Below are 144179 nucleotides of genomic sequence, written 5' to 3'. Positions count from 1 at the left end.
TAAAAGCCTTCAACATATTTTCGATCAAAAACAGCTGAACATGAGGCAACGTAGGTGGGTCGAGCTGATAAACGACTATGATTGTGAGATTCGCTATCATCCGGGGAAAGCGAATGTAGTGGACGACGCTCTAAGCAGAAAGGAACGAGAGCCAATTCGAGTACGAGCGATGAACATAAAAATTCGCGTGAATCTCAACTCACAAATCAAAGAGGCTCAACGAGAAGCTCTTACTAAAGAAAACATAGGAAATGAAATAATGAAGAAGTATGAGAAGCAACTCGTTATACGGGAAGATGGAATTCGATATTTCGCAAAACGTATTTGGGTACCAAAGTTGGGTGGATTAAGGAAGTTGATATTGAACGAGGCACATAAGACAAGATACTCGATACATCCTGGAGTTGGAAAGATGTATCAAGATCTTAAGACACATTATTGGTGGCCTAATTTAAAGACAGACGTTGCAACATATGTCGGGGAATGTTTAACTTATTCCAAAGTCAAAGCAGAACACCAGAAGCCATCAGGGTTACTTCAACAACCAGAAATCCAAGAATAGAAGTGGGACGGTATTACCATGGATTTTATCACAAAGTTACCCAAGACTGCATAGGGTTATGACACCATTTGGGTAATAGTTGATCGTCTTACCAAATCTGCACATTTCTTGCCTATAAAAGAAACGGATAGAATGGAGAAACTATTACGATTATACATAAAGGAAATTGTTTCAAGGCATGGAATATCTATTTCCATTATATCCGATCGTGATAGTAGATTTACATCAAAGTTCTGGCAATCACTGAAAGGACCCGTTCATATATATTATAAATGATTCACAATAGTTGATTACATTGCGAGGTATTTGACCTCTATATGATACATTTTACAAACATTGCATTCGTTTTTAAAAGACAATCTTTCTTTACATCAAAAATTGACAGGCATGCATACCATTTCATAATATCCACTATCCAACTATAAATTGATTTAATAATAATCTTTGATGAACTCAATGACTCGAATGCAATGTTCTTCGAAATATGCTATGAAAGACTCCAAGTAATATCTTTAAAATGAGCAAATGCACAGCGGAAGATTTCTTTAACACCTGAGAATAAACATGCTTTAAAGTGTCAGCCAAAAGGTTGGTGAGTTCATTAGTTTATCATAATCATTTATTTCCATCATTTTAATAGACCACAAGAATTTCATTTCCAGTTCTCATAAATATACGTCCCATGCATAGAGACAAAAAAATAATCATTCATATGGTGAACACCTGGTAACCGACATTAACTAGATACATATAAGAATATCCCCTATCATTCCGGGATCCTCCTTCGGACATGATATAATTTCGAAGTACTAAAGCATCCGGTACTTTGGATGGGGTTTGTTAGGCCCAATAGATCTATCTTTAGGATTCACGTCAATTAGGGTGTCTGTTCCCTAATTCTTAGATTACCAGACTTTAATAAAAAGGGGCATATTCGATTTCGATAATTCAACCATATAATGTAGTTTTGATTACTTGTGTCTATTTCGTAAAACATTTATAAAAGTTGCGCATGTATTCTCAGCCCAAAAATATAAAGGGTAAAAAGGCAAATGAAACTCACCATACTGTATTTCGTAGTAAAAATACATATAACGTCATTGAACAAGTGCAAGGTTGGCCTCGGATTCACGAACCTAAATTAATTATATATATTTATGTGTTGGTCAATATTTGTCTAACAAATTAGGTCAAGTCATAGTGTACCACAATCCTAATGCTCGAGACTAATATGCAAAAGTCAACAAAAGTAAATTTGACTCAAAATAATTTCCAAAAATCTATACATGATTAATATATAGTTTAAATATCGTCGTTTTATATTTTTAAATATTTTTAAAAGATTTATTAGAGTAAATAATATAATTTATTTATTAATAAATAAAATTTTATATTATATTTATATAATAAAATATACTTTTATATATATTAAGTAATAAAATTTATAGGGTTCATTTAATATTATAAAGATAATATGATAGATATTATTAAAGTAAGTTATTACACGTAGTAAAATATGTTTGTATCAAATATTTATTTGATAAAACAATATCTATAATGATAGTAAGTAAAAGTTGTACTATTTTGTAATAATAATTATTATTATAAAAATATCAATATTTATAATTACTAAGATGACATTATGATAAAACTATAATTCTAATTACGATAACTTTAATATTTACGATAATTTTTAATATTATCTTTAAAATAATAATTCTATTTAAAATAATAATAATAATAATGATATTTTATAGTAACAATGACATTTCTATTAAAATGATAATTTTTATTAAAATGATAGTTTTAATACTAACGATAATTTTAATAATAATAGTAATGATAAAAATAATAAGAACGATAATTTTATCTAAATCAATATCTTATAATATTTTAATTTCATCATGATACTCTTACCCATTATTTCCTAATCGTTTCGTTTAATAGCTTTTAATCGTCTTTTATATCGTGTTCGTAATAATGATAATAATAGTAATCAAAATAATTAGGTGTTACAAATATTTGTTTTAATTACACTAATATTAATAATGATAGTTATAGTTACTATAACATTATTAACGATAATACTAATAATTATCTTAATGATAATATAGTAATAATAATAATAACAATAACAATAACCATTTTTAAACATAACCTAACTAAAGGCAATATCAAAAGTACAAACATGCATAATCCTATATACTCGAGCACTAGTCAGGGATACACTATTAGTATGTAAAAGTTAAATTATGAGTACTCACGTATCAATATTGAGATTCAATATTGCAGGAAAGGTACGTAGACGCAACGGAGATGATAAACACTATATTGATCTCACGAGCATACCCATGAACCATACCCAATCACCTCCATAGCTATAACCCATAATTTCCTTAATCCAATCCCACTCGAAAAACAATTTCGAAATCACTCGGACAGCACTCTGACGTAATATTTTATGTATACTAATAATATCTTGAAATAATACGGAGTAAATATATATATGTAAATCGATTGAGAGAGTTTAGAGAAAAATATTTTCAAGTTTCTTATGAAATAATGAAACCTATTGAATTCTATTTATAATAGATTTTTGAATTATTAAAGTGAATTATTAAAGTATGAATTATTAAAGAGAATTATTAAAGTATGAATTATTAAAGTGAATTATTAAAGTATGAATTATTAAAGTGAATTATTAAAGTATGAATTATTAAAGTGAATTATTAAAGTTAAAGTAAAGTAAAAATAAAGTAAAGGTAAAGTTTAAGTATAGTAAAAGTATAAAACTATGTACGCATAATACGCGTATAAATATATATAATATTAATTTAAATCGTTATATATATTTAATAAAATAAAATATAAATATCGTTATCTTTATCATACTGGTTAAGTAATGAGTTGTCAAAAGTGGTTCTAGATATTTATAAAAGTTATATACGTTTTAATAATAAAGTTCTTTTTAAACTGAAAACGTTTTTGTACGTTTGAAACTAAATCAAATAAATATAATAATTTTGTTTTCCAAAACCAAATATATTTTTAAGAATCATTTTGTTTAAAGGTTAAAATAATGGAAATCGTTATATCATAAAATGTTTTAGAAAAGTAGAATCATATATGTTCATAATAGGTTTCAAGTTTTTAAATTACAGTTTGTTGGTGAAGCATGGGATAAAGTTTAAAGGTTAAATAAACGTATGAAATCATCTTAATGAAAAATGTCGAGTTACATAACTTGTCGATATCTAACATCTAAGTTATTTACACTTCACGTTCTTACTTATAAATCACTTTACCATTTTCCGAATGTTGTCAAAAAGAATAGATTTCTTAAATCACAGTGAATCTCATAACATAGACCCGTAATCATATCATAATGTATCTGATAAATCAATCATTTGATATTATCTTCTAATTCCATCGATAAACATATTGAAACAAATACGTTCATGTAAAGTATTACACGTTTAATACTTTATTAATATTCTCAAGTTATAATATATATATATATATACACATATATATACATATTTATTTATATATAACGGTTCGTGAATCGTCGAAATTTGGTCGAGGTTATAATGAATGTATGAACACAATTTAAAATTCTTGAGATTTAACTTAACAAACTTTGCTTATCGTGTCGGAATAATATAAAGATAAAGTTTAAATTTGGTTGGAAATTTCTGGGTTGTCACAGTACCTACCCGTTAAAGAAATTTCATCCCGAAATTTGAGTGGAAGGTCGTGAATGATAATAAGTATGTTTTCATGATGCATACAGGCTGAAAATTAGAGTTTTATCATCAGCGAATAATTTGGATAAACAATCCATTTATATGAAGAGTACGAATGAAGCTAACATAGAAGAGTGAAATGAGTAAGTGTAGATTCATCTTATCATTTGACGTAGATATGATTGATTTCCAGATTTCAAGGATTTGAAGAAAATCTTTGTAATAAGATTTGATTCTCCGGTAACAAAAGGAATTAGGATCTGCTTTAAATGCGATCGTCCATTTTAATTCTTCTGTCGGAGATTTTCTTATAAATTCACCTCCTTTGTTTTCTTACAACTCACACCTTCTGTTGATGCATTTTATGCAAGTCCCTAGACATCTACCCACATCCATTGCAGGTACAACAGTTTACAGGCCACCATGATCGTTCGTTATTATCCTATCCTTGTTTGTATGTGGTTACAGCAACTGCAGGAACGAGATTTGGATGTTTGACTATGTTAGACTTAGTCAGACGTCCGAGTGAAGCCTCACCCGTACGGCTGACAGGCTCATACGCACGGTTGATGCTAAGCTAAGTGACAATTACAACCTAAATGAGAAGACACGAGTGAGTGATCACCCGTACGGCTGATGAAGCCAACTTGTATGTGTGATGGATGAATCGTATGGATGAGTCAACAGCAGGGGTATATAAAGTCTTATGTTCTTCATTTTAGGTTAAGAATCTCATTTGTTACACACACTCAGATCATGTGAGCTCCTCCGATTCTCTCTCAACCCAAATCACCCAGGTGGTGAATAATAGCTCTAGGTGTTGATCTAATCACACTTGATTTAGTTGTGGTATGACTAAATTAATCCCAAAAAGGTTAACCTATTCACTAGAGGGTTTGATTCACTTATTCCGTCATTGTATGAGTTAAATCTGTTGATTTCTAAGTTCCTAGTCATGTTTCATCACCTTCTATTCTTTCCCCCTCAACTCATATTTTAAAGAATTCATCAATATGCTCCATCCAGTTCTGATTCTCGATATACTTATAACTTTCATATCGGTCATTCTTCTTTTTCATCTACCGCCGGAAGAATCTATTTACTTCTACTATACTCTTGGGTTTATAGTGTTTCTAGTTCTCCCGTGTCTTTATATTGCTATATGCATCGATATATATGGTTTATAATTTTTGGTTTGTCGTTGGGCTTTATATCTTCCCTTATATTTCAAAGTCTTTGTTTCTATCTTCTATAATCATTGTCATCCACAGTTAATGCTCTCTTTTATTTACTGCAATTTATACCCCAATTTCTATTTTGGAGTTTTGTCCTTTCGTTTCTTCTTCTTGCGATTAAGCACCGCTTGTAATGGTCCAGAATTCACAGATATGAATTTCGGAATGAACATTGTTAATGTTCTAGGAAGGAAATTGTGATGGCACGATCTTGACTTGTCAAATTACTAGAATACCTTGGAAAAGGCCGAATCATCAAGAAATATTTTCTTGATATTTTAGAGGTTAAATAGAATACAAGAGTCGTATAACATGGCACATGATGATGTTATGATATGTGAATCATCACGTTCCATTTAGAAACTCAGCATGAATTACTGTAATATAATCACGTTGATCAAGTGTCATTATATTATACTAACTCATGCTTCAGTTTCCAATACTACTTCAAAAACATTCATATTTTAAACTCAAAGGTTTACAGAGTATAGGAACTAAACAGTTTCCTTTTTGATGTAATACAGATAGCGCAAAGAGATAAATGGTTCCAGATAAGAATAGTTATGGAAATATCTTCAGAAATATGGAGGATATTTATAATGAAAGATACAATGATATCTTAGAATTTCTAATATCAGAGGATGATGAAGAATATTGTCTGTAAGGGTTTAGTGTCAGGAGCAAGGTATTCGTTAATGACTTCAGCAGACACTGAATCATTTGGATTCTTTAAAGGCAGGTTCAGTCTTTGTGATTTGTCCACAGCCTCCTTCATACTTTGCTCAATCCGTTTTCTAGTTCCAAAACTTCTCTATTTCTGAGCTTTGTTAATACACTAATCTTTATCATCAAACTTTTTACTGCTAAGGTCGTTTATAGTTTTTGTTGCTTCATCAGCATTTCGAGAACTAGTTCGCGGTTCAGAGTGTTTTTCAAAAACTTCACATTCGAAGTATGTAAGCCTTGGAAATAGACGTTATGTATAACTGTTGGCGTCAACATGCTGTGAGATTTCACAATACTGATTGCTAATTCCCAATGATTCGTATGGCAATTCTCTTTACAAGAGGCAGATGAGTAAATGATGAGGTTTCGATAAATATAAAGATTCTTCGGAATGCCCAAGATCAGTGAAGTTGTTGGTAAGTTTATTGCTAATGTGGTGGAATATGAAAGGTTCTCCGGTAACAAAAGGGTAATCACATATATCAAAATTATGATAAGGCTACTCCGAATGAAAAAATTGAAGTTGTCTTGTTGGAGCTGTGATATAATTTGCTACTTTGCAAAGGAATTGCAAGGTTATTTTGGCTAATAAATGCCAAGAGATCTGACACATATATGTATTGAATTATGACTTTGGTTTCGAGAGCTTTTTAAGTACATAACTGTGGGTAATATGTGGTTGGATCATCATCTCGATTGCTCATTATTTGAAGTGTCTTCATAGATTTTCGAAGGGTTTGAACACAGATTGTAATCGTTTGTATACATTTGATGTTCTAACACACTTTTGAAGTCAAAGTATAGCTTTGAAAGATGTAGGAATCTAAAAGTGATGGTACCGGTTATATCTCGAATTGAATTATGAGATTTTAAAATCAGAATATGTAATTGGGTTTGAATGAGTATGGTTGTTTTGATTTCTATGAAAGAATGTATATTATTGTGAAAGTAGGAAGTATAATTGATAATTTGCTTAATCTGATTCGAAGAATGTAACATATTAATTGTGAATTTATATATATCTCTCGGATATTACCTACCCGTTAAAAAATTTTCACAATTAATATTTTGTACATAAGAATTTTATTACAGTCTTTATGAAAATATATATGTATATATTCTCCTCAGATGTAACATAGATTTTAATGAGTTAATACTAAATTAAACTCATTCGATTTACGGTTGGAACTAGATTTGAATAATTCCTTGAAGGCTTTAGAGGTTATATAAGTATTTCTTCAATAATATTGAAATTATGAATCAATACTTCGTTATTTGTTGAGATGTGATGTTGGTTTTCGTTAAATTCTTGTGAACTTCGCAAAGTACGAATGATGTTATCTGAAAAGTTTCGGTTACGTCAATGATGAAGTGTAAAATCAAATATATACTTGATTTATTAGGAATTGGAACTTGTTGAATTGAGACAGAGATTAAAGTTAACGATGGTTAAGTTGTAAGCGAGGGACATACATTATTGCATATTTGTAATATGAATTAACCGAGTAGTTAAGATTCACACATAATAGCTTAGCACGGAAAGATTTATTTTTTTTTTATTTCAAAATATATATATATATATATATATATATATATATATATATATATATAAAATATATATATAATTTCTTCAGAGGGAATGAGTTAATTCTTCATAACTTGTTGATACAATATACACGTTATTGATTCGTAATGATGTCCACAGTGATTCTTGAACTGACGGAGTTTGTGATGTTATAGGTGTTGTTGATTCTGATGTTGACTGTACTGACGATGCTGGTGACGTTGACGGTACTGTTGATGTTGTTGGTAAAACAAGTTTAACTTGTTAATCACACACCATTTTTGTCAGGGTTTCTACTCTTCCTTCTATCATTTTGGTTCGCTTAACTGATTTATGGTTAGGGTTAGATTAGATAATCTCTAAGACTTTAGAGATTATATAATCGCCGCGGAATGTTTCTCCAATGAAGTTATGAATTAATACTTCGTCAGTTATTGTTGTTGGTGCTCCTTGGTATCTATGGTGCGTATGACGTTGATGCTCGTGGGACAGATTGTGAAGTTGAGGTTTACAACGCGGTTGTGGTTGGAGGTGGTAATGGTACTGTTGGCGTTAATGATGGTGGTACTGGTTATGCTGCTGGTGCTGCTGCTGGTGTTTGTAATCTCTGCACCATATTCTCCAAAGCCACTACCCGAGCGCGAAGTTCGTTGACTTCTTCTATTATTCCAGGATGATTGTCGGTCGGAACGAGCGGATAAATAAAATCTAGAATTTGATGTAGTATATAATCGTGACAAGATACCCTGGAAATGAGAGAGAAAATGGTGTCTCTAACAGGTTCGCCGATAAGTGCTTCAGGTTCTTCGCCAAGAGGGCAATGTGGTAGATGGAAAGGATCGCCTTCTTCTTGTTTCCAATGATTGAGGAGGCTACGAATCCATCCCCAATTCATCCAGAATAGGTGATGACTGATTGGTTGATCCATTCCGGTCACACTGCTTTCGGAGCTTGAGTGAGATTCCATTTCGGAATCCGAGTGACTTGAACTGATGACAAATTCCATTTCGTACGATTGGATAAAGGATTTTTGATATAAAATGATTTTTCGACTATCGGGTGGTATTCTATTTACATAGGATATCTATATATAGAGATCAAAAGATTTCATAGATTACGGAGGAATTTGCGGGATATGTCAGGCAAAGTTTAAAGTAACAGATACGATAAGATATTATTTAGCAGATACGCTAAGATATGAATTTTGTCTATACACTACTCATGCAATTAATGTAGCAAGATGTGTCTAGACTAATAATGATAAGCAGGTAATTTCCTATGGATGATAAGCAGATGATTTCCGACTAGAAATGATAAGCAAAACTTTTGACATGCAGACACGGTCGAAGTCCAGACTCACTAATGCATCCTAACGACTTATCAGTTAGACACACTAATGCAGACCTGGTTCGCTAAGACCACCGCTCTGATACTAACTGAAAGGACCCGTTCATATACATTATAAACGATTCACAATAGTTGATTACATTGCGAGGTATTTGACCTCTATATGATACATTTTACAAACATTGCATTCGTTTTTAAAAGACAATCTTTCTTTACATCAAAAATTGACAGGCATGCATACCATTTCATAATATCCACTATCCAACTATAAATTGATTTAATAATAATCTTTGATGAACTCAATGACTCGAATGCAACGTTCTTCGAAATATGCTATGAAAGACTCCAAGTAACATCTTTAAAATGAGCAAATGCACAGCGGAAGATTTCTTTAACACCTGAGAATAAACATGATTTAAAGTGTCAACCAAAAGGTTGGTGAGTTCATTAGTTTATCATAATCATTTATTTCCATCATTTTAATAGACCACAAGAATTTCATTTCCAGTTCTCATAAATATACGTCCCATGCATAGAGACAAAAAAATAATCATTCATATGGTGAACACCTGGTAACCGACATTAACTAGATACATATAAGAATATCCCCTATCATTCCGGGATCCTCCTTCGGACATGATATAATTTCGAAGTACTAAAGCATCCGGTACTTTGGATGGGGTTTGTTAGGCCCAATAGATCTATCTTTAGGATTCGCGTCAATTAGGGTGTCTGTTCCCTAATTCTTAGATTACCAGACTTTAATAAAAAAGGGCATATTCGATTTCGATAATTCAACCATATAATGTAGTTTTGATTACTTGTGTCTATTTCGTAAAACATTTATAAAAGTTGCGCATGTATTCTCAGCCCAAAAATATAAAGGGTAAAAAGGCAAATGAAACTCACCATACTGTATTTCGTAGTAAAAATACATATAACGTCATTGAACAAGTGCAAGGTTGGCCTCAGATTCACGAACCTAAATTAATTATATATATTTATGTGTTGGTCAATATTTGTCTAACAAATTAGGTCAAGTCATAGTGTACCACAATCCTAATGCTCGAGACTAATATGCAAAAGTCAACAAAAGTAAATTTGACTCAAAATAATTTCCAAAAATCTATACATGATTAATATATAGTTTAAATATCGTCGTTTTATATTTTTAAATATTTTTAAAAGATTTATTAGAGTAAATAATATAATTTATTTATTAATAAATAAAATTTTATATTATATTTATATAATAAAATATACTTTTATATATATTAAGTAATAAAATTTATAGGGTTCATTTAATATTATAAAGATAATATGATAGATATTATTAAAGTAAGTTATTACACGTAGTAAAATATGTTTGTATCAAATATTTAATTGATAAAATAATATCTATAATGATAGTAAGTAAAAGTTGTATTATTTTGTAATAATAATTATTATTATAAAAATATCAATATTTATAATTACTAAGATGACATTATGATAAAACGATAATTCTAATTATGATAACTTTAATATTTACGATAATTTTTAATATTATCTTTAAAATAATAATTCTATTTAAAATAATAATAATAATGATGATATTTTATAGTAACAATGACATTTCTATTAAAATGATAATTTTTATTAAAATGATAGTTTTAATACTAACGATAATTTTAATAATAATAGTAATGATAAAAATAATAAGAACGATAATTTTATCTAAATCAATATCTTATAATATTTTAATTTCATCATGATACTCTTACCCATTATTTCCTAATCGTTTCGTTTAATAGCTTTTAATCGTCTTTTATATCGTGTTCGTAATAATGATAATAATAGTAATCAAAATAATTAGGTGTTACAAATATTTGTTTTAATTACACTAATATTAATAATGATAGTTATAGTTACTATAACATTATTAACGATAATACTAATAATTATCTTAATGATAATATAGTAATAATAATAATAACAATAACAATAACCATTTTTAAATAATGATATATATATATTAATAATGATAATAATAATAATAATACCAATAATAATAATAATAATAATAATAATAATAATTGGATAATAATAATAATAATACTAATTATAACTTTAACGATAATAACGATAGTAATAATAATAAAAAATAACAATTTTTAATGATAAATCCTTTTATTGATAAAGATAATAATAATAATAAGATAAAACTAGAACGACGATAATAACGACGATAATAACGACGATAATAATGATCATTTTTAATAATAATACAAAAATTCGATGGACTATAACTTCAAATCCGTTCATCGAAATCATTCGATATCTAAATGAAAAGTTCTTAATTTTTCGCTAGCTTTCCAACGACATGCATATCTTATACCTTATCTCAGTCGCATATATAACTAATTCAGGATTCAACATAACCTAACTAAAGGCAATATCAAAAGTACAAACATGCATAATCCTATATACTCGAGCACTAGTCAGGGATACACTATTAGTATGTAAAAAGTTAAATTATGAGTACTCACGTATCAATATTGAGTTTCAATATTGCAGGAAAGGTACGTAGACGCAACGGAGATGATAAACACTATATTGATCTCACGAGCATACCCATGAACCATACCCAATCACCTCTATAGCTATAACCCATAATTTCCTTAATCCAATCCCACTCGAAAAACAATTTCGAAATCACTCGGACAGCACTCTGACGTAATATTTTATGTATACTAATAATATCTTGAAATAATACGGAGTAAATATATATATGTAAATCGATTGAGAGAGTTTAGAGAAAAATATTTTCAAGTTTCTTATGAAATAATGAAACCTATTGAATTCTATTTATAATAGATTTTTGAATTATTAAAGTGAATTATTAAAGTATGAATTATTAAAGTGAATTATTAAAGTATGAATTATTAAAGTGAATTATTAAAGTATGAATTATTAAAGTGAATTATTAAAGTATGAATTATTAAAGTGAATTATTAAAGTTAAAGTAAAGTAAAAATAAAGTAAAGGTAAAGTTTAAGTATAGTAAAAGTATAAAACTATGTACGCATAATACGCGTATAAATATATATAATATTAATTTAAATCGTTATATATATTTAATAAAATAAAATATAAATATCGTTATCTTTATCATACTGGTTAAGTAATGAGTTGTCAAAAGTGGTTCTAGATATTTATAAAAGTTATATACGTTTTAATAATAAAGTTCTTTTTAAACTGAAAACGTTTTTGTACGTTTGAAACTAAATCAAATAAATATAATAATTTTGTTTTCCAAAACCAAATATATTTTTAAGAATCATTTTGTTTAAAGGTTAAAATAATGGAAATCGTTATATCATAAAATGTTTTAGAAAAGTAGAATCATATATGTTCATAATAGGTTTCAAGTTTTTAAATTACAGTTTGTTGGTGAAACATGGGATAAAGTTCAAAGGTTAAATAAACGTATGAAATCATCTTAATGAAAAATGTCGAGTTACATAACTTGTCGATATCCAACATCTAAGTTATTTACACTTCATGTTCTTACTTATAAATCACTTTACCATTTTCCGAATGTTGTCAAAAAGAATAGATTTCTTAAATCACAGTGAATCTCATAACATAGACCCGTAATCATATCATAATGTATCTGATAAATCAATCATTTGATATTATCTTCTAATTCCATCGATAAACATATTGAAACAAATACGTTCATGTAAAGTATTATACGTTTAATACTTTATTAATATTCTCAAGTTATAATATATATATACACATATATATACATATTTATTTATATATAATGGTTCGTGAATCGTCGGAATTTGGTCGAGGTTATAATGAATGTATGAACACAATTTAAAATTCTTGAGATTTAACTTAACAAACTTTGCTTATCGTGTCGGAATAATATAAAGACGAAGTTTAAATTTGGTTGGAAATTTCCGGGTTGTCACAGTACCTACCCGTTAAAGAAATTTCATCCCGAAATTTGAGTGGAAGGTCGTGAATGATAATAAGTATGTTTTCATGATGCATACAGGCTGAAAATTAGAGTTTTATCATCAGCGAATAATTTGGATAAACAATCCATTTATATGAAGAGTACGAATGAAGCTAACATAGAAGAGTGAAATGAGTAAGTGTAGATTCATCTTATCATTTGACGTAGATATGATTGATTTCCAGATTTCAAAGGATTTGAAGAAAATCTTTGTAATAAGATTTGATTCTCCGGTAACAAAAGGAATTAGGATCTGCTTTAAATGCGATCGTCCATTTTAATTCTTCTGTCGGAGATTTTCTTATAAATTCACCTCCTTTGTTTTCTTACAACTCACACCTTCTGTTGATGCATTTTATGCAAGTCCCTAGACATCTACCCACATCCATTGCAGGTACAACAGTTTACAGGCCACCATGATCGTTCGTTATTATCCTATCCTTGTTTGTATGTGGTTACAGCAACTGCAGGAACGAGATTTGGATGTTTGACTATGTTAGACTTAGTCAGACGTCCGAGTGAAGCCTCACCCGTACGGCTGACAGGCTCATACGCACGGTTGATGCTAAGCTAAGTGACAATTACAACCTAAATGAGAAGACACGAGTGAGTGATCACCCGTACGGCTGATGAAGCCAACTTGTATGTGTGATGGATGAATCGTATGGATGAGTCAACAGCAGGGGTATATAAAGTCTTATGTTCTTCATTTTAGGTTAAGAATCTCATTTGTTACACACACTCAGATCATGTGAGCTCCTCCGATTCTCTCTCAACCCAAATCACCCAGGTGGTGAATAATAGCTCTAGGTGTTGATCTAATCACACTTGATTTAGTTGTGGTATGACTAAATTAATCCCAAAAAGGTTAACCTATTCACTAGAGGGTTTGATTCACTTATTCCGTCATTGTATGAGTTAAATCTGTTGATTTCTAAGTTCCTAGTCATGTTTCATCACCTTCTATTCTTTCCCCCTCAACTCATATTTTAAAGAATTCATCAATATGCTCCATCCAGTTCTGATTCTCGATATACTTATAACTTTCATATCGGTCATTCTTCTTTTTCATCTACCGCCGGAAGAATCTATTTACTTCTACTATACTCTTGGGTTTATAGTGTTTCTAGTTCTCCCGTGTCTTTATATTGCTATATGCATCGATATATATGGTTTATAATTTTTGGTTTGTCGTTGGGCTTTATATCTTCCCTTATATTTCAAAGTCTTTGTTTCTATCTTCTATAATCATTGTCATCCACAGTTAATGCTCTCTTTTATTTACTGCAATTTATACCCCAATTTCTATTTTGGAGTTTTGTCCTTTCGTTTCTTCTTCTTGCGATTAAGCACCGCTTGTAATGGTCCAGAATTCACAGATATGAATTTCGGAATGAACATTGTTAATGTTCTAGGAAGGAAATTGTGATGGCACGATCTTGACTTGTCAAATTACTAGAATACCTTGGAAAAGGCCGAATCATCAAGAAATATTTTCTTGATATTTTAGAGGTTAAATAGAATACAAGAGTCGTATAACATGGCACATGATGATGTTATGATATGTGAATCATCACGTTCCATTTAGAAACTCAGCATGAATTACTGTAATATAATCACGTTGATCAAGTGTCATTATATTATACTAACTCATGCTTCAGTTTCCAATACTACTTCAAAAACATTCATATTTTAAACTCAAAGGTTTACAGAGTATAGGAACTAAACAGTTTCCTTTTTGATGTAATACAGATAGCGCAAAGAGATAAATGGTTCCAGATAAGAATAGTTATGGAAATATCTTCAGAAATATGGAGGATATTTATAATGAAAGATACAATGATATCTTAGAATTTCTAATATCAGAGGATGATGAAGAATATTGTCTGTAAGGGTTTAGTGTCAGGAGCAAGGTATTCGTTAATGACTTCAGCAGACACTGAATTATTTGGATTCTTTGAAGGCAGGTTCAGTCTTTGTGATTTGTCCACAGCCTCCTTCATACTTTGCTCAATCCGTTTTCTAGTTCCAAAACTTCTCTATTTCTGAGCTTTGTTAATACACTAATCTTTATCATCAAACTTTTTACTGCTAAGGTCGTTTATAGTTTTTGTTGCTTCATCAGCATTTCGAGAACTAGTTCGCGGTTCAGAGTGTTTTTCAAAAAATTCACATTCGAAGTATGTAAGCCTTGGAAATAGACGTTATGTATAACTGTTGGCGTCAACATGCTGTGAGATTTCACAATACTGATTGCTAATTCCCAATGATTCGTATGGCAATTCTCTTTACAAGAGGCAGATGAGTAAATGATGAGGTTTCGATAAATATAAAGATTCTTCGGAATGCCCAAGATCAGTGAAGTTGTTGGTAAGTTTATTGCTAATGTGGTGGAATATGAAAGGTTCTCCGGTAACAAAAGGGTAATCACATATATCAAAATTATGATAAGGCTACTCCGAATGAAAAAATTGAAGTTGTCTTGTTGGAGCTGTGATATAATTTGCTACTTTGCAAAGGAATTGCAAGGTTATTTTGGCTAATAAATGCCAAGAGATCTGACACATATATGTGTTGAATTATGACTTTGTTTTCGAGAGCTTTTTAAGTATATAACTGTGGGTAATATGTGGTTGGATCATCATCTCGATTGCTCATTATTTGAAGTGTCTTCAGAGATTTTCGAAGGGTTTGAACACAGATTGTAATCGTTTGTATACATTTGATGTTCTAACACACTTTTGAAGTCAAAGTATAGCTTTGAAAGATGTAGGAATCTAAAAGTGATGGTACCGGTTATATCTCGAATTGAATTCTAAGATTTTAAAATCAGAATATGTAATTGGGTTTGAATGAGTATGGTTGTTTTGATTTCTATGAAAGAATGTATATTATTGTGAAAGTAGGAAGTATAATTGATAATTTGCTTAATCTGATTCGAAGAATGTAACATATTAATTGTGAATTTATATATATCTCTCGGATATTACCTACCCGTTAAAAAATTTTCACAATTAATATTTTGTACATAAGAATTTTATTACAGTCTTTATGAAAATATATATGTATATATTCTCCTCAGATGTAACATAGATTTTAATGAGTTAATACTAAATTAAACTCATTCGATTTACGGTTGGAACTAGAATTGAATAATTCCTTGAAGGCTTTAGAGGTTACATAAGTATTTCTTCAATAATATTGAAATTATGAATCAATACTTCGTTATTTGTTGAGATGTGATGTTGGTTTTCGTTAAATTCTTGTGAACTTCGCAAAGTACGAATGATGTTATCTAAAAAGTTTCGGTTACATCAATGATGAAGTGTAAAATCAAATATATACTTGATTTATTAGGAATTGGAACTTGTTGAATTGAGACAGAGATTGTAGTTAACGATGGTTAAGTTGCGAGCGAGGGACATACATTATTGCATATTTGTAATATGAATTAACCGAGTAGTTAAGATTCACACATAAAAGCTTAGCACTGAAAGATTTATTTTTTTTTTATTTCAAAATATATATATATATATATATATATATATATATATATATATATAAAATATATATATATAATTTCTTCAGAGGGAATGAGTTAATTCTTCATAACTTGTTGATACAATATACACGTTATTGATTCGTAATGATGTCCACAGTGATTCTTGAACTGACGGAGTTTGTGATGTTATAGGTGTTGTTGATTCTGATGTTGACTGTACTGACGATGCTGGTGACGTTGACGGTACTGTTGATGCTGTTGGTAAAACAAGTTTAACTTGTTAATCACACACCATTTTTGTCAGGGTTTCTACTCTTCCTTCTATCATTTTGGTTCGCTTAACTGATTTATGGTTAGGGTTAGATTAGATAATCTCTAAGACTTTAGAGATTATATAATCGCCGCGGAATGTTTCTCCAATGAAGTTATGAATTAATACTTTGTCAGTTATTGTTGTTGGTGCTCCTTGGTATCTATGGTGCGTATGACGTTGATGCTCGTGGGACAGATTATGAAGTTGAGGTTTACAACGCGGTTGTGGTTGGAGGTGGTTATGGTACTGTTGGCGTTAATGATGGTGGTACTGGTTATGCTGCTGGTGCTGCTGCTGGTGTTTGTAATCTCTGCACCATATTCTCCAAAGCCACTACCCGAGCGCGAAGTTCGTTGACTTCTTCTATTATTCCAGGATGATTGTCGGTCGGAACGAGCGGATAAATAAAATCTAGAATTTGATGTAGTATATAATCGTGACGAGATACCCTAGAAATGAGAGAGAAAATGGTGTCTCTAACAGGTTCGCCGGTAAGTGCTTCAGGTTCTTCGCCAAGAGGGCAATGTGGTAGATGGAAAGGATCGCCTTCTTCTTGTTTCCAATGATTGAGGAGGCTACGAATCCATCCCCAATTCATCCAGAATAGGTGATGACTGATTGGTTGATCCATTCCGGTCACACTACTTTCGGAGCTTGAGTGAGATTCCATTTCGGAATCCGAGTGACTTGAACTGATGACAAATTCCATTCCGTACGATTGGATAAAGGATTTTTGATATAAAATGATTTTTCGGCTATCGGGTGGTATTCTATTTACATAGGATATCTATATATAGAGATCAAAAGATTTCATAGATTACGGAGGAATTTGCGGGATATGTCAGGCAAAGTTTAAAGTAACAGATACGATAAGATATTATTTAGCAGATACGCTAAGATATGAATTTTGTCTATACACTACTCATGCAATTAATGTAGCAAGATGTGTCTAGACTAATAATGATAAGCAGGTAATTTCCTATGGATGATAAGCAGATGATTTCCGACTAGAAATGATAAGCAAAACTTTTGACATGCAGACACGGTCGAAGTCCAGACTCACTAATGCATCCTAACGACTTATCAGTTAGACACACTAATGCTGACCTGGTTCGCTAAGACCACCGCTCTGATACTAACTGAAAGGACCCGTTCATATACATTATAAACGATTCACAATAGTTGATTACATTGCGAGGTATTTGACCTCTATATGATACATTTTACAAACATTGCATTCGTTTTTAAAAGACAATCTTTCTTTACATCAAAAATTGACAGGCATGCATACCATTTCATAATATCCACTATCCAACTATAAATTGATTTAATAATAATCTTTGATGAACTCAATGACTCGAATGCAACGTTCTTCGAAATATTCTATGAAAGACTCCAAGTAATATCTTTAAAATGAGCAAATGCACAGCGGAAGATTTCTTTAACACCTGAGAATAAACATGATTTAAAGTGTCAACCAAAAGGTTGGTGAGTTCATTAGTTTATAATAATCATTTATTTCCATCATTTTAATAGACCACAAGAATTTCATTTCCAGTTCTCATAAATATACGTCCCATGCATAGAGACCAAAAAATAATCATTCATATGGTGAAAACCTGGTAACCGACATTAACTAGATACATATAAGAATATCCCCTATCATTCCGGGATCCTCCTTCGGACATGATATAATTTCGAAGTACTAAAGCATCCGGTACTTTGGATGGGGTTTGTTAGGCCCAATAGATCTATCTTTAGGATTCGTGTCAATTAGGGTGTCTGTTCCCTAATTCTTAGATTATCAGACTTTAATAAAAAGGGGCATATTCGATTTCGATAATTCAACCATATAATGTAGTTTTGATTACTTGTGTCTATTTCGTAAAACATTTATAAAAGTTGCGCATGTATTCTCAGCCCAAAAATATAAAGGGTAAAAAGGCAAATGAAACTCACCATACTGTATTTCGTAGTAAAAATACATATAACGTCATTGAACAAGTGCAAGGTTGGCCTCGGATTCACGAACCTAAATTAATTATATATATTTATGTGTTGGTCAATATTTGTCTAACAAATTAGGTCAAGTCATAGTGTACCACAATCCTAATGCTCGAGACTAATATGCAAAAGTCAACAAAAGTAAATTTGACTCAAAATAATTTCAAAAAATCTATACATGATTAATATATAGTTTAAATATCGTCGTTTTATATTTTTAAATATTTTTAAAAGATTTATTAGAGTAAATAATATAATTTATTTATTAATAAATAAAATTTTATATTATATTTATATAATAAAATATACTTATATATATATTAAGTAATAAAATTTATAGGGTTCATTTAATATTATAAAGATAATATGATAGATATTATTAAAGTAAGTTATTACACGTAGTAAAATATGTTTGTATCAAATATTTATTTGATAAAATAATATCTATAATGATAGTAAGTAAAAGTTGTATTATTTTGTAATAATAATTATTATTATAAAAATATCAATATTTATAATTACTAAGATGACATTATGATAAAACGATAATTCTAATTATGATAACTTTAATATTTACGATAATTTTTAATATTATCTTTAAAATAATAATTCTATTTAAAATAATAATAATAATAATGATATTTTATAGTAACAATGACATTTCTATTAAAATGATAATTTTTATTAAAATGATAGTTTTAATACTAACGATAATTTTAATAATAATAGTAATGATAAAAATAATAAGAACGATAATTTTATCTAAATCAATATCTTATAAGATTTTAATTTCATCATGATACTCTTACCCATTATTTCCTAATCGTTTCGTTTAATAGCTTTTAATCGTCTTTTATATCATGTTCGTAATAATGATAATAATAGTAATCAAAATAATTAGGTGTTACAAATATTTGTTTTAATTACACTAATATTAATAATGATAGTTATAGTTACTATAACATTATTAACGATAATACTAATAATTATCTTAATGATAATATAGTAATAATAATAATAACAATAACAATAACTATTTTTAAATAATGATATATATATATTAATAATGATAATAATAATAATAATACCAATAATAATAATAATAATAATAATAATAATAATAATAATAATAATAATAATAATAATAATAATAATAATAATAATTGGATAATAATAATAATAATACTAATTATAACTTTAACGATAATAACGATAGTAATAATAATAAAAAATAACAATTTTTAATGATAAATCTTTTTATTGATAAAGATAATAATAATAATAATAATAATAATAATAATAATAAGATAAAACTAGAACGACGATAATAACGACGATAATAACGACGATAATAATGATCATTTTTAATAATAATACAAAAATTCGATGGACTATAACTTCAAATCCGTTCATCGAAATCATTCGATATCTAAATGAAAAGTTCTTAATTTTTCGCTAGCTTTCCAACGACATGCATATCTTATACCTTATCTCAGTCGCATATATAACTAATTCAGGATTCAACATAACCTAACTAAAGGCAATATCAAAAGTACAAACATGCATAATCCTATATACTCGAGCACTAGTCAGGGATACACTATTAGTATGTAAAAGTTAAATTATGAGTACTCACGTATCAATATTGAGATTCAATATTGCAGGAAAGGTACGTAGACGCAACGGAGATGATAAACACTATATTGATCTCACGAGCATACCCATGAACCATACCCAATCACCTCCATAGCTATAACCCATAATTTCCTTAATCCAATCCCACTCGAAAAACAATTTCGAAATCACTCGGACAGCACTCTGACGTAATATTTTATGTATACTAATAATATCTTGAAATAATACGGAGTAAATATATATATGTAAATCGATTGAGAGAGTTTAGAGAAAAATATTTTCAAGTTTCTTATGAAATAATGAAACCTATTAAATTCTATTTATAATAGATTTTTGAATTATTAAAGTGAATTTTTAAAGTATGTATTATTAAAGTGAATTATTAAAGTATGAATTATTAAAGTGAATTATTAAAGTATGAATTATTAAAGTGAATTATTAAAGTATGAATTATTAAAGTGAATTATTAAAGTATGAATTATTAAAGTGAATTATTAAAGTTAAAGTAAAGTAAAAATAAAGTAAAGGTAAAGTTTAAGTATAGTAAAAGTATAAAACTATGTACGCATAATACGCGTATAAATATATATAATATTAATTTAAATCGTTATATATATTTAATAAAATAAAATATAAATATCGTTATCTTTATCATACTGGTTAAGTAATGAGTTGTCAAAAGTGGTTCTAGATATTTATAAAAGTTATATACGTTTTAATAATAAAGTTCTTTTTAAACCGAAAACGTTTTTGTACGTTTGAAACTAAATCAAATAAATATAATAATTTTGTTTTCCAAAACCAAATATATTTTTAAGAATCATTTTGTTTAAAGGTTAAAATAATGGAAATCGTTATATCATAAAATGTTTAGAAAAGTAGAATCATATATGTTCATAATAGGTTTCAAGTTTTTAAATTACAGTTTGTTGGTGAAGCATGGGATAAAGTTCAAAGGTTAAATAAATGTATGAAATCATCTTAATGAAAAATGTCGAGTTACATAACTTGTCGATATCCAACATCTAAGTTATTTACACTTCACGTTCTTACTTATAAATCACTTTACCATTTTCTGAATGTTGTCAAAAAGAATAGATTTCTTAAATCACAGTGAATCTCATAACATAGACCCGTAATCATATCATAATGTATCTGATAAATCAATCATTTGATATTATCTTCTAATTCCATCGATAAACATATTGAAACAAATACGTTCATGTAAAGTATTATACGTTTAATACTTTATTAATATTCTCAAGTTATAATATATATATACACATATATATACATATTTATTTATATATAACGGTTCGTGAATCGTCGGAATTTGGTCGAGGTTATAATGAATGTATGAACACAATTTAAAATTCTTGAGATTTAACTTAACAAACTTTGCTTATCGTGTCGGAATAATATAAAGATAAAGTTTAAATTTGGTTGGAAATTTCCGGGTTGTCACAATCACTACAGGAGGCCCTGGGAACTCGTTTGGATATGAGCACCGCATATCATCCGCAAACTTACGGGCAAAGTGAAAGAACAATTCAGACTCTTGAAGACATGCTCAGGGCATGTGTGATCGATTTTGGAAACGGATGGGATAAATATTTACCATTAGAAGAATTCTCGTATAATAATAGTTATCATGCGAGCATTAAAGCTCCACCATTCGAAGCACTGCATGGAAGGAAGTGTAGATCCCCTATCTATTGGAATGAAGTAGGAGATCGACGATTAACTGGTCCCGAGATCATACACGAAACAACTGAGAAGATAGTACAAATCAAGGAGAGATTGAAAACAGCCCGTAGTCTCCAAAAGAGCTACGCTGATGTCCGAAGGAAACCATTAGAGTTTTAGATCGGTGACATGGTTATGCTAAAGGTATCACCTTGGAAAGGTGTAATACGTTTCAGCAAAAGGGGTAAACTGAACCCAAGGTATGTAGGCCCGTTCAAGATCATCGAACGCATTGGACCGGTAGCTTATCGACTCGAGTTACCACAGCAACTCGCCGGAGTACATAATACATTTCACGTTTCAAACCTTAAGAAGTGTCTTGCAAGGGAAGACCTCACCATTCCTCTTGAAGAAATCCAAGTCGACGAGAAACTACAATTCATAGAAGAACCAGTCAAAATCATGGACCGTGAAGTTAAACAGCTCAAGCAGAGCAACATACCAATCGTTAAGGTTCGTTGGAATGCTCGAAGGGGTCCTGAGTTTACTTGGGAACGAGAGGATCAGATGAAACAAAAGTACCCACATTTTTTTCCCGAGAACGCAAAATAGGTAAAACTTTAAAATTTCGGGATGAAATTTATTTAACGGGTAGGTACTGTAACGACCCGGATTTTTCCGATCATTTTATACATATGAGATTAATATTTACATAAATTAAACATTACAAACATGATAAGCAATCCAAATTGTTGAGTCTTGTGTTTTTGAAAAGAGTTTTACACAGCGTTTGACCGTCCAATTTGACCGATGATATCACGAACTATATAACATACGCTAATTATACGATTGTGTACATATACGTATTTATACATATTTAACATGATCTAAGGATGGTTTAACATATCATTGTGTATTAATAACAATGAGTTATAAGTATACTTTGAGACTACTAACTTAAGTTTTCAAAACGGTAACTATATGTAACGTTCATGGATATATATACCTATTACCTATAATGCTTATACAAGTATCATATAAATACGTATTTAATCACTTTTAAAGGGCTTAAATACATAAAACAATATAAGTATATTCACAAAAGATAGTTATATTTGGATTCTCGTTCCGTTTCCTCAAGATTTCTACACGTATACCTAGGGTTTATGTACCCGTATTGTACGCAGCTTCTAGATGTATTTACTATTGATAAATACCAATTATTAGACCTCAATTATCTGCTCATAGCAGCCTTTGTTAGTCAATAACATGTGGGATCAAGTGTTAACATCTAGGAAGACTAATGAGCTAGAAATCAAAACCTAAAATCCTTATATATACATGCATATATCACGCCTACATACACATACATACACTTTCATATCAACTTTCTTTCAAGCTATATTATCTTCTAAACTCTCTTATCTTCAACCTTCAAGTGTTCTTCAAGGTCTTCATATGTTTCTAGCTTCATAATCAAGGTAAAACTATGTTTAAACTTTGATTCAATTCATGTAAGTTAATTATCTTAAATCAAGATATAAACTTACTTAAAACCTTTGTTTCTTTTCATGATTTCACTTCTTAATCTTCCAAGTCATCAAGAACAAGTTCATATCTTATTTATTCAGTAACTTTCTTCATCATACTTGAGGTATAACCTTGGTTCATCATCTTGTTCAATTCATATATAACTATCTTACTACGAATATATAACAACAAGAACATAGTTTGAATGATTTCAAACTTGTTCACAAACTAAATAGATCCTTCTAACTTAACTTTTAAAACACTTCAAGACCTGTAATATATTATAATGATATGCTAACTTAACAAGATACAACTTGATTTTACAAAGAACACCTTAAAACTGAATCTACGTCGTCGGAGTGCAACCGGGGGCTGTTTTGGGTTGGATAATTAAAAACCATCTTAAACTATGAATTGGAAGTTTATATTATGGAAAAATGATATTTATTATGAATATGTTAACATATAAAAATCTCATGGTGTAACTCAAAGTGTAAGCATTTTTATAAAAATGATCATCTAGATGTTTTTACGACGGAAATGATCACTTTCATATGATTCACCCAAGTTTGACCTATAACCTATTATTTCGAATGCAAACCAAGGTATTTATAGTTCATATTCATAAATAATGGCTCGATCCAAGAAAGTGGCAAGTTGAACCAACAAAAACGGAGTTGTATTGAAGAAACTACGGCTAAAACAAAATCGGGTATCCGAAGCTAGTTTAGCTACGAAAATATTTTGAGTAAAACTAAAATAATCATATATTTGCTAATTAATATAATATTTTATATATATTTACTCATGATTTGATTTTATATATTTCAGGACCACCCGAAAACAATACGTGAAGATTAACTATAAGACCTCATGATTGTACACAACACGTCATTTGACAATACGGTACTTTGGGTCACGATTTTAAATCATAAGACACCATGTACACAATACGCCATTTGATAACACGGTACCATGGGTCAAGATTAATTCTGATCAATACGAATACGATGGGGTCTTTATTTTATTAAGCAACTAATTGTGGACCACTAACATCAGATTCCTAACTATGGACTAATAGATATTAAAAGTATTATAAGTATATATGTAACGATTATTTGAAAAGAAAACATGTTGATATATTATATATGGTTAGGTTCGTGATATCTATCGGAGACCAGGTCGTGTTATATATCTTCAAGACAAAAGTGAGTATATTGTCCCATTTTTAAACTCTAAATATTTCGGGATGAGAATACATGCATTTTATGATTTACGTTATGGACACAAGTGATTAAAAATATATTCTACGTTGAGTTGTACCACTGGCATACTTCCCTGTAGCTTGGTAACTACTATTTACATGCGGTATTGTAAACACGAATCCTGTTGATAGATCTATCGGGCCTGACAACCCCAACCGGACTGGACGACCAGTATTCAACGATTGCACAGTAATTCGATTCGGTGACTACACTTGGTACGGTGTAGTGAAATTTCATAATAAAGGGAATATGCGACGTTGATTAAATGTTAAGTATGGTTATCAAGTGCTCAACCACTTAGAATATTTTTATTAAAACGTTTAAGTATATGAAATCTTGTGGTCTATATTTTTAATGCTGCTAGCATTAAACCTGTAACATCCCGCGTTTTTCCGTTAAATTTATTTTTAACACCGTCTTTTTTTTTTTAAATAATATCTTTCGCTATTTAAATTCCCAATTTCCGTTGACTAACGTTTATAATATTCCCGTTATTTAATTATAACATCACTCGTCTACTCGAGCGTTTTTAAAATATTCGTTTGGTTAAATCCCACACCCGCTTCTAAACTCGAGGGACTAAAATTGACACGGGGCAAACTAGTTGACTAGGTCAACTAGTCCACCCCAATCACCACCATTCAATCCCTCCATCTCTCTCTTTCTTTCTTTTTCTCTGAAGAACACAAACATAATTCATCATCTAAATTCGGATCGGGAAGCAAACTTCAAAACAAATTACATATTCGTGATCCTCTCATCATCCTCTTCGATTTGGTATCAATTTCATCCATTTTGGGTAACATTTCTAAAACACTAAATTTCTTTAAATTCGTGTTTTTGACTTGAAATGTTGTTAGTTAGTGTCTATGGCTCGTGTCTAGCATGATTATATGATTTGTATGCTCGATCTTGATGTTTTGGTGTAACTAGCTTGAAAATGAAAAGTGTATGCTTAATCTTTGATTTTGGATGATGAAATGTGTTTAGATGTTAATGTTTGTGTGTTCAAAGTGTTAGTTACTTCAATAGCTTCGTTTTGGTGTGTTGATTGACATGAAAACCTTACATTAACATGATTAGTGATTTTGAGGTTTGGTTAGGGTTTGACAACTCTTAAAACGAACTTTTGATGCGTTGAATGCTTATTAATGTTATTGATAAGTGTTTAGTTGTATTACATGTTTCATTACCTTCAAAACGGCATATCATATGTATAAATCGGATTCCCGAAACTTGAATTGCAATTGATGAACTTGAAACCTTGTTTTGGAACGTTTAACGAACTTTCGACGAGATTTTTGTTGTCTAAAATGATAAATTTGATTTAGGAAATGTATCTAGTTGTGTTCCTTGTCGAAAGAGCTTTCCGGTGATATAAAATACATGTCTTGATTGTTTGCGGATCATAAACTAAGATTGATTGAAGTTTGGCTCGTGCCTTGTGTTTTCTGCAAACAGGACCTGTAAGCCTCTTGGAACGCCGTCCCAACCTCCTAGACGCCGTCCCACCTTTTGAACCTAGACGCCGTCTAGGTTATCAGGACGCCGTCCCACCCTTCAATGTGGGACGCCGTCTAGCCATTTGGGACGCCGTCCCATTGTACTAAAACTGGCTGTTTTGCTTGGTCATTTGACGTAAAATGTTTGATATGCTACGGACCTCCGATTAACATGAAACTTGGCCAACATGCTCATATATGATTATATAACTTAGAAAAATTGTCGGATACCCGACCCGACATCGTTGACTTTGACTCTGACCAAGTTTGACTTTTAGCCAAACTTAACCAAACGTTTATGCAATCGTTCTAACATGTTTTTATACTTCATTCTCGCATGAAACTTGACAACGTGATTCACATGCTATACTTTTCGAGTCTTAACGAGCCATAGGACTAATTGAACACATTTCACCCGACCTTGTGTCGTAACCGGTTAATTGATACAACTTACTTGTTTAGGTCAAGGCTAAGCAACTTTCATGCACACGTTTACTTGTTGAAGTACCTTTATACTCGTGCACTCGAGGTGAGATCATAGTCCCATCTTTCAACAACTTTTATACTTTTAAATTATGGGATGAGAAACATATACAGTTTTATAATACATACTTTTATACTTTGAACACAAGTACAAGGAAACAAACATTCCACAGCGAGTTAGAACAAAAATCCTCAATTCGATTATCATTAGTTACACTTGCAGGGTGTAAGCGAGAACTTATATTGTGTGGCCATACGGGTTTGACAAACCCTCATTCGGACGGTTCGCTACCGTCTACGGATGAAATATATTTTCGAGAATCAGTGTTTGTTCTAGCACTAAGTGATGGGGTATACAATGGGAGGAAACGTTAAGTCTTGATAATTGGGTGCTCGCGAACCAACTTTTGGAATGCAACTTTTGGATGATCAATTTATGGAAATACTAAATCTTGTGGTTCAAAATATAACATTTACTAATACACCTATGATTTCACCAACGTTTTTCGTTGACAGTTTTCTATATGTTTCTCAGGTTCATACATGGCTATTTGATACATGCTTCCGCGTACATTCATACTTGCTTGGAGTCAAGCATACATACATGCATACGCTAGTGATAGCATCTTTGGATTCAAACATATTGTTTACATACTTACGCTATTTATAGCAACTGTGATTTTAAACTAATTATGTCGCAAGATATTTCATTTGTACTTTACTACTTTTGTAAACTTAAACTTGTTGTCGATCCGTTTGGTGAACTAAACTTTGCAAGTCATGCACGTTTCAAATGAATGCGACATAATTTTGGTCAAACGCGTCTCATATAGAGACTATGACCACGCAACGGGACCTAAGTAGCGGCGCCGTCAATGACGATTTGGTCGGGTCGCTACAGATGGTATCAGAGCGTTGGTTGTAGAGAACTAGGATGCATTAGTGTGTCTAACAGAGTCGTTAGGACGCATTAGTGAGTCTAGACTACAACCGGATAGTTAGCCATTGCATTCTGACATACATTTGCTATAGATAGCACTTACTTGACTACTTGTGCATTATACTTGAATCATTCTTAGGCAAACTTTTTAATGGTACCCAACCTTCATTATACGAACTCGTATCCTGCCACTTTAGTTCGGGAACTCTGACTCCTTGGTTGTTATTTCCCCCGTCTCATCTTACTATCCATGAATATTGTAAAGTCACTGTCACTACTCTAGATGAGTATCGTCATCACCATTTATCGCTACGGTTGCGTAGTACTTGTTATCATGACTTGTTACTCTTTTCATACCTAAATACATTATTGTTTGAATCGTTTATACCCTTCCCGCGGGGAAACGCTTCTTTAGAGTTGTAGAAACTATTTCGATTTAATACAAGTCACGTTTGAGACGTCGTTACATTTTGTTCATTTTAGATTTTCGCGATGACACGAACTTGAATCTATAGAGTGATGTGGGAATGGAGGTATGAGTTAGCGTAATATAACGACACTCGATCAACGTGGTTATATTGCGGTAAGACATACCAAAGTTCTAGTGACACGTGATGGTGGTTAGACTCGATCAACCTAAACACCACCATGTGCCATGTACATGACTTCATCTTTTCATGGTTGGACATCCGAAAACTCCGAGAATATTTATAACAACCATACCGGGGACACACCTTCAATTATTGTCAAATTATATTTATGCTTCCGAATGAATTACCGATTCCATTCGACTTCAACCGTATGTCACACGGGTATACTAGCTCGTTCTCGCGCAGTCTTATTGACTAACTACAATTTACTCGTTATGCTCACATCGGGGCGGAAACTTCTCTTGCATCACCCTCGTACTTCCGGTTCAGGAGGTCCTTATTCTAAATTCGCAATGGAGAGCGACTCTTCACGTCGTACAAATATTCGCCGCGAGGGTGGATAGTCCTAACAATCGTTTTCAAAACCCGATAAGAACTTGCCCCGACGAACGTTTTTGGAAACCGATAAATCTTCCGCGACGCGAATTTTCTTGAGAAACTTGTCCTAGCTAACGTTTTCAATTCCTAGCAAACTTGTTCACTATGCCTTAGGGAAATGTACCCCGTTTCGGATCGAGATCCTCGTTTCACTTCTAGATTTTGGAGTACCTTACAAAAAGCCTCGGGACCGCGTTTAGACATGAGTACCGCGTACCATCCACAACCCGACGGACCAAACAAACATGTGATTTAAACCTTGGAAACCATAATACAAGTTTGTATTACCAACTTCAAATTTACTTGAAAAAAAAAAAAAAAAAAAAAAAATATTTTCCTTTAACCGAATCCTCGTACTACAATGATTTTCATTCGAGTTTTAACGTCACTCCTTTTGAAACCACATGTGACCGGAAACGTCATTCTCCTTTGTCGAACCAAGTAAACGATGATCAATTCACCGGGGCCGAGGTTATTCATGAACAACCGAGAAAATTTATTCATATTCAGGTAAAACCCTACGCGACTCGTAATCACCAAGAGTTACGCCGATGTTAGACGTAAACATTTCAAATTCCACGTGGGAAACCGCGTCACGTTAAGAGTCGCACCTTGGGAAGGTGAAATCCGTTTCGGGAAAACGTAGGAAGCTAAATTCGTGATATTTTAATCCTTTTGAAATCTTGGGGAGTTTTGGACCCGTTGCTAACCGTTTAGATTTTCCGACCCATTTTGAGTCTTCGTTTATCCTACATTCGATGTATCAACTCAAAGACGTGTTTTGCGAAACGAGAACTTGTTATCTCCTTTGATGAACTCACTATCGACGATAAACCTCACTTCCTAGGAGGACCGATTGAAACCATGAATCATGGAAGCCAAACCTTAAAACAACATATGATCCCGACCGTCAAAATTCGTGGAAATACTCAAGGACGTACCTTCACTTATTCGTAGAATTTACAACGCAAGATCTCGAGTAAGATTCAACAACTACTACTTCCAACTAAATTTCGGGACGAAATTTCTTTTGAGGTGTGGATAATGTAACATCCCGCGTTTTTCCGTTAAATTTATTTTTAACACCGTCTTTTTTTTTTTAAATAATATCTTTCGCTATTTAAATTCCCAATTTCCGTTGACTAACGTTTATAATATTCCCGTTATTTAATTATAACATCACTCGTCTACTCGAGCGTTTTTAAAATATTCGTTTGGTTAAATCCCACACCCGCTTCTAAACTCGAGGGACTAAAATTGACACGGGGCAAACTAGTTGACTAGGTCAACTAGTCCACCCCAATCACCACCATTCAATCCCTCCATCTCTCTCTTTCTTTCTTTTTCTCTCAAGAACACAAACATAATTCATCATCTAAATTCGGATCGGGAAGCAAACTTCAAAACAAATTACATATTCGTGATCCTCTCATCATCCTCTTCGATTTGGTATCAATTTCATCCATTTTGGGTAACATTTCTAAAACACTAAATTTCTTTAAATTCGTGTTTTTGACTTGAAATGTTGTTAGTTAGTGTCTATGGCTCGTGTCTAGCATGATTATATGATTTGTATGCTCGATCTTGATGTTTTGGTGTAACTAGCTTGAAAATGAAAAGTGTATGCTTAATCTTTGATTTTGGATGATGAAATGTGTTTAGATGTTAATGTTTGTGTGTTCAAAGTGTTAGTTACTTCAATAGCTTCGTTTTGGTGTGTTGATTGACATGAAAACCTTACATTAACATGATTAGTGATTTTGAGGTTTGGTTAGGGTTTGACAACTCTTAAAACGAACTTTTGATGCGTTAAATGCTTATTAATGTTATTGATAAGTGTTTAGTTGTATTACATGTTTCATTACCTTCAAAACGGCATATCATATGTATAAATCGGATTCCCGAAACTTGAATTGCAATTGATGAACTTGAAACCTTGTTTTGGAACGTTTAACGAACTTTCGACGAGATTTTTGTTGTCTAAAATGATAAATTTGATTTAGGAAATGTATCTAGTTGTGTTCCTTGTCGAAAGAGCTTTCCGGTGATATAAAATACATGTCTTGATTGTTTGCGGATCATAAACTAAGATTGATTGAAGTTTGGCTCGTGCCTTGTGTTTTCTGCAAACAGGACCTGTAAGCCTCTTGGGACGCCGTCCCAACCTCCTAGACGCCGTCCCACCTTTTGAACCTAGACGCCGTCTAGGTTATCAGGACGCCGTCCCACCCTTCAATGTGGGACGCCGTCTAGCCATTTGGGACGCCGTCCCATTGTACTAAAACTGGCTGTTTTGCTTGGTCATTTGACGTAAAATGTTTGATATGCTACGGACCTCCGATTAACATGAAACTTGGCCAACATGCTCATATATGATTATATAACTTAGAAAAATTGTCGGATACCTGACCCGACATCGTTGACTTTGACTCTGACCAAGTTTGACTTTTAGCCAAACTTAACCAAACGTTTATGCAATCGTTCTAACATGTTTTTATACTTCATTCTCGCATGAAACTTGACAACGTGATTCACATGCTATACTTTTCGAGTCTTAACGAGCCATAGGACTAATTGAAAACATTTCACCCGACCTTGTGTCGTAACCGGTTAATTGATACAACTTACTTGTTTAGGTCAAGGCTAAGCAACTTTCATGCACACGTTTACTTGTTGAAGTACCTTTATACTCGTGCACTCGAGGTGAGATCATAGTCCCATCTTTCAACAACTTTTATACTTTTAAATTATGGGATGAGAAACATATACAGTTTTATAATACATACTTTTATACTTTGAACACAAGTACAAGGAAACAAACATTCCACAGCGAGTTAGAACAAAAATCCTCAATTCGATTATCATTAGTTACACTTGCAGGGTGTAAGCGAGAACTTATATTGTGTGGCCATACGGGTTTGACAAACCCTCATTCGGACGGTTCGCTACCGTCTACGGATGAAATATATTTTCGAGAATCAGTGTTTGTTCTAGCACTAAGTGATGGGGTATACAATGGGAGGAAACGTTAAGTCTTGATAATTGGGTGCTCGCGAACCAACTTTTGGAATGCAACTTTTGGATGATCAATTTATGGAAATACTAAATCTTGTGGTTCAAAATATAACATTTACTAATACACCTATGATTTCACCAACGTTTTTCGTTGACAGTTTTCTATATGTTTCTCAGGTTCATACATGGCTATTTGATACATGCTTCCGCGTACATTCATACTTGCTTGGAGTCAAGCATACATACATGCATACGCTAGTGATAGCATCTTTGGATTCAAACATATTGTTTACATACTTACGCTATTTATAGCAACTGTGATTTTAAACTAATTATGTCGCAAGATATTTCATTTGTACTTTACTACTTTTGTAAACTTAAACTTGTTGTCGATCCGTTTGGTGAACTAAACTTTGCAAGTCATGCACGTTTCAAATGAATGCGACATAATTTTGGTCAAACGCGTCTCATATAGAGACTATGACCACGCAACGGGACCTAAGTAGCGGCGCCGTCAATGACGATTTGGTCGGGTCGCTACAAAACCTATATCTCACCAACTTTATTGTGACATTTTAAGCATGTTTATTCTCAGGTGATAAATAAAAGCTTCCGCTGCATTATGCCGAATTTAAGCAAGATTTGGAGTATGCATATTTGTGTCAAAAATAAAACTGCATTTCGGAAGATTTGTAATGTGAAATATGTTGGAAATCGTATCATTGTTATCAAATGTAAAGTTTGTAAGACTAAGATTATCGCTAAACGATAATCATTATTATGTTGTTTAAATCCTTTGGTTGTAATAAAGGTTATGGTTTGTATTATAAAAACGAATGCAGATTTTGAAAAATGTCGCATATAGAGGTTAATACCTCGCAATGAAATCATATGTTATTGTATTCGTCCTTATGGATTGGGACGGGTCATCTCAATTCTGAAGTTGATTTGACCTATGATCAATTAAATGATTCTTATGAAACACGAAAATTTAATCTGTCAAAAATAGCTGGGAAAATTATAGATCAATCAACTTCTTTATCATTGAATGATTCTTCAGCTTTCTCATCCGAATCAAATTCAAATTTATATATTCCTTTGTCTATTGTGGAAAAATGTAAAAATCTTTTCAATTTGAAACAAGACTTGAAACAACTTAAAACAAAGAGTTTTGAAAATGAAGAACGTTTGATGAATATTATTGTGGCTCTTAGGCATCATTCTACTGTTCTTGATAAGAAAGTTATCCCGTATAAGACACAACTTGAGAATCATAAATGTGCAATAATACTTTGTCATAAGTTTGATACAACGTCAGTTAAAGCCCAAACTAATGATTGTCTGGATGTGTTAAATGTCCAACATAATGTTAATACAACATCAGTTAAAACCCAAACTGATGATTTACATGACGAATCAGACATATTTTATGATACTGAATCAACATGCTTAAAAGAATGTGATATTCCACCAACAATTAACTCGGAAGAAAGATGTAAATTACCAACACCGGTTTTGTTGATCAATAATAATGAACAAGATTTATCAAAAGTTGATTTTACAAAATATTTTATACACCAGTATTTGATCTTAAAACCGACAAAGAGTATGTTGTGGTAGAATACAAGTCTGCTTTTGATTTTTCATCTGTTTATGACAAATACAATTCGTTGAACATTCCAACGTCAAAGACCAATAATGCCTTGATTCCGGATTCTCAATTTTTGGTTGATTTTAATAAAGATCTTGAGAACCGTGTCAATGAATTAGAAAAAGAACTCGAAGACAAAACATCATTTTTCAAATCTCATTGTAAAATATATCAAACTCAAATTGATAATCTTGAAAAAGAAAACAAAAGTTTGCTTTCATCAAAACAAGTTAATTCTAATATTGATTTAAAACAACAAAAAATTTGCAACTCCGGAATCCAAGACCACCTTTGCCCCGACCTCATTATATTCTCAAATTCCATCTAGCAAAAAACTAACAAATTTAAAGAATCCATTACGTTGATCTAAGAATTTAAAGGAATCCTCTTTATTGTCCTCTCAAGGAAAGACGATCTCATCAAAGACTTCACCAAAGTCAACCGTTAAAACTGATTTAAAGGTGCAACACTCAAAAATTTTCAAAAAGGTCACCTTGCAAACAAGAGTGTTAAAACAACTAGAGTTAAGCGCACATTTCATGATCAGTATGGATGGTTTACTAAAATGGTGAATGTTGTTTCAACCATACCTAGTGCCTCTTCGTACACTAATACACATCGTTCAAATTCTTATGTGCCAGGTTTAAAATCGACAAACAGAATAAAACAAGTTTGGAATGAAAAGAATCGCAGAGTCAAAGCATCTAGGAGTCTTTCTCTAGCTTATAGTACATGATAAATTTGCATCTAAATGACAATATGATGTTTGTAATAATGTACGTAAGCGTACCCCTAACAATTTTGTGGAACCTTCATATGCTAAGAAACATGTATCTTTTGATGTGCAATGTGATGCTTGGAATGTATTGAGTGCTAGTTGTAAATGATTCGATGCATGCTCATGTTTTGAATGCTGTTACTAACAAAGGACTCATCCAAAAATGGGTACCTAAAAGTCAGTAATAACTTTGTCTTGCAGGCTATTTATGTATGTGTTTGGATCTTAGATTATGGATGTTCTAAGCACATGACAGGAAATAAATCACTTCCCACAAACTTTGTTGAACGCTTTCTTGGAACTGTTCGTTTCGAAAACAATCATTTTGCTGCTATTCTTGGCTATGGAGATGTCCATTACAAAGGAACAATCATCACACGAGTTTCTTATGTTGAAGGACTCGGACACAACCTGTTTAGCGTTGGTCAATTTTGTGATGGTGACTTAAAAGTTTTTTTCGAAAGATTCACATGTAGTGTTCAAACACAAGAAGGGGATTGATATTGCTCAAAATATACATCTTTATCTTCGCAATATCTCCCTACATTCATGGTGTTTCGATACAATTTGTGATGACTAGTGAGCGGTTTGTGGTATATGGTCATTTCGGGACAAAAGTGGTGCAAAAGATCATATTTATGCATGAGAAATCAACCATTAGGCTTAAGGAATGAATCAAGTGAAGTTTTGGGGTTAAAAAGCCAAGTTTCAAGTAAGAATGGCGTTGCCAATGGCTAGAACGTCGTTCCGCAGCACTAGAAAATGGAAAATAGGAGTCAGAAACTTTGCAGACTTTCTAGGGGGTTTCAGGAATGTGGTTCTTAATTAAGAACATCGTTCCACCTTAAGGAACATCGTTCCACCTTCTGGAATGTCGTTCCATGCCTGTATTCAGCCAAAAACTCAGTTCGACTATAAAAACGATTTTAGGGGTTTTTGGTTGAGAGAGCTGCTTCCTTAGGCCGTTTTGGAGCCCTAAAAGGTTTCTAATCATGATTCCATCAAGATGAAAGCTAATTTCAAGCTCCAAACTCCAAATCCATGAAGATTGAAGCTCCATTTCCATCATCCATTCTTCATTTTAGTGTTTCTTCTCCATTTTGGTAGTTGCTTTTCTCTATCTTGTTTATGCAATGATTATAGCTTAGATTACTTGTGTTCACTTGATTTGTAATCTTAATGCTTGGATTTTACCCTAATCTATGAATTGAATGTTTGAATAAGTTAATGATTATTGTGCTTGGTTGAAGATCCATTACTTTGATTGTTGAAAGCTTTACTTTGATTATATAAGTTTCCTAGCTTTTCGTAGGGATTTGATTAGTGACACAATTTGTACTTCAACACCTTTGGTGATCTAGACAAATAAATTGGAGATTTCAAGGGATTTGGTTCTTGATTTGGTTTGGTTTTCAATTGGCTTTTATTCAACATGGTAGTGTTTGATTCTCTTAAGGGATTTTGTTAATTAAAAGATTTTAAGGGATTTTAATCCAAAATTGAGTCTCAATGATTTCACTCAAAACATAGTTTGATCTTTGAAATGAGTATACGGGAGTTAACGAATTTCATTTGATTGAGGTTTTATGGAAGTTGACGAATGGAAATGAAAGTATATGTTTAAACATTATAGTGTAATGAATGAATTGGGTGAACCATAGAAAAAGGTGGAATAATCAAGTGAACACCTTTTTATCTTATTGTTAATCTCTTTTAGTTTATGTTTAGCTTAATCAACACTCTATCAAAACCCTCCAATCAACTTAGGATAATTATTAGTGTTTTGAAATTCATGTAAACTGCTCCCTATGGAATGAACCTCGACTGAATACTTGCTAGTTGCTATAATGATTGGGTTATTATTGCCCGGGCGTTTGTGTTAATTGGTTAAGTATTTTATCATTTTTTTATATTATTATAAGTTGAGAACACGAAAGGACCACATCAACTTTTTGGCAGAGCTGCCGGGGAGCGGTTTTTAATTGGATTTTGAAATATTTGCTGATCATGCAAATTTTTACCATAGGGTTAATATGCATGTTCAATACGTAAAGGGGGTTTAAGGATCTTAGAACAAGGCTCTCCGGTCCAGCTACCATGAATAACCCTGGCCGATATGATGATATCGGCGGGGTGGCCAAGTGATTAAGTCCACCTCCGATAGCGGTCGCTGATCAGAAGGCCCCAAATAAGGTTGTAGGTGCTAGCTTAATAAAGAACTAACCTGTTAACCTTGAGAAGACGAGAGATGATGCTGGTTACGTAAGATGTGTGGTTGATGATTGTTACGTAACGTTATTGTGGTTAGAATGATAATTAGGGTTTGTATATATAGGCAAACCCTAATTCTAGAACCATCCGAGATAATGGTAATCCTTTCCATAACAAACTCCCCCGAATCACGGATGTAATTATGGAAAAGATATTTACTTGATAACTAAGTAATCGCTGTACCGGGAACAAAGGCATTCAATACGAATCCGCATACCGCATTGCGCATACCAATGCACGTATACGCATGCTAGCGGGTGCCCGCATACGTATAGGATGCGCATGCGGGTTGCGGTATCATTATGTCCCCCCAGTTTGATGTTATATGACGCAAGACATATGACATCAAACTATTAAGCGAAAAAGAAAAAACAAGAAAACGGCTAGCATTTAATTTTCCGCGTGCGTTTCGAGGTCATTAAATGCATGTCACTGTCGCAGAAGCCCATTCGGCTGACAAGACATAAAGTGGCAGTCGGCAGGCGTGTGTCAGCCACGCGCTCCTAATTAAACATACCCAACTGAAATCCACGCGCGTACATAAAATGCCACCCGTTGATTGCATTACACGTGTACAGCCACGATCACTCCATTCCACCCCATGACTCCCAATCTTCACTATAAATAGACCCGATTCACACACACTTCTGTTTTTCTGCCACTAGCTCCTCCGATACACTGCCAAATTCCATTCCGATCAAAATCCAAACATTCCGGCCAACATTTAAAGGTTAGTACTCCTCCGATTACTCATAGAAAATGACTAAGGCTAACGAGACTTATGTAGATAGTGTTAGATCGATCATAGAGAAGAAACATATTGATTCCTTAGTTAAACAATATCCACCGTTAGCAAAGTACAATCCGGTGACAATCCTGTCCAATCAACGCGCCCACGAACCACCGGAGAAGAAGGTGGCCATTTACGAACATGCGTTTAAGCATGGCAACTTTAGGGTTCCTCCCTCCGACTTATTTCGAGGCGTTTTAGATCATTTCAGAGTAGGATTAGGGCAACTACACTCTTACGCCATAGGGAAGATAGTACTATTTGAGATGTGGTGCGTTGCACTCAACAAGGTACCCTTGGTTAATGTATTCTGCCATCTATACCACTTAGCCAACCACCACAAATCCCGTTTCACATTCTTCACCCATCAAAACTTCACCAAAACCCCAAAATCGAATGCGGGTCACTGGAAAGAAACTTTCTTTTTCATTGACCAATCTGTAGTTGGTGCCAATTTTCCGCAAACGCTTGTCTGGTACGAAAATGCGGAGAAGGACGTGAATAAAACCCCGGTCCTTGATGATGAGGAAACAAAGCTATCAGCGGAGTGCGCTAATGCACAGCTGGTGCACCGGTCATATGGGAACGTGATGCTGCGGTTAGGAAAGATATCCGCACACTGGCCATGGGAGGACGTGCGTCCAGCCATAATCGGACCGAATTGAAAGGGTAGGAATAGTATAATCACGTACTAACATAAAAGTTTGCTATATATTTATATGTTCTAATGCATGCGTGTATGTTTGCAGAGATGAAGATGAAGAGAGTACTGACTGCGGAGGAGATTGCGGGCATCTCCTTCTGCAAGCAAGATGTGTACTAGCAGTTGGAGCAGGAGAAGACTGGCGAGAACGTGGAGCCAGCACCTGCCACCTCGGGTAACAAGCGCAAGGCTGTCGAAGCCTACCAAACCCAGCAGAAGAAGAAGAAACGCACTCCCAAACAGAGGGAGGACATGAGGAACGACAACTTCGTTCCCATCGAGCCACGTTCTGCGGACCTACCTCCCCCACCTTCTGGTAAGCGTTCCTCCCCTGCGTGTATACCGCACACTTAAGTTTACATGTATTTAACCATTTACTAATACACAGAGCATGTCGAGGAGACGCATCAAACTCCACCGCAGGTCAATCCGGAGCTCGAATCCACCGCCACATCGAGATATAAGGCGATACATATGGATTCTGACTCTACACCAACTCCTCCCCGCGGTAGCTTCCGCCTTGCCAACCTCAAACAACTCAATCAATCCTCCGCCGAAAATGCCGCAGAGCAGTCTACCTTTCTGTAACAAATATTTCCTGCAGAGTTCCGCGAGCAACTAGCCGCATTGCCCTTCAACCAAGCGTACAACGCCTTCGTCCAAAATGGCCTTGTGTTCTTCGGTATGTTTGCGGATCAGGCTCGCCGCTCCACTAATTTATACCAAGTGGCCCTGCGTAAAGAAACAGAACTAGGGTGGCTGCAAGTGGGGGTTGATCAGGTTAAGAAAGACAAGGATGCCGCGGAAGAAGGGCGCAAGGCGGTAGAGTTGACTGCGACGAAAACCAAAACTGCGCTGAATGAGGAAAGAAAGAAAAACCGCGAGTTGGTTGGGGCGGTTGACCAGTCCAAGAGGGAGGCGGAGCACCTGCGAATGGAGCTGGAAAGGGTTACTAGGGAGAAGGATGACACGGTGACCGGTCGCGAACTGGCAGAGGCGGACTTAACAAAGCTTCGCACCGCCCTTCCTACCATTGCGCAGAAGGTGATGGATTCCGGGCCCGTATCCGACAAGTTCAATGCCTACGTTAATGCGGTTAAAGACCACGAAATCAACAAGGCAGTGCTGGAGGTGATCCAAGCTTGCGGTCTGACACCGCCGTACCCTGACATCGTACAAAAGAAGTTAAAGGAGGGTACGGCTGCGGTGCTAATGGAGGCGGAAGAAGCCATCACAGCCATCCCTATCCCCCTAATCAATGCGTTTGCTGCGGACCCGAACATGTCGATTGATGGGTTCCTCAAGGAGGATTATTAGTGTTATCTTGTAACCGTTTGTGCCGTAAGTCCTATGTTCAGGCAGGCAATTTGTAGAAACATTTTTTAGGCCCTAAGTCCCGTGTCGGGCAGGCGTTTGAAACAATTGTCATATGTAATAACTTAATTTTATGTATATATTATCGTGTTATGCATGCGTAGCGTATTAGTTTGTTTATATATCGCGAATCAAAACAAAGGATGAACCGCATGCCCATGCGCATAGTTAACCAAAACTCATGCGTATGCGCAGGTACTGCGTAAAATAAACCAATACTTTAGCAATTTTACCTTTAACAATTTAGACTCAAAAGCTACTGTGTTATTGCTTTGTCAAGTACTAGAGGTGCACTTTAGCTGTATGGTAAGCAACACAACTAAAAACAAACAAATGCTTTTATGCTTAAGAGTTCCTCAAGCAAACCAATGCGAGAATAATTACGCATAAGCAAACCAATGCTTGTATTTTTAAGTCGACTTGGTAGCCATCTAGTCTGCGTGGTGCTTGGCTAGGGGAAAACCAATTCCCTTCACCTGTCGTTGATGTCAAGCCTTGTAACCAAACAGGCTTCTGCCGCACGGGGGCTAGAGGACACCACTTAAGTAGGCAGGAACTGCATACAAAAAAGAAAGAAATACACAACAAAAGTATGCGCGAGTAAAAATTTAATTGGCATTAATCATGATTACAACCGCGACACATCCAAACGGACGGAAAATACATAGAAAAAATAATGTGCCAGAATAAATTGGAGCGATCAGGTCCATCCAGCTACATATAACATTTTTTTCAACAATGTCGCGTGCCAAGTGCGTTTCACAGGTTTTCCATCTAATGTATCGAGATGGTATGCCCCGGTGTAGCTTGCTTTTGCTACCCTGTATGGACCTTCCCAACGGGGGCCCAATTTCCCAGTATCCTCCGCATGACTTGCGTCGTTCTGACGCCAAACTAAGTCCCCGCACTTATAAGAGCGCGAACGCACACGCTGATTGTAGTACTTTGCAATTTTCTGCTTATTATTAGCTTCGTTTATCGCCACAGAGAGTCTGCGTTCTTCCAGCAAGTTAAGATTTTCCCGCAAAGCTTCTGAGTTATTTTGCTCGTCAAAGTTCTGTATGCGGAACGTTGGTACCCCAATTTCTGCGGGCACAACAGCTTCTGACCCGTAGACTAAACTGAACGGAGTCTCACCAGTGCTTATTTTGGTGTTGTTCTATGCGCCTATAAAACCTTTGGCAATTCGTCCACCCAACCAACTCTACCATGGTCCAATCTAGCTTTGATTCCAGCCACTATGTCCCGGTTGGTGACTTCACACTGGCCATTCGCCTGTGAATGCGCGAGGATGTAAAAGTTTGCTTAATATTAAGCTCCGCGCACCAGCTGCGGAAAGGATCGCCCGCAAACTGCGTACCGTTATCACTAACAATTTCGTTTGGTATACCGAATCGACAAACAATGTCTTCCCATACAAAATTACGCACCCTTTTTCTTGATATTGCTGCCAGCGGTCGTACTTCAACCCACTTCGTGAAATAGTCGATTGCAACAATCAAGAATTTGATGTTTCCTCGGCATTTTGGAAATGGTCCGACTATGTCAATTGCCCATTTAAAGAATGGCCAAGGTGAGGAGACTAGTATCATTGGATGCACAGGTGCTCTGCTGATAGGTGCATGTATTTGGCAAGATTCGCATTGTTTAACTAGGCACGCTGTATCTTACATGGTGGGCTAATAATAACCTAGTCGCATAATCTTTGATACAATAGACCTGTGCCCCGAATGAAGAGCGCATGCACCCTCATGCACCTCGTGTATAACTTCCTCTACTTTTTTCAGGCCGATGCACCTTAAATGCGGCCCCAAATAATTTTTTCGATATAGGACGTCACCCTCAAGGGCATAAAGTGGTGCCTTAGTGCGGACTTTCTTTGCATCCAAGGAGTCCGCAGGAGAGATGCCGTCCCGCAGAAAAGCAATAATAGGCGTCATCCACGTTGAGCTGGATTCCTCAACCGGTGCTACTAAAGGCATCATAACAATGGATTTCGCATGCAATTCTTCTATAAGAACTTCCTTCCCCAGATGATCAAAGGCCAAAGCAGCCAATTTGCTAAGCACATCCGCCTTCTTATTTTGCCCTCGCATGACGTGGGAGATTTGAAAAGCCTCAAACTGGTCAGCGAGGTTATGAACAAGCGATAAATATTGCTGCATGACTATGTCATGCACTTCAAGGTCTCCGCTGACTTGACTGCATACCAGCCTTGAATCCAAATAAGCGTGCAGAATTTTAACATTTAACTTATGCGCAATACACATACCTGCTAACAAAGCCTCGTATTCTGCTTCGTTGTTCATAACAGCAAAATTAAATCGTATCGCATATGTATGCGCTTCGCCATCTGGGCCAGTTAGAATTACACCTGCACTCGCGCCTGTTGTGCTGCATACACCATCGGTGTATAACTCCCATGGTGACAAAGGTGGCACAGGCGTATCCTGATGTTTTGCATATGCTTCAACATCCGCAGGTAACTCTGCAAGGTAATCCGCAAGTATTTGACCCTTAACCGCGCTTCGCGAGGAAAAATTTATTTCATGTTCTCCTAACTCAACTGCCCATTTAGCCATTCGGCCATAAATCACAGGCTTGTATAACACCTAAAAGAAAAATGATTGCGTTAGTCAATGCGGTGACCCCGGACATTGTAGTGACCCGGAAATTTTTGACTAATTTCAAACCGAACTCTCGATACGATTTAATATATTTTGACACGATAAGATAAGTCTGTTAGGTTGAGTCTCAAAATTTTTGAACTGTTTTCTTGCATTCATTTAACTTCGACTGTTCCCGACGATTCACGAACAATTAATTGGAAATAGATATGTGATTATATATATATATATATATATATATATATATATATATATATATATATATATATATATATATATATATATTGTTTCGAAACCCTTAAGTTAGTAGTCTCATTTTATATATATATATATATAATCCATTGTTAATATACTTTCATTATTTTGAATCTCGCAAGCGTTTCTACATCAACAGTTATATGTATACATATAACATGTATCTTTTAGAATTATGTTCTTTTTTCATTCTGAAATTCTGAATAAGCATCCTAATGTACGAAATCAATTCTCAGAATATTAGAAGAACTGATAAAGCAGCAAAAACCATGGATGACTATAACAGTCAAAAGTTTGATAATAAAAGAATGGTCCGTGGTAAAAGCTCAGAAAAACATCAAAATCTTCTTTCTCATTATGAATATCTTCAATATTTCTATGATATCGTTATATCTTCCTTAGTCATAAATATCCTCAATATTTTCGAAGGTATCCTTATATCGTTTTTGTTCGTAATTATCTTCGCTGTCATTTTATCTTTAGTACATCATATTGAAAACTACTTTGACTTCTAAATTCTAGTGAAACTCTAGAAGCTTTAACTCCTTGGATATTTTTGAGTAATATTGGAATGAAAGCATGAGTTAATGTAATATAATGACACTTGATCAACTTTATTATATTACAGTAAGTCATGCGAAAGTTCTAATGGAAAGTGATGATGGTAATGCTTGATTGACCTTACCACCACCACGAACCGTGTTACTTGACTAATATTCATCATGAACCATGTTACTTGATTCGAATTCATTATGAACCCGAACTCGACCCGAGTAGGGCATTCATAAAACTATCTACGTATCTATCTCGAAGAAATCTTTACATTTCCCTCGATGAAACATTCTTAGATGATGAAAATCTTTCTATTAAGAATCCGAGTTCAAAATTTGATACTTAAACATTCTCGATTTCAATTCCAACTATCACCACTCAAATTTCGGGATGAAATTTCTTTAACGGGTAGGTACTGTAGTGACCCGGAAATTTTTGACTAATTTCAAACCGAACTCTCGATACGATTTAATATATTTTGACACGATAAGATAAGTCTATTAGGTTGAGTCTCAAAATTTTTGAACTGTTTTCTTGCATTCATTTAACTTCGACTGTTCCCGACGATTCACGAACAATTAATTGGAAATAGATATGTGATTTATATATATATATATATATATATATATATATATATATATATATATATATATATATATATATATATATATATATATATGATAACTTGTTATGATAAAATATAATTAAATCAGTAGATTAAAAATTGTAAAATAAGATACGGAGTAATTAAGTTACCATCAAATTGAATCTATATATATATATATATGACTTCTATTCATAATATTTATTATATAGTTATGTGTATGTATCAAATACTCAATAAATGTTATCATATAATGAATGATATAATTATTAAATATTACATAATTAATAAATTGTAATATTAATATATTAAATATGGTTACAAATCAAAAATATAATTGTTATACTAATATTATTATTAATTCTTTTAATAATATTATTATTATTAATTCTCTTATTATTATTATTACTAAAAATTATCACTTTTATTTAGATATTATGATTACCATTATTTTATCACTTTTATTTAGATTCTTATTATTATTAGTATTATTATTATCTACATTATTATTATATTATTATATCTATTATTACTAACAAGTATTTGATTACTAATAACATTATTAATTATTAATATCATTATTTATTTATCCATTAATTATTAATTATTAATATTAATTAAAATAAAGTAAAAAGTATTATAATTGCACGCATCTATTTTAGATCATTATCAAACTGTATGCATGGTTACCAGTCAATCCCAACTCACAGATACAAACAAATTCAGTTTGTTACACTTCATTTTCTATCCTTTTACTTTTACAATTCGATGTCAAGATTAAACAGACAGATACAAAAGATGATTACATATCTTTGTCAAATTTTATTCCTTCACTATATCAGATACAATTCGAGCTAGATTACAAAATCAGTTGAGGGTTGTTATCAACTTTACATTTTATTTTTTTATCTTCTTCTTTTATTCTGATTGAACAATTTACGTACTTCCTGTCTGCTAAATCCAACTGGATGATTCTTCTATCATTATCAAACAAAATTGAGAGATACATAACTCAAATAATCGAATTCTGTTTTCAATCACAATTAAACTTTTCAACTATTGTTCTTGTCAATAAGAATCAAAGGACAACAGATAAGAACAACGAATATTTTCGAGTACAATTTGTTACACGTCCAAATCCTTTCTTAATACAAACAACTTGATCAATAGTAGAAATCGCACGATTCTGTTAGCCATCGAATTCATCTTTTTCATCTTTCTTGTCCTCTCCTTCTGGCCTCGAATATCTCTGTTGACACAGCACATCACTTAATGTGATTTTTATTACTCTCTTGCCATCTATCTATACAATTACATATACATCTATATATTCGGAGAACAAATTAAAAACAACACAAACCACTTGAACACCCTCGTTACCAATTCATTCTCACTCTCAAACTCTTTCTTTATAAAGATATAGATATATATACATACCTTTTTATTTCTTCTTGATGAATCGACACCATGATCACCAACATAAAATCATCTTGCTATCACCAACCCAATAACTGGTATCTACTACTATTCTTTCATCTCTTGATCACCCACAAACTACACAAACTGCCACCTTGTCTCTTTAACCACCTCCTTAATTCAATTTCTATCTGGTCCCGTTTGATTTCTGCCGAACACCACTCCAGCAGCCATTATTGTTGCTCACTGCTAATTTCCAATTGTCGACAGCCTTTAGCTTATTTACTGTATTACAGTATTTTTTTTTTGTGCGCTCAACTCCAACAAACACACCCTCCTTTATCATTATAAAAGAACTACTACTTTTCTTGTGGCAGACAATTACCTCATTGATAACTCCACTTGATTTTAAAAAGAAAAAGGATATCAACTTACTTAAATTCGTGGACCTCATACTCCAATTGTATATTTTATTTTATTTTATTTTTTTTTTCTGACAATCTAAGTGGACGAACCCCACTTGAGGTTTTGAGCTGTTTCTTTTGAAATTCCTTCTAAAGCCACAGAATTCGGACAATTATTGGACTGATGGATTGTTTTGGGCCGAGATGAATTTTTTTTTTTTTCGGTTGGGCTCCTGATTTACTTGGGTCGAAGTGCTGCAGTTATTTTTGTTACGAATACATTTTTTTCCCCAGGCCACGATGAAGATGATAGGAACATGTATTATGATGATGATACAGTTATGGGAGGTTCCCTTTTCTTTTAGTTTAGTGAAAATAATTATAACAATAATTACATGGAACATTATTATTTAAGGCATGGAAATCGGTCTGGTGATTATAATATGATTAGGATTAGGATTAAGTTTAGAATTATGAATACATTAAGGATATTGATGATGATACAAACAATGCTGATGATGAATGAGGTTCATGATGATGCCGTTATTAATGATGATGATTTAGATATAAATAAGATGGTCTTGATAAAATGAAGACGAGATGATACGGTGACGAGTAGATGATGAATAAAATATGATACTGACGAAAGCATGGAGATTCAGGTTACCAGATTTAAGGCCACGAATTTCCTTTTGGATATAATCTATGTTGGGCCGGATTAATCTTGGGCTAAAGCATGTACCCACGTTATATGTTTTTTTTTTAAGTATTATTAGTACAAGATCATGATGGTGGCAGTATAGTATGATGATGATATCATATGAGAAAAGATATGATGAGATTAGAGAAGATGAGTAAGTTCCGATATGGGATTTATGGATTTTATTCAGTATTAAAATGGAAAGAGTCAGATAGAGGAATGGTTTGGTACGTATGGTTGCTGAAAGCGTGGTCTTGGGTTCGAATCTTGGCTACCACAATTAATTTTTTTTTTCAACTCATAACTGCATCAGTTGGGCCAGAATCAAAGTGTTGGGCCTGAGATCGATTAGTTGGGCCGAGATCAGTTTCAAAATCCTGTTGGGACAAAACAAATTACGGGTTATGAAGTTAAAGGAGAAAAATAATAGAAAAAAAGGGGTTAAACAAAACTAAATCAGGAAATATAACAGAAATGCATGGTTAGAGGGACGGTTAGAGTGGGTGTTGGGTTAAGTAAGAGGTCTTGAGTTCAAGCCCGAGCATGGTCATTTATTTTTGGAACTTTGTCTTGAGAGGTTCGTGAATCCGAGGTCAACCCTGCATTGTTCAGTTGTTCAATGTCATTATATGTATTTTTACTACAAAATACAGTATGGTGAGTTTCATTTGCTCCCCTTTTACTCTTTACATTTTTGGGGCTGAGAATACATGCAAATGCTTTATTAACTGTTTTACAATAATTATATGCGTGAGTTTCATTTGCTCCCCTTTTACTCTTTACATTTTTGGGGCTGAGAATACATGCAAATGCTTTATTAACTGTTTTACAATAATTATATGCGTGAGTTTCATTTGCTCCCCTTTTACTCTTTACATTTTTGGGGCTGAGAATACATACAAATGCTTTATTTACTGTTTTACAATAATTATATGCGTGAGTTTCATTTGCTCCCCTTTTACTCTTTACATTTTTGGGGCTGAGAATACATGCAAATGCTTTATTAACTGTTTTACAATAATTATATGCGTGAGTTTCATTTGCTCCCTTTTTCTCTTTATATTTTTGGGACTGAGAATACATGCGCTGTTTTTACAACTACTTTATTAAATGCTTTTGAAATATATTTTGAACTGCGAATACATGAAATGCTTTTATAAATGTTTGACGAGATAGACACAAGCAAAACATTCCTCGAATGAATTATTATGCAGACAGAAGTTCTGCGGATTATTGTTGAATTATGTGGACATGATAATTGCCACCGTTGAATTATGTGGACATGATAATTGCCACATTTGAATTATGTGGACATGATAATTGCCACCAATTGATATGAATGTTATGTATCGGGAGAATGATTTTATACACAGGTTAGGTGTATGTTATTTTTGTGCACAAGATATGAGTACGGTTACTAAGATTTATGAAAGATGATTTCGTACACGAGAAAGGTGTACTGTATTTAAAAAGATATCGCATGTACATTACAGGTGGGTATAGGATTCGGGCCCATTTGTACCATGCAGGATTTAAATCTTGTGGTCTATCAAAATGATGAATTTTATTGTTTATGATAAACCTATGAACTCACCAACCTTTTGGTTGACACTTGAAAGCATGTTTATTCTCAGGTATGAAAGAAATCTTCTGCTGTGCATTTACTCATTTTAGAGACATTACATGGAGTCGTTCAAGGCATATAGAGGTTCGTTCATCGCGATGGTACCATATGTTATTGTATTCGTTCGGAAGATTTTGGACGGGGTATGACATGTGGTATCAGAGCGGTGGTCTTAGCGAACCAGGTCTGATTAGTGTGTCTAACAGATAGTTGTTAGGATGCATTAGTGAGTCTGAACTTCGACCTAGAAGTTGTTAGGTTACATTAAAGAGTCTGGACTTGAACCTGGTCTGCATGTCAAAAGTTTCGCATATCATTCCATGTAGAAAAATATCTACCTATCATTTTCAGTCTCGACGCGTCTTATTGCAATTATTGCATAGATGGTGTACAGACAAATTCATATCCCATCACATTAAACCTTGTCTGACACATCTCCTTAATTTCCTCCTTAATCTATGGAATCTTCTGTACTTTATATAAGTATTAGGTATTCTATGTAATTAGAATATCATCCGATATCCGAAAAATCATTTCATATCGAAAATCCTTTATCTAACCGTGCAAGATGATTTCTGCAACCAGTTCAAGTTTCTCGGATTCCGATATTGAGTCCCACTCCAGCTCCGAAAGCAGCGTCACCAGAATGAATCAACCAATTAGCCATCCCCAATTCATCTGATGGGTTCGTAGTCGACTTAATCCATGGAGACAAGAAGAAGGCGATCCTTTCCACCCACCGAATTTCCCTCTTGGTGATGAACCTGAAGCACTCACCGACGAACCAATTCGAAAAACCATTTTCACTCTAATTTCCCGAATATCTAGCCACGAACATATCATATCTCATATTATAAACTTTATTCATTCGCTTGTTCCAACCGACAATCATCCTGGAGTAATAAGTCAACGAGCTTCACACCCGAGTTGTAGCTGTAAAAAGTATGGTGCAAAATGTATCAGCTTCAGCAACATTACCGGCATTAACAGTACCACCAACAACAACATCCGCATCCCAAGCCTCAATTTCACAATCTGTTCAACGAACATCAACATCATACGCACCATAGATACCAAGGAGTACCAACAGCAAATAACAATGAAGTATTGAACCATAACTTCATTAATATTCTGCGAAGAATATGTGGATCCTAATAATTAACGATGAAGTATTGATCCATAACTTCATTAATATTATGCGAAGAATATGTGGATCATAATAGTTTTAGAGATTACTTATTCTAGCTTAAACCAAAAATCAAATGAGTCTAATATTATATTGACTCGTTAAATCCATAATTACATCTGAAGAAAATATATGTGTATATATATTTTCATAAAGATTGTGATTAAAAATTCTTTCGTACAAACTGTTAATGGTGAAAATATTTTAACGGGTAGGTAATACCCGAGGAATATTTAAGATTTCACATTAATAAGTTACACTGTACATTCTTCAAATCTGATTCAACAGTCATTTCCTATCCTACTTACATCCGCAGATATATGAATCCGTTCACCACAGAATAACCATTTCCATTCAAATTTCATATTTGGATTTTGACCTATCAGAATCCAACAAGTGGCATAATGAAGAAAACATTTGATGGAATAAAATTTGTTAGAAACAAACAAATTAACTATGAGAAATTTTGTTAAGAATCCACGCTAACAAAATCCTAGCTAACTGTTCCTAGCTAATTGTGGACTAATCAACTAAGGACTACCAACAGTGGACAATTAAAATGAATTAAAATATTAATTATAACATATGAAACTAAACAATTCTTCAAGTTTGCCACTTGATTTTCATCTTAAACCTCATTTGTATCTTAACGATTACAATCTGCGTTCAAACCTTTCGTAATTCTTGAAAACACCTCAACCGGGAGGATGAATCAACCACACTTTATCTACGGAAGAAAAGATTTACGCATATAGTTATGCACCTGAAAACACTCGGAACCTGAGTAAACGTTTAACACGTATCTGAGCTAATTCCTTTGGCATTGTTATTACCGAAAATAACTTTACAATCCCTCTCCAAATTAGCCAATTTTGTCACAGCTCCAACAAGTCAACTTCGACTTTTATTCGGATTAGTCTTATTATAACTTTGATATATAAGTTTGCCTTTCGTCATTGTTATTGGAGAACCCTTTATATCTCATCACAGTAGCAGTAAACTTACCGGCAACTTCATTGATCCTTGACTTTTCGAAAAATCATTATATTTGTCGAAACCCCATCCTGTGTCAATCTGCATCTTGTGACGATAGTTGTCATACCAAAAAGTTTCAATCATTATTTTGAATCTCGCAAGCGTTTCTACATCAACAGTTATATGTATACATATAACATGTATCTTTTAGAATTATGTTCTTTTTTCATTCTGAAATTCTGAATAAGCATCCTAATGTACGAAATCAATTCTCGGAATATTAAAAGAACTAATAAAGCAGCAAAAACCATGGATGACTGTAACAGTCAAAAGTTTGATAATAAAAGAATGGTCCGTGGTAAAAGCTCGGAAAAACATCAAAATCTTCTTTCTCATTATGAATATCTTCAATATTTCTATGATATCGTTATATCTTCTTTAGTCGTAAATATCCTCAATATTTTCGAAGGTATCCTTATATCGTTTTTGTTCGTAATTATCTTCGCTGTCATTTTATCTTTAGTACATCATATTGAAAACTACTTTGACTTCTAAATTCTAGTGAAACTCTAGAAGCTTTAACTCCTTGGATATTTTTGAGTAATATTGGAATGAAAGCATGAGTTAATGTAATATAATGACACTTGATCAACGTTATTATATTATAGTAAGTCATGCGAAAGTTCTAATGGAAAGTGATGATGGTAATGCTTGATCGACCTTACCACCACCACGAACTGTGTTACTTGACTAATATTCATCATGAACCATGTTACCTGATTCGAATTCATTATGAACCCGAACTCGACCCGACTAGGGCATTCATAAAACTATCTACGTATCTATCTCGAAGAAATCTTTACATTTCCCTCGATGAAACATTCTTAGACGATGAAAATCTTTCTATTAAGAATCTGAGTTCAAAATTTGATACTTAAACATTCTCGATTTCAATTCCAACTATCACCACTCAAATTTCGGGACGAAATTTCTTTAACGGGTAGGTACTGTAGTGACCCAGAAATTTTTGACTAATTTCAAACCGAACTCTCGATACGATTTAATATATTTTGACACGATAAGATAAGTCTGTTAGGTTGAGTCTCAAAATTTTTGAACTGTTTTCTTGCATTCATTTAACTTCGACTGTTCCCGACGATTCACGAACAATTAATTGGAAATAGATATGTGATTATATATATATATATATATATATATATATATATATATATATATATATATATATATATATATATATATATATATATATATATATATATATATGATAACTTGTTATGATAAAATATAATTAAATCAGTAGATTAAAAATTGTAAAATAAGATACGGAGTAATTAAGTTACCATCAAATTGAATCTATATATATATATGACTTCTATTCATAATATTTATTATATAGTTATGTGTATGTATCAAATACTCAATAAATGTTATCATATAATGAATGATATAATTATTAAATATTACATAATTAATAAATTGTAATATTAATATATTAAATGTGGTTACAAATCAAAAATATAATTGTTATACTAATATTATTATTAATTCTTTTAATAATAATATTATTATTAATTCTATTATTATTATTATTACTAAAAATTATCACTTTTATTTAGATATTATGATTACCATTATTTTATCACTTTTATTTAGATTCTTATTATTATTAGTATTATTATATTATTATCTACATTATTATTATATCTATTATTACTAACAAGTATTTGATTACTAATAACATTATTAATTATTAATATCATTATTTATTTATCCATTAATTATTAATATTAATTAAAATAAAGTAAAAAGTATTATAATTGCACGCATCTATTTTAGATCATTATCAAACTGTATGCATGGTTACCAGTCAATCCCAACTCACAGATACAAACAAATTCAGTTTGTTACACTTCATTTTCTATCCTTTTACTTCTACAATTCGATGTCAAGATTAAACAGACAGATACAAAAGATGATTACACATCTTTGTCAAATTTTATTCCTTCACTATATCAGATACAATTCGAGCTAGATTACAAAATTAGTTGAGGGTTGTTATCAACTTTACATTTTATTTTTTTATCTTCTTTTTTTCTTCTGATTGAACAATTTACGTACTTCCTGTCTGCTAATTCCAACTGGATGATTCTTCTATCATTATCAAACAAAATTGAGAGATACATAACTCAAATAATCGAATTCTGTTTTCAATCACAATTAAACTTTTCAACTATTGTTCTTGTCAATAAGAATCAAAGGACAACAGATAAGAACAACGAATATTTTCGAGTACAATTTGTTACACGTCCAAATCCTTTCTTAATACAAACAACTTGATCAATAGTAGAAATCGCACGATTCTGTTAGCCATCGAATTCATCTTTTTCATCTTTCTTGTCCTCTCCTTCTGGCCTCGAATATCTCTGTCGACACCGCACATCACTTAATGTGATTTTTATTACTCTCTTGCCATCTATCTATACAATTACATATACATCTATATATTCGGAGAACAAACTAAAAACAACACAAACCACTTGAACACCCTCGTTTGCAATTCATTCTCACTCTCAAACTCTTTCTTTATAAAGATATAGATATATATACATACCTTTTTATTTCTTCTTGATGAACCGACACCGTGATCACCAACATAAAATCATCTTGCTATCACCAACCCAATAACTGGTATCTACTACTATTCTTTCATCTCTTGATCACCCACAAACTACACAAACCGCCACCTTGTCTCTTTAACCACCTCCTTAATTCAATTTCTATCTGGTCCCGTTTGATTTCTGCCGAACACCACTCCAACAGCCATTATTGTTGCTCACTGCTAATTTCCAATTGTCGACAGCCTTTAGCTTATTTACTGTATTACAATATATATTTTTTTGTGCGCTCAACTCCAACAAACACACCCTCCTTTATCATTATAAAAGAACTACTACTTTTCTTGTGGCAGACAATTACCCCATTGATAACTCCATTTGATTTTAAAAAGAAAAAGTATATCAACTTACTTAAATTCGTGGACCTCATACTCCAATTGTATATTTTATTTTATTTTATTTTATTTTTGCCGACAATCTAAGTGGACGAACCCCACTTGAGGTTTTGAGCTGTTTCTTTTGAAATTCCTTCTAAACCACAGAATTCGGACAATTATTGGACTGATGGATTGTTTTGGGCCGAGATGAATTTTTTTTTCGGTTGGGCTCCTGATTTACTTGGGTCGAAGTGCTGCAGTTATTTCTGTTATGAATACATTTTTTTCCCCAGGCCACGATGAAGATGATAGGAACATGTATTATGATGATGATACAGTTATGGGAGGTTCCCTTTTCTTTTAGTTTAATGAAAATAATTATAACAATAATTACATGGAACATTATTATTTAAGGCATGGAAATCGGTCTGGTGATTATAATATGATTAGGATTAAGTTTAGAATTATGAATACATTAAGGATATTGATGATGATACAAACGATGCTGATGATGAATGAGGTTCATGATGATGCCGTTATTAATGATGATGATTTAGATATAAATAAGATGGTCTTGATAAAATGAAGACGAGATGATACGGTGACGAGTAGATGATGAAAAAAATATGATACTGACGAAAGCATGGAGATTCAGGTTACCAGATTTAAGGCCACGAATTTCCTTTTGGATATAATCTATGTTGGGCCGGATTAATCTTGGGCTAAAGCATGTACCCACATTATATGTTTTTTTTTTAAGTATTATTAGTACAAGATCATGATGGTGGCAGTATAGTATGATGATGATATCATATGAGAAAAGATATGATGAGATTAGAGAAGATGAGTAAGTTCCGATATGGGATATATGGATTTTATTCAGTATTAAAACAGAAAGAGTCAGATAGAGGAATGGTTTGGTACGTATGGTTGCTGAAAGAGTGGTCTTGGGTTCGAATCTTGGCTACCACAATTATTTTTTTTTTTCAACTCATAACTGCATCAGTTGGGCCAGAATCAAAGTGTTGGGCCTGAGATCGATTAGTTGGGCCGAGATCAGTTTCAAAATCCTGTTGGGAAAAAACAAATTACGGGTTATGAAGTTAAAGGGGAAAAATAATAGAAAAAGGGGTTAAACAAAACTAAATCAGGAAATAAAACAGAAATGCAAGGTTAGAGGGACGGTTAGAGTGGGTGTTGGGTTAAGTAAGACGTCTTGAGTTCAAGCCCGAGCATGGTCATTTATTTTTGGAACTTTGTCTTGAGAGGTTCGTGAATCCGAGGTCAACCCTGCATTGTTCAGTTGTTCAATGTCATTATATGTATTTTTACTACAAAATACAGTATGGTGAGTTTCATTTGCTCCCCTTTTACTCTTTACATTTTTGGGGCCGAGAATACATGCAAATGCTTTATTAACTGTTTTACAATAATTATATGCGTGAGTTTCATTTGCTCCCCTTTTACTCTTTACATTTTTGGGGCTAAGAATACATGCAAATGCTTTATTAACTGTTTTACAATAATTATATGCGTGAGTTTCATTTGCTCCCCTTTTACTCTTTACATTTTTGAGACTGAGAATACATGCAAATGCTTTATTTACTGTTTTACAATAATTATATGCGAGAGTTTCATTTGCTCCCCTTTTACTCTTTACATTTTTGGGGCTGAGAATACATGCAAATGCTTTATTAACTGTTTTACAATAATTATATGCGTGAGTTTCATTTGCTCCCTTTTTCTCTTTATATTTTTGGGACTGAGAATACATGCGCTGTTTTTACAACTGCTTTATTAAATGCTTTTGAAATATATTTTGAACTGCGAATACATGAAATGCTTTTATAAATGTTTGACGAGATAGATACAAGCAAAACATTCCTCGAATGAATTATTATGCAGACAGAAGTTCTGCGGATTATTGTTGAATTATGTGGACATGATAATTACCACCGTTGAATTATGTGGACATGATAATTGCCACATTTGAATTATGTGGACATGATAATTGCCACCAATTGATATGAATGTTATGTATCGGGAGAATGATTTTATACACAGGTTAGGTGTATGTTATTTTTGTGCACAAGATATGAGTACGGTTACTAAGATTTATGAAAGATGATTTCGTACACGAGAAAGGTGTACTGTATTTAAAAAGATATCGCATGTACATTACAGGTGGGTATAGGATTCGGGCCCATTTGTACCATGCAGGATTTAAATCTTGTGGTCTATCAAAATGATGAATTTTATTGTTTATGATAAACCTATGAACTCACCAACCTTTTGGTTGACACTTGAAAGCATGTTTATTCTCAGGTATGAAAGAAATCTTCTGCTGTGCATTTACTCATTTTAGAGACATTACATGGAGTCGTTCAAGGCATATAGAGGTCCGTTCATCGCGATGGTACCATATGTTATTGTATTCGTTCGGAAGATTTTGGACGGGGTATGACATGTGGTATCAGAGCGGTGGTCTTAGCGAACCAGGTCTGATTAGTGTGTTTTACATACTAGGCACGAGTACTTAAACTTTATATATGTGTGGGTTATACAACGGCATAAACATTCCCTTTAGCTCGGTAACGTTTAATCATTGGTTTTTGAACCGGTGAACGCGAATCTTAGATATGGATTCATAGGGTTTGACATCCCCACTCGGGCTAGTCGCGCTAGCATTTAACGAGTGTTTAATACTTCGTAAACATACGCACTTGCCAAGTGTACTTTCGGGGGGTATAAACGTTAAGTTAGTTACCAAGTGCCCACGGTTAACATATACTTTATCATACTGTTTTGAAACGCTCTTTGTAGCACTGAAATCTCGTGGCCTACCTTACATACTGTTATACTTAAACTATAGCTCACCAACCTTTGTGTTGACGTTTTTAAGCATGTATTTCTCAGGTGCTTGAGGTTGCTTTCGCTGTCTTACTTGTTGTGCTGTAGACACCCGCTGCTTAGAGTTGTCCACGCATGAACTACTTTACTTTGCATTCAAACATTCGTACTTTTGAACTATGACTTGTAACGACCATTGTGGTCACATACACTTATTATTTGCTTCTACTTAGTGAAGCATGCTTTTGGGATTGTAAAACATTCGATGTTGGATTAGACATCACTTTATTTATGAATGCAAACTATTTTCGAAAATGCATATAGTACTTAACCTTGTAATGATCCTGTTGTTGATGATTCGTACACGATGGTTTTGTACGGGGCATCACATTTGGTATCAGAGCATTGGTTGTAGGGAATTAGGTTGCATTAGTGAGTCTAAGACCGACCTGAGTAGGATTCACTAATAGGACTAATCTACAACTTGCTAGTTTACTTGTTTCCGCTGAATTTACTGCATGCTACTGCTTACTTTTTCCGCTATATGCCGTATGCTACTACATGATTTCACTACTACATGATGCTACTTGCTTTCGATTGCATGCTACTTTCATACGAATTACTGTTATTGCCATGCTAGTTACCGTTATACATGATTTAAACTGTTGGCCTATTATTTGCTTGCTTTATGACATACTGACATGGAAAATTTATTTTTCCTTGTTCAGATGTCGGATGTTTCACCTGCTGGCATTTCGGGCAGTACAGACTCAGACCCCGTCGCCCTACCTACTGCTACACCTGCTGCTGCTACTGCTGATACACCGGCCCCGACACCCACTAGTGATCCCGGCGCTTCTACTTCCAGAGCTGGTACTAGTGCACCTACCCCAGTGCCTTGCCGACGCACTCCCGACGGACGTTTAGTCGTGATTTTACCAGGCAGACACAGACAGATGTTGGCCGCCTTCGGACACTTTGGATTACCAGCTCAGCCACCAGTGTCACCACCACACGATTCGGATGACTCATCATCCACCGATTCTTCATCATCAGACGACTCCAGCGATGATGAGGATCCTGATGATAGACCTATTCAGGCACCCTCCACCCCGCTGAAGAAGCGGTACCATTTCGACGGCACCGTCATTCCAGGGGTGAATGGAGGTCGTGCTTTTACTGACGCATTTGGCCATCGTCGTAGGATTACTGCTCGTAAACGAGTTGTGCCATACCCTGCCGACCCACAGATACGTAAGGTTCCCCGTTACGTATTGACTATTCCTGGAACCGTACCACCTAGATTTAGATACGGACCACTTACATCTAGGGACGTACCGTCTACATCCGGAGCCGGACCATCTACATCAGCACCACCGGCACCACCCGCACCACCCGCCCCACCTGCCCCACCAGCTCCCTCTAACGAGGAACTGATGAGGGAGATTGAGACTCTCCGAGCTCGAGTCACTGAGCTCGAGGAGCAGTTGGCTCGAGGAGCAGTTCACCCGCCTTCACCGTAGGACCTTGTATTTAGATTTCATGATGTAATCTAGATATAGTTTCATGTATTTCATATGTATTGTACGAACTTATTCAGATGTATGAAACTTATTATTATTAATGAATGGAACTTTGCGTTATTTAATTCTTGCACGATGTTCTATTTACATTGCTGTACGATGATTCTGTGGTATTTGTACCTAGATGCATTATTTAATAACATGCGATGTTTTGATTCCATGTTGGTCACTATATACTGTATTATTACTACTTGCATGCTGAATTTTGACTTGGGTCAAAATTTTTGTTTAGAATATCATGGCTAACGGAAGATCCACACCTACCGCCGCCCAGATTGAGGACATGATCAACGAACGGGTCGCTACAGCCCTAGCAGAAAGAAATCTCGAAGTTCCACCGCCACCACCACCGGTTATTCCACCCGTTCGAAATGGGTGTACATACAAGGAATTCCAGAGCTGCAAACCGCATAACTTCAGCGGCACCGAGGGACCAGTTGGTCTCACCAGATGGTTCGAGAAACTTGAATCAGTATTCCGAGTTAGCAACTGTTCGGAGGACAATAAGACCAAGTTTGCATCTTGCACGCTATCTGACGGGGCGCTAATGTGGTGGAACACGTTAGCTCAAGCGAAAGGTATCGATGAGGCGTATGCTACGCCATGGGAGGAATTCAAGGCGGCTATTGAAAGGACCCGTCCTAATCCATCCGGACGAAGTCCATATCGATTATAAACGATTCACAACAGTTGATTACATCGTGAGGTACTTGACCTCTATATGATACATTTTACAAACATTGCATTCGTTTTGAAAAGACAATCTTTCATTACATCTAAAGTTGACAGACATGCATACCATTTCATAATATATTCAACTATAATTGACTTAATAAAGATCTTGATAAACTCAACGACTCGAATGCAACGTCTTTTGAAATATGTCATGAATGACTCCAAGTAATATCTTTTAAATGATCAAATGCACAGCGGAAGATTTCTTTCGTACCTGAGAATAAACATGCTTTAAAGTATCAACCAAAAGGTTGGTGAGTTCATTAGTTTAACATAAATAATCATTTGTTGTTCTTTGTTGTTAATGTTACTTGTCTTGTTAATTGTTGTTATTTACTTACATGTTTCAAGAATCTAACTTTCTAGTTTGATTCATCATTTATCTTGTTTTAACAAGAACAATCAAGAACTAAACTCTCTAGTTTAGGTTCTACATATAATGTTTCAAAGATTATAAAGTTCTTGTGTTGGTTAAAGACATACTTGAAGCTCATGAAGTAAACTTTAAAGTTTACTTTCTAAAGATCAAACCTTGGTTTGAATCTTTAAAGTATGAACAACCATGAATCTTTTCTTGTTTATTTAAGTTTACTTCTTCAATTTATGCACTTTAATTTCATGTAGTTAGTTTATATGGTCAAGTACTACAAGTTAGTCTTGATCTCATATCTCTTGAACAATTTAAGTTAACCTTGAAAGTTCAAGAACACACAAATAAGTTTTCTTTAAATATAACTTTGGATCTAGACTTTTGAGTCTTGGATCTTCAAGATCAAACTAAGAACTATGTTCTACTACTTATGATCTTGATTAGTTAGTTTACTTTCAAGTTTGTAACTTGTTATTAGCTTTAAAGTCCATGTAAGTGTCAAACCTAAGACTTTGATGTAACTTTGGTTCATCAAACTACATGCAACTCTTAAGTGAGTTGTGCTTCATGTCTTAGACTTGCACTAGGGTTATGATGGTCAAGACTTGGTTAAGATGATGTAGATACATCAATGAGTTGTACACTTGAAGCTATATGCATCAAGGATGAGAACCATGATGAACATCAAGCACCAAGACCACCGGAACCCTTTTAAACTCACTGTTCTGTCCAAAAGCTACTGGTCTGGTGATTCTGTAACATACCAATAGACCTGGGCTGTTCTTACCTTGATTTTTAGATAAATCTTTTCGAGTAGATAACTTTTCATATAGGACTCGTCTTAATCCGAGTTACGGTTTAGGATTTATGGCCCTCCGATCGTTACTATGTCCTTTAACGTTGTGCAGAAATTTCTGACCTACTCGCACTTAGACCGTCGCCACGGTCAAATGAAGATGAGTTTGCTTCTGTAAATTTTACCACACTTAAGGGACTCATATATGGAGCCATGGCCACTGGTCTCACCTTAATTCAGTAAGGGTAGAGGCCGTGGTGACTGACTGAACTCAGACTTTGTTTTAAACTACTTTCATAAACGAAACCTACCTTACGCCTTTTGTTTAATGATGAATGATGATGACCCTTAAGACCTTAAATACATACTTTTAAACCTATTAAGACGATTTACTGACTTAGTACTATTTGACTTAGGTTGAGGACTTTCGGACCGTTTACTTGCACACCTTTACCGGACCGACTTTACGACTACATTATCATTGTGATTTATAGCATTCCCTTTTTACTTTAACTTATTTTGGGAACTGAGAATACATGCGGATTTTATGTTTTACATACTAGGCACGAGTACTTAAACTTTATATATGTGTGGGTTATACAACGGCATAAACATTCCCTTTAGCTCGGTAACGTTTAATCATTGGTTTTTGAACCGGTGAACGCGAATCTTAGATATGGATCCATAGGGTTTGACATCCCCACTCGGGCTAGTCGCACTAGCATTTAACGAGTGTTTAATACTTCGTAAACATACGCACTTGCCAAGTGTACTTTCAGGGGGTATAAACGTTAAGTTAGTTACCAAGTGCCCACGGTTAACATATACTTTATCATACTGTTTTGAAACGCTCTTTGTAGTACTGAAATCTCGTGGCCTACCTTACATAATGTTATACTTAAACTATAGCTCACCAACCTTTGTGTTGACATTTTTAAGCATGTATTTCTCAGGTGCTTGAGGTTGCTTCCGCTGTCTTACTTGTTGTGTTGTAGACACCCGCTGCTTAGAGTTGTCCACGCGTGAACTACTTTACTTTGCATTCAAACATTCGTACTTTTGAACTATGACTTGTAACGACCATTGTGGTCACATACACTTATTATTTACTTCTACTTAGTGAAGCATGCTTTTGGGATTGTAAAACATTCGATGTTGGATTAGACATCACTTTATTTATGAATGCAAACTCTTTTCGAAAACGCATATAGTACTTAACCTTGTAATGATCCTGTTGTTGATGATTCGTACACGATGGTTTTGTACGGGGCATCACAATGTCTGATACCGTACTTCCCGCGGAATGTTCGCTTTGACAAGGTTATCTACTTCTGCGCATAACCAATCACTACGCTCAAGAGCCATATGTCGCTTCTTTTGTCTAACGGGTGTGAGTGATGGATTAACATTCAACTTATGTTCCGCAATATCGCGCGGAACCTCAGTCATGTCTGATTCTTGCCATGCGAAAACATCTGCGTTTGCGGATAATATTCCATGTAACTTAGCCTCGGTTTCAGTCGACAAGCCTGCGCCGATTTTGATACGCTTGTCCGGATGCAATCGATTAGCTATGACCGCACTGCTTGTAAGTTGTTCTCCCATGCTGGAAATGTTTACAGACACAACTGAACCACACAATTCGGTTGTTTGATGCGACGCAATTGTGGCAACCCCTCCCTTCGTAGGAAACTTAATCAAGCCATGCACCACCGATGGTATAATGTTAAAACGTCATATGAAATTTCTCTCAAGCAGTGCATTGTACCGCGAAGTTGAACGAACCACATAAAAGTCAACTAACTCATGTCTGACCAACTGCGGATTCTTATCATCTGCGAGCTCTATTATTAGCTCTATCTGGCCTAGCGGCCATGAGCTTTCTCCGGAGAACCCAGATAGCGTAATATCATACTGGCGTAACTGCGTTTTAACTTCTGCAGGGAGGAAACAATAGCAATGCTCATACATAATGTCAACGCCACTCCCGGTGTCAACATGCATGCGTTTAATTTGTACTCCGCAAGTAGGGATGCGACACTTGATAATAATGGGCTCGTTAACTGTGTCGATTGACATTACAGGAGGAAAAGTGATTGGGAGAAGTTCCCAATCCTGGTTATCATTATACTTTATCCGCTGGCTAACTTTCTCTGCGTCGACCATATTAATTGTTAAATCGGCGTTTTTTGTTTTGTCAACTTTTTGCCATGCGAAATTTTTAGTCTTCGACCCCTCCTCTGCGGCTTTTCCCTTATCCTTCTTAGGTGGTTTTAGGTGATCTAATTTACCTGCGCGCAGTGCTTCAAGTACTTGTTCCATCAAGTTTTTGCATCGATTGGTGTCATGACCGTAATCGTCTTGGAATTCGCAATACTTTGTTTTATCCCGCTTACCAAATTCTGTAGGCGGAGTTGGAACCGCGAAGGTCGCGCATACTGGTTCGGTTGTCAAAATTTCCTTTGGTGTTTTAGGTAAACTTTTGAGCAGCGCATAGTTCTGATTATTGATGTCGCGCTGGTTACTGTTTCGATAATTGCCACTTGATTTCCCTTTATCATTTCTGATAGGACCACCGCTAGGATACCTTCCGTGAGAGTTACTTCCGCGGTTTTGATCACGCGATCGATCATCATCGTCTTTCCTTTCATTGCACGAGCTGGTGGTGGAAATATCATTATCTTCGCCACTCCGCATATAATCATGGCATTCTTTAAGTGCTTCAGCATAAGTTGTTGGCACCGTATGGCGCAAACGCTTGACCAGCGTCGGGTGACGCTCTGAATTTATACCATGTATGAGCCCGGAATTCTACTGCTCTGGCTTAAGATCTGGTAAGTGCAGACACTCATTAGTATATCTTGTGAGAAATTCACCCAAAGATTCTTTGGACTTCTGCATGATATCATGACATTTAATATGAGTGCGTTTGCGTGGTCTCTGATTCTGATACTGCAGCAAATACTTCGTCCGCAGATCCATGAACCCAGCTATACTACCCGCCGGGAGTTTATTAAACCATTCACGAGCAATACCCTGCAGTGTCATAGGAAATATCTGACATGCTGTAAGAAGTCATATGGATCAATTAAGCCATTATAAGTACCCAACGTGTGAGGTATCTTTTGTGCTAATGGAAATGGATATGCAGTTATATGTGGAGGAAACTTATCAAAAGTGGTTGGTAGCTCAAAGGGTGGTTTAACAGGTCCCCTTTCAATCCCGCAAAGAAACGCTTCATCATGTCCTTAACAAAGTCAGGCTGTGAAAATAAGTGAACCATATCAGGAGGTACGGCCTGCATAAATTGACCTGCAAGATTTGCCTGCCCCTGAATATTTTGCCAAGGTTGAACCTGCATCTGCGGATATAACCAAGGCTGCTGCGTTGGAAAAGAAGGAAGACTTGAAGGCGCAGAGTATACAGGTGGTTGCAAAGGGACCAAAACCTGTGGCGCAGATATCTGCGAAACTTGAGGATACGCTTTTAAGAGCCCAACCGTATGCGCAATACTTTGCTGTTGCGCAGTTATCGGCGTCTAATGAGAGTTTGCGTCTGGAATGACACCAAACCCCCAACTATTAAATAATGCCTGCACATTCGCAGGAGTCAGAAATTGCGAAACTGGACGCGGTGGTTGCCAAGGTTGTAATGGCGTAAATGACGAATTCTGCTGAACACTTTGCGTCTGCAAAGGGATTGAAACCGTGGTACTATAAATAGGTACCTGACCGCAGCATACCACATGCGGGCCTACTGTTTTGCCGCTAGTGCCTACCAAGATAACCCTCGGATCCACCGAGGAAAAATCCAGCCGCGTAGTTGTGACTGGTGAGTTTGCCCTTGGCGGTGTAATCCCATCTGGATATATCGGTTTATACCTCTGAAAAGGCTCGCCAGATACAGGTGGAGGATATGGCGTGTATCCTGCCCCCGTAGTCATAGCTTGCATCTGCTGATTACCAGACAGTGTGATTTGATTATCTGTTTGAGTACGTTCCGATGAGTCCCAGGAAGTCATGATACTGTTAAAGAAAAAATTCAAAAATTTTTGTGAATAATAAGCCTTATAATTCAAAACATTTAAAAGAAAAGACAATTAAACAGTCATGAACTAATTCGACTCTCAATGAAAGCACCACTTGATCATGCATATTTTTACCATAGGGTTAATATGCTTGTTCAATACGTAAAGGGGGGTTTAAGGATCTTAGAACAGGGCTCTCCGATCCGGCTACCATGAATAACCCTGGCCGATATGATGATATCGGCGGGGTGGCCAAGTGATTAAGTCCACCTCTGATAGCGGTCGCTGATCAGAAGGCCCCAAATAAGGTTGTAGGTGCTAGCTTAATAAAGAACTAACCTGTTAACCTTGAGAAGACGAGAGATGATGCTGGTTACGTAAGATGTGTGGTTGATGATTGTTACGTAACGTTATTGTGGTTAGAATGATAATTAAGGTTTGTATATATAGGCAAACCCTAATTCTAGAACCATTCGAGTTAATGGTAATCCTTTCCATAACAAACTCCCCCGAATCACGGATGTAATTATGGAAAAGATATTTACTTGATAACTAAGTAATCGCTGTACCGGGAATAAATGCATTCAATACGAATCCGCATACCGCATTGCGCATACCAATGCACGCATACGCATGCTAGCGGGTGCCCGCATACGTATAGGATGCGCATGCGGGTTGCGGTATCATTATTTGCTAGTAGTTGTTCGATCTTTTTGTAAGAATTTCATTCTTGCAAAAGTTACTTTTTGTTTATATTTGCTTGTATTCGAAAAAACGCTTGCTTGTTTGTGGTGTGATTAAGCTATATGGCGGAGTATGATGCTTTGTGTGACTACTTGATGTCAAGAATCACGAATTATGATTAACAAGTGATGGGAGACTCAAGTCCGCACCAACTCTTTGAAGATCAAATCAGGTCAATAATATTTAAAAAAACAAACCAACGTCCAATCAAGGGGGAGCAAGAGAAAGTAATGGTTAAAGGGGGAGCAAGAGATAATGCATCAATTTAGGGGAGCAAAAGAAGCTCTTAAATCTCAAGCTTTGTCACACAAAGCTCTCTCTCATCAACAAATCAAGTCAACTCTCACTCAATCAAGAAAATTTCAAGACAATCAAGACAACCAAGCAAGACATGTACAAAGAGTAACAGAATCTCCAAAAGAAGAAGATTCTCAACATCACAGAACCTGTGTCACAAAGACAAAAGAACTTCCAAAAGAAGAAGTTTCCAACAAATTCATCAACAAAGAACAAGTTATTTTTCAAGACTTGTCTACAAAGACAAGAGATCATTAACAACAAATCACATCAAATGGGGAGATTGTTAAGTCTAATTTTTAATTGATGTGATTTACACTAGTTATCTTGTATTTCTCTATTTTGTACAAGGTGTGTATGAGTATCAATACACACCTTCCACTCCCTTGTTTAGGTTAACCAACAAAATACACCTCATAACTTCCCTCACACTTACACCTTCCAAAACACACATTTGATCTAAACACTATCAACTTGTATCCTTGTTCCAAATGAATTTGTGATTATGTTATGTGTATGATCTGTGATTATCTTCTATTATTCATCTAGCATCATTCATATATTCATCTTAGCATACATATACATATAGATACATATATACATTCGTGCATATACATTCACTTTTCATTCATATTAGCACATATAACATGAATTGATCTGAAGTAATATTTAGCTTTTGTTGTATAAACAATCAAGAAAGACTTCGATTTGCAAGCTTATAAAATCATAATTTGTGCTTTGAGTATTCTTTAGTGATGTGAATATAAACTCACAAAAATCAAATGCAACGATTTCTTTAAGACTCTTTTTTAAATTATTATAGACAACACATCTTAACTCATTATTTGTTTAATCCATTTTCTACAATGCATCTTAACAATACCTAATGATCAGAAAAAACTAACAATTGTAAATCATTAATAGACAATGTGATGATAGCAAAGGAAAACATGCAATAAAGGGTAGGTTCTTACATTTAAATTTTCATATGGCAGCTGAATTTCCAACGCCTTCTCTAGTTTGAAGATAATATACTTCATATCTGGGCGATGTACTCGCTCATCCTTTAAACATAATATTGCTGATAATATGAAGGTTTGGCCTGATTCATTATGTATTTGACGATATAGGCTAGGTAGGACTAAACCTTTGAAATCAAATACATCACCATTTTTGAAATTTTGGAGTGAAACTAGAAATGTATTATATATGTTAGGTATGTCTAACATTTTCTTCCCAGAAAGGATCTCCCATAAAACAATACCAAATGAGTAGATGTCGGACTTGTGGGTCACACCACCAGTCTTCATATATCAGGAATATAAAAGGTTTAGGTTTAGGTTTAGTCGATTTAGGTAGGACATCAACAACAAGACTATGATCAGAGTATAAGAATGGCATAAAAATAGCATATGCCCCAGTGTGACAACCCGGAAATTTCCGACCAAATTTAAACTTAATCTTTATATGATTTCGACACGATAAGCAAAGTCTGTAATGGTGAGTCTCAAAAATTTTGGAACTATATTCATGTAACCAATTTCCCTCTGACTGTGCTCGACGATTCACGAACATTTATGTGTATATATATATGTATATATAATATATAGTTATATTAATTGAAAATGTTAACAAGGTATTAGATGTATAATAATTTACATGAACGTATTTGTTACAATATATTTATCAACGGAATTAAAAAGATAATATCAAATGATTGAATTATCAAGATTTATTGTGTTATGATTACGCATCTCTGTTGAGAGGTCCACTATGATTTAACAAATCTGTTATTTTTAACAATATTAGAAAAATGGTAAAGTGATTTTCAAGTAAGAACAAATATGTCAATTGATGAAAGTTAGACAAATGTTAGTGGAGATTCCTGTTTGATTTCCAATTCATGCTTTACAATATTTCCTAGTACCTTTGATAAGATAACTATTTTAGCTTTCATTTTATTTAATGTGAAAGTAAGAACATGGAGTGTAAATAACTTAGATGTTAGTTAGAGACAAGTTAAGTAAATCGACATTTTACATTAAGATGATTTCATACGTTTATTTAACCTTTGAACTTTATCTTACGCTTCACCAGCAAACGGTAATTTAAAAAAACTTGAAAACCTATTATGAGTTATATACGATTTTACTTTCCTAAAACATTTTATAATATAACGATTTCCATTATTTTAACCTTTTAACAAAATGATTCCTAAATATATTTAGCTTTGGAAAACAAATTATAATATTTATTTGATTTAGTTTCAAATGTACAAAAACGTTTTCAGTTTAAAAAGAACTTTATTATTAAAATGTTTTATAAGGTAATTTGTTTATATATGTAAAATTTGAAGAAGTTAATTAAAGCTTTGTATTTGCAAATATATTTAGATAAATGTGATACGAAATAATAATTTCTAAACGATTTTTAATTATAATAAATTTTGAAATATATTAGTTTTGAAAAACAAAATATTATATTATTAAGAAAATATTTTAATTATATATAATATGCACAAATTTATATTTCTAAATGAGAATATATATATTTCGCAAAGTGGTAAAATATAATACTAACTTAGTTATAAAATGTTTTGATTCAAAATAATACTATTATATATATTTTAATAAACAACGAGAAGTTGATTTATTGAAGCAAATGACCAAAACACTCAAATGATTAAGTTACACTTTGAGTGGGATAGTTTTTCATTGATTTAAGTCTTGTTATTTATAAAAGTAAAATACACGTAACGTAAAGTGCTAGTTTTCTAAGCGTACGAAACGTCGTTCGAAAAACCGAAACCGGGACATTAGTCAAGTAGCAACGTATAAGTCATTGGAACAAAAGTTACGGGTTAACTATGCACGTAAATAAAATATAATATATATATATATATAATTATATAAATTAAATATATATATTAAAATATATTAAAAACCGTCGGCAGTATAAAACAAATCGATGATGAGCTGTAGAGGACTGCTCCGTGATCGCGGAGATAATACCCACACATACCTCGCGATCGCGGAGATAGTAGGGACCAAATCGGGTGTATAAAAGCTCGATCATTTTGCTCAACTCATTCATCAATTCATCCATCTCTCTCGATCACTCTTTATATATTATTATTAATATTATTATTATTATTATTATTATTATTATTATTATTATTATTATGATTATTATTATTATTATTATTATTAAGATTATTATTATTGTTATTTTTAGTATTATTATTATTATTATTATTATTATTATTATTATTATTATTATTATTATTATTATTATTATTATTATTATTATTATACATAAAATACTACGACGAGGTCATGAGCGAGTTATTTCAAAATGGGTTTTTCGAGCGGGATAGAGCTAAGGAAATTATGGGTTATAGCTAAGGAGTTTATGAGTATTGCTCGGGGATTTTTGATTGTGAATCTAGTGTTTATCATTTTCGTTGCGTCCGCATAACTCTCCTGCAATATTGAATCTCAATATTGATACGTGAACATTTATATCTTATCTTTTATATATTAATAGTATATCTCTGATTAGTGCTCGAGTATATATGATTATGCATGCTTGTATGCCTAATTTCGTCGTTAGATAGTTTTATGATGAATCACGAATTTAATACATATGCTACTGATATAAGGTCTATGATATGCATGTTGTTGGAAAGCTGTCGAAAAATTAATAACTTTTCATTTAGATATCGTATGGTTTCGATGAACGGATTAAAATATATGGTCAACTGAATTATCATTAATTCTAATATTATTATTATTATTATTACTATCGTCGTTATTGTTGTTGTTATCGTCATTATTATTATTATTATCTAATAATAATTATTATTATTATTATCATATTCGTTAACAATATAAGTATTATCATTAAAATTGTTATTGTTATTATTAATACTATCGTTATTATCACTAAGGTTATTACTATTATTATTATTATTATTATTATTATTATTATTATTATTATTATTATTATTATTATTATTATTATTATTATTATTATTATTATTATTATTATTATTATTATTATTATTATTATTATTATTATTATTATTATTATTATTATTATTATTATTATTATTATTATTATTATTATTGTTATTATTATCATTATAATAATTATTATAATTACCATTAGTATTATTATAATTATTATTATTAGTATCATTATCATTAAAACTAATATTAGTATCATCTAATTATTATGATTACTATTATTATCATTATTATGAATGCGATATAAAAGATGACTAAAAGCTATTAAACAAATCGATTAGGAAATAATGAGTATAAGTATCATGATAAAATTAAAATATTGTAAGATATTGATTTAGATAAAAATATCATTTTCATTATTTTTATCATTATTATTATTATTATTAAAGTATCATTAATATTAAAACTATCATTTTTATTAAAATTATCATTTTTAATAGAAATATCATTGTTATTATAAAATATCATTATTATTATCATTTTAGTATTATTATTATTAAAAAATATCATTTTGAATAGAATTATTATTTTTATATAAGATATTATTATTATTACAGTTAATATTTAAAAGTATCGTTATTATTAGAATTATCATGATTAGAATTATCATTTTATTAAAATTAATATCATCATTAGTAAATATAAATATTGTTATTATTATTATTATTAGTAGAATAATAATAATAATAATAATAATTATTATTATTATTACAAAATAATACAACTTTTACTCATTATTATTATTATCAATATTATTTTATCAAATAAATATGTGATACAAAGATATTTTTTTACCACACGTAATATAATTATATTAATAATACATATCACTATATTTTTATGATATTGAGTGAACTGTATAAATTTTATTACTTGAGATATATAAAAGTATATTTTTATCATAAATAAATTTTAATATAAATTTTTATTTATTAATAAATGACTTGTATTATTTACTCTAATAAAATCTGATAAATATATTTAAATATATAAAATGACTATATAATAAACATGTATAGATTTTGGAAGTCATTTTTAGATTAGATGACTTTTGTTGACTTTTGCATGATAATCTCGAGCATTAGGATTGTGATACACTATGACCTGACCTAGCTTGTTAAACATTTATTTGACCAACATATAAATATATATACTTAATATAGGTTCGTGAATCCGAGGCCAACCCTGCATTTGTTCAGTGCGTTATTTGCATTATTACTACGAAATACAGTATTGTGAGTTTTATTTGCTCCCTTTTTAATTGCTTTTGCAATATATATTTTGGGACTGAGAATAATGAGTTGCTTTTATAAATGTTTGACGAAATAGACACAAGTACTCAAAACTACATTCTATGGTTGGATTATTATACCGAATATCACCCTTTTTAGTCTAGTAATCTAACAATTAGGGAACAGAAACCCTAATTGACGCGAATCCTAAAGATATATCTATTGGGCCTAACAAACCCCATCCGGGTTACGGATGCTTTAGTACTTCGATTTATCATATCCGATGAGAGTCCAGAAATGATAGGGATATTCTAGATGCATTTTTGTTAATGTCGGTTACCAGGTGTTCAATCCATATGAATAATTTTTATAAAGATTGATATATGCCTGTATGATGTTTATGAAAAATGGTAATGAAAATCTTGTGGTCTATTAAAATAATGGAAATGACTGTTTATGATAAATAATGAACTCACCAACCTTTTGGTTGACACTTGTAAGCATGTTTATTCTCAGGTATTAAAGAAATCTCTCCCTGTGCATTTGCTCATTTTAAAGACATTATTTGGAGTCATTCATGGCATATTTCAAAAGACGTTGCATTCGAGTCGTTGAGTTCAACAAGATTATTATTAAGTCATTAAAGTATTGGATATATTATGAAATGGTATGCATACATATCAACTTTCGTTGAAATGAAAGTTTGTCTTTTAAAAATGAATGCAATGTTTGTAAAACTTATCATAAAGAGGTCAAATACCTCGCAATGTAATCAACTATTGTGAATCATTTATAATCGATATGAATGGGTCCTTTTAGTTGGTATCAGAGTGGTGGTCTTAGTGAACCAGGTCTTGCATTAGTGTGTCTAACTGATAGATATTAAGAGGCATTAATGAGTCTGACTTCGACCGTGTCTGCATGTCAAAAAGCTTTGCTTATCATTTCTTGTCGGAAATTATCTACTTATCATTCTTAAGTCTAGACACATTTTCTTGCATTTATTGCATAAATAGTGTACAGACGAATTCATATCTTAGCATATCTGTTACTGTAAACTTTACCTGATATCTTCCAAAGATTCCTCCGTAATTTATGGAATTTTAGTATTATATATACATATGTAAATGTAAATTATGTATTGAAAATACCAATCTAAATTCTATAATCTATTTCATATCAAAAATCATTTTCCTGACGATACAAGATGGATGCCGCAACCCGTTCAAGTTCCTCGAATTCCGATATGGATTTCCACTCGAGCTCCGAAAGCAGTGTGACCGGAATGGATCAACCTTAGCCATCATCTATTTTGGATGTATTGGGGATGGGTTAGCAGTCTACTTAATCATTGGAGACAAGAAGAAGGTGATCCTTTCCATCCACCCCATTTCCCTCTTGGCGAAGAACCTGAAGCACTTACCGGTGAACCTGTCCGAAACACCATTTTCTCTCTCATTTCCAGAGTATCTCGTCACGATTACATACTATCTCAAATCCTAGATCTTATTCATTTGCTCGTCCGAACCGCCAATCATGTAACGACCCGACTTTTTCGACTTGCTTTTGTGCCTTGTATTTTAGCGAAACTGCGTTTTTGTGCGTACTGTGTTACTTTATTACTCCGGAACCTTGACACACATGTTTTATATTCATATATACTTTAAAATATGCCTTGGTATATGTGGAATGCTTAACTTGTCCATTGGATGCTTTATAACTGTTAGTGTTACTTGCCGTTACGAATAAACCGCGGACTGCGCGCACGTTTGACTTTTGTCGGAACCGGAACTTTTGGACTGTGAAATATTAATTATTATTTTATAATAATAATTACCTGGGCTTTTGGATGCTTAATTTTATTTATTTAATTGCTAAAGCCCAATAGTTAGTCTTGTTGGACTTTTTACCTTGTTGGGCTCAAGCCCACCCTACTCTAGCTAGTGACCCAATTAATTAACCCAAGTATTATTACTAGTGGCCCATAATAATAAATAAATAATAAATAAATTAATTAATGAGTCATACTAGCATAATGGATAAGGTTTATCTAAATGTTACATTAGATTCTAGCAAAATGACACACTTTAGACACCATTAGCCAAAAAGCAAGTTTTTGTCTCCCCCCAAATGCCGTCCACCACCACCACCATGGTCATGGCCATGTCATCAATCCATGTAATCTTCATTCGCCTATAAATACTAGCCTTTAGTACCTCATTCCAACACTTGATCATTTTAGCATTTCACACACTTATTCTTTCTTTCCTTCCTAGCTTGTAAGTTTTTCTTTTCCTTCCTCTTTTCTACTTAAATTCGTGTACATCATCATCATTATGTGGAAGATCAAGTTCCTTCTAGCTTTGATCTTACTTATATCTTGTTGATTCAAGCATGAATCTTTTAAGAACATGGAAGATTCAAGCTTTCTAGCTTGAATCTTCATATCTTTTGTAGATCTACTTCTTTTATACTTTAATCTTTCTATTTTGTGATAAAGATTCAAACTTTTGTTTGTAATCTTCATGCATCTTCAAGATCCAAGCTTTATGCTTCAAGATCTTCAAGAACAAACAAGATGCAAGCTTTCTAGCTTGAATCTTCATATCTTTTTATTAGATCTAAGTTCTTTTTGCTTTGATCTTGTTATTTTGTTAAAGAGATTCAAACTTGTGTTTGTTATCTTCATATATCTTAAAGATCCAAGCTTTATGCTTCAAGATCTTCAAGAACACTTAAAGGTTCAAGCTTTCTAGCTTTGCAACCTTGTAACTTGTGTGAAATGGATCCAAGCTCTCTAGCTTAGGGTTCCATCGCCTCTTTTGACTTGGATTATACTTATACTTGTTGAATTGATGTAAAGTTTGTAGCTTTACTTGTTATTGTGACTTGTATTTGTGTTAAGACTAAGGATATGATGTAACATTGGTTCATCATCCATCTAAGACTCATGAATGAGTTGTATTCTTACTTGATCTTAACATATTGTGTATTGATGGTGAACCTTGGTCAAAAGTGATGCTAAACCATCAACAAGTTGTACACTTGAAGCTACAAGCATCAAGGATGAGAACCGTGATGAGCATCAAGCACCAAGAACTCCACCGGAGCACTTGTCCACTGATTTTCGTATCTGATCAGACCACCTGGGCTACTATAAAGTTGATTTTCAGTTAGTTCGGTTCGAGTAGATGATTTTCCATTTAGGTCGTCTTAATCCGAGTTACGGTTTAGGATTTATGGCCCTCCGATAGTCACTGCACCCTATTAATGTTGTGCTGAAATTTCTGACCTACTCCCACTTAAACCATCGCCACGGTCAAACGAAGACGAGTTAGGTTCTGACAATTGGTAAGCTGTTAGGGGACTCATATACGAAGCCATAGCCACTGACTATGCGTCTTTTCGATTTACGTAGAGGTCGTAGCAGCTGACCGAAGTCAGCCTATTGTTTCGATCTCTATTCTTGTCAAACTTACTTAGCTTTTATGATGACGAATGATGATGATGATGACACTTAAGCTTAATTATGAACTATTTGAACTTATAAAGACAACCTACTGACCTAGTAACCCTTGATTTAGGTTGACGACCTTTTGGATCGACTTACTACTTGCGTACTTTCATTACCGACTTTACCGCTTTTATCACTGTGAGTTATAGCATCCCTTTTTTACCACTTTTACTATTTTTGGGACTGAGAATACATGCGCTTTTTACGTTTTACATGTTAGGCACGAGTACTTAAACTTTATATGTGTGTGGGTTATATAACGGCATAAACATTCCCTTTAGCACGGTAACGTTTAGTCATTGGTCTTTGAACCGGTGAACGCGAATCTTAGATATGGATCCATAGGGTTTGACATCTCCACTCGGGCTAGTCGCGCTAGCATTTAACGGGTGTTTAATACTTTGTGAACATACGCACTCGCCAAGTGTACTTTCAGGGGGTTATAAACGTTAAGTCTAGTTACCGAGTGCCCACGGTTATGCATATACTTTTCATACTATTTTGATACGCTGTTGCAGCACTGAAATCTCGTGGCCTATCTTATGTTACTATTACAACTTAAACTATAGCTCACCAACATTCGTGTTGACTTTTTAAGCGTGTATTTCTCAGGTGCCTAGAGGTTTATTGCTTCCGCTATTAGATTGATGTCATGCTGTTATTGAATTGCTGTTAAGGACCTGCTGTATTAGTTATCCGCTGCATTACTAGAGATGTCTCATTATGAAACTTATGTTTTGCATTCGTAAACTTATGTTATTTTGGAACAATGGTTTGTAATAAGTCTTATGACATGTTATCTTTGTAAAATGTTATCTTTTCAATGAATGCAATTCAGTTTTCAAACAGCATATAGTGTTTGACCTTGTGATGATCCTGTTGTTGATGATCCGTACACGATGGTTTTGTACGGGGCTTCACAGTTGGTATCAGAGCATTGGTTGTAGAGAATTAGGTTGCATTAGTGAGTCTAGAACCAGACCAAGTAGGATTCACTAATAGGACTAATCTACAACTTGCTAGTTACTTGTTTCTGCGAGACTTACTGCATGCTTTGCCTAGTTTCTGCTGTATGATCTTACTGCATGCTATTGCTTATCTTTACTGCCATGCGAATTTGCTGTATGCCTATTCCTGCCGTTGTATGATTACTATCTACTTTCACATGTTCTCTCTGATTAGTACTGATTGCCATGCTAGGTTGCTATAGTGCCTAATACTTGCTTGCTTATGACTTACTGATATGGAAAATTTATTTTCCTTGTTCAGATGTCGGATATTCCACCTGTCATTATTTTGGGCAGCGATTCAGACTCGTCAGCCACCTCACCTACTGCTGCTACTGACACATAGATCCCGTTAGCCAGCGACCCCGGTGCTTCATCCTCCGAAACCAGCAGCCATACACCTGTACCAGTGGTTACCACAGTCGGAGCCCAGGACCCTCCGGAGATTCCAGCTCCAGTTGCCCCGGTACCTCAGGAGCCACAGCCCCGTCCCAGTGGTGTTGTGATTCCCGGGGAATACGGGGACGTTCCGTTCCGTAATGAGCATAACCATTGGTGCCGACGCCTTCCTGATGGACGTGTCATACCGATCCCACCTTTCAGATACCGTATCATTGTGACAACCCAGAAATTTCCGACCAAATTTAAACTTTAATCTTTATATATTTCTGACACGATAAGCAAAGCTTGTAAGTTGAATCTCAAGAATTTTAAACTGTTTTCACACATTCATTTAACCTCGACCAAATTCCAAAGATTCACGAACCATTATAGGAACGGATATGATCATATATGTATATACGTATATATTATAACTTGAAAACGTCAGCAAGTATTAGATGTATAATACGATACATGAACGTATTTATTTCAAAATATACTTAAAATAATTATCAATGGAATTAGAAGATATTATCAAGTGATTGATTTAACAGTTACATTGAATTAGGATTACAAGTCTCTGTTAAGAGGTCCACTTTAATTTAGAAAACCTTTCCTTTTTAACGGTATCCGGAATATTTGGTAAAAGTGGTTTACAAAAGTGTCATTAACGAGAGTTAGTCAAAAGTTAGAAATCATTTCCGTTTAAATTTCAAAAGTATATGTTACTTTGATTGGCTCGCATCCCTTGATAATCAACTAGTTAGTTTTCATATTGAAAACATTACTTGGTAAAATAACTATTATTATTAAAAAAAACGAGTTAAATTATATCAATCGAACTTTGAAATGTAATTGGTTTTGAAAGACTAAATATTATATCATTAGATAAATATTTCAAACATATATATATATATATATATATATATATATATATATATATATATATATATATATATATATATATATATATATATATTGTACAAACTTACAATTCTAAATAAAAATAAATATATTTTAATTTAGTTATAAAACGTCCTGATTTAAAATAATATATTTTGATAAACAACGAGCCACTAATTTATAGAAGCAAATGACCATAACATTCAATTATATAAGTCACATTTTTAATAAAGTATTTTATCAATGACAAAAACTAAATTTTGATAATGGTACGAGTCACTAAACGTAAAAGGCTAGTTTTCTAAACGTACGAAAGTGCGCTCGAAAAACCGAAAGTGGTACATGAGTCAAGTGACAACGTACGAGTCATTTGAACAAAAATTACATTTTTACCATGCACATAAATATAATATAATATATAATTAATTACTTGAATTAAATAATTATTTATATAAAATAATGTTTCAAAAGTGTCGGTAAGGATTCACGTGATTATGGACTAGTCTCAAGTTAAATAAAGTGAACACATTATTTTACATGACATCATGCAACGTATGGTGTGTTTTGGTGAGCCAAGATCCTATAAAACGAACGTTTCCCAGTTTCATTTGCCCAATTCATCTATCTATCTATCGTATACTCTATATCTATATATATATTTATATTATTATTATTATTATTATTATTATTATTATTATTATTATTATTATTATTAATGATTAGTATTATTAATATTAAGAGTGTTATTATTATTACTTTATACATAAAATACTACGACAAGGTTTTCCCCGCGCGATTTCAAAATGAGTTTTTTTTAGTAGGATAGGGCTAAGGAAATTATGGGTTATAGCTATGGAGGTGATGGGTATGGTTCATGGGTATGCTCGTGAGGTCAATCTAGTATTTATCGTCTCCGTTGCGTTTACGTACCTTTCCTGCAATATTGGATCTCAATATTGATACGTGAGTACTCGTAATTTAATTTTTACATATTAATAGTGTATCCCTGACTAGTGCTCGAGAATATAGGATTATGCATGCTTGTACTTTTGATATTGCCATTAGATAGGTTATGTTGATTCCTGAATTAGTTACATATACGGTTGAGATAAGGTATAAGATATGCATGTCGTTGGAAAGCTAGCGAAAAATAGCTGAATTTTGGTTTAAGAATCGATTGAATCCAAGTAACAGTTAGAAAGTTATGAAATAAACAAATTGCATAATTAATTTCGTAATTAAAATTGCTGATGATAATTAGTGAACAAATTTTTTGGTTTATAAAAAGTGGTTATTTGGATCCTACTCGTCGAGTAGATGAATTTTCATATAAAGCACGTCTCGTTTCGTTGATCGGTTGTCAAGTTATGGACAAAAGAAGTTTTGCAAATTTTGATGAAATGTCGAAACGGGAACTGAAATTCTCGCTGATCTGCATTGTTTCAGATTTAAAAAAATACCACTGAATTCTTTGCTGTAAGGTCTAACAAATGACTCTGGCCGTTTGTCAATTCGAGTCTCGACGATTTTTCTAAAAATCGTCAAAGTTGACTGTTTGATCACATTTTAAAATTCTGAAAAGAGCTGAAACTTTTTTTATTTAAAAATGTCAGTTTTGTATCAGTTGTCATGGTCGGCCTGATGTGTGTTTACTTTTGCCAAAAATCATGTTATATCTTTGTGGTAACGAGAATTTGCAGGCTTTGACCGTTTGTCAATCCGAGTTTCGAGGAATTTTCTAAAAATCTCCAAAATAGGCTACTCGGTCACTTTTGTAAATTTATTAAAGCTGAAAAATTAACTTTGAAACGCCGAAACCTTGTTGGCAACTACGAGTTGTCTAGGTTTAGTTTACTTCTGTAACATTTATGCTTAATCTTTTTGGTAATGTGTGACTTTTATCTTTGGCCGTTTATCAATTCGAGCTCCGATAATTTTTCTAAAAATCGCTGAAGTGGCCCGTTTAGTCATGTTAGACCGAAAATCATTTTTTTATAAGTTATTGTATATTTGCATGCAACCTCATTATTACTTTAACCTTTGACTTTTGACTTTGAATTTTGACTTTTCTCGTTAACTTTTCAGTTAACTTTTTTTTTTGTTGACTTTCTCTAAAAACTAAAATACTATTTTATGATTATGACACCATTTGTGTTACGTTGTTTCACACGTCACCTTTTACTAGAATATTAATTGAGCATGAGTAATATAACATGTTACTATACTGTTGAGTCAGACTCGAGCTATAGGATGGGATTACACTATGACCTGACCTAAATTGTTATACAAATATTGACCAACATATAAATATATATAATTAATATAGGTTCGTGAATCCAAGTCCAACCTTGCACTTGTTCAATGATGTCATATGTATTTTTACTACAAAATACATTAGGTGAGTTTCATTTTCCTTTTTACCCTTTATATTTTTGGGCTGAGAATACATGCGCAACTTTTATAACTGTTTTACGAAATAGACACAAGTAATCGAAACTACATTATATGGTTGAATGATCGAAATCGAATATTCCCCTTTTTATTAAGTCTGGTAATCTAAGAATTAGGGAACAGACACCCTAATTGACGCGAACTCTAAAGATAGATCTATCGGGCCCAACAAGCCCCATCCAAAGTACCGGATGCTTTAGTACTTCGAAATTTATATCATGTCCGAAGGAGGATCCCGGAATGATGGGGATATTCTTATATGCATATTGTGAATGTCGGTTACCATGTGTTCAATCCATATGAATGATATTTTTGTCTCTATGCATGGGACGTATGTTTATGAGAAATGAAAATATGAAATCTTGTGGTTTATTAAAATTATGAAATGATTATTTATGTTAAGCTAATGAACTCACCAACCTTTTGGTTGACACTTTAAAGCATGTTTATTCTCAGGTATGAAAGAAATCTTCCGCTGTGCATTTGCTCATTTTAGGGACATTACTTGGAGTCATTAATGGCATATTTCAAAAGACGTTGCATTCCAGTCGTTGAGTTCATCAAGATTATTATTAAGTCAATTTTAGTTAGGTATATTATGAAATGGTATGCATGACGTCAACTTTTGATGTAATGAAAGATTGTTTTTTTAAAAACGAATGCAATGTTTGTAAAATGTATCATATAGAGGTCAAGTACCTCGTGATGTAATCAACTGTTGTGAATCGTTTATAATCGATATGGACTTCGTCCGGATGGATTAGGACGGGTCCCTTCAGTTGGTATCAGAGCGGTGGTCTTAGCGAACCAGGTCTGCATTAGTGTGTCTAACTGATAAGTCGTTAGGATGCATTAGTAAGTCTGGACTTCGACCGTGTCTGCATGTTAAGAGTTTTGTTTATCATTTCTAGTCGAAAATCATCTGCTTATCATCCTTAGGAAATTACCTGCTTATCATTATTAGTCTAGACACGTCTTGCTACATTAATTGCATGAGTAGTGTATAGACAAAATTCATATCTTAGCGTATCTGCTAAATCATATCTTATCGTATCTGTTACTTTAAACTTTGCCTGACATATCCCGCAAATTCTTCCGCAATCTACGAAATCTTTTGATCTATATATATAGATATTCTATGTAAATAGAATACCATCCGATAACCAGAAAATCATTTTATATCGAAAAATTCTTTATCCAATCGTACGAATTGGAATTCGTCATTAGTTCAAGTCCCTCGGATTCCGAAATGAAATCCCACTCAAGCTCCGAAAGCAGTGTGACTGGAATGGATCAACCAATCAACCATCATCTATTCTGGATGAATTGGGGATGGGTTTGTAGCCTCCTCAATCATTGGAGACAAGAAGAAGGTGATCCCTTTCATCCACCACGTTGCCCTCTTGGCGAAGAACCGGAAGCACTTACCGGCGAACCTGTCCGAATGTCATAACCCGTCCTTAACCATAAGAACGTGTTAGATAACGTATGATTTCATTGCGAGGTATTGACCTCTATATGCGACATTTTTAAAAAAGAAAACTGCATATATTATACATTACAAACCAAACCATTATTTTTGTTACAAGCTTTAGACAATAAAAAGATGATTATCGTTTAACGATAATCTTCGACTTACAAACTTTACAAATGATAATAACAACACGATTTCTAGCATATTTTACAACACACGTCCTCGGATATGCAGTTTTATTTTTGACACAAATATGAGTACGCATGATCCTGCTTAGATTCAACATAATGCAGCGGAAGCTTTAATTATCACCTGAGAATAAACATGTTTAAAAACGTCAACATAAAGTTGGTGAGATATAGGTTTAGTGCGCAGCAATATATATATATAGACCACAAGATTTCGTATATAAACATTTCAATAAAAATATTCTAAGTGGTTGAGCACTTGGTAACCATACTTAACATTTTCACGTCGCATATTCCCTTTAATATGAAATCTTACTACACCGTACCAAGTGTAGTCACAAAACGAAGTACTGTGCAACCGTTGAATACTGGTCGTCCAGTCCGGTTGGGGTTGTCAGGCCCGATAGATCTATCAACAGGATTCGCGTTTACAATACCGCTGTAAATATTAGTTACCAAGCTACAGGGAAGTATGCCAGTGGTACAACTCAACGTAGAACATATTTTTCAGTTACTTGTGTCCATATCGTAAAACATAAAATACATGTATTCTCATCCCGAAATATTTAGAGTTTAAAAGTGGGACTATATACTCACTCTTGTCTTGATGATATATATAATTTGACTCGGTCTTCCGGTTGATATCACGAACCTATCCATATATAATATATCAATATGTTTTCATTTTTAAACAAACGTTATAAATATATACTTGTTATACTTTTAATACTTTGAATAATTCCTTAGTCCGTAGTTAGCAGTCCGATGTTAGTAATTCAATTTTAATGGTTCATTTTTAGATGTTTAATATACCCGCAATGAAATAAATAAAACCCCCAATGAAATAAATAAAACCCCATCGTATATGTATTGGTCGAGATTAATCTTGACCCATGGTACCGGTGTTGTCAAATGACGTGTTGCGTACAAACATGGGATCTTATGATTAATCTTCTCGTATTGTTTACGGGTGATCCTGAACCATATAAAATTGAATTATAAGTACATATATATAAAATATCATGTTATCTTAGAAATATGTGATTTATATCATTTTTTTCCAATTGATCCCGTAGTTGAAATGATCTAGGATAACCAATTTTGTTTTGGTCATAGTTTCTTCGTTACAAATCCGTTTTCGTTGATTCAAATTGCCATCTTCTTGGATCGAGTTCTTCTTTAAGACTATGAACTGTAAATACCTTGGTTTGTATTCAAAATCATACGGCATAAGTGAAACATTAGTGAAACATATGAAGTTAAACATTTTTGTTACAACAAAATCATTTAATGACCATTTTTCTAAAAATACTTATACTTTGAAAAACCAAATTTTACCTTGTTAAATTAGCATATACATAAGTTATATTACAGGTCTTGAAGTATTTTAAAAGTTAAGTTAGAAGGATCTATTTAGTTTGCAAACAAGTTTGAAAACATTCAAACTATGTTCTTGTTGTTAAACTTTTGTACCACAAAATAAGATAGCTATATATATATGAATCGAATAAGGTTATGAACATAGTTACTACCTCAAGTTCCTTGGATAAGTTTGCTGTAAAAGAGGAGTAAGAAGCTAGAATCAAAAGGGTGATAGAAGTGGATGAAAGATTGGAAGTAAGTTGGTGTTCTTGGAAGGTTTTCTTGAAGTGTTTTTGTATGGTTTTCTTATGGTGTTTTAGTATGGTTTTTGAAGCTAGATCTTTATGGAACTTTGCTGGATTGTTATGGAGTTTAGAGAGTAAGAAAGAGTGTGTGTTTTTAGTTAAGAGATTGAAGTAAAAATGAATCAAAAATGATGATACATATATACTCCTAAAAATGTGATCTTTAAGGATAACATGACAAAATTTTAGTTTGTATTTTTGTAATTAGTCTTGCAATGATTCAAAAGTAATTACCTAGCTCTAAGGGCATGAATAATGGCTGGTTAGGTGGTGATTTTGATGTGTATTTACTATTAGTAAATACGTATAGGAGCTAGGTATGATACGAGTACAAATACTCTAGGTATACGTATAGAAATTTTGTGAAAAATGAAATGAGGATTCAAATATAGCTATCTTTTGTGAATACACTTATATGATTTTATGTATTTAAGTTCTTAAAAGTGATTAAATACATTACTTATACAATATATGTATAAACATTATATGTCTTAAGTATTTATGTCAAATAACGTTACGTATAGTTATCGTTTTGAAAACTTAAGTTAGTAGTTTCAAAATACACATATAACTTGTTGTTATTAATATAAAATGAGGTATTAAAACATTCCTTAATCATGTTAAATATGTATATATACATATATATACACAAACGTATAATTATCATATATTGTATGGTTCGTGATATCATCGGTCAAACTAGACGGTCAAACATTGTGTAAAACTCTTTTCGGAAATATCAGTCTCGACAATTTGGATTGCTTATCATGTTGGCAAGGTTTAATTTATGTAAATATTAATCTTATAAGTATAGAATGATCGAAAAAGTGCGGGTCGTTACACCGAAACACCATTTTCTCTCTCATTTCCAGAGTATCTCGTCACGATTATATACTACATCAAATTCTAGATTTTATTAATCCGCTCGTCCAAACCGACAATCACCCCGGTGTAATAGAAGAAGTCAACGAGCTTCGCACTCGGGTAGTGGCTTTGGAAAATATGGTGAAAAGATTACAAACACCAGCAGCAGCACCAGCAGCATAACCAGTACCACCATCATCAACGCCAACAGTACCATTACCACCTCCAACCACAACCGCGTCATAAACCTCAAATTCACAATCTGTCCCACGAGCATCAACGTTATACGTACCACAGATACCAAGGAGTACCAACAACAATAACTGACGAAGTATTAATTCATAACTTCATTGGAGAAACATTCTGCTGCGATTATGTAATCTCTAAAGTCTTAGAGATTACTTATTCTAGACCTAACCATAAATCAGAAGAGTGGACCGGAATGATAAAAGAAACCCTGACCAGAATGGTGCACGATTTACAAGCTAGACTTGTTTTACCAACAGCATCAACAGTACCGCCAACATCATCAGCATCGTCAGTACAGTCAGCATCAGCATTAGCCGCATCTATAACATCACAAGCTCCGTCAGTTCAAGAATCACCGCGGACAATCATTACGAATCAACAACGAAGTATATCGTATTGACAAGTTATGAAGAATTAACTCATTTCCACTGAAGGATTTATATGTATATCTTATATATATAAATCTTTAAACCATACTAAATCTTTTCGTACTAAGCTATTATGTGTGAATCTTAACTACTCGGTTAATTCATATTACTAATATGCAATAATGTACGTCCTTCACCCGTGACTTAACCATCGTTAACTACAATCTCTGTCTCAATTCAACAAATTCCAATTCCTAATAAATCAAGGATATATTTGATTTTACACCTTCATCATCGATGTAACCGAAACTTTTCAGATACCATCATTCGTACTTTGCGAAGTTCACAAGAATTTAACAAAAACCAACATCACGCCTCAACAAATAACGAAGAATTGATTCATAATTTCAATATTATTGAAGAAACACTTATGTAATCTCTAAAGCCTTCAAGAGATTATTCAATTCTAGTTCCAATCGTAAATCGAATGAGTTTAATTTAGTATTAACTCATTAAAATCTATGTTACATCTGAGGAGAATATATACATATATATTTTCATAAAGATTGTAATAAAATTCTTATGTACAAAATATTAATTGTGAAATTTTTTTAACGGGTAGGTAATACCCGAGAGAGATATATATATATATATATATATATATATATATATATATATATATATATATATATATATATATATATTTACAATTAATATGTTACATTCTTCGAATCTGATTAAGCAAATTATCAACTATACTTCCTACTTTCACAATAATATACATTCCTTCATAGCAATAAAAAAAAAAAAAATTCCTGAAACCAAAGTCATAGTTCAACACATATATGTGTCATATCCTTTGGCGTTTATTAGCAAAAATAACTTTGCAATTTCTTTTCAAAGTAGCAAATTCTATCACAGCTCCAGCAAGACAACTTCGATTTTTCATTCGGAGTAGCCTTATCATAATCTTGATATATATGTTGCCCTTTCACCATTGTTACCGGGGAACCTTTCATATCTCGCCACATTAGCAGTAAACTTATCAGCAACTGTAATGATCTGAGATTTTTCCGAAAAGTCATTATATTTATCAAAACCCCATCATTTACTCATCTGCCTCTTGTAACGAGAATTGCCATATGAATCATTGGGGATAAGCAAACAGTATTTTGAAACATCGCAGCATGTCGACACCAACAGTTATACATATAACGTCTATCTCCAAGGCTTACATACTTCGAATGTGAAGTTTTTGAAAAACACCCTGAACTGCGGAATAGTTCTCAAAATGTTGATGAAGCAGCAAAAACTATAAAAACAACCTTAACAATAAAAGGTTTGATGATAATGAATAGTGTGCTGGCAAAGCGCAGAAAAAGAGAAATTTTGAAACTGAAAAACGGATTGAGCAAAGTATGAAAGAGGCTGTGGAAAAATCACAAAGACTGAACCTGCCTTCAAAGAATCTAAATGATTCAGTATCTACTGAAGTCATTAACGAATACCTTGCTCCTGACTCTAAACCCCTGCGGACAATATTCTTCATCCTCTGATATTAGAAATTCTAAGATATCATCGTATCTTTCATTATAAATATCCTCCATATTTCTGAAGATATTTTCATAATTATTCTTATCTGAAATCATTTATCTCCTCAAATTATCTGTGTTAAATCATAAAAGAAACTATTTTAGTTTCTAAATTCTGAAACCTCCGAGTTTAAAATAAGAATATTTTTGAAGTAGTGTTGGGAACTGAAGCGTGAATTAGTATAATATAATGACACTTGATCAACGTGATTATATTACAGTAAGTCATGCTGAGTTTCTAAATGGAACATGATGATTCACAGACCATACCACCATCATGTGCCATGTTACACGACTCTTGTATTCTACTTAATCTCTAAAATATCAAGAAAATATTTCTTGATGATTCGGTTTTTTCCGAGGTATTCTGGTAATTTGACAAGTCAAGATCGTGCCATTACAATTTCCTTCATAGAACATTAAATTCATATCTGCGAATTCTGGACCATTACAAGCGATGCCTAAATCGCAAGAAGAAGAAATGAAGGGACAAAACTTCCAAATAGAAATTGGGGTATAAATCTCAGCAAATAAAAGAGAGCATTAACTGGGGATGACAATGATTATAGAAAACAGAAGCAGGGGCTTCGAAATATAAGAGAAGATATAAAGTCGAATAACAACCTAAAAAAATTACAAACCGTATATATCGATACATATAGTGATATAAAGACATGAGAGGACTAAAAATACTATAAACCCAAGGGTATAGTAAAAGTAAATAGATTCTTCCGGCGGCAGATGAAAAAGAAGAATGACAGATATGAAGGTAAAGAGTATATCAAGAATCAGAACTAGATGGAGCATATTGACAAATACTTTAAAGTATGAGCTGAGAAAGAAGAGAAGGTGGGAGTTGTAAGGAAACGAAGGGAGTGGATTTATAGTAAAATATCCGACAGAGCAATTAAAATGGATGATCGCATTTAAAGCGGATCCTAATTTCCTTAATCAAATCTTATTACGAAGATTTTCTCCAAATCTCTTGAACTTGAAAATCAATTCTATCTACGTCAAAAGATATGACGAATCTATACCTACTCATTTCACTCTTTTGGTAATAGCTTCACTCGTACTCTTCACAAAATCAAATGATTTTATCCATATTACTCAATGATGATAAAACCCTAATCTTCAGCTTATATGCGTCATGAAAACATACTTATTGCCAGCCATGACCATCCCAATCAAATTTCGGGACGAAATTTCTTTATCGGGTAGGTACTGTGACAACCCAGAAATTTCCGACCAAATTTAAACTTTAATCTTTATATATTTCTGACACGATAAGCAAAGCTTGTAAGTTGAATCTCAAGAATTTTAAACTGTGTTCACACATTCATTTAACCTCGACCAAATTCCAAAGATTCACGAACCATTATAGGAACGGATATGATTATATATGTATATACGTATATATTATAATTTGAAAACGTTAGCAAGTATTAGATGTATAATACAATACATGAACGTATTTATTTCAAAATATACATAAAATAATTATCAATGGAATTAGAAGATATTATCAAGTGATTGATTTAACAGTTACATTGAATTAGGATTACAAGTCTCTGTTAAGAGGTCCACTTTGATTTAGAAAACCTTTCCTTTTTAACGGTATCCGGAATATTTGGTAAAAGTGGTTTACAAAAGTGTCATTAACGAGAGTTAGTCAAAAGTTAGAAATCATTTCCGTTTAAATTTCAAAAGTATATGTTACTTTGATTGGCTCGCATCCCTTGATAATCAACTAGTTAGTTTTCATATTGAAAACATTACTTGGTAAAATAACTATTATTATTAAAAAAAAACTAGTTAAATTATATCAATCGAACTTTGAAATGTAATTGGTTTTGAAAGACTAAATATTATATCATTAGATAAATATTTCAAACATATATATATATATATATATATATATATATATATATATATATATATATATATATATATATATATATATATATATTGTACAAACTTACAATTCTAAATAAAAATTAATATATTTTAACTTAGTTATAAAACGTCCTGATTTAAAATAATATATTTTGATAAACAACGAGCCACTAATTTATAGAAGCAAATGACCACAACATTCAATTATATAAGTCACATTTTTAATAAAGTATTTTATCAATGACAAAAACTAAATTTTGATAATGGTACGAGTCACTAAACGTAAAAGGCTAGTTTTCTAAACGTACGAAAGTGCGCTCGAAAAACCGAAAGTGGTACATGAGTCAAGTGACAACGTACGAGTCATTTGAACAAAAATTACATTTTTACCATGCACGTAAATATAATATAATATATAATTAATTACTTGAATTAAATAATTATTTATATAAAATAATGTTTCAAAAGTGTCGGTAAGGATTCACGTGATTATGGACTAGTCTCAAGTTAAATAAAGTGAACACATTATTTTACATGACATCATGCAACGTATGGTGTGTTTTGGTGAGCCAAGATCCTATAAAACGAACGTTTCCCAGTTTCATTTGCCCAATTCATCTATCTATCTATCATATACTCTATATCTATATATATATTTATATTATTATTATTATTATTATTATTATTATTATTATTATTATTATTATTATTATTATTATTATTATTATTATTAATAATGATTAGTATTACTAATATTAAGAGTGTTATTATTATTAGTTTATACATAAAATACTACGACAAGGTTTCCCCCGCGCGATTTCAAAATGAGTTTTTTTTAGTAGGATAGGGCTAAGGAAATTATGAGTTATAGCTATGGATGTGATGGGTATGGTTCATGGGTATGCTCGTGAGGTTAATCTAGTATTTATCGTCTCCGTTGCGTTTACGTACCTTTCCTGCAATATTGGATCTCAATATTGATACGTGAGTACTCGTAATTTAATTTTTACATATTAATAGTGTATCCCTGACTAGTGCTCGAGAATATAGGATTATGCATGCTTGTACTTTTGATATTGCCATTAGATAGGTTATGTTGATTCCTGAATTAGTTACATATACGGTTGAGATAAGGTATAAGATATGCATGTCGTTGGAAAGCTAGCGAAAAATAGCTGAATTTTGGTTTAAGAATCGCTTGAATCCAAGTAACGGTTAGAAAGTTATGAAATAAACAAATTGCATAATTAATTTCGTAATTAAAATTGCTGATGATAATTAGTGAACAAATTTTCTGGGTTATAAAAAGTGGTTATTTGGATCCTACTCGTCGAGTAGATGAATTTTCATATAAAGCACGTCTCGTTTCGTTGATCGGTTGTCAAGTTATGGACAAAAGAAGTTTTGCAAATTTTGATGAAATGTCGAAACGGGAACTGAAATTCTCGCTGATCTGCATTGTTTCAGATTTAAAAAAATACCACTGAATTCTTTGCTGTAAGGTCTAACAAATGACTCTGGCCGTTTGTCAATTCGAGTCTCGACGATTTTTCTAAAAATCGTCAAAGTTGACTGTTTGATCACTTTTTAAAATTCTGAAAAGAGCTGAAACTTTTTTTATTTAAAAATGTCAGTTTTGTATCAGTTGTCATGGTCGGCCTGATGTGTGTTTACTTTTGCCAAAAATCATGTTATATCTTTGTGGTAACGAGAATTTGCAGGCTTTGACCGTTTGTCAATCCGAGTTTCGAAGAATTTTCTAAAAATCTCCAAAATAGGCTACTCGGTCACTTTTGTAAATTTATTAAAGCTGAAAAATTAACTTTGAAACGCCGAAACCGCGTTGGCAACTACGAGTTGTCTAGGTTTAGTTTACTTCTGTAACATTTATGCTTAATATTTTTGGTAATGTGTGACTTTTATCTTTGGCCGTTTATCAATTCGAGCTCCGATAATTTTTCTAAAAATCGCTGAAGTGGCTCGTTTAGTCATGTTTGACCGAAAATCATTTTTTTATAAGTTATTGTATATTTGCATGCAACCTCATTATTACTTTAACCTTTGACTTTTGACTTTGAATTTTGACTTTTCCCGTTAACTTTTCAGTTAACTTTTTTTTTTGTTGACTTTCTCTAAAAACTAAAATACTATTTTATGATTATGAAACCATTTGTGTTACGTTGTTTCACACGTCACCTTTTACTAGAATCTTAATTGAGCATGAGTAATATAACATGTTACTATACTGTTGAGTCAGACTCGAGCTATAGGATGGGATTACACTATGACCTGACCTAAATTGTTATACAAATATTGACCAACATATAAATATATATAATTAATATAGGTTCGTGAATCCAAGTCCAACCTTGCACTTGTTCAATGATGTCATATGTATTTTTACTACAAAATACATTAGGTGAGTTTCATTTGCCTTTTTACCCTTTATATTTTTGGGCTGAGAATACATGCGCAACTTTTATAACTGTTTTACGAAATAGACACAAGTAATCGAAACTACATTATATGGTTGAATGATCGAAATCGAATATTCCCCTTTTTATTAAGTCTGGTAATCTAAGAATTAGGGAACAGACACCCTAATTGACGCGAACTCTAAAGATAGATCTATCGGGCCCAACAAGCCCCATCTAAAGTACCGGATGCTTTAGTACTTCGAAATTTATATTATGTCCGAAGGAGGATCCCGGAATGATGGGGATATTCTTATATGCATATTGTGAATGTCGGTTACCATGTGTTCAATCCATATGAATGATATTTTTGTCTCTATGCATGGGACGTATGTTTATGAGAAATGAAAATATGAAATCTTGTGGTTTATTAAAATTATGAAATGATTATTTATGTTAAGCTAATGAACTCACCAACCTTTTGGTTGACACTTTAAAGCATGTTTATTCTCAGGTATGAAAGAAATCTTCCGCTGTGCATTTGCTCATTTTAGGGACATTACTTGGAGTCATTAATGGCATATTTCAAAAGACGTTGCATTCCAGTCGTTGAGTTCATCAAGATTATTATTAAGTCAATTTTAGTTAGGTATATTATGAAATGGTATGCATGACGTCAACTTTTGATGTAATGAAAGATTGTTTTTTTAAAAACGAATGCAATGTTTGTAAAATGTATCATATAGAGGTCAAGTACCTCGCGATGTAATCAACTGTTGTGAATCATTTATAATCGATATGGACTTCGTCCGGATGGATTAGGACGGGTCCCTTCAATCATGACTACCGGTCGCCGATCGTCGCCACCCCCAACTGATTCATCATCCGACGGTTCATCCACAGACAACACCAGTGACGATGACTCCAACGAGGAGAACCCTGATGATGCACCTGTGCAGCCACCCTCCACCCCGCCAAAGAAGTGGTACTGTTTCGATGGCACTGTTATTCCGGGGATCAACAGAGGTCGAGCGTTCACTAACGCACATGGTCAGCGTCGTAGGGTTACCGCCCGTAAGCGGGTCGTGCCTTACCCGGCTGATCCGTTGGAGCGTAAGCCTTACTGCCATGCAGCATCTACCTCTGGAGCCGGACCATCTGCACCACCAGCACCACCTGCACCAGCAGCACCGCCTGCTCTGCCAGCCCCTCCCTCTGTCGAGGAACTGGCGAGGGAGGTGGAGATCCTCCGTGCTCGGGTAACTGAGCTCGAGGAGCAGATGTCCCATGTGCTGGACATCCTTTACCCACCGTCACCATAGAGCTCTGTAGTAGGTTTCATTTTGTAATCTCATTTGTAGCTCCATGTTTTCCTTATGTAATGTACGAACTTATGTATGCAACTCTTTATTAATGGAACTTTGCGTTGTTTAATCCTTGCACAGTGTTCTATTTACTTTACTGTATGTTGGTTTTGTATTTATACCTGGTTGCGTTACTATATTGGCATGCGTTGTGTTGTTTCCCTGTTTACTATATACGGTATTATTGTATGTTGTATGCTGGATTTTGACTTAAGTCAAAATTTCTGTTTCAAAGGACAATGGCAAACACACGAACAACACCCACAGTAGCTCAAATCGAAGAGATGATTAATGAATGAGTCGCCGCAGCCTTGGCGGAAATGAACCCTCAAGCTGAACCACCGCCGTTCATCCAACCCGTTCGAAATGGGTGCACCTACAAGGAATTCCAGAGCTGTAAACCCCATAACTTCAGCGGAACTGAAGGGCCTGTTGGTCTCACAAGATGGTTTGAAAAGCTTGAATCAGTATTCTGAGTCAGCACCTGTTCCGAGTCTAACAAAACCAAATTTGCTTCCTGCATGCTATCTGATGGTGCCCTCACGTGGTGGAACACCATGGCTCAGGCACAAGGTATTGATGAGGCGTATGCTATGCCATGGGAGGAGTTCAAAGCAGCTATGATTGATGAGTATTGTCCGAGAACCGAGATACAAAAGATGGAAATGGAGTTTATGCAATTGAAAACTGTTGGCAACGATCTCGATGGTTACAATCGGAGGTTTCTTGAGTTAGCTCTTATGTGTCCTACCATGGTCACCCCGGAATTCAAGCGTATGGAGAGATACTTTTGGGGACTCCCTAAGTCCATCAAGGGTAATGTCACCTCATCCAAGCCATCGAATGTTCCTAAAGCAATGCGCATGGGGCATACACTCATGAATCAGATTCTCATCGATGAACCGGAGAAGTCCAAGTTTGAAGCGGGTAGTAGTGACAAGCGAAAGTGGGTTAACAGTAAGGGGAGGACCTATGATCAAACACCCACTAAGAGACACAACAACGGTGGAAACCCCAACCCTGGCACAAGTTTAAACCCAAACTACAAGGGCACTCTACCGTAGTGCAAGAGGTGCTTCAAGCACCATACTGGGTACTGTAATGCGGTCTGTGAAAAGTGCAACAGGATTGGACATGTTGGTAAGAACTGCAAGATTCCCATCCCAGCTGCAAGGACAAACCCAAATGGGCCAAGGAAATGCTATGAGTGTGGACATCAGGGCCACTTTAGGAATGATTGCCCCAATAAGAAGAAGGACGGCAGACCACCGCGTGGTAGAGCTTTCAATGTTAATGCAAGGGATGCGCACGAGAACCCCGGCATGGTGACAGGTATATTCACTATCAACAATCTTTTAGCTTCTGTCCTATTTGATACCGGTGCCGATAGAAGTTATGTATGTAGACACTTTTGTGATAAGATAAATTGGTCATTAGTTCCTTTAAAAAAAAGTATGCTTGTCGAGGTAGCCAACGATAAACTTGAAAAGGTCGACCAAATTGGCCGAGGAGCTATTATTAACATAGCTGGCGTGGATTTTGAAATTGACTTGATACCCATCAAATTGGGAAGCTTTGACGTGATTGTCGGCATGGACTGGTTGACTAAAGTAAGGGCCGATGTTATCTGTGGAGATAAAGCTCTTCGTATACTACAAGGAGATGGTGAGCCACTGGTTATATACGGAGAGAGATGTAGTTTGAAACTGAACCTCATTAGTTGTATGAAAGCGCAGAAGATCATGAAGAAATGACGCCTTGCAGTTTTAGCACACGTAAAGGCTTTAGAAACAGAAGAGAAGAGTGTGAATGATGTGCGAATCGTGAATGAATTCCCTGACGTCGTTCCGAAAGAGTTGCCTGGATTACCGCCACCAAGAGCAGTGGAGTTCCAGATCGATCTAGTACCGGGAGCTGCACCCGTAGCTCGCGCACCTTATCGGCTAGCACCTTCAGAACTGCAAGAGTTACAGAGTCAACTGCAGGAATTGCTCGACCGAGGGTTTATGCAACCGAGCTCGTCGCCTTGGGGCGCACTTGTTTTATTCGTGAAGAAGAAGGATGGATCCTTCCGCATGTGTATCGACTACCGCGAACTCAACAAATTGACGATCAAGAATCGATATCCTCTTTCCCGAATTGACGATCTTTTTGATCAGCTACAAGTATCGAGCGTGTACTCTAAGATCGATTTGCGATCCGTTTACCACCAGTTGAGGGTGAAGGAGAGTGATGTGATGAAGACTGCGTTTAGAACCCGCTATGGTCATTATGAGTTTCTCGTGATGCCGTTCGGATTAACCAACGCACCAGCCGTGTTCATGGACCTCATGAATCGTGTCTGCAAGCCATACCTGGATAAATTCGTTATCGTCTTCATAGATGATATCCTCATCTACTCCAAGAGCGAAGAAGAACATGAACAACATCTTCGGTTAGTGCTCGAACTCTTGAGACAAGAGCAGCTTTATGCCAAATTCTCCAAGTGTGAATTTTGGCTGAAGGAAGTCCAATTTCTGGGTCATATTGAGAGTGATCAAAGTATCAAAGTTGACCCCGCCAAGATCAAGGCTATCAGCATGTGGGAAACCCCTACTACTCCAACTCACATCCGCCAATTTCTAGGTCTTGCCGGTTATTATCGAAGGTTCATCGAAGGTTTCTCTTTGATTTCGCGTCCTTTGACTGCGTTAACTCATAAAGGGAAGAAGTTTGTTTGGGAGAAAGAACAAGAAGCAGCATTTCAAACCCTGAAGCAGAAGTTAACTACCGTACCTATCTTATCGCTTCCTGAAGGCAGTGACGACTTCGTTGTGTACTGCGATACTTCGAGGAATGGTTTTGGTTGTGTGTTGATGCAAAGAACGAAGGTCATTGCCTATGCATCTCGTCAACTGAAGGTCCACGAGCGAAACTACACTACTCATGATCTCGAACTTGGAGCCGTTGTCTTCGCATTGAAGCTGTAGAGACACTATCTTTATGGAACAAAGAGTACTATCTTTACCGATCACAAGAGTCTCCAACACATCTTTGATCAGAAGCAACTGAACATGAGACAGCGTCGATGGATTGAGACGCTAAACGACTACGATTGTGAACTTTGCTACCATCCGGGCAAGGCCAATGTTGTAGCTGACGCATTAAGTCGAAAGGAGAGGACGGTACCTCTTCGCGTTCGCGCTCTGAACATCACCATCCATTCGAATCTTCACAGCCAGATTTGAGTAGCCCAAGAAGAGGCTCTCAAGGAGGAGAACATATCTCGTGAATACCTGAACATTCTCGTCTCCAAATTCGAAGTTAAGGAGTCTGGACTCCGATGTTATGCCGAAAGAATTTAGGTACCTCGTTATGGAGATCTACGGAACCTTATACTTGATGAAGCCCACAAGTCAAGATATTCGATTCATCCAGGAGCCGGAAAAATGTACCACGATCTTAAGGAACAGTATTGGTGGCCAAATCTTAAGAAGGATGTTGCAACTTATGTTGGAAGGTTTTTAACTTGTTCAAAGGTTAAGGCTGAACATCAGAGGCCATCTGGATTACTTCAGAAACCAGAAATCCCAAAATGGAAATGGGAAGCAATTACAATGGATTTCATCACGAAGCTACCAAAGATGGTGGGCGGATACGATACAATCTGGGTTATCATTGATCGTCTTACCAAATCTGCTCATTTCCTAGCGATGAAGGAAACAGACACAATGGAGAAACTTGCTCAACTGTACATCAAATAGGTTGTATCTCGTCATGGTGTGCCTCTATCAATTATCTCAGATCGCGATCCCCGTTTTGCTTCCAGATTCTGACGTTCTTTGCAAGAAGCCTTGGGAACTCGTCTCGACATGAGCACCGTGTATCACCCCCAGACCGACGGTCAGAGTGAACGAACGATTTAGACATTGGAGGACATGTTGCGTGCCTGTGTTATTGACTTTGGAAAGTCTTGGGAAAGGCATCTGCCGCTAGCCGAATTCTCTTACAACAACAGTTATCATTCGAGTATTAAAGCCGCGCCTTTTGAAGCGTTGTATGGCCATAAGTGCCGTTCTCCTATTTGTTGGGCCGAGTTAGGCGAAGTGCAAATCACCGGACCCGAGATAGTCTATGAAATGACGGAGAAGATTTCTCAAATTCAGGCGAGGCTTAAGACAGCCCGCGATCGCCAAAAGAGTTATGCTGATCTTAAACGTAAAGACTTCGAACTTAACGTAGGTGACCGAGTAATGTTGAAGGTCGAACCATGGAAAGGTGCAATTCGTTTTGGGAAACACGGAAAGTTAAACCCGCGATATATTGGTCCTTTTGAGATTTTGGAACGTGTCGGACCGGTTGCTTACCGTTTGGATCTTCTGACTCAGTTGAGTGATGTTCATCATACCTTCCATGTATCAAATTTGAAGAAGTACCTTGCTCCACCGGAACTTATCATACCATTGGAGGAACTTACGATTGATGACAAACTCCACTTCGTGGAAGAACCTGGCGAAATTATGGACCGTGAGGTCAAAACCTTGAAACGCAATAAGATTCCAATTGTCCGAGTTCGATGGAATGCCAAGCGTGGACCTGAGTTTACCTGGGAGCGAGAGGATCAAATGATGTGGAAGTATCCTCACCTTTTCCCGACTCCAACACCTACCTCGGCTAAAATTTCGGGACGAAATTTCCAATAACAGGTGGGTAATGTGACGACCCGACTTTTTCGACTTGCTTTTGTGCCTTGTATTTTAGCGAAACTGCGTTTTTGTGCGTACTGTGTTACTTTTTTACTCCGGAACATTGACACACGTGTTTTATATTCATATATACTTTAAAACATGCCTTGGTATATGTGGAATGCTTAACTTGTCCATTGGATGCTTTATAACCGTTAGTGTTACTTGCCGTTACGAATAAACCGCGGACTGCGCGCACGTTTGACTTTTATCTGAACCAGAACTTTTGGACTGCGAAATATTAATTATTATTTTATAATAATAATTACCTGAGCTTTTGGATGCTTAATTTTATTTATTTAATTGCTAAAGCCCAATAGTTAGTCTTGTTGGACTTTTTACCTTGTTGGGCTCAAGCCCACCCTACTCTAGCTAGTGACCCAATTAATTAGCCCAAGTATTATTACTAGTGGCCCATAATAATAAATAAATTAATTAATGAGTCATACTGGCATAATGGATAAGGTTTATCTAAATGTTACATAAGATTCTAGCAAAAGGACACACTTTAGACACCATTAGTCAAAAAGCAAGTTTTTGTCTCCCCCTCCCCCCCCCCCCCTAAATGCCGTCCACCACCACCACCATGGTCATGGCCATGTCATCAATCCATGTGATCTTCATTTGCCTATAAATACTAGCCTTTAGTCCCTCATTCCAACACTTGATCATTTTGGCATTTCACACACTTATTCTTTCTTTCCTTCCTAGCTTGTAAGTTTTTCTTTTCCTTCCTCTTTTCTTCTTAAATTCGTGTACATCATCATCATTATGTGGAAGATCAAGTTCCTTCTAGCTTTGATCTTACTTATATCTTATTGATTCAAGCATGAATCTTTCAAGAACATGGAAGATTCAAGCTTTCTAGCTTGAATCTTCATATATTTTGTAGATCTACTTCTTTTATACTTTAATCTTTCTATTTTATGATAAAGATTCAAACTTTTGTTTGTAATCTTCATGCATCTTCAAGATCCAAGCTTTATGCTTCAAGAACAAACAAGATGCAAGCTTTCTAGCTTGAATCTTCATATCTTTTTGTTAGATCTAAGTTCTTTTTGATTTGATCTTGTTATTTTGTTAAAAAGATTCAAACTTGTGTTTGTTATCTTCATATATCTTAAAGATCCAAGCTTTATGCTTCAAGATCTTCAAGAACATTTAAAGGTTCAAGCTTTCTAGCTTTGCAACCTTGTAACTTGTGTGAAATGGATCCAAGCTCTCTAGCTTAGGGTTCCATCACCTCTTTTGACTTGGATTATACTTATACTTGTTGAATTGATGTAAAGTTTGTCGCTTTAGTTGTTATTGTGACTTGTATTTGTGTTAAGACTAAGGATATGATGTAACCTTGGTTCATCATCCATCTAAGACTCATGAATGAGTTGTATTCTTACTTGGTCTTAACATATTGTGTATTTATGGTGAACCTTGGTCAAAAGTGATGCTAAACCATCAACGAGTTGCACACTTGAAGCTACAAGCATCAAGGATGAGAACCGTGATGAGCATCAAGCACCAAGAACCCCACCGGAGCACTTGTCCACTGATATTCGTATCTGATCAGACCACCTGGGCTACTGGAAAGTTGATTTTCAGTTATTTCGGTTCGAGTAGATGATTTTCCGTTTATGCCTCATCTTAATCCGAGTTACGATTTAGGATTTATGGCCCTCCGATAGTCACTACACCCTATTAACGTTGTGCTAAAATTTTTGACCTACTTGCACTTAAGCTGTCTCCACGGTCAAACGAAGACGAGTTAGGTTCTAAAAATTGGTAAGCTGTTAGGGGACTCATATACGAAGCCATAGCCACTGACTATGCGTCTTTTCGATTTACGTAGAGTTCGTAGCAGCTGACCGAAGTCAGCCTATTGTTTCGATCTCTATTCTTGTCAAACTTACTTAGCTTTTATGACGATGAATGATGATGATGATGACACTTAAACTTAATTATGAACTATTTGAACTTATAAAGACAACCTACTGACCTAGTAACCCTTGATTTAGGTTGACGACCTTTCGGACCGACTTACTACTTGCGTACTTTCATTACCGACTTTACCGCTTTTATCACTGTGAGTTATAGCATCCCTTTTTACCACTTTTACTATTTTTGGGACTGAGAATACATGCGCTTTTTATGTTTTACATGTTAGGCACGAGTACTTAAACTTTATATGTGTGTGGGTTATATAACGACATAAACATTCCCTTTAGCACGGTAACGTTTAGTCATTGGTCTTTGAACCGGTGAACGCGAATCTTAGATATAGATCCATAGGGTTTGACATCCTCACTCGGGCTAGTCGCGCTAGCATTTAATGGGTGTTTAATACTTCGTGAACATACGCACTCGACAAGTGTACTTTCATGGGGTTATAAACTTTAAGTCTAGTTACCAGGTGCCCAGGGTTATGCATATACTTTTCATACTGTTTTGATACGCTGTTGCAACACTGAAATCTCGTGGCCTATCTTACGTTACTATTACAACTTAAACTATAGCTCACCAACATTCGTGTTGACTTTTTAAGCGCGTATTTCTCAGGTGCCTGGAGGTTTATTGCTTCCGCTGTTAGGCTTGATGTCATGCTGTTATTGAATGGCTGTTAAGGACCTGCTGTATTAGTTATCCGCTGCATTACTAGAGATGTCTCATTATGAAACTTATGTTTTGCATTCGTAAACTTATGTTATTTTGGAACAATGGTTTGTAATAAGTCTTATGACATGTTATCTTTGTAAAACGTTATCTTTTTAATGAATGCAATTCGGTTTTCAAACAGCATATAGTGTTTGACCTTGTGAAAATCCTGTTGTTGATGATCCGTACACGATGGTTTTGTACGGGGCGTCACAAATCATCCCGGTGTACTAGAAGAAGTCAACGAGCTTCTCGCTCGAGTAGTGGCTTTTGAGAATACGATGCACAACTTGCAGGCATCGCTAGCACCACCAGCGTCAGCAGTACCACCGACAACAACACCAACAGTACCATTACCACCACCAACCACAATCGCATCGCGAACCTCAACTTCACAATCTATTCCACGAGCATCAACGTCATACGCCCTGTAGATACCAAGGAATACCAACAACAACAAACGATGAAGTACTGATTCATAACTTCATCGAAGAAATATTCTGCAGAGAAAATGTGGTTTCTAAAAGTTTTAGAAATTATATATTCTGGTTCAATTGTAAATCAGATGAGTGGGCGGATAGAAATAATGAAGTAAAACCCTGACAGGAATGGTGCGCGATTTACAAGCTAGACTTGTTATACAAGCAACATCAACAGTACCGTCGGCATCACCAACACGTCAGTACCGTCAGCATCGTCAACACCAGCAACACCTATAACATCACAATCTCCGCCAGTTCCATAATCACCGCGGACATCATCACAAATCAACAACAAGTATGTCATATCAATGAGTTATGAAGTATTAACTCGTTTCCATTGAAGAATTTATATGTATATCTTATATATATAAACTTTGAAACCATAACAAATCTTTTCGTACTAAGCTATTACGTGTGAATTTTTAACTGGTAGGTACTACCCGGTTAATTCATATTACTAATATGCTATGATGTACATCCTTCGTTAATGACTTAACAATCGGTAACTATAATCCCAACTTCAACTTAATAGATTCTATTTCATAATGAATCAAGTGTATTATTCAAATACATGTTTGGTTTTACACTTTAATTTTCGATGTACTCGAAACTATCTATAAACATCATTTGTACCTTACAAAGCTCACGAGAATTCCAACATCATTCACCGAAGAAATATCAATAGATGAATAATGAAGTAGTAATTCGTAATTTCATTCAAGTGGAAGAAATACTCAGCGAAAATTATGTAATTTCTAAAGTTTTAGGGATCTCTCAATTAAAATTCCAACCGTAAATTAAATGAGTATAATTTAATATTAACTCATTAAATCTATGTTGCATCTGCAGAATATATATATATATATATATATATATATATATATATATATATATATATATATATATATATATATATATATATATATATATATATATATATATATATATATATATATATATTCATAAAGACTGTAATAAAATTCTCTTTTACAAAATATTACTTGTGAAATTTTTAACAGTAGGTAATACCCGAGAGATATTTAAATTCACAATTAATATGTTACATTCTTCGATTATGATTCAGCAATCATCAACTATACTCACTACTTTCACAATAATTGTAACGACCCAACTCGTTATCCATCCAAAAACGTGCCATAAAAAAAAATTTGTAACACAGTTCTTCTGGACGGCGTCCAGTTATCTGGACGGCTTCCAATTGTGAAGACCAGGACGGCGTCCAAGTCTTTTGGACGGCGTCCAAATGTACTAAAAGTTCTTGATCAGTTTGTCAAGTTACGCCGGCGAAAAACCCGCTTCCCGACACTTTTAAACCAAAACACTTTCACAATATGTTATAATAAATAAAACTAAGAGTTTTCCACAATAAAACCGAGTTTTACGACACTGGGCCCACATCGGCCGTTTTACGACTTTCGTACAAAATTACGAGTTTTCGACCATATAAGTTTAACACAAAAACGAAGACCAAGCATGGTGATTGGGGATACGCTACCCAATCCTAATCAAATCCAAAAGCACGTCTTCTAAGCAACAACGCAAGCCCACTAGTCCCCACGCTTACCCGAGCCACCGCATCCATACAAATCTATAAAAATGTAAACAACGAGAGGGTAAGCTAAAGCTTAGTGAGTGAGAATATACTACATACATATATATGCATAAAATGGACACGCTACATAAGTAATCAAATAACGCATACCAGAGCATCCAAGCATAAAGGCAAGCTAAGCTAAGCATACCGTACGATCAATAAGCATGAAGCTAATAATACCAACAATAAGATAAGTTCACCAACGACGATGTGAACAACGCCAATAAGCTACACCCGGTGGGTTAGCTACATCACAATAATACAACAATATATAAACAATATACAAACATCCAAGGTTAACCCCTTAACCCAATACCGGAACCGACTACCAATTACCAACATTACGATTGGCCGAACTACACGAGCCTTAGTAAATCCGCATCCACACGAGATTACTATCTTCAATACCACAACAACATCGAGGTTGGCCAAACTACACGAGCCTTAGTGAATCCAAAACCACACGAGATCACTACCTCAATAAGATGACCAAACTACACGAGTCATTGTGAATCCGAACTACACGAGACTCACTTTCCCAATAAGATGACATAAACTACACGCGTCATCGTGAATCCGCATCCACACGTGATCCACTTCTCCAATCATAACTCAATACCAACCCTTCGCCATTGGAGTTGTATAATCCACATCACAAGCATATGTGATATCGTACACACAAAGTGTGCACCTCGCCAAAGGAGGTCAACCAAAATGCACAACCGTGCCAATTGGACCTACTACACAAGTCCATCAAATCCACCTATATGTGAAGTGAGCTCTATAACCGAGAACCACTTCACCCGACCCGCACCCATCCTACACATACATATGCACATGGGATATTAACACTCACCTTGTCGTCATTGATGAATGCAACTGAAATCCGCAACACGCCAATGGAAAGTACCTATTCCATTATCACAATACAAACAACACACTTAGAGTGGATTTACAAACCAGTTCAAATCGACACTTGGTGCAATTTCGACCCATTGCACTTCCAAGCACTAAACCACGTCCAAACCAACCAATAATCACTAACACGAGTGAGAATGGTCCTAATACGCCAATTAAACCCGAACACACGTGTTAAACACTCGTCTTGCCTAATTTGACACATAAACCCTAATTTTGACCCATTTCAAAATTAATCAACCAAATACCCCCAAATGGGTTCCAACACTTCCATAATAACTAACACTAGTGATTATACCTATTATCAAAGCCAAATCATGGCCAAAATGTCAACCAACCCAAAACCCGCCAAGTGACAAGAATAACTAGTCACCACAAACCCACTTCATCATCTAAAAGGGTTTCACAACTAATTAAGCTCAAACCCTAACTTGAACATCAAATCTAACAAATGAAATTCGGAGTTTGAACTTACCAACACTACCACAAGATAGCTAGGAACGAGATGAACAACTTTAGAACCCGAGCTTTTGCGAGAACCGACTCCTTCCTCTCCAAATCAAGCTCTCTCTCTCTCTAAACCCTTCCTCTCTCTCTCTAGAAACAAGTGTGTGAGTGAAAAGAGGTGAAATGAGGATAAGATTGCCAATGGATCAGTTTTGTGTGCACCAAACTGACACCCAAGTGAATTTACCAATTTACCCCTTTTTAAAACAAAACCAACAGCTGGCCCGTCAGACCATTTGGATGGCGTCCCAATTAATGGTCCAGTCCTTCTCTACTGGACGGCGTCCCACTTCTTGGACGGCATCCCACATAACTAAAACAGGAAACGGAGTCTTACAACTCTCCCCCACTTAAACATGATCGCGTCCTCGCGATCTGCGCCACTTAACCGAACAGACCACACTCAACGGCCCTCAACATGTGTCCCAATCCGACTTTCCCAGGCAATTCTTCTCAATGAATCACCCTTAACAACTAAATCATCATCCGCGATTTATCAAATCCACAAATCCGAGCACCAAAATCTTGCTCAATCCCTCACATCGGGAAAGGTCAACCAATCTCGAACCGAGATATCAATTCCTTAGCGTACCCTTGCCAAGTACAATGCTAAAAGCAGCCAAGTCTCAACCTAAGGTCAACAACCCGAACGATGAAGACCGAATAAAAACGAATCCTTACAGATAATCCTTACCACTTAACATCCCTTATAGTGCGCAATACGACCAATACGCAACTATCGTAACATCATAAGCAACGGCTAAAACCGCTAGCGCCCAAAACGACTATGGCAACGCTAATCCCAAGGTGTACAAAATCGACTATTGTCACACCCGTAACAACATGTGAGCGAAACGCGGTTATCGTATCACTAATCACACAACATGGTCCTCACGACCCCACCATCGGCATATAAAACAACCAATAGTTCACACAACATGGTCCTTACGACCCTACCATTGGTGTATAAAACAACCAATAGTTCACACATCCAACAACATGAAGGCTGGCCGAAAACTACACGCGCCTTAGTGAATCCGCACCACACGCTACTCAACTACCTCCACCGCACAACCATCGGGATTGGCCGAACTACACGCGCCCTAGTGAATCCGAACTACACGGGAGTCACTATCCCAATAGAATGACCGCATCCACACGTGTCATTGCGAATCTAAACTACACGAGACTCACTTCCTCAATATAATGACCGCATCCACACGTGTCATTGTGAATCCGAACTACACGAGACTCACTTCCATAATAAGATGACCGAACTACACGTATCATCGTGAATCCGCAACCACACGTGATCCACTCCCAATTTTCAACACATGAATGGTACTCCCATTCCCCATCGGTACTCGCATTTCCCGATAACGTTATACCAATATAACACTGCTCCCTTGATGAAGTTAGCGGACCACGTCAACGGTCATAACTCACCAATAACACGCTCTTTTGGCCCCATACAACGAGTAGCGTAACATCGCGCACTGCTACGCCATAGTGAATCCTAACGAATTACACTAACCATCCATTAGTGTACATACGCCGCGTAATCACTAATCCCTCGGGTGATGTCTTAAACACCGCGACTAACACACCCCCATGATAATGTGGTGTCTTGAACAACGTGACAATTCCACATGTCAATCAAACCAATGAGTGGTGTCTTAAACACCGCGACAATTCCACTCGTTACGTAGAATGTGGTGTCTCGAACACCGCGACAATCCCACATTCCACGCTACACAAATAAATACATTATTCCACTCACTTGGAAATCCTTGCACACGCATCATACGTACGTGTACACAATGCCATCACAATCGAACAAGAACCACCTATATCGCACATAGGCACAACACAACAATTCTCTAGAAGATAATCCGACATGCACATCCCTTAACCGAGGGATTTCACCTTGCTCGTCAAATACGTCCATTATCTCTAAATGAGATTCCACCACATTACCACCTCGATGATAATTTAAATCCAAAATCATAAGTACAATTTATTCCAAATCGTACTTTTACCACAATCGACCAACGTAGGTCTCAACGCTAGCTCCGAATCCATACGAGCATCGTCCAATATCAATACATTAGAACACCTTCGTGCGAGAGTACAACTCCCCCACTTAGAACTCCATTCCATAACCACATCATCGAGATAAGATATCCCATGATATACACTTCACAATACCTTGCCCTATCCATGAGCATACAAAGGATTTTAACCTATCCTTAAACACTTCGAACGAAGAATTTACCCCAATTACACAAACTTTAATCTTGCAACCCTCCGATTGCGCTAGCTTGTCAAATTTCGAATTTCCACCTAGTCACTCATGTACCTAAGGGTTTCTCTCCGGTTCCCTAAGTACAATGTAACCGCAACATCATCAGAGTCGAATACCACGCTAGTAGGTATGAAAGAGGCACCTAGCATCGCGTCACGTAGACTCCATTATCAACTCACACCGAGATCAAACACTCGACCTTTAGGGTTTTATCCACCCGTCGAACCTCATGGTTCATCAACTTCAACACGAAAGCGAACACACGCTTAACGATCGAACACCAAAGCCCATACCCATGGCTTGGTAGAAACATTTCTCAACACGAAGGAATGCTTGGTTGCACCAAGTCTTACACCCTTCGCCCATCAATCAAAACGTCACCATAGGGTAATTCCATTAGGAACATCACCCATAATAATACTATGCACAACACAAGGCATTTAACAAACCCGAACTCAATCGGCACATAATAAATGATTAAAGGACATACTCATTAAAACGAAACGTACCTTAACATCTCCTTGCCGCACCCGTCCCCGCTAACTCGGGACACTCCGACTTACGATGCCCTTCCTCTTGGCAATTGAAGCACACCGTGCCATCACCCTTTGGCACCGAACATTCCCAAGACTTGTGACCCCTCAAGCCACAATTGTAACACCTAGACGCACTAGAATCCATTATACCCGTCCGTGTACCACTCGTGCTCACACTCTGACCCTTAGTCCTCTTACTTGGAGCACCATACGAAACAACCCTTCTCTCACTTGAAGGTTCACCCATCTTCGATCGCGAATACGACTGTAAACCTCTAGCCACGATGAATAATTCCGCAAACGATTTCGCGTAACCCCGGCTAATTTTATTCTTCAACTCATCATTCAAAGTCCGATAGAAATCCTCCATCAACAAACGATCATTCCCTAAATACTCCGGGAAAAAATGAGCCTTCACCATCAAGGTCGTCTTGAGAGTATTCAAAATCCATAGAACCCTGTTGCAAATTTCGCAACCCGCTACGCAATTTCGACAAATCAGCTGAAGTCCGGAACTCCTCGAAGAATTCCTCCTTAAACTCATCCCACGATAACGCCATAAACGGTTCACCACCGACAAGATCAATCTTACCATCCAACCAATCCTTCGCCCTACCTCGCAACAAACTAGTAGCGAGTCTTGTCCTCTTCTCGGGAGGGCATTCAATAGTACTAAAACACCCTTCAACATCTGAGATCCACGTTGTGCTAACCAAAGGATCCGGTTTCCCATCATATATCGGAGGTTTAGTCCTCATGAAGCTCTTATGACAAAGCTCCATTTCACTACTACTCCGAGATTCGGAATACTTCCTATCCATTTCTTCTCGAAACGCACCCATTTGCTCCGTAACGGTGGCCGCAACTATAGCGTTAAACTCCTCATCATTCGTCTCGATCTCGTTTCACGTCGTCATTCTAAAGAATGCAAAACGATTAGTCCACGAACAATATAAAATCACACGCACAACACTGCCCCATCTTGCTAAACACTCATCGTACATCACTTGTTAGACACGATTTGCACCCGTAATAAGGTTTGCAAGTCCTTATTACGCACACACGCCGTATCAACTTGTTAGTACCACGACTGCCTCGCTCGATGATATAACCAACACAACGAAAATCCTACGCGATATAAACACACGCAAGAAAATAGCATCACAACACGAGCCAAAAATCCTAGTTAGTCCACCTACAAACAAGGCACTAACTATAACACGTTCCAACCCGTTCACCTACAAGTCCTGCAATAAATAAGCACACACAAAAGTCTAAGTCTAGGAACCTATCTCAAGTCGCCTAAATCCCTTAGACCATGCTCTGATACCACTTGTAACGACCCAACCCATTATCCATCCAAAAACGCGCCATAAATTTTTTTTTTGTAACACAGTTCCTCTGGACGGCGTCCAATTGTGAACACCAGGACGGCGTCCAAGTCTTTTGGACGGCGTCTAAATGTACTAAAAGTTCCTGATCAGTTTGTCAAGTTACGCGAGCGAAAAACCCGCTTCCCGACACTTTTAAACCAAAACACTTTCACAATATGTTATAATAAATAAAACTAAAAGTTTTCTACAATAAAACCGAGTTTTACAACATCGGGCCCACATCGGCCATTTTACGACTTTCGTACAAAATCACGAGTTTTCGACCATATAAGTTTAACACAAAAACGAAGACCAAGCATGGTGATTGGGGATACGCTACCCCGTCCTAATCAAATCCAAAAGCACATCTTCTAAGCAACTACGCAAGCCCACTAGTCCCCACGCTTACTCGAGCCACTGCATCCTTGCAAATCTATAAAAATGAAAACAACGAGAGGGTAAGCTGAAATGCCCCGTTCATATTAATTATAAACGTTTCATATTAATTGATTTCTTTGCGAGGTTTTGACCTCTATATGAGACGTTTTCAAAGCTTGCATTCATTTTAAAATAACCATAACCTTTATTATTGAATAAAGGTTTTAAAGCATAAGTTTTGATTGTCGATCAAAGACAATCTCCTCAAAATACATGTATTTTACACACACCATTACATACTTGTCAACAATATATTACAAATACTATTCCCGAATGCAAGTTTATTTATTTAGAAAAGCATGATGACTCCAAATCTTGACGTTGAGTAAACATGCAACAGCAGAAGCTTTCTAATAATCACCTGAGAATAAACATGCTTAAAAAGTCAACAAAATTGTTGGTGAGTCATAGGTTTAGTTTCTATATAATAATCATAACATTTAATAAGCCACAAGATTTCATTTAATTAAATGCGCAGGAATATTACAACTACAAAAATCATTCATACGATGAGTCGCCTGGTAACCGACCTTAACATAGAGCGCTTAAGATATCTGGCATCATACATTCCACTATTTAAATGTATGACAAGAACCCTTCGAAGTACTAAAGCATTTCCACTATTCGAAAATGGGGGTGGTTGGTGCCCGTAGATCTACCTTTAGGATTCGCGTCAATTAGTGTTTTTCACTAATTCCTAGGTTACCAAGCATAATAATAATAATAAGTACAGATATCCGTATAATAAAACAATCGTAGAATGTAGTTTCATGAACTTGTGCTTATTTTGTAAAACATTTATAAATTTGCATGTATTCTCATCCCAAAATAATTTAGATAGTAAAAATGGAACTATAACTCACTTGTGATGATTTCCGAATAAATGGTAATAAGACTTGGCCTTTGACAAATTCACGAACCTAATAATAATATTCTTGTGTCAAGATATATATATATAAAATTAATATTCCATACTTATGATACTTGTGATAATTTTAATTGTCCATTGTTAGTAGTCCAATGTTCGTAGTCCAATAGTCCGATAGTCCAACAGTATAAATATATATATAAATATAAATGCATATATTGTGTTAGAATTTACTAACACTATAATATATTGTCTTAATATAATAAGACACATAATATGTATATTGTTTGAAGCAATCCGCGACCCATTGTATACATGTCTCAGGATCGATCACAACTCAAAGTATATATATTATGTTGGAATCCACTTCGACCCACAGCTAACTCGAGATTACTGCCAATGGTGTCTTATAGTTCGTTCCAATAATATATATAGAAGAAGTCAAAATGATATGTCAAAACTTTGTATACGAATCCAAGGTGATCAAGTCATATATATATATATATATATATATATATATATATATATATATATATATATATATATATATATATATATATATATATATATATATATATATATATATATATGGTGCCTTACGATCTTTATTAAGACTATAATATATTGTCGTAGAACTTAATCACGACTATTATAAATTGTATTTCCATAAGTTCGGGAACAAGACATGTATAAATACATGTAGTATACAAGGTAAGTTAGCTAGGATAAGGTTAGCATCCATTTTTATTAATCAAAACCGTAGCTAAAAACAAACAAAAATATCCAATTTTGTTTTACCCATAATTTCTTCGTTACAAATCCATTTTGAGTGATTTGACTTTCCATAGTTTTGTATCGAACCATTATTTATTAATCTAAACAGAAAAAAGTATATGTTTATAGTCAAAAATATAGCTTAGGTGTCAAATACAAGAAAATAGTCATATCCGTCGTAAGAACGACATCTTGATGACTCTTTTGAAAAACATACTTCCAATTAGAGTTTAACCATGGATTTTAGATATATTTCATATCCATATAAAATAAGATTTTTCACCAAAGGAAATCTTTTAATTCAAAGTTTAAGATAGGTTTTTAAAATAAAACCCAAAACAGCCCCCGATGACCTATGACGGCGTATGTTCAGTTTTAAGGTGTTCTTCGTGTTTACAAGTTTTATATCCTTATGTTAGCTTGACATACTGTCATAATACATGTGTCGAAGTATTTTAAAAGTCAAGTTAGAAGTATTAAGTTTGTTTGTGAACAAGTTTAGAATTAATCTAAACTATGTTCTTGTTGTTGTAATGTGACGACCCGGAAATTTCCGATCAAATTTAAACTTTATCTTTATATTATTCTGACACGATAAGCAGAATTTGTAATGTTGAATCTTAAAAACTTTGGAACTACATTCATGTAATCAATTACCCTTTGACCATGTTCGACGATTCACGAACAATTATGTGTATATAGATATGTAAATATAATATTAATTGAAAACATTAACAAAGTATTAGATATATGATACTTTACATGAACGTATTTGTTTCGATATATTTATCGACAGAATTAAGAGATAATATCAAATGATTGAATTATCAGATACATTATGATATGATTACGGGTCTATGTTATGAGGTCCACTGTGATTTAAGAAATCTATTCTTTTTGACAACATTCGGAAAATGGTAAAATAATTTACAAATGAGAACAAACTGTCACATAACGAGAGTTAGACAGAAGTTAGTGGAGAATTGAATTTCATAATACTTGATTGATCTATTTTCAAACGTGCAAAAACGTTTTTCGATATAATAGAATTTGTTTATTAAAATGTCTTTGTTAAATAATGTAAGTTGAAATATTGGTTATTAGATATATAAATAACTTGCAACGTGTATTTAAAGTGTGTTTATGTATATTAAATAGATTTATGATAATTAAGTATCTCATTAAGTATATTAACAATGGATTATATATATATAAAATGAGACTACTAACTTAAGGGTTTCGAAACTATATATATATATATATATATATATATATATATATATATATATGTAACATTTAACGACGTAATAACCCTTATGTTAAAAATGAATATATATGTATTGTATTAAGATGTATTAATACACTTTTGAAAGACTTAAATACATATATTAACATACTTATACTCAACAAATATAGCTATACTCATATTCCCATTCAATTTCATCAAGAATTCCACTCGTATTCATATGGTATTCATACCCGTATTATACACAGCTTCTTGATGTATTTATTATTGGTATATACCAATAGTAAAACATCATTTTCAACTTTTTAAATGATTAGAAAACATGATTAAACATATTTTGTAAGCTAGTATCAATTATTACACAAAAATACAAAACTACTTTTGTTTTTATTACTTATATCTATTATATACTTATATATATTACATACTTACACACATAAAACCATAATTTTTCATTCTTATTCCTTCCTCCTTCATAAACCTCGACCAAGAACTCTTAAATCTTCATCTTTTTGATCAAGAATCCAATCTATAATCATCTTATAAGAATCATTCAAGAACACTTCATGAAGATCATTCATTTCAAGTTTATACTTTCAACCTTTTGAATTCATTCCAAAAACTTTTTGAAAATCAAGAAACCTTCATTTATTTCAGTAGTTTTTCACTTCTCAATCAAGGTAATAAACATATTCAAGCTTTGGTTCAATTCATATAATCATAACTATCTTAAATCAAGATAGAATTCTTACTTGAAACTTTTGTTGATTCCAAGCTTCTACATCAAGAATTCTAAGCTATAGAGGACATCATCTACTCAAAGATCCTTTTCTTATTTTTCCAGTAACATCACTCTTTAAAGTTGAGGTAGTAACCTTATTCAAAATCTCGTTCGATTCATATTCATATAGCTATCTTATTTTGAGTTTATAATTTACAACAACTAGAACATAGTTTAGTTAATTCTAAACTTGTTCGCAAACAAACTTAATCCTTCTAACTTGACTTTTAAAATACTTCAACACATGTATTATGATAGTATATCAAGCTAACATAAGGATATAAAACTTGTAAACACGAAGAACACCGTAAAACCGGACATACGCCGTCGTAGTAAAACCGGGGGCTGTTTTAGTTTGGATAATTAAAAAGCTATGACAAACTTTGATTTAAAAGCTATACTTCTGGGAAAATGATTTTTCTTATGAACATGAAACTATATCCAAAAATCATGGTTAAACTCAAAGTGGAAGTATGTTTTTCAAAATGGTTATCAAGACGTCGTTCTTTCGACTGAAATGACTACCTCTTACAAAACGACTTGTAACTTATATTTCTGACAATAAACCTATACTTTTTCTGTTTAGATTAGTAATATTTGATTCAATATTAAACCATAGTAATTTGATTCACTCAAAACGGATTTAAAACGAAGAAATCATGGGTAAAACAAAATCTGCTAAAATTAACGTTGTATGGACGAAATTTATATTATAAAAACTATATTAACCATATCCTTGCTAACTTTTCCTATATCCTATATATATTTGGACATTTTATTAGTATTATAACAAAATATTATAATATTGGTTATTTCTGTGATTGTATATATGTATAATAATATTCTTGGTACGTCCTAACACAATAAGTATACAATACGTTTTGATAAATCCTAAGACAATACGTACACAATACGTCTTAGTTAATTCTAAGACAACACGTATACAATACATCTCTGGGTTGATGCAAAGACAATATGTATACAATACGTCATGGGGTAATTCTAAGATTTTAAATATATATATATATATATTTATATACCGATTATTGGACTATCGGACTATTGGACTATCGGACTATTGGACCACTAACATTGGACTACTAACTTGACAATTTAAAGTATCATATAAGTATGATATGATTATTAATCAAATATAATTATAGTATAGTTGATACATATTATTATTATTATAGGTTCGTGATTCTGTCGAAGGCCGAATCGTATTTTTCATCGAATTGAAAAATAATATTATTTACTATCAACGACTTACAAGTGAGTTTCATTTGCTCCCTTTTTAATTGCTTTTGCAATATATATTTTTGGGCTGAGAATACATGCGCTGCTTTTATAAATGTTTACGAGATAGACACAAGTACTTAAAATATATTCTACGTTGAGTTGTACCACCCTGCATATCTTCCCTAATAGCTTGGTAACTACTATTTACATGTGGTATTGTAAACATGAATCCTGTTGATAGATCTATCAGGCCTGACAACCCCAACCGGACTGGACGACCAGTATTCAACGGTTGCACAGTACTTCGTTTCGGTGACTACTCTTGGTACAGTGTAGTGAGATTTCATAATAAAGGGAATATGTGACGTTGATTAAATGTTAAGTATGGTTACCAAGTGCTCAACCACTTAGAATATTTTTATTAAAATGTTTGTGTATATGAAATCTTGTGGTCTATTAAGATATTGAAATGATTGTTATGATAAACCTATGAACTCACCAACATTTTGGTTGACACTTTAAAGCATGTTTATTCTCAGGTATTAAAGAAATCTTCCGCTGTGCATTAGCTCATTTTAAGGATATTACTTGGAGTCATTCATGACATACTTTGAAAGACGTTGCATTCGAGTCGTTGAGTTCATCAAGATTAATATTAAGTCAATTATAGTTGGATGTAATATGAAATGGTATGCATGCCGTCAATTTTTGATGTAAAGAAAGTTTGTCTTTTAAAAACGAATGCAATGTTTGTAAAACGTATCATATAGAGGTTAAATACCTCGCGATGTAATCAACTATTGTGAATCGTTTATAATGTATATGAACGGGTCCTTTCATGTAAGATATAAACTCATAATAAGATAGCTAGAAGTTAAATGTTGGTTCCCACAAGTCTCCATCATGTTTATCCTTGTCTTGTGACTCATAGGGCTGTTAAGGAGGCTATAATTAGTATTTAATATTGGTATATACTCATAGTATTTAAGTATGGAAGCTGGGTATGATACGGGTGTAAATACCGAATGAATACGAATAGAATTCTTGATGGAATTGAATGAGATTATGAGTGTAGCTATCTTTGTTGAGTATAAGTATGTTAGTATATATGTTTAAGTCCTTCAAAAGTGTATTAATACATATTAATACAATACATATACATACATTTTAATTTAGAAGTTATTACAACGTTAATCGTTATATATATGTATATAGTCTTGAAGTCTTTAAGTTAGTAATCTCATTTTATGTATATTACCAATTGTTAATATATGTAATGAGATACTTAAATATCATTTAACAATCATGAGTATATATTTATATTCATATATACGTCATTAAATAATTATTACGAATTATGACGTTCGTGAATCGTCAGACAGACTGGGTGGCCAAATGTTCGTATAAAATTCATTTCAAATAACCAAGTCTTAATGAGTTTGATTGCTTAACATGTTGGAAACATTAATTATGTAAATATTAATCTTCTATATATTAACGGAAAAATCCGGGTCGTTACATTACATACCCGTTAAATTAAATTCGTCCCGAAATTTAGAATAGTACCTAGTTAACGTGCGATATCGGAAAAAAAATGTGGGTACTTCAGCTTCATTTGGTCTTCTCGTTCCCAAGTGAATTCAGATCCTCTACGAGCATTCCACCGAACCTTAACGATTGGTATCTTACTTTGTTTGAGTCGTTTGACCTCACGATCCATAATTTCGACGGGTTCTTAGACGAAATTTAGTTTCTCGTCAATCTTAATTTCGTCTAAAGGGATAATGAGATCTTCGGTAGCTAGGCATTTCTTCAGGTTCGAAACATGAAAGGTGTTGTGAATCTTTTGTAATTGTGGAGGTAGTTCAAGTCGATAGGCCACCGGCCCAATGCGTTTTTCGATCTTGAATGGCCCAATGTATCTTGGGCTCAATTTCCCTCGTTTTCGAAAACGAATAACACCTTTCCAAGGTGATACCATAAGCATAACCATATCACCCTCCTCAAACTCTAAAGGTTTCCTTCTAACATCCGCGTAGCTCTTTTGCCGACTCCGGGCTGTTTTCAATCGTTGCTGAATCTGAATGACCTTGTCGGTAGTTTCCTGGATAATTTCCGGACCTGTAATCTATTTTTCCCCCATATCACTCCAGAAAATTGGAGACCTGCACTTCCTCCCATAAAGTGCCTCGAATGGTGCCGCCTCAATACTAGAATGATAGCTGTTGTTGTAGGAAAACTCAGCTAACAGTAGATGTCGATCCCAACTGCTTCCAAAATCAATAACACATGCTCGTAGCATGTCTTTGAGTGTCTTAATCATCCTTTCACTCTGCCCATCAGTTTGTGGATGATAGGCAGTACTTAAATCTAGACGAGTTCCCAACGCTTCGTGTAATGCCTGCCAGAAACTAGAAGTAAATCTGCTATCACGATCAGAGATAATAGAGATTGGTATACCATGTCTAGAAACAACTTCTTTCAGATATAATCGTGCTAATTTTTCTATACCATCCTCTTCTTTTATTGGCAAAAAGTGTGCTCACTTAGTAAGACGATCGACTATTACCCAAATCATATCATAACCACCTGTGGTTCTCGGTAACTTAGCAATGAAATCCATGGTAATGTTTTCCCATTTCCATTCTGGGATTTCAGGTTGTTGGAGTAGACCCAATGGTTTCTGATGCTCAGCTTTGACTATAGAACAAGTCAAACATGCTCCTACATATATGGCTATATCGGCCTTCATTCCTGGCCACCAAAAGTTTCTCTTGAGGTCTTGGTACATTTTCCCCGCTACGGGATGTATTGAATATCTGGTTTTATGTACTTCATCTAGTACCACTTTCCTCAAATCCCCATTCCTTGGTACCTAAATTCTTTCAGCTAAATACCTGGTTCCGTCTTCCCAGATATTAAGCTGTTTTTCTAATCCTTTGGGTATTTCCCTTCCAAAAATTCCTTCCTTCAAAACCTCCTATTGTGCCTCTTTTATTCGAGTAGTAAGATTAGTATGAATAATCATGTTCATAGCTTTTACTCGAATAGGTTCTCTTTCCTTTTGACTCAAGGCATCGGCTACCACATTTGCTTTCCCCGGGTGGTAACGGATTTCACAATCATAATCATTTAGCAGCTCAACCCACCTACGCTACCTCATATTTAGTTGCTTTTGATTTAAAATATGTTGGAGACTTTTGTAGTTAGTGTATATGATGAACTTGACCCCATATATATAATGTCTCCACATCTTTAATGCAAAAACAACGGCACCCAATTCCAGATCGTGTATGGTGTAGTTTTGTTCATGAATTTTGAGTTGTCGAGAAGCATATGCAATCACCTTCTTTCGTTGCATAAGAACACACCCAAAACCCATTCTTGATGCGTAGCAGTAGATAACAAAATCTTCCATTCCGTCAGGTAACGATAAAATAGGTGCCGTAGTCAACTTCTTTTTCAACAATTGGAAGGCACTCTCTTGTTCGGAAGTCCATTCATACTTCTTCCCCTTATGTGTCAATGCGGTTAAAGGTTTGGCTACTCGGGAGAAATCTTGAATAAACCTCCTATAGTAACTGGCTAAACCTAAAAATTGTCGTATTTGCGTTGGAGTTTTCGGGGTCTCCCAATTTTTGATGGCTTCAATCTTGGCGGGATCAACTTTGATTCCATTACTACTGACTACGTGGCCAAGAAATTGTACTTCATTTAACCAAAAAGCACATTTAGAGAACTTAGCACAAATTTGTTCTTTTCTTAACAACTCTAACACAAGTCTCAAGTGTTGTTCGTGTTCTTGGTTATTCTTCGAATAGATAAGGATGTCATCAATAAAGACAATAACAAACTTATCTAAATATGGACTACATACTCGGTGCATGAGGTCCATGAAAACTACGGGTGCATTGGTTAAACCGAATGGCATAACCATGAATTCATAGTGGCCATAACGAGTTCTGAAGGCTGTTTTCGGTATATCGGCTTCTTTAACCCTTAGTTGATGATAACCCGACCTTAGGTCTATTTTGAAGTATACGCTCGAACCTTGGAGTTGATCGAATAGGTCATCGATTCGGGGTAAAGGGTATCGGTTTTTAATGGTGACTTTGTTCAGCTCACGGTAAGCATGTGAAAAGACCCATCTTTCTTTTTAACGAACAAAATTGGAGCTCCCCATGGTGACGTACTCGGTCGGATGAAACTACGTTCTAATAATTCTTCTAGCTGACTTTGTAATTCTTTCATTTCAGTGGGCGCAAGTCTATATGGAGCACGAGCTATTGGTGCGGCTCCCGGTACAAGATCTATTTAGAATTCAACGGATCGGTGTAGAGGTAGTCCCGGTAATTCGCTCGGAAACACCTCAGGAAATTCTCTTGCAATGAAAACGTCATCGATTTTCTTTTCTTCTTTTTCAACCTTCTCGACGTGTGCTAGTACGGCATAACAACCTTTTCTTATTAGTTTGCGCGCCTTCAAACTACTGATAAGATTTAATTTGGCATTACCCTTTTCTCCGTACACCATTAAGGGTAACCCGTCTTCCCTCGGAATGCGAATCGCCTTCTCATGACAAACAACTTCGGCTTTCACCCTGGACATCCAGTCCATTCCAATAATTACGTTGAAGCTTCCCAATTCCACCAGTATTAAATAAATTGCAAACGTTTCGCTAACTAAACTAATTTTTCGATTTTGGAAAATTTTATCAACCTTAATTAGTTTACCGTTTGCTACTTCAACTATACACTTTTTATCCAAAGGCGTTAACGGGCAATTTAATTTAGCACAAAATTCTCTACTCATATAACTTCTATCGGCACCCGAATCAAATAAAACATAAGCAGGTGTATTGTTGATAAGAAACGTACCCATAACAAGCTCCGGGTCTTCCTGTGCTTTCTCCCCATTAATGTTGAAGGCTCTCCCACGGCCTTGCCTATTTCCATTCCGGCACTGGTTTATGGTATGGCCCGGTTTTCCACATCCATAGCAAACAACGCCGTTATTATTTGTTCCGGCATTATTTGCTCCTTTGTTTCTATTTGGTCCGTAGACTTCACACTTTGCCGTAATATGGCCATTCCTGTTGCACCTGGTACATAACTCTCTACAAAACCACTCTGGATGAAACGTATCACACCTTGTGCATATAGTTCTTTGCTTTTTGTTGTCGTTGTTGTTGTTGTTGTTGTTGTTGTTGTTGTTGTTGTTAGGGTTATTGTTGTTGAGACAGTTGTTGTTGTTATTGTTAGGATTGGGGTTGTTGTTGTTTTAGTTTTGGTTGCGGTTGTTGTTTTTGTAATTGATATTGGAATGGTTGTTGCGGTTATTGTTGCGGTTGTTGTTGTGATTATTGTTGTTGTTGGGGTGGTTGCGATTATTGTTGTAGTTGTTGTTTTGATTGTTGTTGTTGGACTGGTGACCCTGATCACTGCTTTCCTCCTACTTTCTCTTTCCCTGTTTCATTATGGCCTCCTCGGCCGCCTCTTTCTTTATCCTTCCTGTAATTTGGCATATCAATTTGTGGGCTATACGACTCGCTTTCTACATTATTGCAGGGTCGTTAGCACCTACATGCTCTTGGATTCGTTCCGACAACCCTTTTATGAACGCTTCAATTTTTGCCTCTTCATCCTCAAATACTCCAGGACACATTAAAACCAGTTCGTTGAAATGTCGCTCGTAGGTAATGACGTCTAACACTTGGGTTATCAGTGCTTTAAGCTCTTCCTTGAGCTTATTGATTTCAGTTCTGGGACGGTACTCTTCCTTCATCATGTGCTTGAAGGCGGACTATGGAAGTGAGTAGGAGGTATTCTGTCCTATGTAATCCATGTAGGTATTCCACCATGTCAAAGAAGTACCCCTAAAAGTATGTGTGGTATACTTAACTTTATCCTCTTCTGCACAGTTGCTGGTTGCAAACACGGCTTCAACCTTCTCTGTCCACCGCTTTAGTCCAACGGGTCCTTCGGTTCCTTCAAACTCATTGGGTTTGCAGGCCATAAAAGCTTTGTAGGAACATCCTACCCGGTTGCCATTGTTTCCTCCACTGCTGGAACCCGATTGGTTATTGTTGTTCATTGCATTCACCACTGGAGCCATATTTGCAGCGAAAGCTTGAAGTTCTTCTGTGTTCAATTGTTGTTGTCTAGTAGCTGGAAGAGCCATTTCCTTCAAAAATAGCCGACTGAGTTAATCATATAGAATTTTAGAAGTAGCCAAAAAGTATTTTGTAGCTTAATATGAACTTATTATTATAAAAGCTTTTTCTTCATATTAGCGTTTTATAACTATAATAATGTTCATACTTAGCAGCTAACACACAAATTAACTACTAAAATTCTAATATGAAAAACTATGGTAAGTTATTACGTTACTATGTAATAACAAGTTGTAATAATAATAATAAACCTTCCATGCTTATTGATAAGGCTAAAAAGAAACATATATTTCATAGCAATATCCCTTCTAAATAATAGGTTTTCATATGTAATTGTATTATATTTTCATTGTAATTGTTTAAATAAATAAGTGCGAAGACAAAAGGCGAAAACGAAGATTTGAAGACACAAACGTCCAAAAAGCTCAAATGTACAAGATACAATTCAAAAGGTTCAATTTATTGATTAGAAACGTCTAAAAATGACAAGAGTACAAGTTACAAAAAGCAAAGTACAAGATATTAAATTATACGAAAGGACGTTCGAAAATCCGTAACCGGTACCCGAGCCAACTATCAACGCTCGACGCAACGGAGCTGAAAGTACAAGTCAACTATGCACAAGAATATAATATAATATTTAAATAATTCATAATAAGAATAATAATAAATAATAAAAAGTTGTTAATTGAGCATAGTTAAGGGGTCATAAGTGAAAATTTCAATTCAATATTTGCCTATAAAAGGCAATTCATTTGATCGATTTATGTACACCTTTTCTTCTTTCTTTCTCTTTACATGTAATATATATATTTATAATTATAATTTTAATTTTAGTTTAAGTTTAATAATAATTGGGTTATTGTAAGGAATGTTTTACGGGTTTTAAAGTCGAAACTCTGTCCGTGTAACGCTACACGATTAATAATCACTGTAAGTTATGTTCTTCCTTTTTAAATTAATGTCTTGTAACTAAGTTATTATTATGCTTATTTAAGCTGAAGTAATCGTGATGTTTGACTAAATATTAAGACGGGGTTATTGGATTTTGTACCATAATTAAGGTTTGGGCAAAAGACCGACACTTGTGGAAATTGGACTATTGACTATTAATAGATGGGGGGTATTGTCTAATTGAGTGATAACTCATTGGAGTCTGTCGAACCTATCTTCAAATTAATTATCCTAATAATTAATAATGATTATGGTTGTCCTATTTAGTGACGTTCATATGGAATCTATTATAATCATTTAATTAATTATTCGGGTTGGGTAATTGATTATTCAAACTGATCAAGTGGGTAAATTAATATTCATATCTAATCAAAACAGGGGTAGATTACATACAGTGATAACTGGTGTAATTGTTGACAGAAGTGATAACTGCGTCACAGTTTAAATCCTTAATTAGTTGGAATATTTGACTTCGGGTATAAGGGTAATTTGACGAGGACACTCGCACTTTATATTTATGACCGATGGACTATTATGGATAAAACCAGATAGGTATCAAATAAATCATGACAAAGGACAATTAATCCGAGTAACAATTAATTAAAATCAAAACGTTAAACATCATGATTACGGAAGTTTAAATAAGCATAATCCTTTTATTTCATATTCTATCGCAATTTTATTTATTGTTATTTTATTTATCGTCATTTATATATTTTACGCACTTTAATTATTGTCATTTATCTTTACGCTTAAAAATATAAAATCGACAAACCGGTCATTAAACGGTAAAAAACCCCCTTTTATAATAATATTACTACTTATATATATATATATTTATATAAATATAGTTTTATAAAAATATAGTACGTAATCACTAGCTCCCTGTGGAACGAACCGGACTTACTAAAAACTACACTACTCTACGATTAGGTACACTGCCTATAGTGTTGTAGCAAGGTTTAGGTATATTCCATCCGTAAATTAATAAAACTTGTGTCATATTTTATAGTATTTCCTAGTAAAAATAATACTATTTCGTACCCTCACGCTACATCATCAAGTTTTTGGCGCCGCTGCCGGGGAGCGCTAAAATGCTATATTTTTAATTTATATCTGTAAAAATATAGTTATAAAAAAAGTAATTTCGGGGACACTTTTTGTGTTTTCACGGGGTATTTAAGTTTTTTTTTTTTTTTAGTTTTTGATTGATTAAAGATATATTAATTTAAATATAATAATTTAATAAATATAATAATATAATAATATTGAAATAAAATATAATAATATAATAATATTTTAGAATCAAATTTGATACGTAAAAGTTTTAAAAGTTTTAAAAAGTCGTATTTATTAAATATTTCAGGGGTATATTATGTAACTTATAATTAATAATTTCTATAATATCGCTTTCATGTGAATAGTAAATTAATTAATTTCTTTCCTTTACTATTTTGAATCGTAAAAGTTTTAAAAGTTTTAAAAAAGTCGTATTTATTAAATATTTCAGGGGTATATTATGTAACTTGCAATTAATAATTTCTATCATGTCGCGTTCATGTGAATAGTAAATTAATTAATTTCTTTTCATTTACTATTCATGAATAGTAAATGAGTTAAAAAAAAGTTTTGAAAAAAAATAATAATAATAAAAAAATTATTAATTCCTTTAAAAAAAAATTGTGTAAAAAAAATCATTTTTTTAAAAAAAATTCGTTTTAAAAAAAAATTGTAAAAAAAATCATTTTTTTTAGAAAAAAAAAAGTTTTAAAAAAAAAAAGTTTTAAAAAAAAATATATAAAAAAAAAAAAAATTTTAAAAATTTTAAAATCCTTAAAACACGAAATAAAAAAAAAATTTAAAAAAAGTTTTTTTTTATTACCTTTAGATTTTGACTCTAGTTACAATTTTTAGTATTAAGTTTAGTTTTGCCATAGTTATTTTTATTTCTAGAATTTTTAGGTTTGCCGTAAAATCCCTTAAGTGCTTATTCCTTAGACTAAGATTTATGTGCTTTAGAATTTTGCGACGCCGTTTTTCGCGCTACTTTCTTATTTTTATTTTTCGACGCCTATTTTTTGACCTTTTATTTTTCGACCTTTTTCGACGCGTTTTTTTTTTCTTTCTTATTTCTCGCTATTCTAGTTTTAGGATAAGATTTTTATTCTACATCTTATCTAAATTTCTTAAAATTACGAAAATTTATTTTAAGTGGTTAAATTGATAGACATCAAAATTTTCTGGTTCGTAGTAATAGTTGGATTTGTACGTGGACCGGGTTATTGGAGCCAAACAGTACTCAATTATATTGAGACCAAACGAATCCTGCCCCTCTGCTGCATCTTTTGGCTATTCGAAACGTGGGCAAAATCAGAAAAGTCTATTAATTGGATAACTTATATAATTTTTCTTTCCTTTTAAAAACTAATAGGATATTCAGTGAATGCACCGAGTAAAACGTTCACCACCTTTCATACATTCACCACCTATAACTCGATCAAGACATCTAGCCAATATTGTCGCCGTTGATTTTTCTTTAGAATCATCATCTAGTCGACCAAGAACTCCAACTCAAATTTCCGATAATCCATCTTTTGAACCCGACCTCACAATTGAGAATCCGGAGAATATTCAGGGACAATTCCAAGATCCAGAACCACTAATCATTCCTCCTGAACCACAAACCATTAAATCAGAATCTTCTAGTGATTCGTATTCAACAAATTCAATTATGGAAAATCTGGAACCTCTAAGTATGGAAGACCGAATGAGAACCACACGTACGGGCCAAGGTCACGCCATTATTAAACCAGACATTAATGCGCCAGATTATGAAATCAAAGGACAAATCCTACACATGGTAACTAATCAGTGCCAATATAGTGGTGCGCCGAAGGAAGATCCAAACGAACATCTTCGTACGTTTAATAGGATCTGTACACTATTCAAAATCCGAGAAGTTGAGGATGAACAGATCTATCTCATGTTGTTTCCCTGGACTTTAAAGGGAAAAACCAAAGATTGGTTAGAATCGTTACCTGAAGGGGCGATTGACACATGGGATGTTTTAGTTGAGAAATTTCTTAAAAGATTCTTTTCGGCATCTAAAGCCGTGAGACTTCAAGGAGAAATTGTTACGTTCACACAAAAGTCAAATGAAACTCTATATGAGGCGTGGACAAGATTTGGAAAGTTGTTGAGAGGATGTCCTCAACACGGTTTAGACACTTATCAAATAGTACAAATATTCTACCAAGGTGTCAACGTTGCTACACGAAAAGACATTGACATAACAGCTGGTGGTTCCATTATGAATAAAACCGCAACTGAAGCTTACAAAATTATTGATAACACAGCCTCCCACTCTCATGAGTGGCACCAAGAGAAAGATATATATCGTTCATCTAAAGCGGATAGAGCCGATTCTAGCCATAACTTTGATTCCGTTTCCGCAAAAATAGATGCTTTCGAGAGACGAATGGAAAAGATGAATAAAGATATTCACGCAATACGAATCAGTTGTGAGCAATGCGGTGGACCACACTTAATGAAAGACTGTCACATTGAACAAACGATGGAACAACGTGAGAATGTTGTCTACATGAACCAAAGGCTGGAAAATAGTTATCAGAATAATTATCAACCGCCAAGGCCAAACTTCAATCGAAATCAAAACATTCTTTACAATCCAAAAGGACCCGACAATAACTCTTATAACCAACAAGGTCCGAATAACCAACCAACTCAAAACAACACTTTCAATCAACAAAGACCTGGCTTGTATAAACCACCACAACAAACCGAAGAGAAAAAGTCAAATCTGGAAGAAGTGGTATTTAAGCTAGTTGAATCTCAAACACAATTTATTGAAACTCAAACTCAAACGAATGAGAGGTTTGATCAGTCATTTAGAACTCAACAAGCTTCTATTTTGAATCTAGAAAAACAAGTAGGTGCTCTTGTTAGATTGATGAGTGAAAAGAAACAAGGAAAGCTACCGAGTAATACTGAAGTAAATCCTCGGAATGAAAATGTTAATATGGTTTCAACAAATTCTGAAAAACCAGCATCAGAAGATGGGGAGGTTTTAGATGTAAGTAACAATGAAGAAGTTACACCACCACCACCACCCGAGTATGTAAAGCCAGTGGTGGCACCATACAGACCACCCATCCCGTTTCCAAGAAAAGGAGTTGAGTATGAGCAAGTAATAGGTAATAAAGTTTGTGATACCTCTGGAAAGAAGAAGAAGAAGAATAAAAAAGTGCAAGAAATAAAAACAGTAGAAGTAAACCCGGTGAAGACAGTTCCACCAAATCCTCCACCTAGGGTAGGTGATCCGGGTGAATTTATTGTTCCTTGTCTACTTAGTGACTGTGTCATGTATGATGCACTAGCAGATTTAGGTTCAAGTGTGAGTGTTATGCCTCTTTCATTATATAAGAGATTAGGTGTAGGTGAGTTAACTCCAATGGATATGAGTGTTTGACTCCTTGATCAAACCATTAAGCACCCAGTAAGAATTGCTGACAACCTACCCGTTCAAGTAGGTAATTTAACCTTTCTAGTCGAATTCATTGTCATTGACATAGAAGAGGACTCAAACGTTCCTCTAATTTTAGGTCGACCATTCTTAGCGTCCACCGGGGCGTTATTTGATGTAAGAAAGGGTAGAATAACACTTAGTAATAATGAGAAATCGATCACCTTTATGATTCGAAAGTCTAAATATCCACAAACCAAAACCGTTGAACCGACAAAAACGATTGGTAAGAACCATGTTGTTTTACCAACTCCAACGGTAATGCTTAACAATAATATAACGCCTAAGTGTGAGGAAAATGAAGTAACACCTAATGATGACTTGATAATAAAGAACCCCATAGTTGATACGAAATTAAATGACCCCATTATTAACAGTTCAATGAAGAAACTTTTTAAACGGGTTATTGATGCTAAAAGTAAGGGGAACTTTAAGTTATATAACAGGTTAGTATCCAATCTGTCGCCTAAAGAAAAGGCGAAGATAGTTGAATTTGTGGATATTACGGAAAAAGCTGGTCACTAGCTTAAAGCAAAAGTCACAGATATGCAAGTTGATTATGGTCCAAGAGAAATTGACAATGAAGTTAATCACAATTTCGACACCACATCTACCTAAGTGTGAGGAGATTCAAATATTCTAAAAAGAAAATGTTGTTTGGAGTTAGTTGTTCTGTTCTCGTGTAGTTCCGAGAATGGAATCCAATTAGTCTTTTCCACTAGCAGACACTAAAGAACTAGTTTTCTCCCCCCATTCTGAATTTTTTTGTTTTTTTAGGTTTTATATGAAATTAATATGTTTTCTTTTTAAGTTTTGTGTGAATTTAAAAACAAAAATGTACTTTATTTCATTAAGTTGAAAAAAAATGATTTCTAAAATTCGTCGTGAGTTGAAGACTAGGTCGTTGAGCCGAAATTACTTTACCCGAGGGCGGGGCGAAAAATTTTGTCATCATTATTTTTAATTTTATTGATTTAAAGTATGCAAAAAAAAAAATACTTGATTTTATAAATTTTTGAACGTGGGGTAATATACCCAACTTTAAAAATATGTATATATGTTTGTATTTTATCATGTAAACAACAGGGTAAAACAACGCACTTTCAAAGACTAACATTAAGTTCAGCAAAAGCTACTGATTTTGACAACAAGATGCAAAACAACAAATGTGATATAATAAATGAAGGAATGAACGATGAGGCGCGCCATCTATCATTCGACGAGCTTTGTAATTACAAACTGGGTATTTTTAATCACTTTCCTACACTAATCACCCTCATGAATTTATAATTATAGTCTGATTTCATGCAAATGAGGGCATTGCATGATCTCAAGTGTGGGGAAGGGTTATAAATTCTCTCGGGTTTATACTTGGCTTATTTTCTAAATATTATGAAAATTTTAAAATTTTTTAACTAAATGAATTCAAAATCATGTTTATACATATTTATGAACGATAAAACTAGGTGTTAATGCCGAAATTATTGTTACCTCAGAAAGGACATAAATTGAGAAACAACTAAAACGCTTGAATTTATTTATTAAGATATAAAAAGACGCATGAAAAAAGCCAAGTGTGGGGAGAATGTACCAAGTTATTCAATTAAAAACTATCTATCACATGTTTTTGTAAAGTTATTGCAGGTGCTTTTACTTTGGAATAAATTAACTGGTTTACCCGATTTACTGTAAGAAAGATGGATCTACACGATGAATCAATTCCATCATTAAAAGGAAGTAAAGTCTTTCGAAAAAGAAACGCGCTTCTTGATTTAGGTCATGAAGTTGTCGTCCAGACCAGCTGTAGGTTGACGAAAAATCTAGAAAAATCATCTCTAAAATCAGCAGGAAATCCACGGACCTCACCATCAAACAGGGTCGCCATGTGGTCAGATTTATCCTAACCATGAGAAGGATTTATCTCGCACAATGGGGGGGCACCGTGCAAATTAGCTTGATAAGACTAATGAATCAAATCCCCAGAAAGGATAATCTCCTTAAAGATCAAAAATCAGCTTTTAAGACTGATATTACTCAATCCTAGAGATTGACCTTAAAGATTGAGAATTACAAACTCATGGAATTCAATGATATCTAAACTCGAGCTTGAACGAGAAAATATTTTGATCAAAAATAAAACCGATTTGTTTTCTGAAAACCTATTTTCAATGCGTTCATTACCATTGAACGTAAAATCCTGAGAATTCATTAGAATTCATTAGGTCACCTGAACCAAATCGGGTGTCAACAGTAAGAAACGGTGGTTGCATAGCATGGTCAGAGACAGGACCTTGTGTCAGACCGAAAAATCATAGGATGATCTTTGCTATTGCTCCTACAAAGGATAGTACTAGCATCCGACACGTTTTAAGACCATAATCATATGCATGTCATTAGACATTGCCTTAACAGTTTCTTGTTCATCGCTTTCCTTTACAACTGGACGGTAGTTTACCGAAAGGTAATATACGGAACAAGTAAACTGGACGTGTTGCTTTCCCAATACAAGGTTAGCAAGTGGGTAACACAAAACCACAAGTGTTGAGCTAAAATTTTCAAATCTGAAACCCACACAACCCACAAAAATATTTTGCAAACACCGGTGAAGGGTTATTCCGGAAAACTTATCTAGGGTAAAAGCTAGATTAAATTTTCAAAAAGATCAAATGTTTTCATAAAGATCCAATTTCCTTAAGGATCTACATTTTCATAGTCATGTGGGACTGTAAACCACCTTTCAAATGTACACTTTGCTTTGGAAACCGAAAGTAAATCGGCTATTTGATTGCAAGTGTCGTTGACCTAAACCCGAGGCAACTGTGGATGACACACCCACCTTTAACCATGGTTCTATCGTTACTATCATTGTTTATATCACCATATCAAAATCACTAATGTACAAAGTGTGATGAATAAAAAAGTGATTCATGTATGTTTTTATTTCAAGTTCTGTATTGCTTGAGGACAAGCAACGCTCAAGTGTGGGGATATTTGATAAGGCTAAAAAGGAACATATATTTCATAGCAATATCCCTTCTAAATAATAGGTTTTCATATGTAATTGTATTATATTTTCATTGTAATTGTTTAAAGAAATAAGTGCGAAGACAAAAGGCGAAAACGAAGATTTGAAGACACAAACGTCCAAAAAGCTCAAATGTACAAGATACAATTCAAAAGGTTCAATTTATTGATGAGAAATGTCTAAAAATGACAAGAGTACAAGTTACAAAACGCAAAGTACAAGATATTAAATTATACGAAAGGACGTTCGAAAATCCGGAACCGGTACCCGAGCCAACTATCAACGCTCGACGCAACGGAGCTGAAAGTACAAGTCAACTATGCACAAGAATATAATATAATATTTAAATAATTCATAATAAGAATAATAATAAATAATAAAAAGTTTTTAATTGAGCATAGTTAAGGGGTCATAAGTGAACATTTCAATTCAATATTTGCCTATAAAAGGAAATTCATTTGATCGATTTATGTACACCTTTTCTTCTTTCTTTCTCTTTACATGTAATATATATATTTATAATTTTAATTTTAATTTGAGTTTAAGTTTAATAATAATTGGGTTATTGTAAGGAATGTTTTACGGGTTTTAAAGTCGAAACTCTGTCCGTGTAATGCTACACGATTAATAATCACTGTAAGTTATGTTCTTCCTTTTTAAATTAATGTCTCGTAACTAAGTTATTATTATGCTTATTTAAGCCGAAGTAATCGTGATGTTTGACTAAATATTAAGACGGGGTTATTGGATTTTGTACCATAATTAAGGTTTGGGCAAAAGACCGACACTTGTGGAAATTGGACTATTGACTATTAATAGATGGGGGGTATTGTCTAATTGAGTGACAACTCATTGGAGTCTGTCGAACCTATCTTCAAATTAATTATCCTAATAATTAATAATGATTATGGTTGTCCTATTTAGTGACGTTCATATGGAATCTATTATAATCATTTAATTAATTATTCGGGTTGGGTAATTGATTATTCAAAATGATCAAGTGAGTAAATTAATATTCATATCTAATCAAAACAGGGGTAGATTACATACAGTGATAACTGGTGTAGTTGTTGACAGAAGTGATAACTGCGTCACAGTTTAAATCCTTAATTAGTTGGAATATTTGACTTCGGGTATAAGGGTAATTTGACGAGGACACTCGCACTTTATATTTATGACCGATGGACTATTATGGATAAAAACCAGATAGGTATCAAATAAACCATGACAAAGGACAATTAACCCGAGTAACAATTAATTAAAATCAAAACGTTAAACATCATGATTACGGAAGTTTAAATAAGCATAATCCTTTTATTTCATATTCTATCGCAATTTTATTTATTGTTATTTTATTTATCGTCATTTATATATTTTACGCACTTTAATTATTGTCATTTATCTTTACGCTTAAAAATATAAAATCGACAAACCGGTCATTAAACGGTAAAAAACCCCCTTTTATAATAATATTACTACTTATATATATATATATATATATATATATATATATATATATATATATATATATATTTATATAAATAGAGTTTTATAAAAATATAGTACGTAATCACTAGCTCCCTGTGGAACGAACCGGACTTACTAAAAACTACACTACTCTACGATTAGGTACACTGCCTATAGTGTTGTAGCAAGATTTATGTAGTGACCCGAACTTTTCCATGTTTATATATATTAATTGAGATTGATATTTACATGATTAAATGTTTCCAACATGTTAAGCAATCAAACTTGTTAAGACTTGATTAATTGAAATAGGTTTCATATAGACAATTGACCACCCAAGTTGACCGGTGATTCACGAACGTTAAAACTTGTAAAAACTATATGATGACATATATATGGTTATATATATAGTTAACATGATATTATGATAAGTAAACATATCATTAAGTATATTAACAATGAACTACATATGTAAAAACAAGACTACTAACTTAATGATTTTGAAACGAGACATATATGTAACGATTATCGTTGTAACGACATTTAATGTATATATATCATATTAAGAGATATTCATACATCATAATATCATGATAATATAATAATTTAAAATCTCTTTTGATATTATAAACATTGGGTTAACAACATTTAACAAGATCGTTAACCTAAAGGTTTCAAAACAACATTTACATGTAACGACTAACGATGACTTAACGACTCAGTTAAAATGTATATACATGTAGTGTTTTAATATGTATTCATACACTTTTGAAAGACTTCAAGACACTTATCAAAATACTTCTACTTAACAAAAATGCTTACAATTACATCCTCGTTCAGTTTCATCAACAATTCTACTCGTATGCACCCGTATTCGTACTCGTACAATACACAGCTTTTAGATGTATGTACTATTGGTATATACACTCCAATGATCAGCTCTTAGCAGCCCATGTGAGTCACCTAACACATGTGGGAACCATCATTTGGCAACTAGCATGAAATATCTCATAAAATTACAAAAATATGAGTAATCATTCATGACTTATTTACATGAAAACAAAATTTCATATCCTTTATATCTAATCCATACACCAACGACCAAAAACACCTACAAACACTTTCATTCTTCAATTTTATTCATCTAATTTATCTCTCTCAAGTTCTATCTTCAAGTTCTAAGTGTTCTTCATAAATTCCAAAAGTTCTAGTTTCATAAAATCAAGAATACTTTCAAGTTTGCTAGCTCACTTCCAATCTTGTAAGGTGATCATCCAACCTCAAGAAATCTTTGTTTCTTACAGTAGGTTATCATTCTAATACAAGGTAATAATCATATTCAAACTTTGGTTCAATTTCTATAACTATAACAATCTTATTTCAAGTGATGATCTTACTTGAACTTGTTTTCGTGTCATGATTCTGCTTCAAGAACTTCGAGCCATCCAAGGATCCATTGAAGCTAGATCCATTTTTCTCTTTTCCAGTAGGTTTATCCAAGGAACTTAAGGTAGTAATGATGTTCATAACATCATTCGATTCATACATATAAAGCTATCTTATTCGAAGGTTTAAACTTGTAATCACTAGAACATAGTTTAGTTAATTCTAAACTTGTTCGCAAACAAAAGTTAATCCTTCTAACTTGACTTTTAAAATCAACTAAACACATGTTCTATATCTATATGATATGCTAACTTAATGATTTAAAACCTGGAAACACGAAAAACACCGTAAAACCGGATTTACGCCGTCGTAGTAACACCGCGGGCTATTTTGGGTTAGTTAATTAAAAACTATGATAAACTTTGATTTAAAAGTTTTTATTCTGAGAAAATGATTTTTATTATGAACATGAAACTATATCCAAAAATTATGGTTAAACTCAAAGTGGAAGTATGTTTTCTAAAATGGTCATCTAGAAGTCGTTCTTTCGACTGAAATGACTACCTTTACAAAAATGACTTGTAACTTATTTTTACGATTATAAACCTATACTTTTTCTGTTTAGATTCATAAAATAGAGTTCAATATGAAACCATAGCAATTTGATTCACTCAAAACGGATTTAAAATGAAGAAGTTATGGGTAAAACAAGATTGGATAATTTTTCTCATTTTAGCTACGTGAAAATTGGTAACAAATCTATTCCAACCATAACTTAATCAACTTGTATTGTATATTATGTAATCTTGAGATACCATAGACACGTATACAATGTTTCGACCTATCATGTCGACACATCTATATATATTTCGGAACAACCATAGACACTCTATATGTGAATGTTGGAGTTAGCTATACAGGGTTGAGGTTGATTCCAAAATATATATAGTTTGAGTTGTGATCAATACTGAGATATGTATACACTGGGTCGTGGATTGATTCAAGATAATATTTATCGATTTATTTCTGTACATCTAACTGTGGACAACTAGTTGTAGGTTACTAACGAGGACAGCTGACTTAATAAACTTAAAACATCAAAATATATTAAAAGTGTTGTAAATATATTTTGAACATACTTTGATATATATGTATATATTGTTATAGGTTCGTGAATCAACCAGTGGCCAAGTCTTACTTCCCGACGAAGTAAAAATCTGTGAAAGTGAGTTATAGTCCCACTTTTAAAATCTAATATTTTTGGGATGAGAATACATGCAGGTTTTATAAATGATTTACAAAATAGACACAAGTACGTGAAACTACATTCTATGGTTGAATTATCGAAATCGAATATGCCCCTTTTTATTAAGTCTGGTAATCTAAGAATTAGGGAACAGACACCCTAATTGATGCGAATCCTAAAGATAGATCTATTGGGCCTAACAAACCCCATCCAAAGTACCGGATGCTTTAGTACTTCGAAATTTATATCATATCCGAAGGGTGTCCCGGAATGATGGGGATATTCTTATATATATGCATCTTGTTAATGTCGGTTACCAGGTGTTCACCATATGTATGATTTTTATCTCTATGTATGGGATGTGTATTGAAATATGAAATCTTGTGGTCTATTATTATGATTTGATATATATAGGTTAAACCTGTAACTCACCAACATTTTTGTTGACGTTTTAAGCATGTTTATTCTCAGGTGATTATTAAGAGCTTCCGCTGTCGCATACTTAAATAAGGACGAGATTTGGAGTCCATACTTGTATGATATTGTGTAAAAACTGCATTCAAGAAACTTATTTTGTTGTAACATATTTGTATTGTAAACCATTATGTAATGGTCGTGTGTAAACAGGATATTTTAGATTATCATTATTTGATAATCTACGTAAAGCTTTTTAAACCTTTATTGATGAAATAAAGGTTATGGTTTGTTTTAAAATGAATGCAGTCTTTGAAAAACGTCTCATATAGAGGTCAAAACCTCGCAATGAAATCAATTAATATGGAACGTTTTTAATCAATAAGAACGGGACATTTCAGTTGGTATCCGAGCGTTGGTCTTAGAGAACCAGAATTTTGCATTAGTGTGTCTTATCGAGTTTGTTAGGATGCATTAGTGAGTCTGGACTTCGACCGTGTTTACTTGAAAAATGATTGCTTAACAAATTTTGTTGGAAACTATATATTTTTAACATGTGAATATTATGTGATATATTAATCTCTTAACGCGTTTGATATTATGTGATAGATGTCTACCTCTAGAACAAGTCCCATTGACTCACCTAATAATAATGAAGAGTCAAATGTAAATTGGAATGATTCGTGGACTGATTCACAAGTTCCCGAAGAGGAACCGGAAGAAGAGTCGGAACCGGAAGAAGAATCGGAACCGGAAGAAGAATCGGAACCGGATGAAGAAATAGAACCGGTGGGGGAAATAATAAAACGGTTAAGTAAAAGAAAATCCTCAACCAACCGACCAAGGTTAATTATGGTCAATGGTGTTTCCGCCAAGGAAGCAATATATTGGGAGGATTACCAATTCTCCGATGAATCGGATTCCGACGAGAATTCTGATGATGTTATAGAAATTACCCCAACTGAATTTAAAAAGGCAAAAGAAAATAATAAGGGAAAGGGCATAAAAATAGAGAAATCTAATTCCAACCCCGATGAACTTTATATGTATCGTCAACCCCCGAAGTCCTTAAGTTGTAACAATGACCCGGGAACCTCTAAACCACCAGGTTTTTCTAAACCAATGTGGACAACGACGGCTCGTATTAGGGGAACATCATATATCCCTAGAAACTTGGCAAAACGAACCAAAACCGAAGAAGAAGAAACGAGTGAGTCGGAATAAGATAGTTGTATTCGTGTGGTGTAATATATGTAATATAGTGTGCTTATGCTTTATGATATATGTAAAAATTGCTTGTATTAATAAGTATTTTTTTTTATGAATCTAACTCTTGTCTATTTTACAGTTTAAAAACACAAAATGGATAGACAACCCAATATTTTAAGAGACCTACCCGGAGATATGATTGATGAAATCTTGTCTAGAGTCGGCCAGAATTCCTCGGCACAACTATTTAAGGCGAGATCAGTTTGTAAGACATTCGAAGAACGTTCCAAGAATGTCTTGGTTTATAAGAGACTTTCGTTTGAAAGATGGGGGATATCACATTGGGAAACCCATAAGTTACGATGTGTTTACTTTGACGCATATATTGCGGGGAACCCAAATGCTATTTTACGCAACGGGTTAAGAAATTATTTTGACTCAATATATCCGAATATTGGACTTCGTGATTTAGAAAAAGCGGCTAACATGCAACATAAAGAAGCATGTTATGCTTACGGATTAGTAATGTTCGCTTCTCACCAAAGTGAGAACAAGAACATCGGGCTACAACTATTAAACAAAACGTTCCCACAAGTGACGGAGTCGGTAATTGGGGTAAGAAATGAGGTTTTTAGATTGTTACGGGACTGTTGGACATTACGTAACCCTCGTCCCTTTGATGACGTTACAACACGCTGTCTTATCAACGGCCATAACGGTTATGTTCCACAAGACCAAGGATGGGAAGTAGTCCTAGTAAAACCAGAATGCATGACTTGTTTCTGGACGTATGAATTACGTGTCTTTATTACCTTTGCTGAACGACTTGTGTACTAGCTAGAATTATCTTCACAACTATCTTGTATCAAAGTTATTGTGTGCTATATTTCATGCTTTATGTAAAATAAGCGGTATTGTAAGTTGTAAAATATTGTATAAAAGTTTGAACGCGAAATATTATTATAATCAGTTTTTCATATAGAATTGTAGTAGTTGAATTGTATATTAGCTACTAAGTATGAACTTAACGGGTAGGTACTACCCGAATTTAAACTTATAAAACGCTAATATGAAGAAAAAACTTTTATAAATGAGTTCATATTATGCTACGAAATACTATTAACTACTCTTAATATTCTGTATGATTAACTTGTTCCATTTGACTATTTTGAAGGAAATGGCACCGACTACTCGACACACCGTGAATATGAATGAAGAGGAATTCCGTACTTTTCTAGCTTCAAACATAGCCGCAGTACAGGCTGCGCTACATACCAACAATAACCTTGGATCTGGCAGTACAGGAAATTGTGTAGGATGCACCTACAAAGAATTCACTTCCTGCAAACCTTTGGAATTTGATGGAACCGAAGGACCGATCGGATTGAAACGGTGGACCGAGAAGGTCGAATATGTGTTTGCCATAAGTAAGTGTACTGAAGAGGACAAAGTGAAGTACGCTACGCATACCTTCACAGGTTCTGCGTTAACATGGTGGAATACCTATCTAGAGCAAGTAGGACAAGACGATGCGTACGCACTACTGTGGTCAGCATTCAAGCACTTGATGAACGAGAAGTACCGTCCCAGAACCGAGGTCAATAAGCTCAAGACAGAACTTAGAGGGTTACGAACCCAAGGATTTGATATTACCACGTATGAAAGACGATTCACAGAATTGTGCCTATTGTGTCCGGGAGCATTCGAAGATGAGGAAGAGAAGATCGACGCGTTTGTGAAAGGATTACCGGAAAGAATCCAAGAAGATATAAGTTCACACGAGCCCGCCTCCATACAACAGGCATGTAGAATGGCTCACAAACTAGTGAACCAGATTGAAGAAAGAATTAAAGAACAGACTGCGGAAGAGGCCAATGTGAAGCAAGTCAAAAGAAAGTGGGAGGAAAACGGTGATAAGAATCACCAATACAACAACAACAGCAATTACAACAATAATCGCAACAATTATCCCAACAATCGCAACATCAATCGCAACTACAACAAACGGCCCAACAACAACAACAACAACAACAACAACAACAACAACAGCAACAGCAACTACAACAATCATCCCAACAACAATAATAACCGCAACAACAACAACAACAATCAGAAGCAGCTATGCCAAAGGTGTGAAAAGAATCACTCGGTGTTCTGCACCAAATTTTGCAACAAGTGTAAAAGAAATGGTCATAGCGCGGCGAAGTGTGAGGTCTACGGACCAGGGGTTAATAGAACGAAAGGAACAAATGGTGTCGGAACGAGTAATGGCGGAGCAAGTAGTGTCGGAGCAAGTTATGCCAATGTAGTTTGTTATAAATGTGGAAAACCGGGCCACATTATTAGAAATTGCCCGAACCAGGAGAACACGAATGGACAAGGCCGTGGAAGAGTTTTCAATATTAATGCGGCAGAGGCACAGGAAGACCCGGAGCTTGTTACGGGTACGTTTCTTATTGACAATAAATCTGCTTACGTTTTATTTGATTTGGGTGCGGATAGAAGCTATATGAGTAGAGATTTTTGTGCTAAATTAAGTTGTCCATTGACGCCTTTGGATAGTAAATTTTTACTCGAATTAGCAAATGGTAAATTAATTTCAGCAGATAATATATGTCGGAATCGAGAAATTAAACTGGTTAGCGAAACATTTAAGATTGATTTGATACCAGTAGAGTTAGGGAGTTTTGATGTGATAATCGGTATGGACTGGTTAAAAGAAGTGAAAGCGGAGATCGTTTGTTACAAAAATGCAATTCGCATTATACGAGAAAAAGGAAAACCCTTAATGGTGTACGGAGAAAAGGGCAACACGAAGCTACATCTTATTAGTAATTTGAAGGCAAAAAAACTAATAAGAAAAGGTTGCTATGCTGTTCTAGCACACGTCGAGAAAGTACAAACTGAAGAAAAGAGCATCAATGATGTTCCCGTCGCAAAAGAATTTCCTGATGTATTTCCGAAAGAATTACCGGGATTACCCCCACATCGATCCGTTGAATTTCAAATAGATCTTGTACCAGGAGCTGCACCAATAGCTCGTGCTCCTTACAGACTCGCACCCAGCGAGATGAAAGAACTACAAAGCCAATTACAAGAACTTTTAGAGCGTGGTTTCATTCGACCAAGCACATCACCGTGGGGAGCTCCTGTTTTGTTTGTCAAGAAGAAAGATGGTACATTCAGGTTGTGTATCGACTACCGAGAGTTGAACAAACTTACCATCAAGAACCGCTACCCACTACCGAGAATCGACGACTTATTTGATCAACTACAAGGCTCGTCTGTTTATTCAAAGATTGACTTACGTTCCGGGTATCATCAAATGCGGGTGAAAGAAGATGATATTCCAAAGACTGCTTTCAGAACACGTTACGGTCATTACGAGTTTATGGTCATGCCGTTTGGTTTAACTAATGCACCAGCTGTGTTCATGGACCTTATGAACCGAGTGTGTGGACCATACCTTGACAAGTTTGTCATTGTTTTCATTGATGACATACTTATTTACTCAAAGAATGACCAAGAACACGGTGAACATTTGAGAAAGGTGTTAGAAGTATTGAGGAAGGAAGAATTGTACGCTAAGTTTTCAAAGTGTGCATTTTGGTTGGAAGAAGTTCAATTCCTCGGTCACATAGTGAACAAAGAAGGTATTAAGGTGGATCCGGCAAAGATAGAAACTGTTGAAAAGTGGGAAACCCCGAAAACTCCGAAACACATACGCCAGTTTTTAGGACTAGCTGGTTACTACAGAAGGTTCATCCAAGACTTTTCCAGAATAGCAAAACCCTTGACTGCATTAACGCATAAAGGGAAGAAATTTGAATGGAATGATGAACAAGAGAAAGCGTTTCAGTTATTGAAGAAAAAGCTAACTACGGCACCTATATTGTCATTGCCTGAAGGGAATGATGATTTTGTGATTTATTGTGACGCATCAAAGCAAGGTCTCGGTTGTGTATTAATGCAACGAACGAAGGTGATTGCTTATGCGTCTAGACAATTGAAGATTCACGAACAAAATTATACGACGCATGATTTGGAATTAGGCGCGGTTGTTTTTGCATTAAAGACTTGGAGGCACTACTTATATGGGGTCAAAAGTATTATATATACCGACCACAAAAGTCTTCAACACATATTTAATCAGAAACAACTGAATATGAGGCAGCGTAGGTGGATTGAATTATTGAATGATTACGACTTTGAGATTCGTTACCACCCGGGAAAGGCAAATGTGGTAGCCGATGCCTTGAGCAGGAAGGACAGAGAACCCATTCGAGTAAAATCTATGAATATAATGATTCATAATAACCTTACTACTCAAATAAAGGAGGCGCAACAAGGAGTTTTAAAAGAGGGAAATTTAAAGGATGAAATACCCAAAGGATCGGAGAAGCATCTTAATATTCGGGAAGACGGAACCCGGTATAGGGCTGAAAGGATTTGGGTACCAAAATTTGGAGATATGAGAGAAATGGTACTTAGAGAAGCTCATAAAACCAGATACTCAATACATCCTGGAACGGGAAAGATGTACAAGGATCTCAAGAAATATTTTTGGTGGCCGGGTATGAAAGCCGATGTTGCTAAATACGTAGGAGAATGTTTGACGTGCTCTAAGGTCAAAGCTGAGCATCAGAAACCATCAGGTCTACTTCAACAACCCGAAATCCCAGAATGGAAATGGGAAAACATTACCATGGATTTCATCACTAAATTGCCAAGGACTGCAAGTGGTTTTGATACTATTTGGGTAATAGTTGATCGTCTCACCAAATCAGCACACTTCCTGCCAATAAGAGAAGATGACAAGATGGAGAAGTTAGCACGACTGTATTTGAAGGAAGTCATCTCCAGACATGGAATACCAATCTCTATTATCTCTGATAGGGATGGCAGATTTATTTCAAGATTCTGGCAGACATTACAGCAAGCATTAGGAACTCGTCTAGACATGAGTACTGCCTATCATCCACAAACTGATGGGCAGAGCGAAAGGACGATACAACGCTTGAAGACATGCTACGAGCATGTGTTATTGATTTCGGAAACAGTTGGGATCGACATCTACCGTTAGCAGAATTTTCCTACAACAACAGCTACCATTCAAGCATTGAGATGGCGCCGTTTGAAGCACTTTATGGTAGAAAGTGCAGGTCTCCGATTTGTTGGAGTGAAGTGGGGGATAGACAGATTACGGGTCCGGAGATTATACAAGAAACTACCGAGAAGATCATCCAAATTCAACAACGGTTGAAAACCGCCCAAAGTCGACAAAAGAGCTATGCTGACATTAAAAGAAAAGATATAGAATTTGAAATTGGAGAGATGGTCATGCTTAAAGTTGCACCTTGGAAAGGCGTTGTTCGATTTGGTAAACGAGGGAAATTAAATCCAAGGTATATTGGACCATTCAAGATTATTGATCGTGTTGGACCAGTAGCTTACCGACTTGAGTTACCTCAACAACTCGCGGCTGTACATAACACTTTCCACGTCTCGAATTTGAAGAAATGTTTTGCTAAAGAAGATCTCACTATTCCGTTAGATGAAATCCAAATCAACGAAAAACTTCAATTCATCGAAGAACCCGTTGAAATAATGGATCGTGAGGTTAAAAGACTTAAGCAAAACAAGATACCAATTGTTAAGGTTCGATGGAATGCTCGTAGAGGACCCGAGTTCACCTGGGAGCGTGAAGATCAGATGAAGAAGAAATACCCGCATCTATTTCCAGAAGATTCGTCAACACCTTCAACAGCTTAAAATTTCGGGACGAAATTTATTTAACGGGTAGGTACTGTAGTGACCCGAACTTTTCCATGTTTATATATATTAATTGAGATTGATATTTACATGATTAAATGTTTCCAACATGTTAAGCAATCAAACTTGTTAAGACTTGATTAATTGAAATAGGTTTCATATAGACAATTGACCACCCAAGTTGACCGGTGATTCACGAACGTTAAAACTTGTAAAAACTATATGATGACATATATATGGTTATATATATAGTTAACATGATATTATGATAAGTAAACATATCATTAAGTATATTAACAATGAATTACATATGTAAAAACAAGACTACTAACTTAATGATTTTGAAACGAGACATATATGTAACGATTATCGTTGTAACGACATTTAATGTATATATATCATATTAAGAGATATTCATACATCATAATATCATGATAATATAATAATTTAAAATCTCTTTTGATATTATAAACATTGGGTTAACAACATTTAACAAGATCGTTAACCTAAAGGTTTCAAAACAACATTTACATGTAACGACTAACGATGACTTAACGACTCAGTTAAAATGTATATACATGTAGTGTTTTAATATGTATTCATACACTTTTGAAAGACTTCAAGACACTTATCAAAATACTTCTACTTAACAAAAATGCTTACAATTACATCCTCGTTCAGTTTCATCAACAATTCTACTCGTATGCACCCGTATTCGTACTCGTACAATACACAGCTTTTAGATGTATGTACTATTGGTATATACACTCCAATGATCAGCTCTTAGCAGCTCATGTGAGTCACCTAACACATGTGGGAACCATCATTTGGCAACTAGCATGAAATATCTCATAAAATTACAAAAATATGAGTAATCATTCATGACTTATTTACATGAAAACAAAATTTCATATCCTTTATATCTAATCCATACACCAACGACCAAAAACACCTACAAACACTTTCATTCTTCAATTTTCTTCATCTAATTGATCTCTCTCAAGTTCTATCTTCAAGTTCTAAGTGTTCTTCATAAATTCCAAAAGTTCTAGTTTCATAAAATCAAGAATACTTTCAAGTTTGCTAGCTCACTTCCAATCTTGTAAGGTGATCATCCAACCTCAAGAAATCTTTGTTTCTTACAGTAGGTTATCATTCTAATACAAGGTAATAATCATATTCAAACTTTGGTTCAATTTCTATAACTATAACAATCTTATTTCAAGTGATGATCTTACTTGAACTTGTTTTCGTGTCATGATTCTGCTTCAAGAACTTCGAGCCATCCAAGGATCCATTGAAGCTAGATCCATTTTTCTCTTTTCCAGTAGGTTTATCCAAGGAACTTAAGGTAGTAATGATGTTCATAACATCATTCGATTCATACATATAAAGCTATCTTATTCGAAGGTTTAAACTTGTAATCACTAGAACATAGTTTAGTTAATTCTAAACTTGTTCGCAAACAAAAGTTAATCCTTCTAACTTGACTTTTAAAATCAACTAAACACATGTTCTATATCTATATGATATGCTAACTTAATGATTTAAAACCTGGAAACACGAAAAACACCGTAAAACCGGATTTACGCCGTCGTAGTAACACCGCGGGCTATTTTGGGTTAGTTAATTAAAAACTATGATAAACTTTGATTTAAAAGTTTTTATTCTGAGAAAATGATTTTTATTATGAACATGAAACTATATCCAAAAATTATGGTTAAACTCAAAGTGGAAGTATGTTTTCTAAAATGGTCATCTAGACGTCGTTCTTTCGACTGAAATGACTACCTTTACAAAAATGACTTGTAACTTATTTTTACGATTATAAACCTATACTTTTTCTGTTTAGATTCATAAAATAGAGTTCAATATGAAACCATAGCAATTTGATTCACTCAAAACGGATTTAAAATGAAGAAGTTATGGGTAAAACAAGATTGGATAATTTTTCTCATTTTAGCTAAGTGAAAATTGGTAACAAATCTATTCCAACCATAACTTAATCAACTTGTATTGTATATTATGTAATCTTGAGATACCATAGACACGTATACAATGTTTCGACCTATCATGTCGACACATCTATATATATTTCGGAACAACCATAGACACTCTATATGTGAATGTTGGAGTTAGCTATACAGGGTTGAGGTTGATTCCAAAATATATATAGTTTGAGTTGTGATCAATACTGAGATACGTATACACTGGGTCGTGGATTGATTCAAGATAATATTTATCGATTTATTTCTGTACATCTAACTGTGGACAACTAGTTGTAGGTTACTAACGAGGACAGCTGACTTAATAAACTTAAAACATCAAAATATATTAAAAGTGTTGTAAATATATTTTGAACATACTTTGATATATATGTATATATTGTTATAGGTTCGTGAATCAACCAGTGGCCAAGTCTTACTTCCCGACGAAGTAAAAATCTGTGAAAGTGAGTTATAGTCCCACTTTTAAAATCTAATATTTTTGGGATGAGAATACATGCAGGTTTTATAAATGATTTACAAAATAGACACAAGTACGTGAAACTACATTCTATGGTTGAATTATCGAAATCGAATATGCCCCTTTTTATTAAGTCTGGTAATCTAAGAATTAGGGAACAGACACCCTAATTGACGCGAATCCTAAAGATAGATCTATTGGGCCTAACAAACCCCATCCAAAGTACTGGATGCTTTAGTACTTCGAAATTTATATCATATCCGAAGGGTGTCCCGGAATGATGGGGATATTCTTATATATATGCATCTTGTTAATGTCGGTTACCAGGTGTTCACCATATGTATGATTTTTATCTCTATGTATGGGATGTGTATTGAAATATGAAATCTTGTGGTCTATTATTATGATTTGATATATATAGGTTAAACCTATAACTCACCAACATTTTTGTTGACGTTTTAAGCATGTTTATTCTCAGGTGATTATTAAGAGCTTCCGCTGTCGCATACTTAAATAAGGACGAGATTTGGAGTCCATGCTTGTATGATATTGTGTAAAAACTGCATTCAAGAAACTTATTTTGTTGTAACATATTTGTATTGTAAATCATTATGTAATGGTCGTGTGTAAACAGGATATTTTAGATTATCATTATTTGATAATCTACGTAAAGCTTTTTAAACCTTTATTGATGAAATAAAGGTTATGGTTTGTTTTAAAATGAATGCAGTCTTTGAAAAACGTCTCATATAGAGGTCAAAACCTCGCAACGAAATCAATTAATATGGAACGTTTTTAATCAATAAGAACGGGACATTTCAGTTTAGGTATATCCCATCCGTAAATTAATAAAACTTGTGTCATATTTTGTAGTATTTCCTAGTAAAAATAATACTATTTCGTACCCTCACGCTACATCATCACTTATTCTTATTATTATACAATCATAATGAAAATTACATTGCGGATTTTCTTACAAACTTAAACACACAATATAATACATATTATACAATGCATGGAATATAGGGTAGTCGTCGATAGTTTAAGAATGACGAGGTTTCTTAGATGTTGACGTTGTTTCTTTCTCAGTTAAACGTTTGGATCTTCGTTTGGATCTTCGTTTGGATCTTCGTTTGGATAGTTCTTTTTCCAATTCCACCCAATTGGTTCTTTCGGCTAATTGCTTAGGAACAAAACCACCAGTTGTTATACGAGCGGTCATTTTATAAACTGCTTTCTTAGATGGTTCATGTGGATGGTCACAAACATTTTGGGTCATAATAGGTTCATCGGGTTTGGGATTGGGTATAACAGCCAAAGATTTTCCCAAATCACGTTGTGGTTCGGTAATTTCCACAACTTCTTCAGGATCCTCTTCTTCTGGTTCCTCCTCTGGATCTTCTTCCGGATCCTTTTCCGGAACCTCTTCTGGCAATTGTGAATCTTCCCAATTTTCCCAACAATTTTCCTCTTTAATGGTAGTACCAAAAGTTAACTTTTCCGTTGGTTCAAAGTCGTATGCTTTGACTCAACATCCAAATCACTTTATAAGTAAATGAAATCTGAATCACTAGAGATGCTTATATGATCGGATGAAGTCATCTATCACATAATAGCAGGCACGTTAAGAGAATGATATATCTTATAATATTTATATGTTAATAATCTTATATTTCCAACAATTATATTAAGCAATCATTTTTAAAACAATTACGGTCGAAGTCCAGACTCACTAATGCATCAAAAATCAGTTAGACACACTAATGAAAAATTTTCTGATTCTCTAAGACCAACGCTCAGATACCAACTGAAATGCCCCGTTCATATTAATTACAAACGTTTCATATTAATTGATTTCTTTGCGAGGTTTTGACCTCTATATGAGACGTTTTCAAAGCTTGCATTCATTTTAAAATAATCATAACCTTTATTATTGAATAAAGGTTTAAAAGCATAAGTTTTGATTGTCGATCAAAGACAATCTCCTCAAAATACATGTATTTTACACACACCATTACATACTTGTCAACAATATATTACAAATACAATTCCCAAATGCAAGTTTATTTATTTAGAAAAGCATGATGACTCCAAATCTTGATGTTGAGTAAACATGCAATAGCGGAAGCTTTCTAATAATCACCTGAGAATAAACATGCTTAAAAAGTCAACAAAATTGTTGGTGAGTCATAGGTTTAGTTTCTATATAATAATCATAACATTTAATAAGCCACAAGATTTCATTTAATTAAATGCGCAGGAATATTACAACTGCAAAAATCATTCATACGATGTGTCGCCTGGTAACCGACCTTAACATAGAGCGCTTAATATATCTGGCATCATACATTCCACTATACAAATGTATGACAAGAACCCTTCGAAGTACTAAAGCATTTCCACTATTCGAAAATGGGGGTGGTTGGTGCCCGTAGATCTACCTTTAGGATTCGCGTCAATTAGTGTTTTTCATTAATTCCTAGGTTACCAAGCATAATAATAATAATAAGTACAGATATCCGTATAACAAAACAATCATAGAATGTAGTTTCATGAACTTGTACTTATTTTGTAAAACATGTATAAATTTGCATGTATTCTCATCCCAAAATAATTTAGATAGTAAAAATGGAACTATAACTCACTTGTGATGATTTCCGAATAGATGGGAATAAGACTTGGCCTTTGACAAATTCACGAACCTAATAATAATATTCTTGTGTCAAGATATATATATATAATTAATATTCCATACTTATGATACTTGTGATAATTTTAATTGTCCAATGTTCGTAGTCCAATAGTCTGATAGTCCAACAGTATAAATATATATATAAATATAAATGCGTATATTGTGTTAGAATTTACTAACACTATAATATATTGTCTTAATATAATAAGACACATAATACGTATATTGTCTGAAGCAATCCGCGACCCATTGTATACATGTCTCAGGCTCGATCACAACTCAAAGTATATATATTATGTTGGAATCCACTTCGACCCACAGCTAACTCGAGATTACTGCCAATGATGTCTTATAGTTCGTTCCAATAATATATATAGAAGAAGTCAAAATGATTTGTCAAAACTTTGTATAAGAATCCACGGTGATCAAGTCATATATATATATATATATATATATATATATATATATATATATATATATATATATATATATATATATATATATATATATATATATATATATGGTGCCTTACGATCTTTATTAAGACTATAATATATTGTCGTAGAACTTAATCACGACTATTATAAATTATATTTCCATAAGTTCGAGAACAAGACATGTATAAATACATGTAGTATACAAGGTAAGTTAGCTAGGATAAGGTTAGCATCCATTTTTATTAATCAAAACCGTAGCTAAAAACAAACAAAAATATCCAATTTTGTTTTACCCATAATTTCTTCGTTACAAATCCGTTTTTAGTGATTCGACTTGCCATAGTTTTGTATCGAACCGTCATTTATTAATCTAAACAGAAAAAGAATATGTTTATAGTCAAAAATACAGCTTAGGTGTCAAATACAAGAAAATAGTCGTATCCGTCGTAAGAACGACATCTTGATGACTCTTTTGAAAAACATACTTCCAATTAGAGTTTAACCATGGATTTTAGATATATTTCATATCCATATAAAATAAGATTTTTCACCAAAGGAAATCTTTTAATTCAAAGTTTAAGATAGGTTTTTAAAATCAAACCCAAAACAGCCCCCGATGATCTATGACGGCGTATGTTCAGTTTTAAGCTGTTCTTCATGTTTACAAGTTTTATATCCTTATGTTAGCTTGACATACTGTCATAATACATGTGTTGAAGTATTTTAAAAATAAAGTTAGAAGGATTAAGTTTGTTTGTGAACAAGTTTAGAATTAATCTAAACTATGTTCTTGTTGTTGTAATGTGACGACCCAGAAATTTCCGACCAAATTTAAACTTTATCTTTATATTATTCTGACACGATAAGCAGAATTTATAATGTTGAATCTCAAAAACTTTGAAACTACATTCATGTAATCAATTACCCTTTGACCATGTTCGACGATTCACGAACAATTATGTGTATATAGAAATGTATATATAATATTAATTGAAAACATTAACAAAGTATTAGATATATGATACTTTACATGAACGTATTTGTTTCGATATATTTATCGACAGAATTAAGAGATAATATCAAATGATTGAATTATCAGATACATTATGATATGATTACGGGTCTATGTTATGAGGTCCACTGTGATTTAAAAAATCTATTCTTTTTGACAACATTCGGAAAATGGTAAAGTAATTTACAAATGAGAACAAACTGTCACATAACGAGAGTTAGACAGAAGTTAGTGGAAAATTGAATTTCATAATACTTGATTGATCTATTTTCAAACGTGCAAAAATGTTTTTCGATATAATAGAATTTGTTTATTAAAATGTCTTTGTTAAATAATGTAAGTTGAAATATTGGTTATTAGATATATAAATAACTTGCAACGTGTATTTAAAGTGTGTTAATGTATATTAAATTGATATATGATAATTAAGTATCTCATTAAGTATATTAACAATGGATTATATATATATAAAATGAGACTACTAACTTAAGAGTTTCGAAACAATATATATATATATATATATATATATATATATATATATATATATATATATATATATATATATATATATATATATATATATATATATAACATTTAACGACGTAATAACCCTTATGTTAAAATGAATATATATGTATTGTATTAAGATGTATTAATACACTTTTAAAAGACTTAAATACATATATTAACATACTTATACTCAACAAAGATAGCTATACTCATATTCCCATTCAATTTCATCAAGAATTCCACTCGTATTCATATGGTATTCATACCCGTATTATACACAGCTTCTAGATGTATTTATTATTGGTATATACCAATAGGAAAACATCATTTTCAACTTTTTAAATGATTAGAAAACATGTTTAAACATATTTTGTAAGCTAGTATCAATTATTACACAAAAATACAAA

Source organism: Rutidosis leptorrhynchoides, chromosome 3 (assembly GCF_046630445.1).
Source record: "Rutidosis leptorrhynchoides isolate AG116_Rl617_1_P2 chromosome 3, CSIRO_AGI_Rlap_v1, whole genome shotgun sequence".
NCBI classification, from domain to species: domain Eukaryota; kingdom Viridiplantae; phylum Streptophyta; class Magnoliopsida; order Asterales; family Asteraceae; genus Rutidosis; species Rutidosis leptorrhynchoides.
Note: the sequence above shows the minus strand (reverse complement) of the source record.